The sequence below is a fragment of the Electrophorus electricus genome, chromosome 8 (genome assembly GCF_041902795.1).
Source record: "Electrophorus electricus isolate QZ-2024a chromosome 8, ASM4190279v1, whole genome shotgun sequence".
NCBI lineage: Eukaryota > Metazoa > Chordata > Actinopteri > Gymnotiformes > Gymnotidae > Electrophorus > Electrophorus electricus.
Genome location: NC_137504.1, coordinates 17,841,498 through 17,985,676, shown reverse-complemented (window position 1 = coordinate 17,985,676; position 144,179 = coordinate 17,841,498).

The following is a 144,179-nucleotide window of genomic DNA, read 5'->3' as shown; positions in this document are numbered from 1 at the left end:
CTGTTCTTTACCTTTTTCACACTATGAAACAGCTTTGTATTCACCTTAAACACTGTTTCAGGGCAAGAGATTGTGTTTTAGACTAAAATAGATTGCATTATAAGAAGAATCTTTACTTTGAAACTCTGTTCTTTACCTTTTTCACACTATGAAACAGCTTTGTTTCATGAAACAGCTTTGAAACAGCTTTGTATCATGAAACAGCTTTGAAACAGCTTTGTATTCACCTTAAACACTGTTTCAGGGCAAGAGATTGTGTTTTAGACTAAAATAGACTGCATTATAAGAAGAATCTTTACTTTGAAACTCTGTTCTTTACCTTTTTCACACTATGAAACAGCTTTGTATTCACCTTAAACACTGTTTCAGGGCAAGAGATTGTATTTTAGACTAAAATAGACTGCATTATAAGAAGAATCTTTACTTTGAAACTCTGTTCTTTACCTTTTTCTCACTATGAAACAGCTTTATATTCGCCTTAAACACTGTTTCAGGGCAAAAGATTGTGTTTTAGACTAAAAGGGAATGCATTATAAGAAGAATCTTTACTTTGAAACTCTGTTCTTTACCTTTTTCTCACTATGAAACAGCTTTGTATTCACCTTAAACACTGCTTCAGGGCAAGAGATTGTGTTTTAGACTAAAAGGGAATGCATTATAAGAAGAATCTTTACTTTGAAACTGTTCTTTACCTTTTTCTCACTATGAAACAGCTTTGTTTCATGAAACAGCTTTGAAACAGCTTTGTATTCACCTTAAACACTGTTTCAGGGCAAGAAATTGTGTTTTAGACTAAAATAGACTGCATTATAAGAAGAATCTTTACTTTGAAACTCTGTTCTTTACCTTTTTCACACTATGAAACAGCTTTATATTCACCTTAAACACTGTTTCAGGGCAAGAGATTGTATTTTAGACTAAAATAGACTGCATTATAAGAAGAATCTTTACTTTGAAACTCTGTTTTTTACCTTTTTCACACTATGAAACAGCTTTGTATTCAGCTTAAACACTGTTTCAGGGCAAGAGATTGTGTTTTAGACTAAAAGGGAATGCATTGTAAGAAGAATCTTTACTTTGAAACTCTGTTCTTTACCTTTTTCACACTATGAAACAGCTTTATATTCGCCTTAAACACTGTTTCAGGGTAAAAGATTGTGTTTTAGACTAAAAGGGAATGCATTATAAGAAGAATCTTTACTTTGAAACTGATCTTTACCTTTTTCTCACTATGAAACAGCTTTGTTTCATGAAACAGCTTTGAAACAGCTTTGTATTCACCTTAAACACTGTTTCAGGGCAAGAGATTGTGTTTTAGACTAAAATAGACTGCATTATAAGAAGAATCTTTACTTTGAAACTCTGTTCTTTACCTTTTTCACACTATGAAACAGCTTTATATTCACCTTAAACACTGTTTCAGGGCAAGAGATTGTATTTTAGCCTAAAATAGACTGCATTATAAGAAGAATCTTTACTTTGAAACTCTGTTTTTTACCTTTTTCACACTATGAAACAGCTTTGTATTCAGCTTAAACACTGTTTCAGGGCAAGAGATTGTGTTTTAGACTAAAAGGGAATGCATTGTAAGAAGAATCTTTACTTTGAAACTCTGTTCTTTACCTTTTTCACACTATGAAACAGCTTTATATTCGCCTTAAACACTGTTTCAGGGTAAAAGATTGTGTTTTAGACTAAAAGGGAATGCATTATAAGAAGAATCTTTACTTTGAAACTCTGTTCTTTGCCTTTTTCTCACTATGAAACAGCTTTGTATTCACCTTAAACACTGCTTCAGGGCAAGAGATTGTGTTTTAGACTAAAAGGGAATGCATTATAAGAAGAATCTTTACTTTGAAACTCTGTTCTTTACCTTTTTCTCACTATGAAACAGCTTTGTTTCATGAAACAGCTTTGAAACAGCTTTGTATTCACCTTAAACACTGTTTCAGGGCAAGAGATTGTGTTTTAGACTAAAATAGACTGCATTATAAGAAGAATCTTTACTTTGAAACTCTGTTCTTTACCTTTTTCACACTATGAAACAGCTTTGTATTCACCTTAAACACTGTTTCAGGGCAAGAGATTGTATTTTAGACTAAAATAGACTGCATTATAAGAAGAATCTTTACTTTGAAACTCTGTTCTTTACCTTTTTCTCACTATGAACCAGCTTTGTTTCTTGAAACAGCTTTGTATTCACTTTAAACACTGCTTCAGGGCAAGAGATTGTGTTTTAGACTAAAAGGGAATGCATTATAAGAAGAATCTTTACTTTGAAACTCTGTTCTTTACCTTTTTCACACTATGAAACAGCTTTATATTCGCCTTAAACACTGTTTCAGGGCAAGAGGTTGTGTTTTAGACTAAAAGGGAATGCATTATAAGAAGAATATTTACTTTGAAACTCTGTTCTTTACCTTTTTCACACTATGAAACAGCTTTGTATTCACCTTAAACACTGTTTCAGGGCAAGAGATTGTGTTTTAGACTAAAATAGATTGCATTATAAGAAGAATCTTTACTTTGAAACTCTGTTCTTTACCTTTTTCACACTATGAAACAGCTTTGTATTCACCTTAAACACTGTTTCAGGGCAAGAGATTGTATTTTAGACTAAAATAGACTGCATTATAAGAAGAATCTTTACTTTGAAACTCTGTTTTTTACCTTTTTCACACTATGAAACAGCTTTGTATTCACCTTAAACACTGTTTCAGGGCAAGAGATTGTGTTTTAGACTAAAAGGGAATGCATTGTAAGAAGAATCTTTACTTTGAAACTCTGTTCTTTACCTTTTTCACACTATGAAACAGCTTTATATTCGCCTTAAACACTGTTTCAGGGCAAAAGATTGTGTTTTAGACTAAAAGGGAATGCATTATAAGAAGAATCTTTACTTTGAAACTCTGTTCTTTACCTTTTTCTCACTATGAAACAGCTTTGTATTCACCTTAAACACTGCTTCAGGGCAAGAGATTGTGTTTTAGACTAAAAGGGAATGCATTATAAGAAGAATCTTTACTTTGAAACTCTGTTCTTTACCTTTTTCTCACTATGAAACAGCTTTGTTTCATGAAACAGCTTTGAAACAGCTTTGTATTCACCTTAAACACTGTTTCAGGGCAAAAGATTGTGTTTTAGACTAAAATAGACTGCATTATAAGAAGAATCTTTACTTTGAAACTCTGTTCTTTACCTTTTTCACACTATGAAACAGCTTTGTATTCACCTTAAACACTGTTTCAGGGCAAGAGATTGTATTTTAGACTAAAATAGACTGCATTATAAGAAGAATCTTTACTTTGAAACTCTGTTCTTTACCTTTTTCTCACTATGAAACAGCTTTATATTCGCCTTAAACACTGTTTCAGGGCAAAAGATTGTGTTTTAGACTAAAAGGGAATGCATTATAAGAAGAATCTTTACTTTGAAACTCTGTTCTTTACCTTTTTCTCACTATGAAACAGCTTTGTATTCACCTTAAACACTGCTTCAGGGCAAGAGATTGTGTTTTAGACTAAAAGGGAATGCATTATAAGAAGAATCTTTACTTTGAAACTGTTCTTTACCTTTTTCTCACTATGAAACAGCTTTGTTTCATGAAACAGCTTTGAAACAGCTTTGTATTCACCTTAAACACTGTTTCAGGGCAAGAGATTGTGTTTTAGACTAAAATAGACTGCATTATAAGAAGAATCTTTACTTTGAAACTCTGTTCTTTACCTTTTTCACACTATGAAAGAGATTTATATTCACCTTAAACACTGTTTCAGGGCAAGAGATTGTATTTTAGACTAAAATAGACTGCATTATAAGAAGAATCTTTACTTTGAAACTCTGTTTTTTACCTTTTTCACACTATGAAACAGCTTTGTATTCAGCTTAAACACTGTTTCAGGGCAAGAGATTGTGTTTTAGACTAAAAGGGAATGCATTGTAAGAAGAATCTTTACTTTGAAACTCTGTTCTTTACCTTTTTCACACTATGAAACAGCTTTATATTCGCCTTAAACACTGTTTCAGGGTAAAAGATTGTGTTTTAGACTAAAAGGGAATGCATTATAAGAAGAATCTTTACTTTGAAACTCTGTTCTTTACCTTTTTCTCACTATGAAACAGCTTTGTATTCACCTTAAACACTGCTTCAGGGCAAGAGATTGTGTTTTAGACTAAAAGGGAATGCATTATAAGAAGAATCTTTACTTTGAAACTCTGTTCTTTACCTTTTTCTCACTATGAAACAGCTTTGTTTCATGAAACAGCTTTGAAACAGCTTTGTATTCACCTTAAACACTGTTTCAGGGCAAGAGATTGTGTTTTAGACTAAAATAGACTGCATTATAAGAAGAATCTTTACTTTGAAACTCTGTTCTTTACCTTTTTCACACTATGAAACAGCTTTGTATTCACCTTAAACACTGTTTCAGGGCAAGAGATTGTATTTTAGACTAAAATAGACTGCATTATAAGAAGAATCTTTACTTTGAAACTCTGTTCTTTACCTTTTTCTCACTATGAAACAGCTTTATATTCGCCTTAAACACTGTTTCAGGGCAAAAGATTGTGTTTTAGACTAAAAGGGAATGCATTATAAGAAGAATCTTTACTTTGAAACTCTGTTCTTTACCTTTTTCTCACTATGAAACAGCTTTGTATTCACCTTAAACACTGCTTCAGGGCAAGAGATTGTGTTTTAGACTAAAAGGGAATGCATTATAAGAAGAATCTTTACTTTGAAACTGTTCTTTACCTTTTTCTCACTATGAAACAGCTTTGTTTCATGAAACAGCTTTGAAACAGCTTTGTATTCACCTTAAACACTGTTTCAGGGCAAGAGATTGTGTTTTAGACTAAAATAGACTGCATTATAAGAAGAATCTTTACTTTGAAACTCTGTTCTTTACCTTTTTCACACTATGAAACAGCTTTATATTCACCTTAAACACTGTTTCAGGGCAAGAGATTGTATTTTAGACTAAAATAGACTGCATTATAAGAAGAATCTTTACTTTGAAACTCTGTTTTTTACCTTTTTCACACTATGAAACAGCTTTGTATTCAGCTTAAACACTGTTTCAGGGCAAGAGATTGTGTTTTAGACTAAAAGGGAATGCATTGTAAGAAGAATCTTTACTTTGAAACTCTGTTCTTTACCTTTTTCACACTATGAAACAGCTTTATATTCGCCTTAAACACTGTTTCAGGGTAAAAGATTGTGTTTTAGACTAAAAGGGAATGCATTATAAGAAGAATCTTTACTTTGAAACTCTGTTCTTTACCTTTTTCTCACTATGAAACAGCTTTGTATTCACCTTAAACACTGCTTCAGGGCAAGAGATTGTGTTTTAGACTAAAAGGGAATGCATTATAAGAAGAATCTTTACTTTGAAACTCTGTTCTTTACCTTTTTCTCACTATGAAACAGCTTTGTTTCATGAAACAGCTTTGAAACAGCTTTGTATTCACCTAAACACTGTTTCAGGGCAAGAGATTGTGTTTTAGACTAAAATAGACTGCATTATAAGAAGAATCTTTACTTTGAAACTCTGTTCTTTACCTTTTTCACACTATGAAACAGCTTTGTATTCACCTTAAACACTGTTTCAGGGCAAGAGGTTGTGTTTTAGACTAAAAGGGAATGCATTATAAGAAGAATATTTACTTTGAAACTCTGTTCTTTACCTTTTTCACACTATGAAACAGCTTTGTATTCACCTTAAACACTGTTTCAGGGCAAGAGATTGTGTTTTAGACTAAAATAGACTGCATTATAAGAAGAATCTTTACTTTGAAACTCTGTTCTTTACCTTTTTCACACTATGAAACAGCTTTGTATTCACCTTAAACACTGTTTCAGGGCAAGAGATTGTATTTTAGACTAAAATAGACTGCATTATAAGAAGAATCTTTTCTTTGAAACTCTGTTTTTTACCTTTTTCACACTATGAAACAGCTTTGTATTCACCTTAAACACTGTTTCAGGGCAAGAGATTGTGTTTTAGACTAAAAGGGAATGCATTGTAAGAAGAATCTTTACTTTGAAACTCTGTTCTTTACCTTTTTCACACTATGAAACAGCTTTGTATTCACCTTAAACACTGCTTCAGGGCAAGAGATTGTGTTTTAGACTAAAAGGTAATGCATTATAAGAAGAATCTTTACTTTGAAACTGTTTTTTACCTTTTTCACACTATGAAACAGCTTTGTTTCATGAAACAGCTTTGAAACAGCTTTGTATTCACCTTAAACACTACTTCAGGGCAAGAGATTGTGTTTTAGACTAAAAGGGAATGCATTGTAAGAAGAATCTTTACTTTGAAACTCTGTTCTTTACCTTTTTCTCACTATGAAACAGCTTTGTATTCACCTTAAACACTGCTTCAGGGCAAGAGATTGTGTTTTAGACTAAAAGGGAATGCATTATAAGAAGAATCTTTACTTTGAAACTCTGTTCTTTACCTTTTTCTCACTATGAAACAGCTTTGTTTCATGAAACAGCTTTGAAACAGCTTTGTATTCACCTTAAACACTGTTTCAGGGCAAGAGATTGTGTTTTAGACTAAAATAGACTGCATTATAAGAAGAATCTTTACTTTGAAACTCTGTTCTTTACCTTTTTCACACTATGAAACAGCTTTGTATTCACCTTAAACACTGTTTCAGGGCAAGAGATTGTATTTTAGACTAAAATAGACTGCATTATAAGAAGAATCTTTACTTTGAAACTCTGTTTTTTACCTTTTTCACACTATGAAACAGCTTTGTATTCACCTTAAACACTGTTTCAGGGCAAGAGATTGTGTTTTAGACTAAAAGGGAATGCATTATAAGAAGAATCTTTACTTTGAAACTCTTTACCTTTTTCACACTATGAAACAGCTTTGTATTGAACGTAAACACTGCTTCAGGGCAAGAGATTGTGTTTTAGACTAAAAGGGAATGCATTATAAGAAGAATCTTTACTTTGAAACTCTGTTCTTTACCTTTTTCACACTATGAAACAGCTTTGTATTCACCTTAAACACTGTTTCAGGGCAAGAGATTGTATTTTAGACTAAAATAGACTGCATTATAAGAAGAATCTTTACTTTGAAACTCTGTTCTTTACCTTTTTCTCACTATGAACCAGCTTTATTTCTTGAAACAGCTTTGTATTCACCTTAAACACTGCTTCAGGGCAAGAGATTGTGTTTTAGACTAAAAGGGAATGCATTGTAAGAAGAATCTTTACTTTGAAACTCTGTTCTTTACCTTTTTCTCACTATGAAACAGCTTTGTATTCACCTTAAACACTGTTTCAGGGCAAGAGATTGTGTTTTAGACTAAAATAGACTGCATTATAAGAAGAATCTTTACTTTGAAACTCTGTTCTTTACCTTTTTCTCACTATGAAACAGCTTTGTTTCATGAAACAGCTTTGAAACAGCTTTGTATTCAACTTACTGTTTCAGAGCTAGACATCTTGTTTTTAACCAAACTGAATAACTTACAATATGTTAAGAAAACACATATTTCAAATGAAAAGAGTTTATAACAAGGGGAGATCAAGTTGTTTGTAATATGACCAATTAAAGTAATTGCAACTCTGTTTGTACACCTCTAACCAAAAAGAAACAGGGCTTCTATGCATTGTAATCAGCTTATACACCATTTCAGAGCAAGACATCTTGTTTTTAACCAAACTGAATAACTTACAATATCCTAAGAAAACACATATTTCAAGTGAAAAGAGTTTATCCAGGGGAGAACAATTTGTTTTAACATGGTTCTAATGTGACCCTTGAAAGTAATTGCAACTCTGTTTTTACACCTCTAACCACAAGGAGGCAACGTTTCCACGCATTATAATTGGCTTATACATAGTTTCAGAGTAAGAAATATTGTTTTTAACCAAACTGAACAACTAAAAGGGAATGCATTATAAGAAGAATGTTTACTTTGAAACTCTGTTCTTTACCTTTTAAACAGCTTTGTATTCGCCTTAAACACTGTTTCAGGGCAAGAGATTGTATTTTAGACTAAAATAGACTGCATTATAAGAAGAATCTTTACTTTGAAACTGTTCTTTACCTTTTTCTCACTGTGAACCAGCTTTGTTTCATGAAACAGCTTTGAAACAGCTTTGTATTCACCTTAAACACTGTTTCAGGGCAAGAGATTGTGTTTTAGACTAAAAGGGAATGCATTGTAAGAAGAATCTTTACTTTGAAACTCTGTTCTTTACCTTTTTCTCACTATGAAACAGCTTTATATTCAACTTAAACACTGCATCAGGGCAAGAGATTGTGTTTTAGACTAAAAGGGAATGCATTGTAAGAAGAATCTTTACTTTGAAACTCTGTTCTTTACCTTTTTCACACTATGAAACAGCTTTGTATTCACCTTAAACACTGTTTCAGGGCAAGCGATTGTGTTTTAGACTAAAAGGGAATGCATTATAAGAAGAATCTTTACTTTGAAACTCTGTTTTTTACCTTTTTCTCACTATGAAACAGCTTTATATTCAACTTAAACACTGCTTCAGGGCAAGAGATTGTGTTTTAGACTAAAATAGACTGCATTATAAGAAGAATCTTTACTTTGAAACTCTGTTCTTTACCTTTTTCTCACTATGAAACAGCTTTATATTCAACTTAAACACTGCATCAGGACAAGAGATTGTGTTTTAGACTAAAAGGGAATGCATTGTAAGAAGAATCTTTACTTTGAAACTCTGTTCTTTACCTTTTTCTCACTATGAAACGGCTTTATATTCGCCTTAAACACTGTTTCAGGGCAAAAGATTGTGTTTTAGACTAAAAGGGAATGCATTATAAGAAGAATATTTACTTTGAAACTCTGTTCTTTACCTTTTTCTCACTATGAAACAGCTTTGTATTCACCTTAAACACTGCTTCAGGGCAAGAGATTGTGTTTTAGACTAAAAGGGAATGCATTATAAGAAGAATCTTTACTTTGAAACTGTTCTTTACCTTTTTCTCACTATGAAACAGCTTTGTTTCATGAAACAGCTTTGAAACAGCTTTGTATTCACCTTAAACACTGTTTCAGGGCAAGAGATTGTGTTTTAGACTAAAATAGACTGCATTATAAGAAGAATCTTTACTTTGAAACTCTGTTCTTTACCTTTTTCACACTATGAAACAGCTTTATATTCACCTTAAACACTGTTTCAGGGCAAGAGATTGTATTTTAGACTAAAATAGACTGCATTATAAGAAGAATCTTTACTTTGAAACTCTGTTTTTTACCTTTTTCACACTATGAAACAGCTTTGTATTCACCTTAAACACTGTTTCAGGGCAAGAGATTGTGTTTTAGACTAAAAGGGAATGCATTGTAAGAAGAATCTTTACTTTGAAACTCTGTTCTTTACCTTTTTCACACTATGAAACAGCTTTATATTCGCCTTAAACACTGTTTCAGGGCAAAAGATTGTGTTTTAGACTAAAAGGGAATGCATTATAAGAAGAATCTTTACTTTGAAACTCTGTTCTTTACCTTTTTCTCACTATGAAACAGCTTTGTATTCACCTTAAACACTGCTTCAGGGCAAGAGATTGTGTTTTAGACTAAAAGGGAATGCATTATAAGAAGAATCTTTACTTTGAAACTCTGTTCTTTACCTTTTTCTCACTATGAAACAGCTTTGTTTCATGAAACAGCTTTGAAACAGCTTTGTATTCACCTTAAACACTGTTTCAGGGCAAGAGATTGTGTTTTAGACTAAAATAGACTGCATTATAAGAAGAATCTTTACTTTGAAACTCTGTTCTTTACCTTTTTCACACTATGAAACAGCTTTGTATTCACCTTAAACACTGTTTCAGGGCAAGAGATTGTATTTTAGACTAAAATAGACTGCATTATAAGAAGAATCTTTACTTTGAAACTCTGTTCTTTACCTTTTTCTCACTATGAAACAGCTTTATATTCGCCTTCAACACTGTTTCAGGGCAAAAGATTGTGTTTTAGACTAAAAGGGAATGCATTATAAGAAGAATCTTTACTTTGAAACTTTGTTCTTTACCTTTTTCTCACTATGAAACAGCTTTGTATTCACCTTAAACACTGCTTCAGGGCAAGAGATTGTGTTTTAGACTAAAAGGGAATGCATTATAAGAAGAATCTTTACTTTGAAACTGTTCTTTACCTTTTTCTCACTATGAAACAGCTTTGTTTCATGAAACAGCTTTGAAACAGCTTTGTATTCACCTTAAACACTGTTTCAGGGCAAGAGATTGTGTTTTAGACTAAAATAGACTGCATTATAAGAAGAATCTTTACTTTGAAACTCTGTTCTTTACCTTTTTCACACTATGAAACAGCTTTATATTCACCTTAAACACTGTTTCAGGGCAAGAGATTGTATTTTAGACTAAAATAGACTGCATTATAAGAAGAATCTTTACTTTGAAACTCTGTTTTTTACCTTTTTCACACTATGAAACAGCTTTGTATTCAGCTTAAACACTGTTTCAGGGCAAGAGATTGTGTTTTAGACTAAAAGGGAATGCATTGTAAGAAGAATCTTTACTTTGAAACTCTGTTCTTTACCTTTTTCACACTATGAAAAAGCTTTATATTCGCCTTAAACACTGTTTCAGGGTAAAAGATTGTGTTTTAGACTAAAAGGGAATGCATTATAAGAAGAATCTTTACTTTGAAACTCTGTTCTTTACCTTTTTCTCACTATGAAACAGCTTTGTATTCACCTTAAACACTGCTTCAGGGCAAGAGATTGTGTTTTAGACTAAAAGGGAATGCATTATAAGAAGAATCTTTACTTTGAAACTCTGTTCTTTACCTTTTTCTCACTATGAAACAGCTTTGTTTCATGAAACAGCTTTGAAACAGCTTTGTATTCACCTTAAACACTGTTTCAGGGCAAGAGATTGTGTTTTAGACTAAAATAGACTGCATTATAAGAAGAATCTTTACTTTGAAACTCTGTTCTTTACCTTTTTCACACTATGAAACAGCTTTGTATTCACCTTAAACACTGTTTCAGGGCAAGAGATTGTATTTTAGACTAAAATAGACTGCATTATAAGAAGAATCTTTACTTTGAAACTCTGTTTTTTACCTTTTTCACACTATGAAACAGCTTTGTATTCACCTTAAACACTGTTTCAGGGCAAGAGATTGTATTTTAGACTAAAATAGACTGCATTATAAGAAGAATCTTTACTTTGAAACTCTGTTTTTTACCTTTTTCACACTATGAAACAGCTTTGTATTCACCTTAAACACTGTTTCAGGGCAAGAGATTGTGTTTTAGACTAAAAGGGAATGCATTGTAAGAAGAATCTTTACTTTGAAACTCTGTTCTTTACCTTTTTCACACTATGAAACAGCTTTATATTCGCCTTAAACACTGTTTCAGGGCAAAAGATTGTGTTTTAGACTAAAAGGGAATGCATTATAAGAAGAATCTTTACTTTGAAACTCTGTTCTTTACCTTTTTCTCACTATGAAACAGCTTTGTATTCACCTTAAACACTGCTTCAGGGCAAGAGATTGTGTTTTAGACTAAAAGGGAATGCATTATAAGAAGAATCTTTACTTTGAAACTCTGTTCTTTACCTTTTTCACACTATAAAACAGCTTTATATTCGCCTTTAACACTGTTTCAGGGCAAGAGGTTGTGTTTTAGACTAAAAGGGAATGCATTATAAGAAGAATATTTACTTTGAAACTCTGTTCTTTACCTTTTTCACACTATGAAACAGCTTTGTATTCACCTTAAACACCGTTTCAGGGCAAGAGATTGTGTTTTAGACTAAAATAGACTGCATTATAAGAAGAATCTTTACTTTGAAACTCTGTTCTTTACCTTTTTCACACTATGAAACAGCTTTGTATTCACCTTAAACACTGTTTCAGGGCAAGAGATTGTATTTTAGACTAAAATAGACTGCATTATAAGAAGAATCTTTACTTTGAAACTCTGTTTTTTTACCTTTTTCACACTATGAAACAGCTTTGTATTCACCTTAAACACTGTTTCAGGGCAAGAGATTGTGTTTTAGACTAAAAGGGAATGCATTGTAAGAAAATCTTTACTTTGAAACTCTGTTCTTTACCTTTTTCACACTATGAAACAGCTTTATATTCGCCTTAAACACTGTTTCAGGGCAAAAGATTGTGTTTTAGACTAAAAGGGAATGCATTATAAGAAGAATCTTTACTTTGAAACTCTGTTCTTTACCTTTTTCTCACTATGAAACAGCTTTGTATTCACCTTAAACACTGCTTCAGGGCAAGAGATTGTGTTTTAGACTAAAAGGGAATGCATTATAAGAAGAATCTTTACTTTGAAACTCTGTTCTTTACCTTTTTCTCACTATGAAACAGCTTTGTATTCACCTTAAACACTGTTTCAGGGCAAGAGATTGTGTTTTAGACTAAAATAGACTGCATTATAAGAAGAATCTTTACTTTGAAACTCTGTTCTTTACCTTTTTCTCACTATGAAACAGCTTTGTTTCATGAAACAGCTTTGAAACAGCTTTGTATTCAACTTACTGTTTCAGAGCTAGACATCTTGTTTTTAACCAAACTGAATAACTTACAATATGTTAAGAAAACACATATTTCAAATGAAAAGAGTTTATAACAAGGGGAGATCAAGTTGTTTGTAATATGACCAATTGAAGTAATTGCAACTCTGTTTTTACACCTCTAACCACAAGGAGGCAACGTTTCCACGCATTATAATTGGCTTATACATAGTTTCAGAGTAAGAAATATTGTTTTTAACCAAACTGAACAACTAAAAGGGAATGCATTATAAGAAGAATGTTTACTTTGAAACTCTGTTCTTTACCTTTTAAACACTATGAAACAGCTTTGTATTCGCCTTAAACACTGTTTCAGGGCAAAACATTGTGTTTTAGACTAAAAGGGAATGCATTATAAGAAGAATCTTTACTTTGAAACTCTGTTCTTTACCTTTTTCTCACTATGAAACAGCTTTGTATTCACCTTAAACACTGCTTCAGGGCAAGAGATTGTGTTTTAGACTAAAAGGGAATGCATTATAAGAAGAATCTTTACTTTGAAACTGTTCTTTACCTTTTTCTCACTATGAAACAGCTTTGTTTCATGAAACAGCTTTGAAACAGCTTTGTATTCACCTTAAACACTGTTTCAGGGCAAGAGATTGTGTTTTAGACTAAAATAGACTGCATTATAAGAAGAATCTTTACTTTGAAACTCTGTTCTTTACCTTTTTCACACTATGAAACAGCTTTGTATTCACCTTAAACACTGTTTCAGGGCAAGAGATTGTATTTTAGACTAAAATAGACTGCATTATAAGAAGAATCTTTACTTTGAAACTCTGTTCTTTACCTTTTTCTCACTATGAAACAGCTTTATATTCGCCTTAAACACTGTTTCAGGGCAAAAGATTGTGTTTTAGACTAAAAGGGAATGCATTATAAGAAGAATCTTTACTTTGAAACTCTGTTCTTTACCTTTTTCTCACTATGAAACAGCTTTGTATTCACCTTAAACACTGCTTCAGGGCAAGAGATTGTGTTTTAGACTAAAAGGGAATGCATTATAAGAAGAATCTTTACTTTGAAACTGTTCTTTACCTTTTTCTCACTATGAAACAGCTTTGTTTCATGAAACAGCTTTGAAACAGCTTTGTATTCACCTTAAACACTGTTTCAGGGCAAGAAATTGTGTTTTAGACTAAAATAGACTGCATTATAAGAAGAATCTTTACTTTGAAACTCTGTTCTTTACCTTTTTCACACTATGAAACAGCTTTATATTCACCTTAAACACTGTTTCAGGGCAAGAGATTGTATTTTAGACTAAAATAGACTGCATTATAAGAAGAATCTTTACTTTGAAACTCTGTTTTTTACCTTTTTCACACTATGAAACAGCTTTGTATTCAGCTTAAACACTGTTTCAGGGCAAGAGATTGTGTTTTAGACTAAAAGGGAATGCATTGTAAGAAGAATCTTTACTTTGAAACTCTGTTCTTTACCTTTTTCACACTATGAAACAGCTTTATATTCGCCTTAAACACTGTTTCAGGGTAAAAGATTGTGTTTTAGACTAAAAGGGAATGCATTATAAGAAGAATCTTTACTTTGAAACTGATCTTTACCTTTTTCTCACTATGAAACAGCTTTGTTTCATGAAACAGCTTTGAAACAGCTTTGTATTCACCTTAAACACTGTTTCAGGGCAAGAGATTGTGTTTTAGACTAAAATAGACTGCATTATAAGAAGAATCTTTACTTTGAAACTCTGTTCTTTACCTTTTTCACACTATGAAACAGCTTTATATTCACCTTAAACACTGTTTCAGGGCAAGAGATTGTATTTTAGCCTAAAATAGACTGCATTATAAGAAGAATCTTTACTTTGAAACTCTGTTTTTTACCTTTTTCACACTATGAAACAGCTTTGTATTCAGCTTAAACACTGTTTCAGGGCAAGAGATTGTGTTTTAGACTAAAAGGGAATGCATTGTAAGAAGAATCTTTACTTTGAAACTCTGTTCTTTACCTTTTTCACACTATGAAACAGCTTTATATTCGCCTTAAACACTGTTTCAGGGTAAAAGATTGTGTTTTAGACTAAAAGGGAATGCATTATAAGAAGAATCTTTACTTTGAAACTCTGTTCTTTACCTTTTTCTCACTATGAAACAGCTTTGTATTCACCTTAAACACTGTTTCAGGGCAAGAGATTGTGTTTTAGACTAAAATAGACTGCATTATAAGAAGAATCTTTACTTTGAAACTCTGTTCTTTACCTTTTTCTCACTATGAAACAGCTTTGTTTCATGAAACAGCTTTGAAACAGCTTTGTATTCACCTTAAACACTGTTTCAGGGCAAGAGATTGTGTTTTAGACTAAAATAGACTGCATTATAAGAAGAATCTTTACTTTGAAACTCTGTTCTTTACCTTTTTCACACTATGAAACAGCTTTGTATTCACCTTAAACACTGTTTCAGGGCAAGAGATTGTATTTTAGACTAAAATAGACTGCATTATAAGAAGAATCTTTACTTTGAAACTCTGTTTTTTACCTTTTTCACACTATGAAACAGCTTTGTATTCACCTTAAACACTGTTTCAGGGCAAGAGATTGTATTTTAGACTAAAATAGACTGCATTATAAGAAGAATCTTTACTTTGAAACTCTGTTTTTTACCTTTTTCACACTATGAAACAGCTTTGTATTCACCTTAAACACTGTTTCAGGGCAAGAGATTGTGTTTTAGACTAAAAGGGAATGCATTGTAAGAAGAATCTTTACTTTGAAACTCTGTTCTTTACCTTTTTCACACTATGAAACAGCTTTATATTCGCCTTAAACACTGTTTCAGGGCAAAAGATTGTGTTTTAGACTAAAAGGGAATGCATTATAAGAAGAATCTTTACTTTGAAACTCTGTTCTTTACCTTTTTCTCACTATGAAACAGCTTTGTATTCACCTTAAACACTGCTTCAGGGCAAGAGATTGTGTTTTAGACTAAAAGGGAATGCATTATAAGAAGAATCTTTACTTTGAAACTCTTTACCTTTTTCACACTATGAAACAGCTTTGTATTGAACTTAAACACTGCTTCAGGGCAAGAGATTGTGTTTTAGACTAAAAGGGAATGCATTATAAGAAGAATCTTTACTTTGAAACTCTGTTCTTTACCTTTTTCACACTATAAAACAGCTTTATATTCGCCTTTAACACTGTTTCAGGGCAAGAGGTTGTGTTTTAGACTAAAAGGGAATGCATTATAAGAAGAATATTTACTTTGAAACTCTGTTCTTTACCTTTTTCACACTATGAAACAGCTTTGTATTCACCTTAAACACCGTTTCAGGGCAAGAGATTGTGTTTTAGACTAAAATAGACTGCATTATAAGAAGAATCTTTACTTTGAAACTCTGTTCTTTACCTTTTTCACACTATGAAACAGCTTTGTATTCACCTTAAACACTGTTTCAGGGCAAGAGATTGTATTTTAGACTAAAATAGACTGCATTATAAGAAGAATCTTTACTTTGAAACTCTGTTTTTTTACCTTTTTCACACTATGAAACAGCTTTGTATTCACCTTAAACACTGTTTCAGGGCAAGAGATTGTGTTTTAGACTAAAAGGGAATGCATTGTAAGAAAATCTTTACTTTGAAACTCTGTTCTTTACCTTTTTCACACTATGAAACAGCTTTATATTCGCCTTAAACACTGTTTCAGGGCAAAAGATTGTGTTTTAGACTAAAAGGGAATGCATTATAAGAAGAATCTTTACTTTGAAACTCTGTTCTTTACCTTTTTCTCACTATGAAACAGCTTTGTATTCACCTTAAACACTGCTTCAGGGCAAGAGATTGTGTTTTAGACTAAAAGGGAATGCATTATAAGAAGAATCTTTACTTTGAAACTCTGTTCTTTACCTTTTTCTCACTATGAAACAGCTTTGTATTCACCTTAAACACTGTTTCAGGGCAAGAGATTGTGTTTTAGACTAAAATAGACTGCATTATAAGAAGAATCTTTACTTTGAAACTCTGTTCTTTACCTTTTTCTCACTATGAAACAGCTTTGTTTCATGAAACAGCTTTGAAACAGCTTTGTATTCAACTTACTGTTTCAGAGCTAGACATCTTGTTTTTAACCAAACTGAATAACTTACAATATGTTAAGAAAACACATATTTCAAATGAAAAGAGTTTATAACAAGGGGAGATCAAGTTGTTTGTAATATGACCAATTGAAGTAATTGCAACTCTGTTTTTACACCTCTAACCACAAGGAGGCAACGTTTCCACGCATTATAATTGGCTTATACATAGTTTCAGAGTAAGAAATATTGTTTTTAACCAAACTGAACAACTAAAAGGGAATGCATTATAAGAAGAATGTTTACTTTGAAACTCTGTTCTTTACCTTTTAAACACTATGAAACAGCTTTGTATTCGCCTTAAACACTGTTTCAGGGCAAAACATTGTGTTTTAGACTAAAAGGGAATGCATTATAAGAAGAATCTTTACTTTGAAACTCTGTTCTTTACCTTTTTCTCACTATGAAACAGCTTTGTATTCACCTTAAACACTGCTTCAGGGCAAGAGATTGTGTTTTAGACTAAAAGGGAATGCATTATAAGAAGAATCTTTACTTTGAAACTGTTCTTTACCTTTTTCTCACTATGAAACAGCTTTGTTTCATGAAACAGCTTTGAAACAGCTTTGTATTCACCTTAAACACTGTTTCAGGGCAAGAGATTGTGTTTTAGACTAAAATAGACTGCATTATAAGAAGAATCTTTACTTTGAAACTCTGTTCTTTACCTTTTTCACACTATGAAACAGCTTTGTATTCACCTTAAACACTGTTTCAGGGCAAGAGATTGTATTTTAGACTAAAATAGACTGCATTATAAGAAGAATCTTTACTTTGAAACTCTGTTCTTTACCTTTTTCTCACTATGAAACAGCTTTATATTCGCCTTAAACACTGTTTCAGGGCAAAAGATTGTGTTTTAGACTAAAAGGGAATGCATTATAAGAAGAATCTTTACTTTGAAACTCTGTTCTTTACCTTTTTCTCACTATGAAACAGCTTTGTATTCACCTTAAACACTGCTTCAGGGCAAGAGATTGTGTTTTAGACTAAAAGGGAATGCATTATAAGAAGAATCTTTACTTTGAAACTGTTCTTTACCTTTTTCTCACTATGAAACAGCTTTGTTTCATGAAACAGCTTTGAAACAGCTTTGTATTCACCTTAAACACTGTTTCAGGGCAAGAAATTGTGTTTTAGACTAAAATAGACTGCATTATAAGAAGAATCTTTACTTTGAAACTCTGTTCTTTACCTTTTTCACACTATGAAACAGCTTTATATTCACCTTAAACACTGTTTCAGGGCAAGAGATTGTATTTTAGACTAAAATAGACTGCATTATAAGAAGAATCTTTACTTTGAAACTCTGTTTTTTACCTTTTTCACACTATGAAACAGCTTTGTATTCAGCTTAAACACTGTTTCAGGGCAAGAGATTGTGTTTTAGACTAAAAGGGAATGCATTGTAAGAAGAATCTTTACTTTGAAACTCTGTTCTTTACCTTTTTCACACTATGAAACAGCTTTATATTCGCCTTAAACACTGTTTCAGGGTAAAAGATTGTGTTTTAGACTAAAAGGGAATGCATTATAAGAAGAATCTTTACTTTGAAACTGATCTTTACCTTTTTCTCACTATGAAACAGCTTTGTTTCATGAAACAGCTTTGAAACAGCTTTGTATTCACCTTAAACACTGTTTCAGGGCAAGAGATTGTGTTTTAGACTAAAATAGACTGCATTATAAGAAGAATCTTTACTTTGAAACTCTGTTCTTTACCTTTTTCACACTATGAAACAGCTTTATATTCACCTTAAACACTGTTTCAGGGCAAGAGATTGTATTTTAGCCTAAAATAGACTGCATTATAAGAAGAATCTTTACTTTGAAACTCTGTTTTTTACCTTTTTCACACTATGAAACAGCTTTGTATTCAGCTTAAACACTGTTTCAGGGCAAGAGATTGTGTTTTAGACTAAAAGGGAATGCATTGTAAGAAGAATCTTTACTTTGAAACTCTGTTCTTTACCTTTTTCACACTATGAAACAGCTTTATATTCGCCTTAAACACTGTTTCAGGGTAAAAGATTGTGTTTTAGACTAAAAGGGAATGCATTATAAGAAGAATCTTTACTTTGAAACTCTGTTCTTTACCTTTTTCTCACTATGAAACAGCTTTGTATTCACCTTAAACACTGTTTCAGGGCAAGAGATTGTGTTTTAGACTAAAATAGACTGCATTATAAGAAGAATCTTTACTTTGAAACTCTGTTCTTTACCTTTTTCTCACTATGAAACAGCTTTGTTTCATGAAACAGCTTTGAAACAGCTTTGTATTCAACTTACTGTTTCAGAGCTAGACATCTTGTTTTTAACCAAACTGAATAACTTACAATATGTTAAGAAAACACATATTTCAAATGAAAAGAGTTTATAACAAGGGGAGATCAAGTTGTTTGTAATATGACCAATTGAAGTAATTGCAACTCTGTTTTTACACCTCTAACCACAAGGAGGCAACGTTTCCACGCATTATAATTGGCTTATACATAGTTTCAGAGTAAGAAATATTGTTTTTAACCAAACTGAACAACTAAAAGGGAATGCATTATAAGAAGAATGTTTACTTTGAAACTCTGTTCTTTACCTTTTAAACACTATGAAACAGCTTTGTATTCGCCTTAAACACTGTTTCAGGGCAAAACATTGTGTTTTAGACTAAAAGGGAATGCATTATAAGAAGAATCTTTACTTTGAAACTCTGTTCTTTACCTTTTTCTCACTATGAAACAGCTTTGTATTCACCTTAAACACTGCTTCAGGGCAAGAGATTGTGTTTTAGACTAAAAGGGAATGCATTATAAGAAGAATCTTTACTTTGAAACTGTTCTTTACCTTTTTCTCACTATGAAACAGCTTTGTTTCATGAAACAGCTTTGAAACAGCTTTGTATTCACCTTAAACACTGTTTCAGGGCAAGAGATTGTGTTTTAGACTAAAATAGACTGCATTATAAGAAGAATCTTTACTTTGAAACTCTGTTCTTTACCTTTTTCACACTATGAAACAGCTTTGTATTCACCTTAAACACTGTTTCAGGGCAAGAGATTGTATTTTAGACTAAAATAGACTGCATTATAAGAAGAATCTTTACTTTGAAACTCTGTTCTTTACCTTTTTCTCACTATGAAACAGCTTTATATTCGCCTTAAACACTGTTTCAGGGCAAAAGATTGTGTTTTAGACTAAAAGGGAATGCATTATAAGAAGAATCTTTACTTTGAAACTCTGTTCTTTACCTTTTTCTCACTATGAAACAGCTTTGTATTCACCTTAAACACTGCTTCAGGGCAAGAGATTGTGTTTTAGACTAAAAGGGAATGCATTATAAGAAGAATCTTTACTTTGAAACTGTTCTTTACCTTTTTCTCACTATGAAACAGCTTTGTTTCATGAAACAGCTTTGAAACAGCTTTGTATTCACCTTAAACACTGTTTCAGGGCAAGAAATTGTGTTTTAGACTAAAATAGACTGCATTATAAGAAGAATCTTTACTTTGAAACTCTGTTCTTTACCTTTTTCACACTATGAAACAGCTTTATATTCACCTTAAACACTGTTTCAGGGCAAGAGATTGTATTTTAGACTAAAATAGACTGCATTATAAGAAGAATCTTTACTTTGAAACTCTGTTTTTTACCTTTTTCACACTATGAAACAGCTTTGTATTCAGCTTAAACACTGTTTCAGGGCAAGAGATTGTGTTTTAGACTAAAAGGGAATGCATTGTAAGAAGAATCTTTACTTTGAAACTCTGTTCTTTACCTTTTTCACACTATGAAACAGCTTTATATTCGCCTTAAACACTGTTTCAGGGTAAAAGATTGTGTTTTAGACTAAAAGGGAATGCATTATAAGAAGAATCTTTACTTTGAAACTGATCTTTACCTTTTTCTCACTATGAAACAGCTTTGTTTCATGAAACAGCTTTGAAACAGCTTTGTATTCACCTTAAACACTGTTTCAGGGCAAGAGATTGTGTTTTAGACTAAAATAGACTGCATTATAAGAAGAATCTTTACTTTGAAACTCTGTTCTTTACCTTTTTCACACTATGAAACAGCTTTATATTCACCTTAAACACTGTTTCAGGGCAAGAGATTGTATTTTAGCCTAAAATAGACTGCATTATAAGAAGAATCTTTACTTTGAAACTCTGTTTTTTACCTTTTTCACACTATGAAACAGCTTTGTATTCAGCTTAAACACTGTTTCAGGGCAAGAGATTGTGTTTTAGACTAAAAGGGAATGCATTGTAAGAAGAATCTTTACTTTGAAACTCTGTTCTTTACCTTTTTCACACTATGAAACAGCTTTATATTCGCCTTAAACACTGTTTCAGGGTAAAAGATTGTGTTTTAGACTAAAAGGGAATGCATTATAAGAAGAATCTTTACTTTGAAACTCTGTTCTTTACCTTTTTCTCACTATGAAACAGCTTTGTATTCACCTTAAACACTGCTTCAGGGCAAGAGATTGTGTTTTAGACTAAAAGGGAATGCATTATAAGAAGAATCTTTACTTTGAAACTCTGTTCTTTACCTTTTTCTCACTATGAAACAGCTTTGTTTCATGAAACAGCTTTGAAACAGCTTTGTATTCACCTTAAACACTGTTTCAGGGCAAGAGATTGTGTTTTAGACTAAAATAGACTGCATTATAAGAAGAATCTTTACTTTGAAACTCTGTTCTTTACCTTTTTCACACTATGAAACAGCTTTGTATTCACCTTAAACACTGTTTCAGGGCAAGAGATTGTGTTTTAGACTAAAATAGATTGCATTATAAGAAGAATCTTTACTTTGAAACTCTGTTCTTTACCTTTTTCACACTATGAAACAGCTTTGTATTCACCTTAAACACTGTTTCAGGGCAAGAGATTGTATTTTAGACTAAAATAGACTGCATTATAAGAAGAATCTTTACTTTGAAACTCTGTTTTTTACCTTTTTCACACTATGAAACAGCTTTGTATTCACCTTAAACACTGTTTCAGGGCAAGAGATTGTGTTTTAGACTAAAAGGGAATGCATTGTAAGAAGAATCTTTACTTTGAAACTCTGTTCTTTACCTTTTTCACACTATGAAACAGCTTTATATTCGCCTTAAACACTGTTTCAGGGCAAAAGATTGTGTTTTAGACTAAAAGGGAATGCATTATAAGAAGAATCTTTACTTTGAAACTCTGTTCTTTACCTTTTTCTCACTATGAAACAGCTTTGTATTCACCTTAAACACTGCTTCAGGGCAAGAGATTGTGTTTTAGACTAAAAGGGAATGCATTATAAGAAGAATCTTTACTTTGAAACTCTGTTCTTTACCTTTTTCTCACTATGAAACAGCTTTGTTTCATGAAACAGCTTTGAAACAGCTTTGTATTCACCTTAAACACTGTTTCAGGGCAAAAGATTGTGTTTTAGACTAAAATAGACTGCATTATAAGAAGAATCTTTACTTTGAAACTCTGTTCTTTACCTTTTTCACACTATGAAACAGCTTTGTATTCACCTTAAACACTGTTTCAGGGCAAGAGATTGTATTTTAGACTAAAATAGACTGCATTATAAGAAGAATCTTTACTTTGAAACTCTGTTCTTTACCTTTTTCTCACTATGAAACAGCTTTATATTCGCCTTAAACACTGTTTCAGGGCAAAAGATTGTGTTTTAGACTAAAAGGGAATGCATTATAAGAAGAATCTTTACTTTGAAACTCTGTTCTTTACCTTTTTCTCACTATGAAACAGCTTTGTATTCACCTTAAACACTGCTTCAGGGCAAGAGATTGTGTTTTAGACTAAAAGGGAATGCATTATAAGAAGAATCTTTACTTTGAAACTGTTCTTTACCTTTTTCTCACTATGAAACAGCTTTGTTTCATGAAACAGCTTTGAAACAGCTTTGTATTCACCTTAAACACTGTTTCAGGGCAAGAGATTGTGTTTTAGACTAAAATAGACTGCATTATAAGAAGAATCTTTACTTTGAAACTCTGTTCTTTACCTTTTTCACACTATGAAAGAGATTTATATTCACCTTAAACACTGTTTCAGGGCAAGAGATTGTATTTTAGACTAAAATAGACTGCATTATAAGAAGAATCTTTACTTTGAAACTCTGTTTTTTACCTTTTTCACACTATGAAACAGCTTTGTATTCAGCTTAAACACTGTTTCAGGGCAAGAGATTGTGTTTTAGACTAAAAGGGAATGCATTGTAAGAAGAATCTTTACTTTGAAACTCTGTTCTTTACCTTTTTCACACTATGAAACAGCTTTATATTCGCCTTAAACACTGTTTCAGGGTAAAAGATTGTGTTTTAGACTAAAAGGGAATGCATTATAAGAAGAATCTTTACTTTGAAACTCTGTTCTTTACCTTTTTCTCACTATGAAACAGCTTTGTATTCACCTTAAACACTGCTTCAGGGCAAGAGATTGTGTTTTAGACTAAAAGGGAATGCATTATAAGAAGAATCTTTACTTTGAAACTCTGTTCTTTACCTTTTTCTCACTATGAAACAGCTTTGTTTCATGAAACAGCTTTGAAACAGCTTTGTATTCACCTTAAACACTGTTTCAGGGCAAGAGATTGTGTTTTAGACTAAAATAGACTGCATTATAAGAAGAATCTTTACTTTGAAACTCTGTTCTTTACCTTTTTCACACTATGAAACAGCTTTGTATTCACCTTAAACACTGTTTCAGGGCAAGAGATTGTATTTTAGACTAAAATAGACTGCATTATAAGAAGAATCTTTACTTTGAAACTCTGTTCTTTACCTTTTTCTCACTATGAAACAGCTTTATATTCGCCTTAAACACTGTTTCAGGGCAAAAGATTGTGTTTTAGACTAAAAGGGAATGCATTATAAGAAGAATCTTTACTTTGAAACTCTGTTCTTTACCTTTTTCTCACTATGAAACAGCTTTGTATTCACCTTAAACACTGCTTCAGGGCAAGAGATTGTGTTTTAGACTAAAAGGGAATGCATTATAAGAAGAATCTTTACTTTGAAACTGTTCTTTACCTTTTTCTCACTATGAAACAGCTTTGTTTCATGAAACAGCTTTGAAACAGCTTTGTATTCACCTTAAACACTGTTTCAGGGCAAGAGATTGTGTTTTAGACTAAAATAGACTGCATTATAAGAAGAATCTTTACTTTGAAACTCTGTTCTTTACCTTTTTCACACTATGAAACAGCTTTATATTCACCTTAAACACTGTTTCAGGGCAAGAGATTGTATTTTAGACTAAAATAGACTGCATTATAAGAAGAATCTTTACTTTGAAACTCTGTTTTTTACCTTTTTCACACTATGAAACAGCTTTGTATTCAGCTTAAACACTGTTTCAGGGCAAGAGATTGTGTTTTAGACTAAAAGGGAATGCATTGTAAGAAGAATCTTTACTTTGAAACTCTGTTCTTTACCTTTTTCACACTATGAAACAGCTTTATATTCGCCTTAAACACTGTTTCAGGGTAAAAGATTGTGTTTTAGACTAAAAGGGAATGCATTATAAGAAGAATCTTTACTTTGAAACTCTGTTCTTTACCTTTTTCTCACTATGAAACAGCTTTGTATTCACCTTAAACACTGCTTCAGGGCAAGAGATTGTGTTTTAGACTAAAAGGGAATGCATTATAAGAAGAATCTTTACTTTGAAACTCTGTTCTTTACCTTTTTCTCACTATGAAACAGCTTTGTTTCATGAAACAGCTTTGAAACAGCTTTGTATTCACCTTAAACACTGTTTCAGGGCAAGAGATTGTGTTTTAGACTAAAATAGACTGCATTATAAGAAGAATCTTTACTTTGAAACTCTGTTCTTTACCTTTTTCACACTATGAAACAGCTTTGTATTCACCTTAAACACTGTTTCAGGGCAAGAGGTTGTGTTTTAGACTAAAAGGGAATGCATTATAAGAAGAATATTTACTTTGAAACTCTGTTCTTTACCTTTTTCACACTATGAAACAGCTTTGTATTCACCTTAAACACTGTTTCAGGGCAAGAGATTGTGTTTTAGACTAAAATAGACTGCATTATAAGAAGAATCTTTACTTTGAAACTCTGTTCTTTACCTTTTTCACACTATGAAACAGCTTTGTATTCACCTTAAACACTGTTTCAGGGCAAGAGATTGTATTTTAGACTAAAATAGACTGCATTATAAGAAGAATCTTTACTTTGAAACTCTGTTTTTTACCTTTTTCACACTATGAAACAGCTTTGTATTCACCTTAAACACTGTTTCAGGGCAAGAGATTGTGTTTTAGACTAAAAGGGAATGCATTGTAAGAAGAATCTTTACTTTGAAACTCTGTTCTTTACCTTTTTCACACTATGAAACAGCTTTGTATTCACCTTAAACACTGCTTCAGGGCAAGAGATTGTGTTTTAGACTAAAAGGTAATGCATTATAAGAAGAATCTTTACTTTGAAACTGTTTTTTACCTTTTTCACACTATGAAACAGCTTTGTTTCATGAAACAGCTTTGAAACAGCTTTGTATTCACCTTAAACACTACTTCAGGGCAAGAGATTGTGTTTTAGACTAAAAGGGAATGCATTGTAAGAAGAATCTTTACTTTGAAACTCTGTTCTTTACCTTTTTCTCACTATGAAACAGCTTTGTATTCACCTTAAACACTGTTTCAGGGCAAGAGATTGTGTTTTAGACTAAAATAGACTGCATTATAAGAAGAATCTTTACTTTGAAACTCTGTTCTTTACCTTTTTCTCACTATGAAACAGCTTTGTTTCATGAAACAGCTTTGAAACAGCTTTGTATTCAACTTACTGTTTCAGAGCTAGACATCTTGTTTTTAACCAAACTGAATAACTTACAATATGTTAAGAAAACACATATTTCAAATGAAAAGAGTTTATAACAAGGGGAGATCAAGTTGTTTGTAATATGACCAATTAAAGTAATTGCAACTCTGTTTGTACACCTCTAACCAAAAAGAAACAGGGCTTCTATGCATTGTAATCAGCTTATACACCATTTCAGAGCAAGACATCTTGTTTTTAACCAAACTGAATAACTTACAATATCCTAAGAAAACACATATTTCAAGTGAAAAGAGTTTATCCAGGGGAGAACAATTTGTTTTAACATGGTTCTAATGTGACCCTTGAAAGTAATTGCAACTCTGTTTTTACACCTCTAACCACAAGGAGGCAACGTTTCCACGCATTATAATTGGCTTATACATAGTTTCAGAGTAAGAAATATTGTTTTTAACCAAACTGAACAACTAAAAGGGAATGCATTATAAGAAGAATGTTTACTTTGAAACTCTGTTCTTTACCTTTTAAACAGCTTTGTATTCGCCTTAAACACTGTTTCAGGGCAAGAGATTGTATTTTAGACTAAAATAGACTGCATTATAAGAAGAATCTTTACTTTGAAACTGTTCTTTACCTTTTTCTCACTGTGAACCAGCTTTGTTTCATGAAACAGCTTTGAAACAGCTTTGTATTCACCTTAAACACTGTTTCAGGGCAAGAGATTGTGTTTTAGACTAAAAGGGAATGCATTGTAAGAAGAATCTTTACTTTGAAACTCTGTTCTTTACCTTTTTCTCACTATGAAACAGCTTTGTATTCACCTTAAACACTGCTTCAGGGCAAGAGATTGTGTTTTAAACTAAAAGGGAATGCATTATAAGAAGAATCTTTACTTTGAAACTCTGTTCTTTACCTTTTTCTCACTATGAAACAGCTTTGTATTCACCTTAAACACTGCTTCAGGGCAAGAGATTGTGTTTTAGACTAAAAGGGAATGCATTATAAGAAGAATCTTTACTTTGAAACTGTTCTTTACCTTTTTCTCACTATGAAACAGCTTTGTTTCATGAAACAGCTTTGAAACAGCTTTGTATTCACCTTAAACACTGTTTCAGGGCAAGAGATTGTGTTTTAGACTAAAAGGGAATGCATTGTAAGAAGAATCTTTACTTTGAAACTCTGTTCTTTACCTTTTTCTCACTATGAAACAGCTTTGTATTCACCTTAAACACTGCTTCAGGGCAAGAGATTGTGTTTTAGACTAAAAGGGAATGCATTATAAGAAGAATCTTTACTTTGAAACTCTGTTCTTTACCTTTTTCTCACTATGAAACAGCTTTGTTTCATGAAACAGCTTTGAAACAGCTTTGTATTCACCTTAAACACTGTTTCAGGGCAAGAGATTGTGTTTTAGACTAAAATAGACTGCATTATAAGAAGAATCTTTACTTTGAAACTCTGTTCTTTACCTTTTTCACACTATGAAACAGCTTTGTATTCACCTTAAACACTGTTTCAGGGCAAGAGGTTGTGTTTTAGACTAAAAGGGAATGCATTATAAGAAGAATATTTACTTTGAAACTCTGTTCTTTACCTTTTTCACACTATGAAACAGCTTTGTATTCACCTTAAACACTGTTTCAGGGCAAGAGATTGTGTTTTAGACTAAAATAGACTGCATTATAAGAAGAATCTTTACTTTGAAACTCTGTTCTTTACCTTTTTCACACTATGAAACAGCTTTGTATTCACCTTAAACACTGTTTCAGGGCAAGAGATTGTATTTTAGACTAAAATAGACTGCATTATAAGAAGAATCTTTACTTTGAAACTCTGTTTTTTACCTTTTTCACACTATGAAACAGCTTTGTATTCACCTTAAACACTGTTTCAGGGCAAGAGATTGTGTTTTAGACTAAAAGGGAATGCATTGTAAGAAGAATCTTTACTTTGAAACTCTGTTCTTTACCTTTTTCACACTATGAAACAGCTTTGTATTCACCTTAAACACTGCTTCAGGGCAAGAGATTGTGTTTTAGACTAAAAGGTAATGCATTATAAGAAGAATCTTTACTTTGAAACTGTTTTTTACCTTTTTCACACTATGAAACAGCTTTGTTTCATGAAACAGCTTTGAAACAGCTTTGTATTCACCTTAAACACTACTTCAGGGCAAGAGATTGTGTTTTAGACTAAAAGGGAATGCATTGTAAGAAGAATCTTTACTTTGAAACTCTGTTCTTTACCTTTTTCTCACTATGAAACAGCTTTGTATTCACCTTAAACACTGTTTCAGGGCAAGAGATTGTGTTTTAGACTAAAATAGACTGCATTATAAGAAGAATCTTTACTTTGAAACTCTGTTCTTTACCTTTTTCTCACTATGAAACAGCTTTGTTTCATGAAACAGCTTTGAAACAGCTTTGTATTCAACTTACTGTTTCAGAGCTAGACATCTTGTTTTTAACCAAACTGAATAACTTACAATATGTTAAGAAAACACATATTTCAAATGAAAAGAGTTTATAACAAGGGGAGATCAAGTTGTTTGTAATATGACCAATTAAAGTAATTGCAACTCTGTTTGTACACCTCTAACCAAAAAGAAACAGGGCTTCTATGCATTGTAATCAGCTTATACACCATTTCAGAGCAAGACATCTTGTTTTTAACCAAACTGAATAACTTACAATATCCTAAGAAAACACATATTTCAAGTGAAAAGAGTTTATCCAGGGGAGAACAATTTGTTTTAACATGGTTCTAATGTGACCCTTGAAAGTAATTGCAACTCTGTTTTTACACCTCTAACCACAAGGAGGCAACGTTTCCACGCATTATAATTGGCTTATACATAGTTTCAGAGTAAGAAATATTGTTTTTAACCAAACTGAACAACTAAAAGGGAATGCATTATAAGAAGAATGTTTACTTTGAAACTCTGTTCTTTACCTTTTAAACAGCTTTGTATTCGCCTTAAACACTGTTTCAGGGCAAGAGATTGTATTTTAGACTAAAATAGACTGCATTATAAGAAGAATCTTTACTTTGAAACTGTTCTTTACCTTTTTCTCACTGTGAACCAGCTTTGTTTCATGAAACAGCTTTGAAACAGCTTTGTATTCACCTTAAACACTGTTTCAGGGCAAGAGATTGTGTTTTAGACTAAAAGGGAATGCATTGTAAGAAGAATCTTTACTTTGAAACTCTGTTCTTTACCTTTTTCTCACTATGAAACAGCTTTGTATTCACCTTAAACACTGCTTCAGGGCAAGAGATTGTGTTTTAAACTAAAAGGGAATGCATTATAAGAAGAATCTTTACTTTGAAACTCTGTTCTTTACCTTTTTCACACTATGAAACAGCTTTGTATTCACCTTAAACACTGTTTCAGGGCAAGAGATTGTATTTTAGACTAAAATAGACTGCATTATAAGAAGAATCTTTACTTTGAAACTCTGTTCTTTACCTTTTTCTCACTAAGAAACAGCTTTATATTCAACTTAAACACTGCATCAGGGCAAGAGATTGTGTTTTAGACTAAAAGGGAATGCATTGTAAGAAGAATCTTTACTTTGAAACTCTGTTCTTTACCTTTTTCACACTATGAAACAGCTTTGTATTCACCTTAAACACTGTTTCAGGGCAAGCGATTGTGTTTTAGACTAAAAGGGAATGCATTATAAGAAGAATCTTTACTTTGAAACTCTGTTTTTTACCTTTTTCTCACTATGAAACAGCTTTATATTCAACTTAAACACTGCTTCAGGGCAAGAGATTGTGTTTTAGACTAAAATAGACTGCATTATAAGAAGAATCTTTACTTTGAAACTCTGTTCTTTACCTTTTTCTCACTATGAAACAGCTTTATATTCAACTTAAACACTGCATCAGGACAAGAGATTGTGTTTTAGACTAAAAGGGAATGCATTGTAAGAAGAATCTTTACTTTGAAACTCTGTTCTTTACCTTTTTCTCACTATGAAACGGCTTTATATTCGCCTTAAACACTGTTTCAGGGCAAAAGATTGTGTTTTAGACTAAAAGGGAATGCATTATAAGAAGAATATTTACTTTGAAACTCTGTTCTTTACCTTTTTCTCACTATGAAACAGCTTTGTATTCACCTTAAACACTGCTTCAGGGCAAGAGATTGTGTTTTAGACTAAAAGGGAATGCATTATAAGAAGAATCTTTACTTTGAAACTGTTCTTTACCTTTTTCTCACTATGAAACAGCTTTGTTTCATGAAACAGCTTTGAAACAGCTTTGTATTCACCTTAAACACTGTTTCAGGGCAAGAGATTGTGTTTTAGACTAAAATAGACTGCATTATAAGAAGAATCTTTACTTTGAAACTCTGTTCTTTACCTTTTTCACACTATGAAACAGCTTTATATTCACCTTAAACACTGTTTCAGGGCAAGAGATTGTATTTTAGACTAAAATAGACTGCATTATAAGAAGAATCTTTACTTTGAAACTCTGTTTTTTACCTTTTTCACACTATGAAACAGCTTTGTATTCACCTTAAACACTGTTTCAGGGCAAGAGATTGTGTTTTAGACTAAAAGGGAATGCATTGTAAGAAGAATCTTTACTTTGAAACTCTGTTCTTTACCTTTTTCACACTATGAAACAGCTTTATATTCGCCTTAAACACTGTTTCAGGGCAAAAGATTGTGTTTTAGACTAAAAGGGAATGCATTATAAGAAGAATCTTTACTTTGAAACTCTGTTCTTTACCTTTTTCTCACTATGAAACAGCTTTGTATTCACCTTAAACACTGCTTCAGGGCAAGAGATTGTGTTTTAGACTAAAAGGGAATGCATTATAAGAAGAATCTTTACTTTGAAACTCTGTTCTTTACCTTTTTCTCACTATGAAACAGCTTTGTTTCATGAAACAGCTTTGAAACAGCTTTGTATTCACCTTAAACACTGTTTCAGGGCAAGAGATTGTGTTTTAGACTAAAATAGACTGCATTATAAGAAGAATCTTTACTTTGAAACTCTGTTCTTTACCTTTTTCACACTATGAAACAGCTTTGTATTCACCTTAAACACTGTTTCAGGGCAAGAGATTGTATTTTAGACTAAAATAGACTGCATTATAAGAAGAATCTTTACTTTGAAACTCTGTTCTTTACCTTTTTCTCACTATGAAACAGCTTTATATTCGCCTTCAACACTGTTTCAGGGCAAAAGATTGTGTTTTAGACTAAAAGGGAATGCATTATAAGAAGAATCTTTACTTTGAAACTTTGTTCTTTACCTTTTTCTCACTATGAAACAGCTTTGTATTCACCTTAAACACTGCTTCAGGGCAAGAGATTGTGTTTTAGACTAAAAGGGAATGCATTATAAGAAGAATCTTTACTTTGAAACTGTTCTTTACCTTTTTCTCACTATGAAACAGCTTTGTTTCATGAAACAGCTTTGAAACAGCTTTGTATTCACCTTAAACACTGTTTCAGGGCAAGAGATTGTGTTTTAGACTAAAATAGACTGCATTATAAGAAGAATCTTTACTTTGAAACTCTGTTCTTTACCTTTTTCACACTATGAAACAGCTTTATATTCACCTTAAACACTGTTTCAGGGCAAGAGATTGTATTTTAGACTAAAATAGACTGCATTATAAGAAGAATCTTTACTTTGAAACTCTGTTCTTTACCTTTTTCACACTATGAAACAGCTTTGTATTCACCTTAAACACTGTTTCAGGGCAAGAGATTGTATTTTAGACTAAAATAGACTGCATTATAAGAAGAATCTTTACTTTGAAACTCTGTTCTTTACCTTTTTCTCACTAAGAAACAGCTTTATATTCAACTTAAACACTGCATCAGGGCAAGAGATTGTGTTTTAGACTAAAAGGGAATGCATTGTAAGAAGAATCTTTACTTTGAAACTCTGTTCTTTACCTTTTTCACACTATGAAACAGCTTTGTATTCACCTTAAACACTGTTTCAGGGCAAGCGATTGTGTTTTAGACTAAAAGGGAATGCATTATAAGAAGAATCTTTACTTTGAAACTCTGTTTTTTACCTTTTTCTCACTATGAAACAGCTTTATATTCAACTTAAACACTGCTTCAGGGCAAGAGATTGTGTTTTAGACTAAAATAGACTGCATTATAAGAAGAATCTTTACTTTGAAACTCTGTTCTTTACCTTTTTCTCACTATGAAACAGCTTTATATTCAACTTAAACACTGCATCAGGACAAGAGATTGTGTTTTAGACTAAAAGGGAATGCATTGTAAGAAGAATCTTTACTTTGAAACTCTGTTCTTTACCTTTTTCTCACTATGAAACGGCTTTATATTCGCCTTAAACACTGTTTCAGGGCAAAAGATTGTGTTTTAGACTAAAAGGGAATGCATTATAAGAAGAATATTTACTTTGAAACTCTGTTCTTTACCTTTTTCTCACTATGAAACAGCTTTGTATTCACCTTAAACACTGCTTCAGGGCAAGAGATTGTGTTTTAGACTAAAAGGGAATGCATTATAAGAAGAATCTTTACTTTGAAACTGTTCTTTACCTTTTTCTCACTATGAAACAGCTTTGTTTCATGAAACAGCTTTGAAACAGCTTTGTATTCACCTTAAACACTGTTTCAGGGCAAGAGATTGTGTTTTAGACTAAAATAGACTGCATTATAAGAAGAATCTTTACTTTGAAACTCTGTTCTTTACCTTTTTCACACTATGAAACAGCTTTATATTCACCTTAAACACTGTTTCAGGGCAAGAGATTGTATTTTAGACTAAAATAGACTGCATTATAAGAAGAATCTTTACTTTGAAACTCTGTTTTTTACCTTTTTCACACTATGAAACAGCTTTGTATTCACCTTAAACACTGTTTCAGGGCAAGAGATTGTGTTTTAGACTAAAAGGGAATGCATTGTAAGAAGAATCTTTACTTTGAAACTCTGTTCTTTACCTTTTTCACACTATGAAACAGCTTTATATTCGCCTTAAACACTGTTTCAGGGCAAAAGATTGTGTTTTAGACTAAAAGGGAATGCATTATAAGAAGAATCTTTACTTTGAAACTCTGTTCTTTACCTTTTTCTCACTATGAAACAGCTTTGTATTCACCTTAAACACTGCTTCAGGGCAAGAGATTGTGTTTTAGACTAAAAGGGAATGCATTATAAGAAGAATCTTTACTTTGAAACTCTGTTCTTTACCTTTTTCTCACTATGAAACAGCTTTGTTTCATGAAACAGCTTTGAAACAGCTTTGTATTCACCTTAAACACTGTTTCAGGGCAAGAGATTGTGTTTTAGACTAAAATAGACTGCATTATAAGAAGAATCTTTACTTTGAAACTCTGTTCTTTACCTTTTTCACACTATGAAACAGCTTTGTATTCACCTTAAACACTGTTTCAGGGCAAGAGATTGTATTTTAGACTAAAATAGACTGCATTATAAGAAGAATCTTTACTTTGAAACTCTGTTCTTTACCTTTTTCTCACTATGAAACAGCTTTATATTCGCCTTCAACACTGTTTCAGGGCAAAAGATTGTGTTTTAGACTAAAAGGGAATGCATTATAAGAAGAATCTTTACTTTGAAACTTTGTTCTTTACCTTTTTCTCACTATGAAACAGCTTTGTATTCACCTTAAACACTGCTTCAGGGCAAGAGATTGTGTTTTAGACTAAAAGGGAATGCATTATAAGAAGAATCTTTACTTTGAAACTGTTCTTTACCTTTTTCTCACTATGAAACAGCTTTGTTTCATGAAACAGCTTTGAAACAGCTTTGTATTCACCTTAAACACTGTTTCAGGGCAAGAGATTGTGTTTTAGACTAAAATAGACTGCATTATAAGAAGAATCTTTACTTTGAAACTCTGTTCTTTACCTTTTTCACACTATGAAACAGCTTTATATTCACCTTAAACACTGTTTCAGGGCAAGAGATTGTATTTTAGACTAAAATAGACTGCATTATAAGAAGAATCTTTACTTTGAAACTCTGTTTTTTACCTTTTTCACACTATGAAACAGCTTTGTATTCAGCTTAAACACTGTTTCAGGGCAAGAGATTGTGTTTTAGACTAAAAGGGAATGCATTGTAAGAAGAATCTTTACTTTGAAACTCTGTTCTTTACCTTTTTCACACTATGAAAAAGCTTTATATTCGCCTTAAACACTGTTTCAGGGTAAAAGATTGTGTTTTAGACTAAAAGGGAATGCATTATAAGAAGAATCTTTACTTTGAAACTCTGTTCTTTACCTTTTTCTCACTATGAAACAGCTTTGTATTCACCTTAAACACTGCTTCAGGGCAAGAGATTGTGTTTTAGACTAAAAGGGAATGCATTATAAGAAGAATCTTTACTTTGAAACTCTGTTCTTTACCTTTTTCTCACTATGAAACAGCTTTGTTTCATGAAACAGCTTTGAAACAGCTTTGTATTCACCTTAAACACTGTTTCAGGGCAAGAGATTGTGTTTTAGACTAAAATAGACTGCATTATAAGAAGAATCTTTACTTTGAAACTCTGTTCTTTACCTTTTTCACACTATGAAACAGCTTTGTATTCACCTTAAACACTGTTTCAGGGCAAGAGATTGTATTTTAGACTAAAATAGACTGCATTATAAGAAGAATCTTTACTTTGAAACTCTGTTTTTTACCTTTTTCACACTATGAAACAGCTTTGTATTCACCTTAAACACTGTTTCAGGGCAAGAGATTGTGTTTTAGACTAAAATAGACTGCATTATAAGAAGAATCTTTACTTTGAAACTCTGTTCTTTACCTTTTTCACACTATGAAACAGCTTTGTATTTACCTTAAACACTGTTTCAGGGCAAGAGATTGTATTTTAGACTAAAATAGACTGCATTATAAGAAGAATCTTTACTTTGAAACTCTGTTCTTTACCTTTTTCTCACTATGAAACAGCTTTATATTCGCCTTCAACACTGTTTCAGGGCAAAAGATTGTGTTTTAGACTAAAAGGGAATGCATTATAAGAAGAATCTTTACTTTGAAACTCTGTTCTTTACCTTTTTCTCACTATGAAACAGCTTTGTATTCACCTTAAACACTGCTTCAGGGCAAGAGATTGTGTTTTAGACTAAAAGGGAATGCATTATAAGAAGAATCTTTACTTTGAAACTGTTCTTTACCTTTTTCTCACTATGAAACAGCTTTGTTTCATGAAACAGCTTTGAAACAGCTTTGTATTCACCTTAAACACTGTTTCAGGGCAAGAGATTGTGTTTTAGACTAAAAGGGAATGCATTGTAAGAAGAATCTTTACTTTGAAACTCTGTTCTTTACCTTTTTCTCACTATGAAACAGCTTTGTATTCACCTTAAACACTGCTTCAGGGCAAGAGATTGTGTTTTAAACTAAAAGGGAATGCATTATAAGAAGAATCTTTACTTTGAAACTCTGTTCTTTACCTTTTTCTCACTATGAAACAGCTTTGTATTCAGCTTAAACACTGTTTCAGGGCAAGAGATTGTGTTTTAGACTAAAAGGGAATGCATTGTAAGAAGAATCTTTACTTTGAAACTCTGTTCTTTACCTTTTTCACACTATGAAACAGCTTTATATTCGCCTTAAACACTGTTTCAGGGTAAAAGATTGTGTTTTAGACTAAAAGGGAATGCATTATAAGAAGAATCTTTACTTTGAAACTCTGTTCTTTACCTTTTTCTCACTATGAAACAGCTTTGTATTCACCTTAAACACTGCTTCAGGGCAAGAGATTGTGTTTTAGACTAAAAGGGAATGCATTATAAGAAGAATCTTTACTTTGAAACTCTGTTCTTTACCTTTTTCTCACTATGAAACAGCTTTGTTTCATGAAACAGCTTTGAAACAGCTTTGTATTCACCTTAAACACTGTTTCAGGGCAAGAGATTGTGTTTTAGACTAAAATAGACTGCATTATAAGAAGAATCTTTACTTTGAAACTCTGTTCTTTACCTTTTTCACACTATGAAACAGCTTTGTATTCACCTTAAACACTGTTTCAGGGCAAGAGGTTGTGTTTTAGACTAAAAGGGAATGCATTATAAGAAGAATATTTACTTTGAAACTCTGTTCTTTACCTTTTTCACACTATGAAACAGCTTTGTATTCACCTTAAACACTGTTTCAGGGCAAGAGATTGTGTTTTAGACTAAAATAGACTGCATTATAAGAAGAATCTTTACTTTGAAACTCTGTTCTTTACCTTTTTCACACTATGAAACAGCTTTGTATTCACCTTAAACACTGTTTCAGGGCAAGAGATTGTATTTTAGACTAAAATAGACTGCATTATAAGAAGAATCTTTACTTTGAAACTCTGTTTTTTACCTTTTTCACACTATGAAACAGCTTTGTATTCACCTTAAACACTGTTTCAGGGCAAGAGATTGTGTTTTAGACTAAAAGGGAATGCATTGTAAGAAGAATCTTTACTTTGAAACTCTGTTCTTTACCTTTTTCACACTATGAAACAGCTTTGTATTCACCTTAAACACTGCTTCAGGGCAAGAGATTGTGTTTTAGACTAAAAGGTAATGCATTATAAGAAGAATCTTTACTTTGAAACTGTTTTTTACCTTTTTCACACTATGAAACAGCTTTGTTTCATGAAACAGCTTTGAAACAGCTTTGTATTCACCTTAAACACTACTTCAGGGCAAGAGATTGTGTTTTAGACTAAAAGGGAATGCATTGTAAGAAGAATCTTTACTTTGAAACTCTGTTCTTTACCTTTTTCTCACTATGAAACAGCTTTGTATTCACCTTAAACACTGTTTCAGGGCAAGAGATTGTGTTTTAGACTAAAATAGACTGCATTATAAGAAGAATCTTTACTTTGAAACTCTGTTCTTTACCTTTTTCTCACTATGAAACAGCTTTGTTTCATGAAACAGCTTTGAAACAGCTTTGTATTCAACTTACTGTTTCAGAGCTAGACATCTTGTTTTTAACCAAACTGAATAACTTACAATATGTTAAGAAAACACATATTTCAAATGAAAAGAGTTTATAACAAGGGGAGATCAAGTTGTTTGTAATATGACCAATTAAAGTAATTGCAACTCTGTTTGTACACCTCTAACCAAAAAGAAACAGGGCTTCTATGCATTGTAATCAGCTTATACACCATTTCAGAGCAAGACATCTTGTTTTTAACCAAACTGAATAACTTACAATATCCTAAGAAAACACATATTTCAAGTGAAAAGAGTTTATCCAGGGGAGAACAATTTGTTTTAACATGGTTCTAATGTGACCCTTGAAAGTAATTGCAACTCTGTTTTTACACCTCTAACCACAAGGAGGCAACGTTTCCACGCATTATAATTGGCTTATACATAGTTTCAGAGTAAGAAATATTGTTTTTAACCAAACTGAACAACTAAAAGGGAATGCATTATAAGAAGAATGTTTACTTTGAAACTCTGTTCTTTACCTTTTAAACAGCTTTGTATTCGCCTTAAACACTGTTTCAGGGCAAGAGATTGTATTTTAGACTAAAATAGACTGCATTATAAGAAGAATCTTTACTTTGAAACTGTTCTTTACCTTTTTCTCACTGTGAACCAGCTTTGTTTCATGAAACAGCTTTGAAACAGCTTTGTATTCACCTTAAACACTGTTTCAGGGCAAGAGATTGTGTTTTAGACTAAAAGGGAATGCATTGTAAGAAGAATCTTTACTTTGAAACTCTGTTCTTTACCTTTTTCTCACTATGAAACAGCTTTGTATTCACCTTAAACACTGCTTCAGGGCAAGAGATTGTGTTTTAAACTAAAAGGGAATGCATTATAAGAAGAATCTTTACTTTGAAACTCTGTTCTTTACCTTTTTCACACTATGAAACAGCTTTGTATTCACCTTAAACACTGTTTCAGGGCAAGAGATTGTATTTTAGACTAAAATAGACTGCATTATAAGAAGAATCTTTACTTTGAAACTCTGTTCTTTACCTTTTTCTCACTAAGAAACAGCTTTATATTCAACTTAAACACTGCATCAGGGCAAGAGATTGTGTTTTAGACTAAAAGGGAATGCATTGTAAGAAGAATCTTTACTTTGAAACTCTGTTCTTTACCTTTTTCACACTATGAAACAGCTTTGTATTCACCTTAAACACTGTTTCAGGGCAAGCGATTGTGTTTTAGACTAAAAGGGAATGCATTATAAGAAGAATCTTTACTTTGAAACTCTGTTTTTTACCTTTTTCTCACTATGAAACAGCTTTATATTCAACTTAAACACTGCTTCAGGGCAAGAGATTGTGTTTTAGACTAAAATAGACTGCATTATAAGAAGAATCTTTACTTTGAAACTCTGTTCTTTACCTTTTTCTCACTATGAAACAGCTTTATATTCAACTTAAACACTGCATCAGGACAAGAGATTGTGTTTTAGACTAAAAGGGAATGCATTGTAAGAAGAATCTTTACTTTGAAACTCTGTTCTTTACCTTTTTCTCACTATGAAACGGCTTTATATTCGCCTTAAACACTGTTTCAGGGCAAAAGATTGTGTTTTAGACTAAAAGGGAATGCATTATAAGAAGAATATTTACTTTGAAACTCTGTTCTTTACCTTTTTCTCACTATGAAACAGCTTTGTATTCACCTTAAACACTGCTTCAGGGCAAGAGATTGTGTTTTAGACTAAAAGGGAATGCATTATAAGAAGAATCTTTACTTTGAAACTGTTCTTTACCTTTTTCTCACTATGAAACAGCTTTGTTTCATGAAACAGCTTTGAAACAGCTTTGTATTCACCTTAAACACTGTTTCAGGGCAAGAGATTGTGTTTTAGACTAAAATAGACTGCATTATAAGAAGAATCTTTACTTTGAAACTCTGTTCTTTACCTTTTTCACACTATGAAACAGCTTTATATTCACCTTAAACACTGTTTCAGGGCAAGAGATTGTATTTTAGACTAAAATAGACTGCATTATAAGAAGAATCTTTACTTTGAAACTCTGTTTTTTACCTTTTTCACACTATGAAACAGCTTTGTATTCACCTTAAACACTGTTTCAGGGCAAGAGATTGTGTTTTAGACTAAAAGGGAATGCATTGTAAGAAGAATCTTTACTTTGAAACTCTGTTCTTTACCTTTTTCACACTATGAAACAGCTTTATATTCGCCTTAAACACTGTTTCAGGGCAAAAGATTGTGTTTTAGACTAAAAGGGAATGCATTATAAGAAGAATCTTTACTTTGAAACTCTGTTCTTTACCTTTTTCTCACTATGAAACAGCTTTGTATTCACCTTAAACACTGCTTCAGGGCAAGAGATTGTGTTTTAGACTAAAAGGGAATGCATTATAAGAAGAATCTTTACTTTGAAACTCTGTTCTTTACCTTTTTCTCACTATGAAACAGCTTTGTTTCATGAAACAGCTTTGAAACAGCTTTGTATTCACCTTAAACACTGTTTCAGGGCAAGAGATTGTGTTTTAGACTAAAATAGACTGCATTATAAGAAGAATCTTTACTTTGAAACTCTGTTCTTTACCTTTTTCACACTATGAAACAGCTTTGTATTCACCTTAAACACTGTTTCAGGGCAAGAGATTGTATTTTAGACTAAAATAGACTGCATTATAAGAAGAATCTTTACTTTGAAACTCTGTTCTTTACCTTTTTCTCACTATGAAACAGCTTTATATTCGCCTTCAACACTGTTTCAGGGCAAAAGATTGTGTTTTAGACTAAAAGGGAATGCATTATAAGAAGAATCTTTACTTTGAAACTTTGTTCTTTACCTTTTTCTCACTATGAAACAGCTTTGTATTCACCTTAAACACTGCTTCAGGGCAAGAGATTGTGTTTTAGACTAAAAGGGAATGCATTATAAGAAGAATCTTTACTTTGAAACTGTTCTTTACCTTTTTCTCACTATGAAACAGCTTTGTTTCATGAAACAGCTTTGAAACAGCTTTGTATTCACCTTAAACACTGTTTCAGGGCAAGAGATTGTGTTTTAGACTAAAATAGACTGCATTATAAGAAGAATCTTTACTTTGAAACTCTGTTCTTTACCTTTTTCACACTATGAAACAGCTTTATATTCACCTTAAACACTGTTTCAGGGCAAGAGATTGTATTTTAGACTAAAATAGACTGCATTATAAGAAGAATCTTTACTTTGAAACTCTGTTCTTTACCTTTTTCACACTATGAAACAGCTTTGTATTCACCTTAAACACTGTTTCAGGGCAAGAGATTGTATTTTAGACTAAAATAGACTGCATTATAAGAAGAATCTTTACTTTGAAACTCTGTTCTTTACCTTTTTCTCACTAAGAAACAGCTTTATATTCAACTTAAACACTGCATCAGGGCAAGAGATTGTGTTTTAGACTAAAAGGGAATGCATTGTAAGAAGAATCTTTACTTTGAAACTCTGTTCTTTACCTTTTTCACACTATGAAACAGCTTTGTATTCACCTTAAACACTGTTTCAGGGCAAGCGATTGTGTTTTAGACTAAAAGGGAATGCATTATAAGAAGAATCTTTACTTTGAAACTCTGTTTTTTACCTTTTTCTCACTATGAAACAGCTTTATATTCAACTTAAACACTGCTTCAGGGCAAGAGATTGTGTTTTAGACTAAAATAGACTGCATTATAAGAAGAATCTTTACTTTGAAACTCTGTTCTTTACCTTTTTCTCACTATGAAACAGCTTTATATTCAACTTAAACACTGCATCAGGACAAGAGATTGTGTTTTAGACTAAAAGGGAATGCATTGTAAGAAGAATCTTTACTTTGAAACTCTGTTCTTTACCTTTTTCTCACTATGAAACGGCTTTATATTCGCCTTAAACACTGTTTCAGGGCAAAAGATTGTGTTTTAGACTAAAAGGGAATGCATTATAAGAAGAATATTTACTTTGAAACTCTGTTCTTTACCTTTTTCTCACTATGAAACAGCTTTGTATTCACCTTAAACACTGCTTCAGGGCAAGAGATTGTGTTTTAGACTAAAAGGGAATGCATTATAAGAAGAATCTTTACTTTGAAACTGTTCTTTACCTTTTTCTCACTATGAAACAGCTTTGTTTCATGAAACAGCTTTGAAACAGCTTTGTATTCACCTTAAACACTGTTTCAGGGCAAGAGATTGTGTTTTAGACTAAAATAGACTGCATTATAAGAAGAATCTTTACTTTGAAACTCTGTTCTTTACCTTTTTCACACTATGAAACAGCTTTATATTCACCTTAAACACTGTTTCAGGGCAAGAGATTGTATTTTAGACTAAAATAGACTGCATTATAAGAAGAATCTTTACTTTGAAACTCTGTTTTTTACCTTTTTCACACTATGAAACAGCTTTGTATTCACCTTAAACACTGTTTCAGGGCAAGAGATTGTGTTTTAGACTAAAAGGGAATGCATTGTAAGAAGAATCTTTACTTTGAAACTCTGTTCTTTACCTTTTTCACACTATGAAACAGCTTTATATTCGCCTTAAACACTGTTTCAGGGCAAAAGATTGTGTTTTAGACTAAAAGGGAATGCATTATAAGAAGAATCTTTACTTTGAAACTCTGTTCTTTACCTTTTTCTCACTATGAAACAGCTTTGTATTCACCTTAAACACTGCTTCAGGGCAAGAGATTGTGTTTTAGACTAAAAGGGAATGCATTATAAGAAGAATCTTTACTTTGAAACTCTGTTCTTTACCTTTTTCTCACTATGAAACAGCTTTGTTTCATGAAACAGCTTTGAAACAGCTTTGTATTCACCTTAAACACTGTTTCAGGGCAAGAGATTGTGTTTTAGACTAAAATAGACTGCATTATAAGAAGAATCTTTACTTTGAAACTCTGTTCTTTACCTTTTTCACACTATGAAACAGCTTTGTATTCACCTTAAACACTGTTTCAGGGCAAGAGATTGTATTTTAGACTAAAATAGACTGCATTATAAGAAGAATCTTTACTTTGAAACTCTGTTCTTTACCTTTTTCTCACTATGAAACAGCTTTATATTCGCCTTCAACACTGTTTCAGGGCAAAAGATTGTGTTTTAGACTAAAAGGGAATGCATTATAAGAAGAATCTTTACTTTGAAACTCTGTTCTTTACCTTTTTCTCACTATGAAACAGCTTTGTTTCATGAAACAGCTTTGAAACAGCTTTGTATTCACCTTAAACACTGTTTCAGGGCAAGAGATTGTGTTTTAGACTAAAATAGACTGCATTATAAGAAGAATCTTTACTTTGAAACTCTGTTCTTTACCTTTTTCACACTATGAAACAGCTTTGTATTCACCTTAAACACTGTTTCAGGGCAAGAGATTGTATTTTAGACTAAAATAGACTGCATTATAAGAAGAATCTTTACTTTGAAACTCTGTTCTTTACCTTTTTCTCACTATGAAACAGCTTTATATTCGCCTTCAACACTGTTTCAGGGCAAAAGATTGTGTTTTAGACTAAAAGGGAATGCATTATAAGAAGAATCTTTACTTTGAAACTTTGTTCTTTACCTTTTTCTCACTATGAAACAGCTTTGTATTCACCTTAAACACTGCTTCAGGGCAAGAGATTGTGTTTTAGACTAAAAGGGAATGCATTATAAGAAGAATCTTTACTTTGAAACTGTTCTTTACCTTTTTCTCACTATGAAACAGCTTTGTTTCATGAAACAGCTTTGAAACAGCTTTGTATTCACCTTAAACACTGTTTCAGGGCAAGAGATTGTGTTTTAGACTAAAATAGACTGCATTATAAGAAGAATCTTTACTTTGAAACTCTGTTCTTTACCTTTTTCACACTATGAAACAGCTTTATATTCACCTTAAACACTGTTTCAGGGCAAGAGATTGTATTTTAGACTAAAATAGACTGCATTATAAGAAGAATCTTTACTTTGAAACTCTGTTCTTTACCTTTTTCACACTATGAAACAGCTTTGTATTCACCTTAAACACTGTTTCAGGGCAAGAGATTGTATTTTAGACTAAAATAGACTGCATTATAAGAAGAATCTTTACTTTGAAACTCTGTTCTTTACCTTTTTCTCACTAAGAAACAGCTTTATATTCAACTTAAACACTGCATCAGGGCAAGAGATTGTGTTTTAGACTAAAAGGGAATGCATTGTAAGAAGAATCTTTACTTTGAAACTCTGTTCTTTACCTTTTTCACACTATGAAACAGCTTTGTATTCACCTTAAACACTGTTTCAGGGCAAGCGATTGTGTTTTAGACTAAAAGGGAATGCATTATAAGAAGAATCTTTACTTTGAAACTCTGTTTTTTACCTTTTTCTCACTATGAAACAGCTTTATATTCAACTTAAACACTGCTTCAGGGCAAGAGATTGTGTTTTAGACTAAAATAGACTGCATTATAAGAAGAATCTTTACTTTGAAACTCTGTTCTTTACCTTTTTCTCACTATGAAACAGCTTTATATTCAACTTAAACACTGCATCAGGACAAGAGATTGTGTTTTAGACTAAAAGGGAATGCATTGTAAGAAGAATCTTTACTTTGAAACTCTGTTCTTTACCTTTTTCTCACTATGAAACGGCTTTATATTCGCCTTAAACACTGTTTCAGGGCAAAAGATTGTGTTTTAGACTAAAAGGGAATGCATTATAAGAAGAATATTTACTTTGAAACTCTGTTCTTTACCTTTTTCTCACTATGAAACAGCTTTGTATTCACCTTAAACACTGCTTCAGGGCAAGAGATTGTGTTTTAGACTAAAAGGGAATGCATTATAAGAAGAATCTTTACTTTGAAACTGTTCTTTACCTTTTTCTCACTATGAAACAGCTTTGTTTCATGAAACAGCTTTGAAACAGCTTTGTATTCACCTTAAACACTGTTTCAGGGCAAGAGATTGTGTTTTAGACTAAAATAGACTGCATTATAAGAAGAATCTTTACTTTGAAACTCTGTTCTTTACCTTTTTCACACTATGAAACAGCTTTATATTCACCTTAAACACTGTTTCAGGGCAAGAGATTGTATTTTAGACTAAAATAGACTGCATTATAAGAAGAATCTTTACTTTGAAACTCTGTTTTTTACCTTTTTCACACTATGAAACAGCTTTGTATTCACCTTAAACACTGTTTCAGGGCAAGAGATTGTGTTTTAGACTAAAAGGGAATGCATTGTAAGAAGAATCTTTACTTTGAAACTCTGTTCTTTACCTTTTTCACACTATGAAACAGCTTTATATTCGCCTTAAACACTGTTTCAGGGCAAAAGATTGTGTTTTAGACTAAAAGGGAATGCATTATAAGAAGAATCTTTACTTTGAAACTCTGTTCTTTACCTTTTTCTCACTATGAAACAGCTTTGTATTCACCTTAAACACTGCTTCAGGGCAAGAGATTGTGTTTTAGACTAAAAGGGAATGCATTATAAGAAGAATCTTTACTTTGAAACTCTGTTCTTTACCTTTTTCTCACTATGAAACAGCTTTGTTTCATGAAACAGCTTTGAAACAGCTTTGTATTCACCTTAAACACTGTTTCAGGGCAAGAGATTGTGTTTTAGACTAAAATAGACTGCATTATAAGAAGAATCTTTACTTTGAAACTCTGTTCTTTACCTTTTTCACACTATGAAACAGCTTTGTATTCACCTTAAACACTGTTTCAGGGCAAGAGATTGTATTTTAGACTAAAATAGACTGCATTATAAGAAGAATCTTTACTTTGAAACTCTGTTCTTTACCTTTTTCTCACTATGAAACAGCTTTATATTCGCCTTCAACACTGTTTCAGGGCAAAAGATTGTGTTTTAGACTAAAAGGGAATGCATTATAAGAAGAATCTTTACTTTGAAACTTTGTTCTTTACCTTTTTCTCACTATGAAACAGCTTTGTATTCACCTTAAACACTGCTTCAGGGCAAGAGATTGTGTTTTAGACTAAAAGGGAATGCATTATAAGAAGAATCTTTACTTTGAAACTGTTCTTTACCTTTTTCTCACTATGAAACAGCTTTGTTTCATGAAACAGCTTTGAAACAGCTTTGTATTCACCTTAAACACTGTTTCAGGGCAAGAGATTGTGTTTTAGACTAAAATAGACTGCATTATAAGAAGAATCTTTACTTTGAAACTCTGTTCTTTACCTTTTTCACACTATGAAACAGCTTTATATTCACCTTAAACACTGTTTCAGGGCAAGAGATTGTATTTTAGACTAAAATAGACTGCATTATAAGAAGAATCTTTACTTTGAAACTCTGTTTTTTACCTTTTTCACACTATGAAACAGCTTTGTATTCAGCTTAAACACTGTTTCAGGGCAAGAGATTGTGTTTTAGACTAAAAGGGAATGCATTGTAAGAAGAATCTTTACTTTGAAACTCTGTTCTTTACCTTTTTCACACTATGAAAAAGCTTTATATTCGCCTTAAACACTGTTTCAGGGTAAAAGATTGTGTTTTAGACTAAAAGGGAATGCATTATAAGAAGAATCTTTACTTTGAAACTCTGTTCTTTACCTTTTTCTCACTATGAAACAGCTTTGTATTCACCTTAAACACTGCTTCAGGGCAAGAGATTGTGTTTTAGACTAAAAGGGAATGCATTATAAGAAGAATCTTTACTTTGAAACTCTGTTCTTTACCTTTTTCTCACTATGAAACAGCTTTGTTTCATGAAACAGCTTTGAAACAGCTTTGTATTCACCTTAAACACTGTTTCAGGGCAAGAGATTGTGTTTTAGACTAAAATAGACTGCATTATAAGAAGAATCTTTACTTTGAAACTCTGTTCTTTACCTTTTTCACACTATGAAACAGCTTTGTATTCACCTTAAACACTGTTTCAGGGCAAGAGATTGTATTTTAGACTAAAATAGACTGCATTATAAGAAGAATCTTTACTTTGAAACTCTGTTTTTTACCTTTTTCACACTATGAAACAGCTTTGTATTCACCTTAAACACTGTTTCAGGGCAAGAGATTGTGTTTTAGACTAAAATAGACTGCATTATAAGAAGAATCTTTACTTTGAAACTCTGTTCTTTACCTTTTTCACACTATGAAACAGCTTTGTATTTACCTTAAACACTGTTTCAGGGCAAGAGATTGTATTTTAGACTAAAATAGACTGCATTATAAGAAGAATCTTTACTTTGAAACTCTGTTCTTTACCTTTTTCTCACTATGAAACAGCTTTATATTCGCCTTCAACACTGTTTCAGGGCAAAAGATTGTGTTTTAGACTAAAAGGGAATGCATTATAAGAAGAATCTTTACTTTGAAACTCTGTTCTTTACCTTTTTCTCACTATGAAACAGCTTTGTATTCACCTTAAACACTGCTTCAGGGCAAGAGATTGTGTTTTAGACTAAAAGGGAATGCATTATAAGAAGAATCTTTACTTTGAAACTGTTCTTTACCTTTTTCTCACTATGAAACAGCTTTGTTTCATGAAACAGCTTTGAAACAGCTTTGTATTCACCTTAAACACTGTTTCAGGGCAAGAGATTGTGTTTTAGACTAAAATAGACTGCATTATAAGAAGAATCTTTACTTTGAAACTCTGTTCTTTACCTTTTTCACACTATGAAACAGCTTTATATTCACCTTAAACACTGTTTCAGGGCAAGAGATTGTATTTTAGACTAAAATAGACTGCATTATAAGAAGAATCTTTACTTTGAAACTCTGTTTTTTACCTTTTTCACACTATGAAACAGCTTTGTATTCAGCTTAAACACTGTTTCAGGGCAAGAGATTGTGTTTTAGACTAAAAGGGAATGCATTGTAAGAAGAATCTTTACTTTGAAACTCTGTTCTTTACCTTTTTCACACTATGAAAAAGCTTTATATTCGCCTTAAACACTGTTTCAGGGTAAAAGATTGTGTTTTAGACTAAAAGGGAATGCATTATAAGAAGAATCTTTACTTTGAAACTCTGTTCTTTACCTTTTTCTCACTATGAAACAGCTTTGTATTCACCTTAAACACTGCTTCAGGGCAAGAGATTGTGTTTTAGACTAAAAGGGAATGCATTATAAGAAGAATCTTTACTTTGAAACTCTGTTCTTTACCTTTTTCTCACTATGAAACAGCTTTGTTTCATGAAACAGCTTTGAAACAGCTTTGTATTCACCTTAAACACTGTTTCAGGGCAAGAGATTGTGTTTTAGACTAAAATAGACTGCATTATAAGAAGAATCTTTACTTTGAAACTCTGTTCTTTACCTTTTTCACACTATGAAACAGCTTTGTATTCACCTTAAACACTGTTTCAGGGCAAGAGATTGTATTTTAGACTAAAATAGACTGCATTATAAGAAGAATCTTTACTTTGAAACTCTGTTTTTTACCTTTTTCACACTATGAAACAGCTTTGTATTCACCTTAAACACTGTTTCAGGGCAAGAGATTGTGTTTTAGACTAAAAGGGAATGCATTGTAAGAAGAATCTTTACTTTGAAACTCTGTTCTTTACCTTTTTCACACTATGAAACAGCTTTATATTCGCCTTAAACACTGTTTCAGGGCAAAAGATTGTGTTTTAGACTAAAAGGGAATGCATTATAAGAAGAATCTTTACTTTGAAACTCTGTTCTTTACCTTTTTCTCACTATGAAACAGCTTTGTATTCACGTTAAACACTGCTTCAGGGCAAGAGATTGTGTTTTAGACTAAAAGGGAATGCATTATAAGAAGAATCTTTACTTTGAAACTCTTTACCTTTTTCACACTATGAAACAGCTTTGTATTGAACTTAAACACTGCTTCAGGGCAAGAGATTGTGTTTTAGACTAAAAGGGAATGCATTATAAGAAGAATCTTTACTTTGAAACTCTGTTCTTTACCTTTTTCACACTATGAAACAGCTTTATATTCGCCTTTAACACTGTTTCAGGGCAAGAGGTTGTGTTTTAGACTAAAAGGGAATGCATTATAAGAAGAATATTTACTTTGAAACTCTGTTCTTTACCTTTTTCACACTATGAAACAGCTTTGTATTCACCTTAAACACTGTTTCAGGGCAAGAGATTGTGTTTTAGACTAAAATAGACTGCATTATAAGAAGAATCTTTACTTTGAAACTCTGTTTTTTTACCTTTTTCACACTATGAAACAGCTTTGTATTCACCTTAAACACTGTTTCAGGGCAAGAGATTGTGTTTTAGACTAAAAGGGAATGCATTGTAAGAAGAATCTTTACTTTGAAACTCTGTTCTTTACCTTTTTCACACTATGAAACAGCTTTATATTCGCCTTAAACACTGTTTCAGGGCAAAAGATTGTGTTTTAGACTAAAAGGGAATGCATTATAAGAAGAATCTTTACTTTGAAACTGTTTTTTACCTTTTTCACACTATGAAACAGCTTTGTTTCATGAAACAGCTTTGAAACAGCTTTGTATTCACCTTAAACACTACTTCAGGGCAAGAGATTGTGTTTTAGACTAAAAGGGAATGCATTGTAAGAAGAATCTTTACTTTGAAACTCTGTTCTTTACCTTTTTCTCACTATGAAACAGCTTTGTATTCACCTTAAACACTGTTTCAGGGCAAGAGATTGTGTTTTAGACTAAAAGGGAATGCATTATAAGAAGAATCTTTACTTTGAAACTCTGTTCTTTACCTTTTTCTCACTATGAAACAGCTTTGTTTCATGAAACAGCTTTGAAACAGCTTTGTATTCAACTTACTGTTTCAGAGCTAGACATCTTGTTTTTAATCAAACTGAATAACTTACAATATGTTAAGAAAACACATATTTCAAATGAAAAGAGTTTATAACAAGGGGAGATCAAGTTGTTTGTAATATGACCAATTAAAGTAATTGCAACTCTGTTTTTACACCTCTAACCACAAGGAGGCAACGTTTCCACGCATTATAATTGGCTTATACATAGTTTCAGAGTAAGAAATATTGTTTTTAACCAAACTGAACAACTAAAAGGGAATGCATTATAAGAAGAATGTTTACTTTGAAACTCTGTTCTTTACCTTTTAAACACTATGAAACAGCTTTGTATTCGCCTTAAACACTGTTTCAGGGCAAGAGATTGTATTTTAGACTAAAATAGACTGCATTATAAGAAGAATCTTTACTTTGAAACTGTTCTTTACCTTTTTCTCACTGTGAACCAGCTTTGTTTCATGAAACAGCTTTGAAACAGCTTTGTATTCACCTTAAACACTGTTTCAGGGCAAGAGATTGTGTTTTAGACTAAAATAGACTGCATTATAAGAAGAATCTTTACTTTGAAACTCTGTTCTTTACCTTTTTCACACTATGAAACAGCTTTGTATTCACCTTAAACACTGCTTCAGGGCAAGAGATTGTGTTTTAGACTAAAAGGGAATGCATTATAAGAAGAATCTTTACTTTGAAACTGTTTTTTACCTTTTTCACACTATGAAACAGCTTTGTTTCATGAAACAGCTTTGAAACAGCTTTGTATTCACCTTAAACACTACTTCAGGGCAAGAGATTGTGTTTTAGACTAAAAGGGAATGCATTGTAAGAAGAATCTTTACTTTGAAACTCTGTTCTTTACCTTTTTCTCACTATGAAACAGCTTTGTATTCACCTTAAACACTGTTTCAGGGCAAGAGATTGTGTTTTAGACTAAAAGGGAATGCATTATAAGAAGAATCTTTACTTTGAAACTCTGTTCTTTACCTTTTTCTCACTATGAAACAGCTTTGTTTCATGAAACAGCTTTGAAACAGCTTTGTATTCAACTTACTGTTTCAGAGCTAGACATCTTGTTTTTAATCAAACTGAATAACTTACAATATGTTAAGAAAACACATATTTCAAATGAAAAGAGTTTATAACAAGGGGAGATCAAGTTGTTTGTAATATGACCAATTAAAGTAATTGCAACTCTGTTTTTACACCTCTAACCACAAGGAGGCAACGTTTCCACGCATTATAATTGGCTTATACATAGTTTCAGAGTAAGAAATATTGTTTTTAACCAAACTGAACAACTAAAAGGGAATGCATTATAAGAAGAATGTTTACTTTGAAACTCTGTTCTTTACCTTTTAAACACTATGAAACAGCTTTGTATTCGCCTTAAACACTGTTTCAGGGCAAGAGATTGTATTTTAGACTAAAATAGACTGCATTATAAGAAGAATCTTTACTTTGAAACTGTTCTTTACCTTTTTCTCACTGTGAACCAGCTTTGTTTCATGAAACAGCTTTGAAACAGCTTTGTATTCACCTTAAACACTGTTTCAGGGCAAGAGATTGTGTTTTAGACTAAAATAGACTGCATTATAAGAAGAATCTTTACTTTGAAACTCTGTTCTTTACCTTTTTCACACTATGAAAAAGCTTTGTATTCAGCTTAAACACTGTTTCAGGGCAAGAGATTGTGTTTTAGACTAAAAGGGAATGCATTGTAAGCAGAATCTTTACTTTGAAACTCTGTTCTTTACCTTTTTCACACTATGAAAAAGCTTTATATTCGCCTTAAACACTGTTTCAGGGTAAAAGATTGTGTTTTAGACTAAAAGGGAATGCATTATAAGAAGAATCTTTACTTTGAAACTCTGTTCTTTACCTTTTTCACACTATGAAACAGCTTTGTATTCACCTTAAACACTGTTTCAGGGCAAGAGATTGTATTTTAGACTAAAATAGACTGCATTATAAGAAGAATCTTTACTTTGAAACTCTGTTTTTTACCTTTTTCACACTATGAAACAGCTTTGTATTCACCTTAAACACTGTTTCAGGGCAAGAGATTGTATTTTAGACTAAAATAGACTGCATTATAAGAAGAATCTTTACTTTGAAACTCTGTTTTTTACCTTTTTCACACTATGAAACAGCTTTGTATTCACCTTAAACACTGTTTCAGGGCAAGAGATTGTGTTTTAGACTAAAAGGGAATGCATTGTAAGAAGAATCTTTACTTTGAAACTCTGTTCTTTACCTTTTTCACACTATGAAACAGCTTTATATTCGCCTTAAACACTGTTTCAGGGCAAAAGATTGTGTTTTAGACTAAAAGGGAATGCATTATAAGAAGAATCTTTACTTTGAAACTCTGTTCTTTACCTTTTTCTCACTATGAAACAGCTTTGTATTCACCTTAAACACTGCTTCAGGGCAAGAGATTGTGTTTTAGACTAAAAGGGAATGCATTATAAGAAGAATCTTTACTTTGAAACTCTTTACCTTTTTCACACTATGAAACAGCTTTGTATTGAACTTAAACACTGCTTCAGGGCAAGAGATTGTGTTTTAGACTAAAAGGGAATGCATTATAAGAAGAATCTTTACTTTGAAACTCTGTTCTTTACCTTTTTCACACTATGAAACAGCTTTATATTCGCCTTTAACACTGTTTCAGGGCAAGAGGTTGAGTTTTAGACTAAAAGGGAATGCATTATAAGAAGAATATTTACTTTGAAACTCTGTTCTTTACCTTTTTCACACTATGAAACAGCTTTGTATTCACCTTAAACACTGTTTCAGGGCAAGAGATTGTGTTTTAGACTAAAATAGACTGCATTATAAGAAGAATCTTTACTTTGAAACTCTGTTCTTTACCTTTTTCACACTATGAAACAGCTTTGTATTCACCTTAAACACTGTTTCAGGGCAAGAGATTGTATTTTAGACTAAAATAGACTGCATTATAAGAAGAATCTTTACTTTGAAACTCTGTTTTTTTACCTTTTTCACACTATGAAACAGCTTTGTATTCACCTTAAACACTGTTTCAGGGCAAGAGATTGTGTTTTAGACTAAAAGGGAATGCATTGTAAGAAGAATCTTTACTTTGAAACTCTGTTCTTTACCTTTTTCACACTATGAAACAGCTTTATATTCGCCTTAAACACTGTTTCAGGGCAAAAGATTGTGTTTTAGACTAAAAGGGAATGCATTATAAGAAGAATCTTTACTTTGAAACTCTGTTCTTTACCTTTTTCTCACTATGAAACAGCTTTGTATTCACCTTAAACACTGCTTCAGGGCAAGAGATTGTGTTTTAGACTAAAAGGGAATGCATTATAAGAAGAATCTTTACTTTGAAACTCTGTTCTTTACCTTTTTCTCACTATGAAACAGCTTTGTATTCACCTTAAACACTGTTTCAGGGCAAGAGATTGTGTTTTAGACTAAAATAGACTGCATTATAAGAAGAATCTTTACTTTGAAACTCTGTTCTTTACCTTTTTCTCACTATGAAACAGCTTTGTTTCATGAAACAGCTTTGAAACAGCTTTGTATTCAACTTACTGTTTCAGAGCTAGACATCTTGTTTTTAACCAAACTGAATAACTTACAATATGTTAAGAAAACACATATTTCAAATGAAAAGAGTTTATAACAAGGGGAGATCAAGTTGTTTGTAATATGACCAATTAAAGTAATTGCAACTCTGTTTTTACACCTCTAACCACAAGGAGGCAACGTTTCCACGCATTATAATTGGCTTATACATAGTTTCAGAGTAAGAAATATTGTTTTTAACCAAACTGAACAACTAAAAGGGAATGCATTATAAGAAGAATCTTTACTTTGAAACTCTGTTCTTTACCTTTTTCTCACTATGAAACAGCTTTGTATTCACCTTAAACACTGCTTCAGGGCAAGAGATTGTGTTTTAGACTAAAAGGGAATGCATTATAAGAAGAATCTTTACTTTGAAACTGTTCTTTACCTTTTTCTCACTATGAAACAGCTTTGTTTCATGAAACAGCTTTGAAACAGCTTTGTATTCACCTTAAACACTGTTTCAGGGCAAGAGATTGTGTTTTAGACTAAAATAGACTGCATTATAAGAAGAATCTTTACTTTGAAACTCTGTTCTTTACCTTTTTCACACTATGAAACAGCTTTATATTCACCTTAAACACTGTTTCAGGGCAAGAGATTGTATTTTAGACTAAAATAGACTGCATTATAAGAAGAATCTTTACTTTGAAACTCTGTTTTTTACCTTTTTCACACTATGAAACAGCTTTGTATTCACCTTAAACACTGTTTCAGGGCAAAAGATTGTGTTTTAGACTAAAAGGGAATGCATTATAAGAAGAATCTTTACTTTGAAACTCTGTTCTTTACCTTTTTCTCACTATGAAACGGCTTTGTATTCACCTTAAACACTGCTTCAGGGCAAGAGATTGTGTTTTAGACTAAAAGGGAATGCATTATAAGAAGAATCTTTACTTTGAAACTCTGTTCTTTACCTTTTTCTCACTATGAAACAGCTTTGTTTCATGAAACAGCTTTGAAACAGCTTTGTATTCACCTTAAACACTGTTTCAGGGCAAGAGATTGTGTTTTAGACTAAAATAGACTGCATTATAAGAAGAATCTTTACTTTGAAACTCTGTTCTTTACCTTTTTCACACTATGAAACAGCTTTGTATTTACCTTAAACACTGTTTCAGGGCAAGAGATTGTATTTTAGACTAAAATAGACTGCATTATAAGAAGAATCTTTACTTTGAAACTCTGTTCTTTACCTTTTTCTCACTATGAAACAGCTTTATATTCGCCTTCAACACTGTTTCAGGGCAAAAGATTGTGTTTTAGACTAAAAGGGAATGCATTATAAGAAGAATCTTTACTTTGAAACTCTGTTCTTTACCTTTTTCTCACTATGAAACAGCTTTGTATTCACCTTAAACACTGCTTCAGGGCAAGAGATTGTGTTTTAGACTAAAAGGGAATGCATTATAAGAAGAATCTTTACTTTGAAATTCTTTACCTTTTTCACACTATGAAACAGCTTTGTATTGAACTTAAACACTGCTTCAGGGCAAGAGATTGTGTTTTAGACTAAAAGGGAATGCATTATAAGAAGAATCTTTACTTTGAAACTCTGTTCTTTACCTTTTTCACACTATGAAACAGCTTTATATTCGCCTTTAACACTGTTTCAGGGCAAGAGGTTGTGTTTTAGACTAAAAGGGAATGCATTATAAGAAGAATATTTACTTTGAAACTCTGTTCTTTACCTTTTTCACACTATGAAACAGCTTTGTATTCACCTTAAACACTGTTTCAGGGCAAGAGATTGTGTTTTAGACTAAAAGGGAATGCATTATAAGAAGAATCTTTACTTTGAAACTGTTCTTTACCTTTTTCTCACTATGAAACAGCTTTGTTTCATGAAACAGCTTTGAAACAGCTTTGTATTCACCTTAAACACTGTTTCAGGGCAAGAGATTGTGTTTTAGACTAAAATAGACTGCATTATAAGAAGAATCTTTACTTTGAAACTCTGTTCTTTACCTTTTTCACACTATGAAACAGCTTTATATTCACCATAAACACTGTTTCAGGGCAAGAGATTGTATTTTAGACTAAAATAGACTGCATTATAAGAAGAATCTTTACTTTGAAACTCTGTTTTTTACCTTTTTCACACTATGAAACAGCTTTGTATTCACCTTAAACACTGTTTCAGGGCAAGAGATTGTGTTTTAGACTAAAAGGGAATGCATTATAAGAAGAATCTTTACTTTGAAACTCTGTTCTTTACCTTTTTCTCACTATGAAACAGCTTTGTTTCATGAAACAGCTTTGAAACAGCTTTGTATTCACCTTAAACACTGTTTCAGGGCAAGAGATTGTGTTTTAGACTAAAATAGACTGCATTATAAGAAGAATCTTTACTTTGAAACTCTGTTCTTTACCTTTTTCACACTATGAAACAGCTTTGTATTCACCTTAAACACTGTTTCAGGGCAAAAGATTGTGTTTTAGACTAAAAGGGAATGCAATATAAGAAGAATCTTTACTTTGAAACTCTGTTCTTTACCTTTTTCTCACTATGAAACAGCTTTGTATTCACCTTAAACACTGCTTCAGGGCAAGAGATTGTGTTTTAGACTAAAAGGGAATGCATTATAAGAAGAATCTTTACTTTGAAACTGTTCTTTACCATTTTCTCACTATGAAACAGCTTTGTTTCATGAAACAGCTTTGAAACAGCTTTGTATTCACCTTAAACACTGTTTCAGGGCAAGAGATTGTGTTTTAGACTAAAATAGACTGCATTATAAGAAGAATCTTTACTTTGAAACTCTGTTCTTTACCTTTTTCACACTATGAAACAGCTTTATATGCACCTTAAACACTGTTTCAGGGCAAGAGATTGTATTTTAGACTAAAATAGACTGCATTATAAGAAGAATCTTTACTTTGAAACTCTGTTTTTTACCTTTTTCACACTATGAAACAGCTTTGTATTCAGCTTAAACACTGTTTCAGGGCAAGAGATTGTGTTTTAGACTAAAAGGGAATGCATTGTAAGAAGAATCTTTACTTTGAAACTCTGTTCTTTACCTTTTTCACACTGAAACAGCTTTGTATTCACCTTAAACACTGCTTCAGGGCAAGAGATTGTGTTTTAGACTAAAAAGGAATGCATTATAAGAAGAATCTTTACTTTGAAACTGTTCTTTACCTTTTTCTCACTATGAAACAGCTTTGTTTCATGAAACAGCTTTGAAACAGCTTTGTATTCACCTTAAACACTGTTTCAGGGCAAGAGATTGTGTTTTAGACTAAAATAGACTGCATTATAAGAAGAATCTTTACTTTGAAACTCTGTTCTTTACCTTTTTCACACTATGAAACAGCTTTATATGCACCTTAAACACTGTTTCAGGGCAAAAGATTGTGTTTTAGACTAAAAGGGAATGCATTATAAGAAGAATCTTTACTTTGAAACTCTGTTCTTTACCTTTTTCTCACTATGAAACAGCTTTGTATTCACCTTAAACACTGCTTCAGGGCAAGAGATTGTGTTTTAGACTAAAAGGGAATGCATTATAAGAAGAATCTTTACTTTGAAACTGTTCTTTACCTTTTTCTCACTATGAAACAGCTTTGTTTCATGAAACAGCTTTGAAACAGCTTTGTATTCACCTTAAACACTGTTTCAGGGCAAGAGATTGTGTTTTAGACTAAAATAGACTGCATTATAAGAAGAATCTTTACTTTGAAACTCTGTTCTTTACCTTTTTCACACTATGAAACAGCTTTATATTCACCTTAAACACTGTTTCAGGGCAAGAGATTGTATTTTAGACTAAAATAGACTGCATTATAAGAAGAATCTTTACTTTGAAACTCTGTTTTTTACCTTTTTCACACTATGAAACAGCTTTGTATTCACCTTAAACACTGTTTCAGGGCAAGAGATTGTGTTTTAGACTAAAAGGGAATGCATTATAAGAAGAATCTTTACTTTGAAACTCTGTTCTTTACCTTTTTCTCACTATGAAACAGCTTTGTATTCACCTTAAACACTGCTTCAGGGCAAGAGATTGTGTTTTAGACTAAAAGGGAATGCATTATAAGAAGAATCTTTACTTTGAAACTCTTTACCTTTTTCACACTATGAAACAGCTTTGTATTGAACTTAAACACTGCTTCAGGGCAAGAGATTGTGTTTTAGACTAAAAGGGAATGCATTATAAGAAGAATCTTTACTTTGAAACTCTGTTCTTTACCTTTTTCACACTATGAAACAGCTTTATATTCGCCTTTAACACTGTTTCAGGGCAAGAGATTGTATTTTAGACTAAAATAGACTGCATTATAAGAAGAATCTTTACTTTGAAACTCTGTTTTTTACCTTTTTCACACTATGAAACAGCTTTGTATTCACCTTAAACACTGTTTCAGGGCAAGAGATTGTGTTTTAGACTAAAAGGGAATGCATTATAAGAAGAATCTTTACTTTGAAACTCTGTTCTTTACCTTTTTCTCACTATGAAACAGCTTTGTTTCATGAAACAGCTTTGAAACAGCTTTGTATTCACCTTAAACACTGTTTCAGGGCAAGAGATTGTGTTTTAGACTAAAATAGACTGCATTATAAGAAGAATCTTTACTTTGAAACTCTGTTCTTTACCTTTTTCACACTATGAAACAGCTTTGTATTCACCTTAAACACTGTTTCAGGGCAAAAGATTGTGTTTTAGACTAAAAGGGAATGCATTATAAGAAGAATCTTTACTTTGAAACTCTGTTCTTTACCTTTTTCTCACTATGAAACAGCTTTGTATTCACCTTAAACACTGCTTCAGGGCAAGAGATTGTGTTTTAGACTAAAAGGGAATGCATTATAAGAAGAATCTTTACTTTGAAACTGTTCTTTACCATTTTCTCACTATGAAACAGCTTTGTTTCATGAAACAGCTTTGAAACAGCTTTGTATTCACCTTAAACACTGTTTCAGGGCAAGAGATTGTGTTTTAGACTAAAATAGACTGCATTATAAGAAGAATCTTTACTTTGAAACTCTGTTCTTTACCTTTTTCACACTATGAAACAGCTTTATATGCACCTTAAACACTGTTTCAGGGCAAGAGATTGTATTTTAGACTAAAATAGACTGCATTATAAGAAGAATCTTTACTTTGAAACTCTGTTTTTTACCTTTTTCACACTATGAAACAGCTTTGTATTCAGCTTAAACACTGTTTCAGGGCAAGAGATTGTGTTTTAGACTAAAAGGGAATGCATTGTAAGAAGAATCTTTACTTTGAAACTCTGTTCTTTACCTTTTTCACACTGAAACAGCTTTGTATTCACCTTAAACACTGCTTCAGGGCAAGAGATTGTGTTTTAGACTAAAAAGGAATGCATTATAAGAAGAATCTTTACTTTGAAACTGTTCTTTACCTTTTTCTCACTATGAAACAGCTTTGTTTCATGAAACAGCTTTGAAACAGCTTTGTATTCACCTTAAACACTGTTTCAGGGCAAGAGATTGTGTTTTAGACTAAAATAGACTGCATTATAAGAAGAATCTTTACTTTGAAACTCTGTTCTTTACCTTTTTCACACTATGAAACAGCTTTATATGCACCTTAAACACTGTTTCAGGGCAAAAGATTGTGTTTTAGACTAAAAGGGAATGCATTATAAGAAGAATCTTTACTTTGAAACTCTGTTCTTTACCTTTTTCTCACTATGAAACAGCTTTGTATTCACCTTAAACACTGCTTCAGGGCAAGAGATTGTGTTTTAGACTAAAAGGGAATGCATTATAAGAAGAATCTTTACTTTGAAACTGTTCTTTACCTTTTTCTCACTATGAAACAGCTTTGTATTCACCTTAAACACTGCTTCAGGGCAAGAGATTGTGTTTTAGACTAAAAGGGAATGCATTATAAGAAGAATCTTTACTTTGAAACTCTGTTCTTTACCTTTTTCTCACTATGAAACAGCTTTGTTTCATGAAACAGCTTTGAAACAGCTTTGTATTCACCTTAAACACTGTTTCAGGGCAAGAGATTGTGTTTTAGACTAAAAGGGAATGCATTGTAAGAAGAATCTTTACTTTGAAACTCTGTTCTTTACCTTTTTCACACTATGAAACAGCTTTATATTCGCCTTAAACACTGTTTCAGGGTAAAAGATTGTGTTTTAGACTAAAAGGGAATGCATTATAAGAAGAATCTTTACTTTGAAACTCTGTTCTTTACCTTTTTCTCACTATGAAACAGCTTTGTATTCACCTTAAACACTGCTTCAGGGCAAGAGATTGTGTTTTAGACTAAAAGGGAATGCATTATAAGAAGAATCTTTACTTTGAAACTCTGTTCTTTACCTTTTTCTCACTATGAAACAGCTTTGTTTCATGAAACAGCTTTGAAACAGCTTTGTATTCACCTTAAACACTGTTTCAGGGCAAGAGATTGTGTTTTAGACTAAAATAGACTGCATTATAAGAAGAATCTTTACTTTGAAACTCTGTTCTTTACCTTTTTCACACTATGAAACAGCTTTGTATTCACCTTAAACACTGTTTCAGGGCAAGAGATTGTGTTTTAGACTAAAAGGGAATGCATTATAAGAAGAATCTTTACTTTGAAACTGTTTTTTACCTTTTTCACACTATGAAACAGCTTTGTTTCATGAAACAGCTTTGAAACAGCTTTGTATTCACCTTAAACACTACTTCAGGGCAAGAGATTGTGTTTTAGACTAAAAGGGAATGCATTGTAAGAAGAATCTTTACTTTGAAACTCTGTTCTTTACCTTTTTCTCACTATGAAACAGCTTTGTATTCACCTTAAACACTGTTTCAGGGCAAGAGATTGTGTTTTAGACTAAAATAGACTGCATTATAAGAAGAATCTTTACTTTGAAACTCTGTTCTTTACCTTTTTCTCACTATGAAACAGCTTTGTTTCATGAAACAGCTTTGTATTCAACTTACTGTTTCAGAGCTAGACATCTTGTTTTTAACCAAACTGAATAACTTACAATATGTTAAGAAAACACATATTTCAAATGAAAAGAGTTTATAACAAGGGGAGATCAAGTTGTTTGTAATATGACCAATTAAAGTAATTGCAACTCTGTTTGTACACCTCTAACCAAAAAGAAACAGGGCTTCTATGCATTGTAATCAGCTTATACACCATTTCAGAGCAAGACATCTTGTTTTTAACCAAACTGAATAACTTACAATATCCTAAGAAAACACATATTTCAAGTGAAAAGAGTTTATCCAGGGGAGAACAATTTGTTTTAACATGGTTCTAATGTGACCCTTGAAAGTAATTGCAACTCTGTTTTTACACCTCTAACCACAAGGAGGCAACGTTTCCACGCATTATAATTGGCTTATACATAGTTTCAGAGTAAGAAATATTGTTTTTAACCAAACTGAACAACTAAAAGGGAATGCATTATAAGAAGAATGTTTACTTTGAAACTCTGTTCTTTACCTTTTAAACACTATGAAACAGCTTTGTATTCGCCTTAAACACTGTTTCAGGGCAAGAGATTGTATTTTAGACTAAAATAGACTGCATTATAAGAAGAATCTTTACTTTGAAACTGTTCTTTACCTTTTTCTCACTGTGAACCAGCTTTGTTTCATGAAACAGCTTTGAAACAGCTTTGTATTCACCTTAAACACTGTTTCAGGGCAAGAGATTGTGTTTTAGACTAAAAGGGAATGCATTGTAAGAAGAATCTTTACTTTGAAACTCTGTTCTTTACCTTTTTCTCACTATGAAACAGCTTTGTATTCACCTTAAACACTGCTTCAGGGCAAGAGATTGTGTTTTAGACTAAAAGGGAATGCATTATAAGAAGAATCTTTACTTTGAAACTCTGTTCTTTACCTTTTTCTCACTATGAAACAGCTTTATATTCAACTTAAACACTGCATCAGGACAAGAGATTGTGTTTTAGACTAAAAGGGAATGCATTGTAAGAAGAATCTTTACTTTGAAACTCTGTTCTTTACCTTTTTCTCACTATGAAACAGCTTTATATTCGCCTTAAACACTGTTTCAGGGCAAAAGATTGTGTTTTAGACTAAAAGGGAATGCATTATAAGAAGAATCTTTACTTTGAAACTCTGTTCTTTACCTTTTTCTCACTATGAAACAGCTTTGTATTCACCTTAAACACTGCTTCAGGGCAAGAGATTGTGTTTTAGACTAAAAGGGAATGCATTATAAGAAGAATCTTTACTTTGAAACTGTTCTTTACCTTTTTCTCACTATGAAACAGCTTTGTTTCATGAAACAGCTTTGAAACAGCTTTGTATTCACCTTAAACACTGTTTCAGGGCAAGAGATTGTGTTTTAGACTAAAATAGACTGCATTATAAGAAGAATCTTTACTTTGAAACTCTGTTCTTTACCTTTTTCACACTATGAAACAGCTTTATATTAACCTTAAACACTGTTTCAGGGCAAGAGATTGTATTTTAGACTAAAATAGACTGCATTATAAGAAGAATCTTTACTTTGAAACTCTGTTTTTTACCTTTTTCACACTATGAAACAGCTTTGTATTCACCTTAAACACTGTTTCAGGGCAAGAGATTGTGTTTTAGACTAAAAGGGAATGCATTATAAGAAGAATCTTTACTTTGAAACTCTGTTCTTTACCTTTTTCTCACTATGAAACAGCTTTGTATTCACCTTAAACACTGCTTCAGGGCAAGAGATTGTGTTTTAGACTAAAAGGGAATGCATTATAAGAAGAATCTTTACTTTGAAACTCTGTTCTTTACCTTTTTCTCACTATGAAACAGCTTTGTTTCATGAAACAGCTTTGAAACAGCTTTGTATTCACCTTAAACACTGTTTCAGGGCAAGAGATTGTGTTTTAGACTAAAATAGACTGCATTATAAGAAGAATCTTTACTTTGAAACTCTGTTCTTTACCTTTTTCACACTATGAAACAGCTTTGTATTCACCTTAAACACTGTTTCAGGGCAAAAGATTGTGTTTTAGACTAAAAGGGAATGCATTATAAGAAGAATCTTTACTTTGAAACTCTGTTCTTTACCTTTTTCTCACTATGAAACAGCTTTGTATTCACCTTAAACACTGCTTCAGGGCAAGAGATTGTGTTTTAGACTAAAAGGGAATGCATTATAAGAAGAATCTTTACTTTGAAACTGTTCTTTACCTTTTTCTCACTATGAAACAGCTTTGTTTCATGAAACAGCTTTGAAACAGCTTTGTATTCACCTTAAACACTGTTTCAGGGCAAGAGATTGTGTTTTAGACTAAAATAGACTGCATTATAAGAAGAATCTTTACTTTGAAACTCTGTTCTTTACCTTTTTCACACTATGAAACAGCTTTATATTCACCTTAAACACTGTTTCAGGGCAAGAGATTGTATTTTAGACTAAAATAGACTGCATTATAAGAAGAATCTTTACTTTGAAACTCTGTTTTTTACCTTTTTCACACTATGAAACAGCTTTGTATTCACCTTAAACACTGTTTCAGGGCAAGAGATTGTGTTTTAGACTAAAAGGGAATGCATTATAAGAAGAATCTTTACTTTGAAACTCTGTTCTTTACCTTTTTCTCACTATGAAACAGCTTTGTATTCACCTTAAACACTGCTTCAGGGCAAGAGATTGTGTTTTAGACTAAAAGGGAATGCATTATAAGAAGAATCTTTACTTTGAAACTCTTTACCTTTTTCACACTATGAAACAGCTTTGTATTGAACTTAAACACTGCTTCAGGGCAAGAGATTGTGTTTTAGACTAAAAGGGAATGCATTATAAGAAGAATCTTTACTTTGAAACTCTGTTCTTTACCTTTTTCACACTATGAAACAGCTTTATATTCGCCTTTAACACTGTTTCAGGGCAAGAGGTTGTGTTTTAGACTAAAAGGGAATGCATTATAAGAAGAATATTTACTTTGAAACTCTGTTCTTTACCTTTTTCACACTATGAAACAGCTTTGTATTCACCTTAAACACTGTTTCAGGGCAAGAGATTGTGTTTTAGACTAAAAGGGAATGCATTATAAGAAGAATCTTTACTTTGAAACTGTTCTTTACCTTTTTCTCACTATGAAACAGCTTTGTTTCATGAAACAGCTTTGAAACAGCTTTGTATTCACCTTAAACACTGTTTCAGGGCAAGAGATTGTGTTTTAGACTAAAATAGACTGCATTATAAGAAGAATCTTTACTTTGAAACTCTGTTCTTTACCTTTTTCACACTATGAAACAGCTTTATATTCACCTTAAACACTGTTTCAGGGCAAGAGATTGTATTTTAGACTAAAATAGACTGCATTATAAGAAGAATCTTTACTTTGAAACTCTGTTTTTTACCTTTTTCACACTATGAAACAGCTTTGTATTCACCTTAAACACTGTTTCAGGGCAAGAGATTGTGTTTTAGACTAAAAGGGAATGCATTATAAGAAGAATCTTTACTTTGAAACTCTGTTCTTTACCTTTTTCTCACTATGAAACAGCTTTGTTTCATGAAACAGCTTTGAAACAGCTTTGTATTCACCTTAAACACTGTTTCAGGGCAAGAGATTGTGTTTTAGACTAAAATAGACTGCATTATAAGAAGAATCTTTACTTTGAAACTCTGTTCTTTACCTTTTTCACACTATGAAACAGCTTTGTATTCACCTTAAACACTGTTTCAGGGCAAAAGATTGTGTTTTAGACTAAAAGGGAATGCATTATAAGAAGAATCTTTACTTTGAAACTCTGTTCTTTACCTTTTTCTCACTATGAAACAGCTTTGTATTCACCTTAAACACTGCTTCAGGGCAAGAGATTGTGTTTTAGACTAAAAGGGAATGCATTATAAGAAGAATCTTTACTTTGAAACTGTTCTTTACCATTTTCTCACTATGAAACAGCTTTGTTTCATGAAACAGCTTTGAAACAGCTTTGTATTCACCTTAAACACTGTTTCAGGGCAAGAGATTGTGTTTTAGACTAAAATAGACTGCATTATAAGAAGAATCTTTACTTTGAAACTCTGTTCTTTACCTTTTTCACACTATGAAACAGCTTTATATGCACCTTAAACACTGTTTCAGGGCAAGAGATTGTATTTTAGACTAAAATAGACTGCATTATAAGAAGAATCTTTACTTTGAAACTCTGTTTTTTACCTTTTTCACACTATGAAACAGCTTTGTATTCAGCTTAAACACTGTTTCAGGGCAAGAGATTGTGTTTTAGACTAAAAGGGAATGCATTGTAAGAAGAATCTTTACTTTGAAACTCTGTTCTTTACCTATTTCACACTATGAAACAGCTTTATATTCGCCTTAAACACTGTTTCAGGGTAAAAGATTGTGTTTTAGACTAAAAGGGAATGCATTATAAGAAGAATCTTTACTTTGAAACTCTGTTCTTTACCTTTTTCTCACTATGAAACAGCTTTGTATTCACCTTAAACACTGCTTCAGGGCAAGAGATTGTGTTTTAGACTAAAAGGGAATGCATTGTAAGAAGAATCTTTACTTTGAAACTCTGTTCTTTACCTTTTTCACACTGAAACAGCTTTGTATTCACCTTAAACACTGCTTCAGGGCAAGAGATTGTGTTTTAGACTAAAAAGGAATGCATTATAAGAAGAATCTTTACTTTGAAACTGTTCTTTACCTTTTTCTCACTATGAAACAGCTTTGTTTCATGAAACAGCTTTGAAACAGCTTTGTATTCACCTTAAACACTGTTTCAGGGCAAGAGATTGTGTTTTAGACTAAAATAGACTGCATTATAAGAAGAATCTTTACTTTGAAACTCTGTTCTTTACCTTTTTCACACTATGAAACAGCTTTATATGCACCTTAAACACTGTTTCAGGGCAAAAGATTGTGTTTTAGACTAAAAGGGAATGCATTATAAGAAGAATCTTTACTTTGAAACTCTGTTCTTTACCTTTTTCTCACTATGAAACAGCTTTGTATTCACCTTAAACACTGCTTCAGGGCAAGAGATTGTGTTTTAGACTAAAAGGGAATGCATTATAAGAAGAATCTTTACTTTGAAACTGTTCTTTACCTTTTTCTCACTATGAAACAGCTTTGTTTCATGAAACAGCTTTGAAACAGCTTTGTATTCACCTTAAACACTGTTTCAGGGCAAGAGATTGTGTTTTAGACTAAAAGGGAATGCATTATAAGAAGAATCTTTACTTTGAAACTGTTCTTTACCTTTTTCTCACTATGAAACAGCTTTGTTTCATGAAACAGCTTTGAAACAGCTTTGTATTCACCTTAAACACTGTTTCAGGGCAAGAGATTGTATTTTAGACTAAAATAGACTGCATTATAAGAAGAATCTTTACTTTGAAACTCTGTTTTTTACCTTTTTCACACTATGAAACAGCTTTGTATTCACCTTAAACACTGTTTCAGGGCAAGAGATTGTGTTTTAGACTAAAAGGGAATGCATTATAAGAAGAATCTTTACTTTGAAACTCTGTTCTTTACCTTTTTCTCACTATGAAACAGCTTTGTTTCATGAAACAGCTTTGAAACAGCTTTGTATTCACCTTAAACACTGTTTCAGGGCAAGAGATTGTGTTTTAGACTAAAATAGACTGCATTATAAGAAGAATCTTTACTTTGAAACTCTGTTCTTTACCTTTTTCACACTATGAAACAGCTTTGTATTCACCTTAAACACTGTTTCAGGGCAAAAGATTGTGTTTTAGACTAAAAGGGAATGCATTATAAGAAGAATCTTTACTTTGAAACTCTGTTCTTTACCTTTTTCTCACTATGAAACAGCTTTGTATTCACCTTAAACACTGCTTCAGGGCAAGAGATTGTGTTTTAGACTAAAAGGGAATGCATTATAAGAAGAATCTTTACTTTGAAACTGTTCTTTACCATTTTCTCACTATGAAACAGCTTTGTTTCATGAAACAGCTTTGAAACAGCTTTGTATTCACCTTAAACACTGTTTCAGGGCAAGAGATTGTGTTTTAGACTAAAATAGACTGCATTATAAGAAGAATCTTTACTTTGAAACTCTGTTCTTTACCTTTTTCACACTATGAAACAGCTTTATATGCACCTTAAACACTGTTTCAGGGCAAGAGATTGTATTTTAGACTAAAATAGACTGCATTATAAGAAGAATCTTTACTTTGAAACTCTGTTTTTTACCTTTTTCACACTATGAAACAGCTTTGTATTCAGCTTAAACACTGTTTCAGGGCAAGAGATTGTGTTTTAGACTAAAAGGGAATGCATTGTAAGAAGAATCTTTACTTTGAAACTCTGTTCTTTACCTATTTCACACTATGAAACAGCTTTATATTCGCCTTAAACACTGTTTCAGGGTAAAAGATTGTGTTTTAGACTAAAAGGGAATGCATTGTAAGAAGAATCTTTACTTTGAAACTCTGTTCTTTACCTTTTTCACACTGAAACAGCTTTGTATTCACCTTAAACACTGCTTCAGGGCAAGAGATTGTGTTTTAGACTAAAAAGGAATGCATTATAAGAAGAATCTTTACTTTGAAACTGTTCTTTACCTTTTTCTCACAATGAAACAGCTTTGTTTCATGAAACAGCTTTGAAACAGCTTTGTATTCACCTTAAACACTGTTTCAGGGCAAGAGATTGTGTTTTAGACTAAAATAGACTGCATTATAAGAAGAATCTTTACTTTGAAACTCTGTTCTTTACCTTTTTCACACTATGAAACAGCTTTATATGCACCTTAAACACTGTTTCAGGGCAAAAGATTGTGTTTTAGACTAAAAGGGAATGCATTATAAGAAGAATCTTTACTTTGAAACTCTGTTCTTTACCTTTTTCTCACTATGAAACAGCTTTGTATTCACCTTAAACACTGCTTCAGGGCAAGAGATTGTGTTTTAGACTAAAAGGGAATGCATTATAAGAAGAATCTTTACTTTGAAACTGTTCTTTACCTTTTTCTCACTATGAAACAGCTTTGTTTCATGAAACAGCTTTGAAACAGCTTTGTATTCACCTTAAACACTGTTTCAGGGCAAGAGATTGTGTTTTAGACTAAAATAGACTGCATTATAAGAAGAATCTTTACTTTGAAACTCTGTTCTTTACCTTTTTCACACTATGAAACAGCTTTATATTCACCTTAAACACTGTTTCAGGGCAAGAGATTGTATTTTAGACTAAAATAGACTGCATTATAAGAAGAATCTTTACTTTGAAACTCTGTTTTTTACCTTTTTCACACTATGAAACAGCTTTGTATTGACCTTAAACACTGTTTCAGGGCAAGAGATTGTGTTTTAGACTAAAAGGGAATGCATTGTAAGAAGAATCTTTACTTTGAAACTCTGTTCTTTACCTTTTTCTCACTATGAAACAGCTTTATATTCGCCTTAAACACTGTTTCAGGGTAAAAGATTGTGTTTTAGACTAAAAGGGAATGCATTATAAGAAGAATCTTTACTTTGAAACTCTGTTCTTTACCTTTTTCTCACTATGAAACAGCTTTGTATTCACCTTAAACACTGCTTCAGGGCAAGAGATTGTGTTTTAGACTAAAAGGGAATGCATTGTAAGAAGAATCTTTACTTTGAAACTCTGTTCTTTACCTTTTTCACACTGAAACAGCTTTGTATTCACCTTAAACACTGCTTCAGGGCAAGAGATTGTGTTTTAGACTAAAAAGGAATGCATTATAAGAAGAATCTTTACTTTGAAACTGTTCTTTACCTTTTTCTCACTATGAAACAGCTTTGTTTCATGAAACAGCTTTGAAACAGCTTTGTATTCACCTTAAACACTGTTTCAGGGCAAGAGATTGTGTTTTAGACTAAAATAGACTGCATTATAAGAAGAATCTTTACTTTGAAACTCTGTTCTTTACCTTTTTCACACTATGAAACAGCTTTATATGCACCTTAAACACTGTTTCAGGGCAAAAGATTGTGTTTTAGACTAAAAGGGAATGCATTATAAGAAGAATCTTTACTTTGAAACTCTGTTCTTTACCTTTTTCTCACTATGAAACAGCTTTGTATTCACCTTAAACACTGCTTCAGGGCAAGAGATTGTGTTTTAGACTAAAAGGGAATGCATTATAAGAAGAATCTTTACTTTGAAACTGTTCTTTACCTTTTTCTCACTATGAAACAGCTTTGTTTCATGAAACAGCTTTGAAACAGCTTTGTATTCACCTTAAACACTGTTTCAGGGCAAGAGATTGTGTTTTAGACTAAAAGGGAATGCATTATAAGAAGAATCTTTACTTTGAAACTGTTCTTTACCTTTTTCTCACTATGAAACAGCTTTGTTTCATGAAACAGCTTTGAAACAGCTTTGTATTCACCTTAAACACTGTTTCAGGGCAAGAGATTGTATTTTAGACTAAAATAGACTGCATTATAAGAAGAATCTTTACTTTGAAACTCTGTTTTTTACCTTTTTCACACTATGAAACAGCTTTGTATTCACCTTAAACACTGTTTCAGGGCAAGAGATTGTGTTTTAGACTAAAAGGGAATGCATTATAAGAAGAATCTTTACTTTGAAACTCTGTTCTTTACCTTTTTCTCACTATGAAACAGCTTTGTTTCATGAAACAGCTTTGAAACAGCTTTGTATTCACCTTAAACACTGTTTCAGGGCAAGAGATTGTGTTTTAGACTAAAATAGACTGCATTATAAGAAGAATCTTTACTTTGAAACTCTGTTCTTTACCTTTTTCACACTATGAAACAGCTTTGTATTCACCTTAAACACTGTTTCAGGGCAAAAGATTGTGTTTTAGACTAAAAGGGAATGCATTATAAGAAGAATCTTTACTTTGAAACTCTGTTCTTTACCTTTTTCTCACTATGAAACAGCTTTGTATTCACCTTAAACACTGCTTCAGGGCAAGAGATTGTGTTTTAGACTAAAAGGGAATGCATTATAAGAAGAATCTTTACTTTGAAACTGTTCTTTACCATTTTCTCACTATGAAACAGCTTTGTTTCATGAAACAGCTTTGAAACAGCTTTGTATTCACCTTAAACACTGTTTCAGGGCAAGAGATTGTGTTTTAGACTAAAATAGACTGCATTATAAGAAGAATCTTTACTTTGAAACTCTGTTCTTTACCTTTTTCACACTATGAAACAGCTTTATATGCACCTTAAACACTGTTTCAGGGCAAGAGATTGTATTTTAGACTAAAATAGACTGCATTATAAGAAGAATCTTTACTTTGAAACTCTGTTTTTTACCTTTTTCACACTATGAAACAGCTTTGTATTCAGCTTAAACACTGTTTCAGGGCAAGAGATTGTGTTTTAGACTAAAAGGGAATGCATTGTAAGAAGAATCTTTACTTTGAAACTCTGTTCTTTACCTATTTCACACTATGAAACAGCTTTATATTCGCCTTAAACACTGTTTCAGGGTAAAAGATTGTGTTTTAGACTAAAAGGGAATGCATTGTAAGAAGAATCTTTACTTTGAAACTCTGTTCTTTACCTTTTTCACACTGAAACAGCTTTGTATTCACCTTAAACACTGCTTCAGGGCAAGAGATTGTGTTTTAGACTAAAAAGGAATGCATTATAAGAAGAATCTTTACTTTGAAACTGTTCTTTACCTTTTTCTCACTATGAAACAGCTTTGTTTCATGAAACAGCTTTGAAACAGCTTTGTATTCACCTTAAACACTGTTTCAGGGCAAGAGATTGTGTTTTAGACTAAAATAGACTGCATTATAAGAAGAATCTTTACTTTGAAACTCTGTTCTTTACCTTTTTCACACTATGAAACAGCTTTATATGCACCTTAAACACTGTTTCAGGGCAAAAGATTGTGTTTTAGACTAAAAGGGAATGCATTATAAGAAGAATCTTTACTTTGAAACTCTGTTCTTTACCTTTTTCTCACTATGAAACAGCTTTGTATTCACCTTAAACACTGCTTCAGGGCAAGAGATTGTGTTTTAGACTAAAAGGGAATGCATTATAAGAAGAATCTTTACTTTGAAACTGTTCTTTACCTTTTTCTCACTATGAAACAGCTTTGTTTCATGAAACAGCTTTGAAACAGCTTTGTATTCACCTTAAACACTGTTTCAGGGCAAGAGATTGTGTTTTAGACTAAAATAGACTGCATTATAAGAAGAATCTTTACTTTGAAACTCTGTTCTTTACCTTTTTCACACTATGAAACAGCTTTATATTCACCTTAAACACTGTTTCAGGGCAAGAGATTGTATTTTAGACTAAAATAGACTGCATTATAAGAAGAATCTTTACTTTGAAACTCTGTTTTTTACCTTTTTCACACTATGAAACAGCTTTGTATTGACCTTAAACACTGTTTCAGGGCAAGAGATTGTGTTTTAGACTAAAAGGGAATGCATTGTAAGAAGAATCTTTACTTTGAAACTCTGTTCTTTACCTTTTTCTCACTATGAAACAGCTTTATATTCGCCTTAAACACTGTTTCAGGGTAAAAGATTGTGTTTTAGACTAAAAGGGAATGCATTATAAGAAGAATCTTTACTTTGAAACTCTGTTCTTTACCTTTTTCTCACTATGAAACAGCTTTGTATTCACCTTAAACACTGCTTCAGGGCAAGAGATTGTGTTTTAGACTAAAAGGGAATGCATTATAAGAAGAATCTTTACTTTGAAACTCTGTTCTTTACCTTTTTCTCACTATGAAACAGCTTTGTTTCATGAAACAGCTTTGAAACAGCTTTGTATTCACCTTAAACACTGTTTCAGGGCAAGAGATTGTGTTTTAGACTAAAATAGACTGCATTATAAGAAGAATCTTTACTTTGAAACTCTGTTCTTTACCTTTTTCACACTATGAAACAGCTTTGTATTCACCTTAAACACTGTTTCAGGGCAAGAGATTGTATTTTAGACTAAAATAGACTGCATTATAAGAAGAATCTTTACTTTGAAACTCTGTTTTTTACCTTTTTCACACTATGAAACAGCTTTGTATTCACCTTAAACACTGTTTCAGGGCAAGAGATTGTGTTTTAGACTAAAAGGGAATGCATTGTAAGAAGAATCTTTACTTTGAAACTCTGTTCTTTACCTTTTTCACACTATGAAACAGCTTTATATTCGCCTTAAACACTGTTTCAGGGCAAAAGATTGTGTTTTAGACTAAAAGGGAATGCATTATAAGAAGAATCTTTACTTTGAAACTGTTTTTTACCTTTTTCACACTATGAAACAGCTTTGTTTCATGAAACAGCTTTGAAACAGCTTTGTATTCACCTTAAACACTACTTCAGGGCAAGAGATTGTGTTTTAGACTAAAAGGGAATGCATTGTAAGAAGAATCTTTACTTTGAAACTCTGTTCTTTACCTTTTTCTCACTATGAAACAGCTTTGTATTCACCTTAAACACTGTTTCAGGGCAAGAGATTGTGTTTTAGACTAAAATAGACTGCATTATAAGAAGAATCTTTACTTTGAAACTCTGTTCTTTACCTTTTTCTCACTATGAAACAGCTTTGTTTCATGAAACAGCTTTGTATTCAACTTACTGTTTCAGAGCTAGACATCTTGTTTTTAACCAAACTGAATAACTTACAATATGTTAAGAAAACACATATTTCAAATGAAAAGAGTTTATAACAAGGGGAGATCAAGTTGTTTGTAATATGACCAATTAAAGTAATTGCAACTCTGTTTGTACACCTCTAACCAAAAAGAAACAGGGCTTCTATGCATTGTAATCAGCTTATACACCATTTCAGAGCAAGACATCTTGTTTTTAACCAAACTGAATAACTTACAATATCCTAAGAAAACACATATTTCAAGTGAAAAGAGTTTATCCAGGGGAGAACAATTTGTTTTAACATGGTTCTAATGTGACCCTTGAAAGTAATTGCAACTCTGTTTTTACACCTCTAACCACAAGGAGGCAACGTTTCCACGCATTATAATTGGCTTATACATAGTTTCAGAGTAAGAAATATTGTTTTTAACCAAACTGAACAACTAAAAGGGAATGCATTATAAGAAGAATGTTTACTTTGAAACTCTGTTCTTTACCTTTTAAACACTATGAAACAGCTTTGTATTCGCCTTAAACACTGTTTCAGGGCAAGAGATTGTATTTTAGACTAAAATAGACTGCATTATAAGAAGAATCTTTACTTTGAAACTGTTCTTTACCTTTTTCTCACTGTGAACCAGCTTTGTTTCATGAAACAGCTTTGAAACAGCTTTGTATTCACCTTAAACACTGTTTCAGGGCAAGAGATTGTGTTTTAGACTAAAAGGGAATGCATTGTAAGAAGAATCTTTACTTTGAAACTCTGTTCTTTACCTTTTTCTCACTATGAAACAGCTTTGTATTCACCTTAAACACTGCTTCAGGGCAAGAGATTGTGTTTTAGACTAAAAGGGAATGCATTATAAGAAGAATCTTTACTTTGAAACTCTGTTCTTTACCTTTTTCTCACTATGAAACAGCTTTATATTCAACTTAAACACTGCATCAGGACAAGAGATTGTGTTTTAGACTAAAAGGGAATGCATTGTAAGAAGAATCTTTACTTTGAAACTCTGTTCTTTACCTTTTTCTCACTATGAAACAGCTTTATATTCGCCTTAAACACTGTTTCAGGGCAAAAGATTGTGTTTTAGACTAAAAGGGAATGCATTATAAGAAGAATCTTTACTTTGAAACTCTGTTCTTTACCTTTTTCTCACTATGAAACAGCTTTGTATTCACCTTAAACACTGCTTCAGGGCAAGAGATTGTGTTTTAGACTAAAAGGGAATGCATTATAAGAAGAATCTTTACTTTGAAACTGTTCTTTACCTTTTTCTCACTATGAAACAGCTTTGTTTCATGAAACAGCTTTGAAACAGCTTTGTATTCACCTTAAACACTGTTTCAGGGCAAGAGATTGTGTTTTAGACTAAAATAGACTGCATTATAAGAAGAATCTTTACTTTGAAACTCTGTTCTTTACCTTTTTCACACTATGAAACAGCTTTATATTAACCTTAAACACTGTTTCAGGGCAAGAGATTGTATTTTAGACTAAAATAGACTGCATTATAAGAAGAATCTTTACTTTGAAACTCTGTTTTTTACCTTTTTCACACTATGAAACAGCTTTGTATTCACCTTAAACACTGTTTCAGGGCAAGAGATTGTGTTTTAGACTAAAAGGGAATGCATTATAAGAAGAATCTTTACTTTGAAACTCTGTTCTTTACCTTTTTCTCACTATGAAACAGCTTTGTATTCACCTTAAACACTGCTTCAGGGCAAGAGATTGTGTTTTAGACTAAAAGGGAATGCATTATAAGAAGAATCTTTACTTTGAAACTCTGTTCTTTACCTTTTTCTCACTATGAAACAGCTTTGTTTCATGAAACAGCTTTGAAACAGCTTTGTATTCACCTTAAACACTGTTTCAGGGCAAGAGATTGTGTTTTAGACTAAAAGGGAATGCATTATAAGAAGAATCTTTACTTTGAAACTGTTCTTTACCTTTTTCTCACTATGAAACAGCTTTGTTTCATGAAACAGCTTTGAAACAGCTTTGTATTCACCTTAAACACTGTTTCAGGGCAAGAGATTGTGTTTTAGACTAAAATAGACTGCATTATAAGAAGAATCTTTACTTTGAAACTCTGTTTTTTACCTTTTTCACACTATGAAACAGCTTTGTATTCACCTTAAACACTGTTTCAGGGCAAGAGATTGTGTTTTAGACTAAAAGGGAATGCATTGTAAGAAGAATCTTTACTTTGAAACTCTGTTCTTTACCTTTTTCACACTATGAAACAGCTTTATATTCGCCTTAAACACTGTTTCAGGGCAAAAGATTGTGTTTTAGACTAAAAGGGAATGCATTATAAGAAGAATCTTTACTTTGAAACTCTGTTCTTTACCTTTTTCTCACTATGAAACAGCTTTGTATTCACCTTAAACACTGTTTCAGGGCAAAAGATTGTGTTTTAGACTAAAAGGGAATGCATTATAAGAAGAATCTTTACTTTGAAACTCTGTTCTTTACCTTTTTCTCACTATGAAACAGCTTTGTATTCACCTTAAACACTGCTTCAGGGCAAGAGATTGTGTTTTAGACTAAAAGGGAATGCATTATAAGAAGAATCTTTACTTTGAAACTGTTTTTTACCTTTTTCACACTATGAAACAGCTTTGTTTCATGAAACAGCTTTGAAACAGCTTTGTATTCACCTTAAACACTACTTCAGGGCAAGAGATTGTGTTTTAGACTAAAAGGGAATGCATTGTAAGAAGAATCTTTACTTTGAAACTCTGTTCTTTACCTTTTTCTCACTATGAAACAGCTTTGTATTCACCTTAAACACTGTTTCAGGGCAAGAGATTGTGTTTTAGACTAAAATAGACTGCATTATAAGAAGAATCTTTACTTTGAAACTCTGTTCTTTACCTTTTTCTCACTATGAAACAGCTTTGTTTCATGAAACAGCTTTGTATTCAACTTACTGTTTCAGAGCTAGACATCTTGTTTTTAACCAAACTGAATAACTTACAATATGTTAAGAAAACACATATTTCAAATGAAAAGAGTTTATAACAAGGGGAGATCAAGTTGTTTGTAATATGACCAATTAAAGTAATTGCAACTCTGTTTGTACACCTCTAACCAAAAAGAAACAGGGCTTCTATGCATTGTAATCAGCTTATACACCATTTCAGAGCAAGACATCTTGTTTTTAACCAAACTGAATAACTTACAATATCCTAAGAAAACACATATTTCAAGTGAAAAGAGTTTATCCAGGGGAGAACAATTTGTTTTAACATGGTTCTAATGTGACCCTTGAAAGTAATTGCAACTCTGTTTTTACACCTCTAACCACAAGGAGGCAACGTTTCCACGCATTATAATTGGCTTATACATAGTTTCAGAGTAAGAAATATTGTTTTTAACCAAACTGAACAACTAAAAGGGAATGCATTATAAGAAGAATGTTTACTTTGAAACTCTGTTCTTTACCTTTTAAACACTATGAAACAGCTTTGTATTCGCCTTAAACACTGTTTCAGGGCAAGAGATTGTATTTTAGACTAAAATAGACTGCATTATAAGAAGAATCTTTACTTTGAAACTGTTCTTTACCTTTTTCTCACTGTGAACCAGCTTTGTTTCATGAAACAGCTTTGAAACAGCTTTGTATTCACCTTAAACACTGTTTCAGGGCAAGAGATTGTGTTTTAGACTAAAAGGGAATGCATTGTAAGAAGAATCTTTACTTTGAAACTCTGTTCTTTACCTTTTTCTCACTATGAAACAGCTTTGTATTCACCTTAAACACTGCTTCAGGGCAAGAGATTGTGTTTTAGACTAAAAGGGAATGCATTATAAGAAGAATCTTTACTTTGAAACTCTGTTCTTTACCTTTTTCTCACTATGAAACAGCTTTATATTCAACTTAAACACTGCATCAGGACAAGAGATTGTGTTTTAGACTAAAAGGGAATGCATTGTAAGAAGAATCTTTACTTTGAAACTCTGTTCTTTACCTTTTTCTCACTATGAAACAGCTTTATATTCGCCTTAAACACTGTTTCAGGGCAAAAGATTGTGTTTTAGACTAAAAGGGAATGCATTATAAGAAGAATCTTTACTTTGAAACTCTGTTCTTTACCTTTTTCTCACTATGAAACAGCTTTGTATTCACCTTAAACACTGCTTCAGGGCAAGAGATTGTGTTTTAGACTAAAAGGGAATGCATTATAAGAAGAATCTTTACTTTGAAACTGTTCTTTACCTTTTTCTCACTATGAAACAGCTTTGTTTCATGAAACAGCTTTGAAACAGCTTTGTATTCACCTTAAACACTGTTTCAGGGCAAGAGATTGTGTTTTAGACTAAAATAGACTGCATTATAAGAAGAATCTTTACTTTGAAACTCTGTTCTTTACCTTTTTCACACTATGAAACAGCTTTATATTAACCTTAAACACTGTTTCAGGGCAAGAGACTGTATTTTAGACTAAAATAGACTGCATTATAAGAAGAATCTTTACTTTGAAACTCTGTTTTTTACCTTTTTCACACTATGAAACAGCTTTGTATTCACCTTAAACACTGTTTCAGGGCAAGAGATTGTGTTTTAGACTAAAAGGGAATGCATTATAAGAAGAATCTTTACTTTGAAACTCTGTTCTTTACCTTTTTCTCACTATGAAACAGCTTTGTATTCACCTTAAACACTGCTTCAGGGCAAGAGATTGTGTTTTAGACTAAAAGGGAATGCATTATAAGAAGAATCTTTACTTTGAAACTCTGTTCTTTACCTTTTTCTCACTATGAAACAGCTTTGTTTCATGAAACAGCTTTGAAACAGCTTTGTATTCACCTTAAACACTGTTTCAGGGCAAGAGATTGTGTTTTAGACTAAAATAGACTGCATTATAAGAAGAATCTTTACTTTGAAACTCTGTTCTTTACCTTTTTCACACTATGAAACAGCTTTGTATTCACCTTAAACACTGTTTCAGGGCAAAAGATTGTGTTTTAGACTAAAAGGGAATGCATTATAAGAAGAATCTTTACTTTGAAACTCTGTTCTTTACCTTTTTCTCACTATGAAACAGCTTTGTATTCACCTTAAACACTGCTTCAGGGCAAGAGATTGTGTTTTAGACTAAAAGGGAATGCATTATAAGAAGAATCTTTACTTTGAAACTGTTCTTTACCTTTTTCTCACTATGAAACAGCTTTGTTTCATGAAACAGCTTTGAAACAGCTTTGTATTCACCTTAAACACTGTTTCAGGGCAAGAGATTGTGTTTTAGACTAAAATAGACTGCATTATAAGAAGAATCTTTACTTTGAAACTCTGTTCTTTACCTTTTTCACACTATGAAACAGCTTTATATGCACCTTAAACACTGTTTCAGGGCAAGAGATTGTATTTTAGACTAAAATAGACTGCATTATAAGAAGAATCTTTACTTTGAAACTCTGTTTTTTACCTTTTTCACACTATGAAACAGCTTTGTATTCAGCTTAAACACTGTTTCAGGGCAAGAGATTGTGTTTTAGACTAAAAGGGAATGCATTATAAGAAGAATCTTTACTTTGAAACTCTTTACCTTTTTCACACTATGAAACAGCTTTGTATTGAACTTAAACACTGCTTCAGGGCAAGAGATTGTGTTTTAGACTAAAAGGGAATGCATTATAAGAAGAATCTTTACTTTGAAACTCTGTTCTTTACCTTTTTCACACTATGAAACAGCTTTGTATTCACCTTAAACACTGTTTCAGGGCAAGAGATTGTATTTTAGACTAAAATAGACTGCATTATAAGAAGAATCTTTACTTTGAAACTCTGTTCTTTACCTTTTTCTCACTATGAACCAGCTTTGTTTCTTGAAACAGCTTTGTATTCACCTTAAACACTGCTTCAGGGCAAGAGATTGTGTTTTAGACTAAAAGGGAATGCATTATAAGAAGAATCTTTACTTTGAAACTCTGTCCTTTACCTTTTTCTCACTATGAAACAGCTTTATATTCAACTTAAACACTGCTTCAGGGCAAGAGATTGTGTTTTAGACTAAAATAGACTGCATTATAAGAAGAATCTTTACTTTGAAACTCTGTTCTTTACCTTTTTCACACTATGAAACAGCTTTGTATTCACCTTAAACACTGTTTCAGGGCAAGAGATTGTGTTTTAGACTAAAATAGACTGCATTATAAGAAGAATCTTTACTTTGAAACTCTGTTCTTTACCTTTTTCACACTATGAAACAGCTTTGTATTCACCTTAAACACTGTTTCAGGGCAAGAGATTGTATTTTAGACTAAAATAGACTGCATTATAAGAAGAATCTTTACTTTGAAACTCTGTTCTTTACCTTTTTCTCACTATGAACCAGCTTTGTTTCTTGAAACAGCTTTGTATTCACCTTAAACACTGCTTCAGGGCAAGAGATTGTGTTTTAGACTAAAAGGGAATGCATTATAAGAAGAATCTTTACTTTGAAACTCTGTTCTTTACCTTTTTCACACTATGAAACAGCTTTATATTCGCCTTAAACACTGTTTCAGGGCAAGAGGTTGTGTTTTAGACTAAAAGGGAATGCATTATAAGAAGAATCTTTACTTTGAAACTCTGTTCTTTACCTTTTTCACACTATGAAACAGCTTTATATTCGCCTTAAACACTGTTTCATGGCAAAAGATTGTGTTTTAGACTAAAAGGGAATGCATTATAAGAAGAATCTTTACTTTGAAACTCTGTTCTTTACCTTTTTCTCACTATGAAACAGCTTTGTATTCACCTTAAACACTGCTTCAGGGCAAGAGATTGTGTTTTAGACTAAAAGGGAATGCATTATAAGAAGAATCTTTACTTTGAAACTGTTTTTTACCTTTTTCACACTATGAAACAGCTTTGTTTCATGAAACAGCTTTGAAACAGCTTTGTATTCACCTTAAACACTACTTCAGGGCAAGAGATTGTGTTTTAGACTAAAAGGGAATGCATTGTAAGAAGAATCTTTACTTTGAAACTCTGTTCTTTACCTTTTTCTCACTATGAAACAGCTTTGTATTCACCTTAAACACTGTTTCAGGGCAAGAGATTGTGTTTTAGACTAAAATAGACTGCATTATAAGAAGAATCTTTACTTTGAAACTCTGTTCTTTACCTTTTTCTCACTATGAAACAGCTTTGTTTCATGAAACAGCTTTGTATTCAACTTACTGTTTCAGAGCTAGACATCTTGTTTTTAACCAAACTGAATAACTTACAATATGTTAAGAAAACACATATTTCAAATGAAAAGAGTTTATAACAAGGGGAGATCAAGTTGTTTGTAATATGACCAATTAAAGTAATTGCAACTCTGTTTGTACACCTCTAACCAAAAAGAAACAGGGCTTCTATGCATTGTAATCAGCTTATACACCATTTCAGAGCAAGACATCTTGTTTTTAACCAAACTGAATAACTTACAATATCCTAAGAAAACACATATTTCAAGTGAAAAGAGTTTATCCAGGGGAGAACAATTTGTTTTAACATGGTTCTAATGTGACCCTTGAAAGTAATTGCAACTCTGTTTTTACACCTCTAACCACAAGGAGGCAACGTTTCCACGCATTATAATTGGCTTATACATAGTTTCAGAGTAAGAAATATTGTTTTTAACCAAACTGAACAACTAAAAGGGAATGCATTATAAGAAGAATGTTTACTTTGAAACTCTGTTCTTTACCTTTTAAACACTGTGAAACAGCTTTGTATTCGCCTTAAACACTGTTTCAGGGCAAGAGATTGTATTTTAGACTAAAATAGACTGCATTATAAGAAGAATCTTTACTTTGAAACTGTTCTTTACCTTTTTCTCACTGTGAACCAGCTTTGTTTCATGAAACAGCTTTGAAACAGCTTTGTATTCACCTTAAACACTGTTTCAGGGCAAGAGATTGTGTTTTAGACTAAAAGGGAATGCATTGTAAGAAGAATCTTTACTTTGAAACTCTGTTCTTTACCTTTTTCTCACTATGAAACAGCTTTGTATTCACCTTAAACACTGCTTCAGGGCAAGAGATTGTGTTTTAGACTAAAAGGGAATGCATTATAAGAAGAATCTTTACTTTGAAACTCTGTTCTTTACCTTTTTCACACTATGAAACAGCTTTGTATTCACCTTAAACACTGTTTCAGGGCAAGAGATTGTATTTTAGACTAAAATAGACTGCATTATAAGAAGAATCTTTACTTTGAAACTCTGTTCTTTACCTTTTTCTCACTATGAAACAGCTTTGTATTCACCTTAAACACTGTTTCAGGGCAAGCGATTGTGTTTTAGACTAAAAGGGAATGCATTATAAGAAGAATCTTTACTTTGAAACTCTGTTTTTTACCTTTTTCTCACTATGAAACAGCTTTATATTCAACTTAAACACTGCTTCAGGGCAAGAGATTGTGTTTTAGACTAAAATAGACTGCATTATAAGAAGAATCTTTACTTTGAAACTCTGTTCTTTACCTTTTCCTCACTATGAAACAGCTTTATATTCAACTTAAACACTGCATCAGGGCAAGAGATTGTGTTTTAGACTAAAAGGGAATGCATTATAAGAAGAATCTTTACTTTGAAACTCTGTTCTTTACCTTTTTCTCACTATGAAACAGCTTTATATTCAACTTAAACACTGCATCAGGACAAGAGATTGTGTTTTAGACTAAAAGGGAATGCATTGTAAGAAGAATCTTTACTTTGAAACTCTGTTCTTTACCTTTTTCACACTATGAAACAGCTTTATATTCGCCTTAAACACTGTTTCAGGGCAAGAGATTGTGTTTTAGACTAAAAGGGAATGCATTATAAGAAGAATATTTACTTTGAACCTCTGTTCTTTACCTTTTTCACACTATGAAACAGCTTTGTATTCACCTTAAACACTGTTTCAGGGCAAGAGATTGTGTTTTAGACTAAAAGGGAATGCATTGTAAGAAGAATCTTTACTTTGAAACTCTGTTCTTTACCTTTTTCACACTATGAAACAGCTTTGTATTCACCTTAAACACTGCTTCAGGGCAAGAGATTGTGTTTTAGACTAAAAGGGAATGCATTATAAGAAGAATCTTTACTTTGAAACTGTTTTTTACCTTTTTCTCACTATGAAACAGCTTTGTTTCATGAAACAGCTTTGAAACAGCTTTGTATTCAACTTACTGTTTCAGAGCTAGACATCTTGTTTTTAACCAAACTGAATAACTTACAATATGTTAAGAAAACACATATTTCAAATGAAAAGAGTTTATAACAAGGGGAGATCAAGTTTTTTGTAATATGACCAATTAAAGTAATTGCAACTCTGTTTGTACACCTCTAACCAAAAAGAAACAGGGCTTCTATGCATTGTAATCAGCTTATACACCATTTCAGAGCAAGACATCTTGTTTTTAACCAAACTGAATAACTTACAATATCCTAAGAAAACACATATTTCAAGTGAAAAGAGTTTATCCAGGGGAGAACAATTTGTTTTAACATGGTTCTAATGTGACCCTTGAAAGTAATTGCAACTCTGTTTTTACACCTCTAACCACAAGGAGGCAACGTTTCCACGCATTATAATTGGCTTATACATAGATTCAGAGTAAGAAATATTGTTTTTAACCAAACTGAACAACTAAAAGGGAATGCATTATAAGAAGAATGTTTACTTTGAAACTCTGTTCTTTACCTTTTAAACACTATGAAACAGCTTTGTATTCGCCTTAAACACTGTTTCAGGGCAAGAGATTGTATTTTAGACTAAAATAGACTGCATTATAAGAAGAATCTTTACTTTGAAACTGTTCTTTACCTTTTTCTCACTGTGAACCAGCTTTGTTTCATGAAACAGCTTTGAAACAGCTTTGTATTCACCTTAAACACTGTTTCAGGGCAAGAGATTGTGTTTTAGACTAAAAGGGAATGCATTGTAAGAAGAATCTTTACTTTGAAACTCTGTTCTTTACCTTTTTCTCACTATGAAACAGCTTTGTATTCACCTTAAACACTGCTTCAGGGCAAGAGATTGTGTTTTAGACTAAAAGGGAATGCATTATAAGAAGAATCTTTACTTTGAAACTCTGTTCTTTACCTTTTTCACACTATGAAACAGCTTTGTATTCACCTTAAACACTGTTTCAGGGCAAGAGATTGTATTTTAGACTAAAATAGACTGCATTATAAGAAGAATCTTTACTTTGAAACTCTGTTCTTTACCTTTTTCTCACTATGAAACAGCTTTATATTCGCCTTAAACACTGTTTCAGGGCAAAAGATTGTGTTTTAGACTAAAAGGGAATGCATTATAAGAAGAATCTTTACTTTGAAACTCTGTTCTTTACCTTTTTCACACTATGAAACAGCTTTATATTCGCCTTAAACACTGTTTCAGGGCAAGAGATTGTGTTTTAGACTAAAATAGACTGCATTATAAGAAGAATCTTTACTTTGAAACTCTGTTCTTTACCTTTTTCACACTATGAAACAGCTTTGTATTCACCTTAAACACTGTTTCAGGGCAAAAGATTGTGTTTTAGACTAAAAGGGAATGCATTATAAGAAGAATCTTTACTTTGAAACTCTGTTCTTTACCTTTTTCTCACTATGAAACAGCTTTGTATTCACCTTAAACACTGCTTCAGGGCAAGAGATTGTGTTTTAGACTAAAAGGGAATGCATTATAAGAAGAATCTTTACTTTGAAACTGTTCTTTACCATTTTCTCACTATGAAACAGCTTTGTTTCATGAAACAGCTTTGAAACAGCTTTGTATTCACCTTAAACACTGTTTCAGGGCAAGAGATTGTGTTTTAGACTAAAATAGACTGCATTATAAGAAGAATCTTTACTTTGAAACTCTGTTCTTTACCTTTTTCACACTATGAAACAGCTTTATATGCACCTTAAACACTGTTTCAGGGCAAGAGATTGTATTTTAGACTAAAATAGACTGCATTATAAGAAGAATCTTTACTTTGAAACTCTGTTTTTTACCTTTTTCACACTATGAAACAGCTTTGTATTCAGCTTAAACACTGTTTCAGGGTAAAAGATTGTGTTTTAGACTAAAAGGGAATGCATTATAAGAAGAATCTTTACTTTGAAACTCTGTTCTTTACCTTTTTCTCACTATGAAACAGCTTTGTATTCACCTTAAACACTGCTTCAGGGCAAGAGATTGTGTTTTAGACTAAAAGGGAATGCATTGTAAGAAGAATCTTTACTTTGAAACTGTTCTTTACCTTTTTCTCACTATGAAACAGCTTTGTTTCATGAAACAGCTTTGAAACAGCTTTGTATTCACCTTAAACATTGTTTCAGGGCAAGAGATTGTGTTTTAGACTAAAATAGACTGCATTATAAGAAGAATCTTTACTTTGAAACTCTGTTCTTTACCTTTTTCACACTATGAAACAGCTTTATATGCACCTTAAACACTGTTTCAGGGCAAAAGATTGTGTTTTAGACTAAAAGGGAATGCATTATAAGAAGAATCTTTACTTTGAAACTCTGTTCTTTACCTTTTTCTCACTATGAAACAGCTTTGTATTCACCTTAAACACTGCTTCAGGGCAAGAGATTGTGTTTTAGACTAAAAGGGAATGCATTATAAGAAGAATCTTTACTTTGAAACTGTTCTTTACCTTTTTCTCACTATGAAACAGCTTTGTTTCATGAAACAGCTTTGAAACAGCTTTGTTTTCACCTTAAACACTGTTTCAGGGCAAGAGATTGTGTTTTAGACTAAAATAGACTGCATTATAAGAAGAATCTTTACTTTGAAACTCTGTTCTTTACCTTTTTCACACTATGAAACAGCTTTATATTCACCTTAAACACTGTTTCAGGGCAAGAGATTGTATTTTAGACTAAAATAGACTGCATTATAAGAAGAATCTTTACTTTGAAACTCTGTTTTTTACCTTTTTCACACTATGAAACAGCTTTGTATTCACCTTAAACACTGTTTCAGGGCAAGAGATTGTGTTTTAGACTAAAAGGGAATGCATTATAAGAAGAATCTTTACTTTGAAACTCTGTTCTTTACCTTTTTCTCACTATGAAACAGCTTTGTATTCACCTTAAACACTGCTTCAGGGCAAGAGATTGTGTTTTAGACTAAAAGGGAATGCATTATAAGAAGAATCTTTACTTTGAAACTCTGTTCTTTACCTTTTTCTCACTATGAAACAGCTTTGTTTCATGAAACAGCTTTGAAACAGCTTTGTATTCACCTTAAACACTGTTTCAGGGCAAGAGATTGTGTTTTAGACTAAAAGGGAATGCATTGTAAGAAGAATCTTTACTTTGAAACTCTGTTCTTTACCTTTTTCACACTATGAAACAGCTTTATATTCGCCTTAAACACTGTTTCAGGGTAAAAGATTGTGTTTTAGACTAAAAGGGAATGCATTATAAGAAGAATCTTTACTTTGAAACTCTGTTCTTTACCTTTTTCTCACTATGAAACAGCTTTGTATTCACCTTAAACACTGCTTCAGGGCAAGAGATTGTGTTTTAGACTAAAAGGGAATGCATTATAAGAAGAATCTTTACTTTGAAACTCTGTTCTTTACCTTTTTCTCACTATGAAACAGCTTTGTTTCATGAAACAGCTTTGAAACAGCTTTGTATTCACCTTAAACACTGTTTCAGGGCAAGAGATTGTGTTTTAGACTAAAATAGACTGCATTATAAGAAGAATCTTTACTTTGAAACTCTGTTCTTTACCTTTTTCACACTATGAAACAGCTTTGTATTCACCTTAAACACTGTTTCAGGGCAAGAGATTGTATTTTAGACTAAAATAGACTGCATTATAAGAAGAATCTTTACTTTGAAACTCTGTTTTTTACCTTTTTCACACTATGAAACAGCTTTGTATTCACCTTAAACACTGTTTCAGGGCAAGAGATTGTGTTTTAGACTAAAAGGGAATGCATTGTAAGAAGAATCTTTACTTTGAAACTCTGTTCTTTACCTTTTTCACACTATGAAACAGCTTTATATTCGCCTTAAACACTGTTTCAGGGCAAAAGATTGTGTTTTAGACTAAAAGGGAATGCATTATAAGAAGAATCTTTACTTTGAAACTCTGTTCTTTACCTTTTTCTCACTATGAAACAGCTTTGTATTCACCTTAAACACTGTTTCAGGGCAAAAGATTGTGTTTTAGACTAAAAGGGAATGCATTATAAGAAGAATCTTTACTTTGAAACTCTGTTCTTTACCTTTTTCTCACTATGAAACAGCTTTGTATTCACCTTAAACACTGCTTCAGGGCAAGAGATTGTGTTTTAGACTAAAAGGGAATGCATTATAAGAAGAATCTTTACTTTGAAACTGTTTTTTACCTTTTTCACACTATGAAACAGCTTTGTTTCATGAAACAGCTTTGAAACAGCTTTGTATTCACCTTAAACACTACTTCAGGGCAAGAGATTGTGTTTTAGACTAAAAGGGAATGCATTGTAAGAAGAATCTTTACTTTGAAACTCTGTTCTTTACCTTTTTCTCACTATGAAACAGCTTTGTATTCACCTTAAACACTGTTTCAGGGCAAGAGATTGTGTTTTAGACTAAAATAGACTGCATTATAAGAAGAATCTTTACTTTGAAACTCTGTTCTTTACCTTTTTCTCACTATGAAACAGCTTTGTTTCATGAAACAGCTTTGTATTCAACTTACTGTTTCAGAGCTAGACATCTTGTTTTTAACCAAACTGAATAACTTACAATATGTTAAGAAAACACATATTTCAAATGAAAAGAGTTTATAACAAGGGGAGATCAAGTTGTTTGTAATATGACCAATTAAAGTAATTGCAACTCTGTTTGTACACCTCTAACCAAAAAGAAACAGGGCTTCTATGCATTGTAATCAGCTTATACACCATTTCAGAGCAAGACATCTTGTTTTTAACCAAACTGAATAACTTACAATATCCTAAGAAAACACATATTTCAAGTGAAAAGAGTTTATCCAGGGGAGAACAATTTGTTTTAACATGGTTCTAATGTGACCCTTGAAAGTAATTGCAACTCTGTTTTTACACCTCTAACCACAAGGAGGCAACGTTTCCACGCATTATAATTGGCTTATACATAGTTTCAGAGTAAGAAATATTGTTTTTAACCAAACTGAACAACTAAAAGGGAATGCATTATAAGAAGAATGTTTACTTTGAAACTCTGTTCTTTACCTTTTAAACACTATGAAACAGCTTTGTATTCGCCTTAAACACTGTTTCAGGGCAAGAGATTGTATTTTAGACTAAAATAGACTGCATTATAAGAAGAATCTTTACTTTGAAACTGTTCTTTACCTTTTTCTCACTGTGAACCAGCTTTGTTTCATGAAACAGCTTTGAAACAGCTTTGTATTCACCTTAAACACTGTTTCAGGGCAAGAGATTGTGTTTTAGACTAAAAGGGAATGCATTGTAAGAAGAATCTTTACTTTGAAACTCTGTTCTTTACCTTTTTCTCACTATGAAACAGCTTTGTATTCACCTTAAACACTGCTTCAGGGCAAGAGATTGTGTTTTAGACTAAAAGGGAATGCATTATAAGAAGAATCTTTACTTTGAAACTCTGTTCTTTACCTTTTTCTCACTATGAAACAGCTTTATATTCAACTTAAACACTGCATCAGGACAAGAGATTGTGTTTTAGACTAAAAGGGAATGCATTGTAAGAAGAATCTTTACTTTGAAACTCTGTTCTTTACCTTTTTCTCACTATGAAACAGCTTTATATTCGCCTTAAACACTGTTTCAGGGCAAAAGATTGTGTTTTAGACTAAAAGGGAATGCATTATAAGAAGAATCTTTACTTTGAAACTCTGTTCTTTACCTTTTTCTCACTATGAAACAGCTTTGTATTCACCTTAAACACTGCTTCAGGGCAAGAGATTGTGTTTTAGACTAAAAGGGAATGCATTATAAGAAGAATCTTTACTTTGAAACTGTTCTTTACCTTTTTCTCACTATGAAACAGCTTTGTTTCATGAAACAGCTTTGAAACAGCTTTGTATTCACCTTAAACACTGTTTCAGGGCAAGAGATTGTGTTTTAGACTAAAATAGACTGCATTATAAGAAGAATCTTTACTTTGAAACTCTGTTCTTTACCTTTTTCACACTATGAAACAGCTTTATATTCACCTTAAACACTGTTTCAGGGCAAGAGATTGTATTTTAGACTAAAATAGACTGCATTATAAGAAGAATCTTTACTTTGAAACTCTGTTTTTTACCTTTTTCACACTATGAAACAGCTTTGTATTCACCTTAATCACTGTTTCAGGGCAAGAGATTGTGTTTTAGACTAAAAGGGAATGCATTATAAGAAGAATCTTTACTTTGAAACTCTGTTCTTTACCTTTTTCTCACTATGAAACAGCTTTGTATTCACCTTAAACACTGCTTCAGGGCAAGAGATTGTGTTTTAGACTAAAAGGGAATGCATTATAAGAAGAATCTTTACTTTGAAACTCTGTTCTTTACCTTTTTCTCACTATGAAACAGCTTTGTTTCATGAAACAGCTTTGAAACAGCTTTGTATTCACCTTAAACACTGTTTCAGGGCAAAAGATTGTGTTTTAGACTAAAAGGGAATGCATTATAAGAAGAATCTTTACTTTGAAACTCTGTTCTTTACCTTTTTCTCACTATGAAACAGCTTTGTATTCACCTTAAACACTGCTTCAGGGCAAGAGATTGTGTTTTAGACTAAAAGGGAATGCATTATAAGAAGAATCTTTACTTTGAAACTGTTCTTTACCTTTTTCTCACTATGAAACAGCTTTGTTTCATGAAACAGCTTTGAAACAGCTTTGTATTCACCTTAAACACTGTTTCAGGGCAAGAGATTGTGTTTTAGACTAAAATAGACTGCATTATAAGAAGAATCTTTACTTTGAAACTCTGTTCTTTACCTTTTTCACACTATGAAACAGCTTTATATGCACCTTAAACACTGTTTCAGGGCAAGAGATTGTATTTTAGACTAAAATAGACTGCATTATAAGAAGAATCTTTACTTTGAAACTCTGTTTTTTACCTTTTTCACACTATGAAACAGCTTTGTATTCAGCTTAAACACTGTTTCAGGGCAAGAGATTGTGTTTTAGACTAAAAGGGAATGCATTATAAGAAGAATCTTTACTTTGAAACTCTTTACCTTTTTCACACTATGAAACAGCTTTGTATTGAACTTAAACACTGCTTCAGGGCAAGAGATTGTGTTTTAGACTAAAAGGGAATGCATTATAAGAAGAATCTTTACTTTGAAACTCTGTTCTTTACCTTTTTCACACTATGAAACAGCTTTGTATTCACCTTAAACACTGTTTCAGGGCAAGAGATTGTATTTTAGACTAAAATAGACTGCATTATAAGAAGAATCTTTACTTTGAAACTCTGTTCTTTACCTTTTTCTCACTATGAACCAGCTTTGTTTCTTGAAACAGCTTTGTATTCACCTTAAACACTGCTTCAGGGCAAGAGATTGTGTTTTAGACTAAAAGGGAATGCATTGTAAGAAGAATCTTTACTTTGAAACTCTGTTCTTTACCTTTTTCTCACTATGAAACAGCTTTGTATTCACCTTAAACACTGTTTCAGGGCAAGAGATTGTGTTTTAGACTAAAATAGACTGCATTATAAGAAGAATCTTTACTTTGAAACTCTGTTCTTTACCTTTTTCTCACTATGAAACAGCTTTGTTTCATGAAACAGCTTTGAAACAGCTTTGTATTCAACTTACTGTTTCAGAGCTAGACATCTTGTTTTTAACCAAACTGAATAACTTACAATATGTTAAGAAAACACATATTTCAAATGAAAAGAGTTTATAACAAGGGGAGATCAAGTTGTTTGTAATATGACCAATTAAAGTAATTGCAACTCTGTTTGTACACCTCTAACCAAAAAGAAACAGGGCTTCTATGCATTGTAATCAGCTTATACACCATTTCAGAGCAAGACATCTTGTTTTTAACCAAACTGAATAACTTACAATATCCTAAGAAAACACATATTTCAAGTGAAAAGAGTTTATCCAGGGGAGAACAATTTGTTTTAACATGGTTCTAATGTGACCCTTGAAAGTAATTGCAACTCTGTTTTTACACCTCTAACCACAAGGAGGCAACGTTTCCACACATTATAATTGGCTTATACATAGTTTCAGAGTAAGAAATATTGTTTTTAACCAAACTGAACAACTAAAAGGGAATGCATTATAAGAAGAATGTTTACTTTGAAACTCTGTTCTTTACCTTTTAAACACTATGAAACAGCTTTGTATTCGCCTTAAACACTGTTTCAGGGCAAGAGATTGTATTTTAGACTAAAATAGACTGCATTATAAGAAGAATCTTTACTTTGAAACTGTTCTTTACCTTTTTCTCACTGTGAACCAGCTTTGTTTCATGAAACAGCTTTGAAACAGCTTTGTATTCACCTTAAACACTGTTTCAGGGCAAGAGATTGTGTTTTAGACTAAAAGGGAATGCATTGTAAGAAGAATCTTTACTTTGAAACTCTGTTCTTTACCTTTTTCTCACTATGAAACAGCTTTGTATTCACCTTAAACACTGCTTCAGGGCAAGAGATTGTGTTTTAGACTAAAAGGGAATGCATTATAAGAAGAATCTTTACTTTGAAACTCTGTTCTTTACCTTTTTCACACTATGAAACAGCTTTGTATTCACCTTAAACACTGTTTCAGGGCAAGAGATTGTATTTTAGACTAAAATAGACTGCATTATAAGAAGAATCTTTACTTTGAAACTCTGTTCTTTACCTTTTTCTCACTATGAAACAGCTTTATATTCAACTTAAACACTGCATCAGGGCAAGAGATTGTGTTTTAGACTAAAAGGGAATGCATTATAAGAAGAATCTTTACTTTGAAACTCTGTTTTTTACCTTTTTCTCACTATGAAACAGCTTTATATTCAACTTAAACACTGCTTCAGGGCAAGAGATTGTGTTTTAGACTAAAATAGACTGCATTATAAGAAGAATCTTTACTTTGAAACTCTGTTCTTTACCTTTTTCTCACTATGAAACAGCTTTATATTCAACTTAAACACTGCATCAGGACAAGAGATTGTGTTTTAGACTTAAAGGGAATGCATTGTAAGAAGAATCTTTACTTTGAAACTCTGTTCTTTACCTTTTTCACACTATGAAACAGCTTTATATTCGCCTTAAACACTGTTTCAGGGCAAGAGGTTGTGTTTTAGACTAAAAGGGAATGCATTATAAGAAGAATATTTACTTTGAACCTCTGTTCTTTACCTTTTTCACACTATGAAACAGCTTTGTATTCACCTTAAACACTGTTTCAGGGCAAGAGATTGTGTTTTAGACTAAAATAGACTGCATTATAAGAAGAATCTTTACTTTGAAACTCTGTTCTTTACCTTTTTCACACTATGAAACAGCTTTGTATTCACCTTAAACACTGTTTCAGGGCAAGAGATTGAATTTTAGACTAAAATAGACTGCATTATAAGAAGAATCTTTACTTTGAAACTCTGTTCTTTACCTTTTTCTCACTATGAACCAGCTTTGTTTCTTGAAACAGCTTTGTATTCACCTTAAACACTGCTTCAGGGCAAGAGATTGTGTTTTAGACTAACAGGGAATGCATTATAAGAAGAATCTTTACTTTGAAACTCTGTTCTTTACCTTTTTCACACTATGAAACAGCTTTATATTCGCCTTAAACACTGTTTCAGGGCAAGAGGTTGTGTTTTAGACTAAAAGGGAATGCATTATAAGAAGAATCTTTACTTTGAAACTCTGTTCTTTACCTTTTTCACACTATGAAACAGCTTTATATTCGCCTTAAACACTGTTTCATGGCAAAAGATTGTGTTTTAGACTAAAAGGGAATGCATTATAAGAAGAATCTTTACTTTGAAACTCTGTTCTTTACCTTTTTCTCACTATGAAACAGCTTTGTATTCACCTTAAACACTGCTTCAGGGCAAGAGATTGTGTTTTAGACTAAAAGGGAATGCATTATAAGAAGAATCTTTACTTTGAAACTGTTCTTTACCTTTTTCTCACTATGAAACAGCTTTGTTTCATGAAACAGCTTTGAAACAGCTTTGTATTCACCTTAAACACTGTTTCAGGGCAAGAGATTGTGTTTTAGACTAAAATAGACTGCATTATAAGAAGAATCTTTACTTTGAAACTCTGTTCTTTACCTTTTTCACACTATGAAACAGCTTTATATTCACCTTAAACACTGTTTCAGGGCAAGAGATTGTATTTTAGACTAAAATAGACTGCATTATAAGAAGAATCTTTACTTTGAAACTCTGTTTTTTACCTTTTTCACACTATGAAACAGCTTTGTATTCACCTTAAACACTGTTTCAGGGCAAGAGATTGTGTTTTAGACTAAAAGGGAATGCATTATAAGAAGAATCTTTACTTTGAAACTCTGTTCTTTACCTTTTTCTCACTATGAAACAGCTTTGTATTCACCTTAAACACTGCTTCAGGGCAAGAGATTGTGTTTTAGACTAAAAGGGAATGCATTATAAGAAGAATCTTTACTTTGAAACTCTGTTCTTTACCTTTTTCTCACTATGAAACAGCTTTGTTTCATGAAACAGCTTTGAAACAGCTTTGTATTCACCTTAAACACTGTTTCAGGGCAAGAGATTGTGTTTTAGACTAAAATAGACTGCACTATAAGAAGAATCTTTACTTTGAAACTCTGTTCTTTACCTTTTTCACACTATGAAACAGCTTTGTATTCACCTTAAACACTGTTTCAGGGCAAAAGATTGTGTTTTAGACTAAAAGGGAATGCATTATAAGAAGAATCTTTACTTTGAAACTCTGTTCTTTACCTTTTTCTCACTATGAAACAGCTTTGTATTCACCTTAAACACTGCTTCAGGGCAAGAGATTGTGTTTTAGACTAAAAGGGAATGCATTATAAGAAGAATCTTTACTTTGAAACTGTTCTTTACCTTTTTCTCACTATGAAACAGCTTTGTTTCATGAAACAGCTTTGAAACAGCTTTGTATTCACCTTAAACACTGTTTCAGGGCAAGAGATTGTGTTTTAGACTAAAATAGACTGCATTATAAGAAGAATCTTTACTTTGAAACTCTGTTCTTTACCTTTTTCACACTATGAAACAGCTTTATATGCACCTTAAACACTGTTTCAGGGCAAGAGATTGTATTTTAGACTAAAATAGACTGCATTATAAGAAGAATCTTTACTTTGAAACTCTGTTTTTTACCTTTTTCACACTATGAAACAGCTTTGTATTCAGCTTAAACACTGTTTCAGGGCAAGAGATTGTGTTTTAGACTAAAAGGGAATGCATTATAAGAAGAATCTTTACTTTGAAACTCTTTACCTTTTTCACACTATGAAACAGCTTTGTATTGAACTTAAACACTGCTTCAGGGCAAGAGATTGTGTTTTAGACTAAAAGGGAATGCATTATAAGAAGAATCTTTACTTTGAAACTCTGTTCTTTACCTTTTTCACACTATGAAACAGCTTTGTATTCACCTTAAACACTGTTTCAGGGCAAGAGATTGTATTTTAGACTAAAATAGACTGCATTATAAGAAGAATCTTTACTTTGAAACTCTGTTCTTTACCTTTTTCTCACTATGAACCAGCTTTGTTTCTTGAAACAGCTTTGTATTCACCTTAAACACTGCTTCAGGGCAAGAGATTGTGTTTTAGACTAAAAGGGAATGCATTGTAAGAAGAATCTTTACTTTGAAACTCTGTTCTTTACCTTTTTCTCACTATGAAACAGCTTTGTATTCACCTTAAACACTGTTTCAGGGCAAGAGATTGTGTTTTAGACTAAAATAGACTGCATTATAAGAAGAATCTTTACTTTGAAACTCTGTTCTTTACCTTTTTCTCACTATGAAACAGCTTTGTTTCATGAAACAGCTTTGAAACAGCTTTGTATTCAACTTACTGTTTCAGAGCTAGACATCTTGTTTTTAACCAAACTGAATAACTTACAATATGTTAAGAAAACACATATTTCAAATGAAAAGAGTTTATAACAAGGGGAGATCAAGTTGTTTGTAATATGACCAATTAAAGTAATTGCAACTCTGTTTGTACACCTCTAACCAAAAAGAAACAGGGCTTCTATGCATTGTAATCAGCTTTTACACCATTTCAGAGCAAGACATCTTGTTTTTAACCAAACTGAATAACTTACAATATCCTAAGAAAACACATATTTCAAGTGAAAAGAGTTTATCCAGGGGAGAACAATTTGTTTTAACATGGTTCTAATGTGACCCTTGAAAGTAATTGCAACTCTGTTTTTACACCTCTAACCACAAGGAGGCAACGTTTCCACGCATTATAATTGGCTTATACATAGTTTCAGAGTAAGAAATATTGTTTTTAACCAAACTGAACAACTAACAGGGAATGCATTATAAGAAGAATCTTTACTTTGAAACTCTGTTCTTTACCTTTTTCACACTATGAAACAGCTTTATATTCGCCTTAAACACTGTTTCAGGGCAAGAGGTTGTGTTTTAGACTAAAAGGGAATGCATTATAAGAAGAATCTTTACTTTGAAACTCTGTTCTTTACCTTTTTCACACTATGAAACAGCTTTATATTCGCCTTAAACACTGTTTCAGGGCAAGAGATTGTATTTTAGACTAAAATAGACTGCATTATAAGAAGAATCTTTACTTTGAAACTGTTCTTTACCTTTTTCTCACTGTGAACCAGCTTTGTTTCATGAAACAGCTTTGAAACAGCTTTGTATTCACCTTAAACACTGTTTCAGGGCAAGAGATTGTGTTTTAGACTAAAAGGGAATGCATTGTAAGAAGAATCTTTACTTTGAAACTCTGTTCTTTACCTTTTTCTCACTATGAAACAGCTTTGTATTCACCTTAAACACTGCTTCAGGGCAAGAGATTGTGTTTTAGACTAAAAGGGAATGCATTATAAGAAGAATCTTTACTTTGAAACTGTTCTTTACCTTTTTCCCACTATGAAACAGCTTTGTTTCATGAAACAGCTTTGAAACAGCTTTGTATTCACCTTAAACACTGTTTCAGGGCAAGAGATTGTGTTTTAGACTAAAATAGACTGCATTATAAGAAGAATCTTTACTTTGAAACTCTGTTCTTTACCTTTTTCACACTATGAAACAGCTTTATATTCACCTTAAACACTGTTTCAGGGCAAGAGATTGTATTTTAGACTAAAATAGACTGCATTATAAGAAGAATCTTTACTTTGAAACTCTGTTTTTTACCTTTTTCACACTATGAAACAGCTTTGTATTCACCTTAAACACTGTTTCAGGGCAAGAGATTGTGTTTTAGACTAAAAGGGAATGCATTATAAGAAGAATCTTTACTTTGAAACTCTGTTCTTTACCTTTTTCTCACTATGAAACAGCTTTGTATTCACCTTAAACACTGCTTCAGGGCAAGAGATTGTGTTTTAGACTAAAAGGGAATGCATTATAAGAAGAATCTTTACTTTGAAACTCTGTTCTTTACCTTTTTCTCACTATGAAACAGCTTTGTTTCATGAAACAGCTTTGAAACAGCTTTGTATTCACCTTAAACACTGTTTCAGGGCAAGAGATTGTGTTTTAGACTAAAATAGACTGCATTATAAGAAGAATCTTTACTTTGAAACTCTGTTCTTTACCTTTTTCACACTATGAAACAGCTTTGTATTCACCTTAAACACTGCTTCAGGGCAAGAGATTGTGTTTTAGACTAAAAGGGAATGCATTATAAGAAGAATCTTTACTTTGAAACTGTTCTTTACCTTTTTCTCACTATGAAACAGCTTTGTTTCATGAAACAGCTTTGAAACAGCTTTGTATTCACCTTAAACACTGTTTCAGGGCAAGAGATTGTGTTTTAGACTAAAATAGACTGCATTATAAGAAGAATCTTTACTTTGAAACTCTGTTCTTTACCTTTTTCACACTATGAAACAGCTTTATATTCACCTTAAACACTGTTTCAGGGCAAGAGATTGTATTTTAGACTAAAATAGACTGCATTATAAGAAGAATCTTTACTTTGAAACTCTGTTTTTTACCTTTTTCACACTATGAAACAGCTTTGTATTCACCTTAAACACTGTTTCAGGGCAAGAGATTGTGTTTTAGACTAAAAGGGAATGCATTATAAGAAGAATCTTTACTTTGAAACTCTGTTCTTTACCTTTTTCTCACTATGAAACAGCTTTGTATTCACCTTAAACACTGCTTCAGGGCAAGAGATTGTGTTTTAGACTAAAAGGGAATGCATTATAAGAAGAATCTTTACTTTGAAACTCTGTTCTTTACCTTTTTCTCACTATGAAACAGCTTTGTTTCATGAAACAGCTTTGAAACAGCTTTGTATTCACCTTCAACACTGTTTCAGGGCAAGAGATTGTGTTTTAGACTAAAATAGACTGCATTATAAGAAGAATCTTTACTTTGAAACTCTGTTCTTTACCTTTTTCACACTATGAAACAGCTTTGTATTCACCTTAAACACTGTTTCAGGGCAAAAGATTGTGTTTTAGACTAAAAGGGAATGCATTATAAGAAGAATCTTTACTTTGAAACTCTGTTCTTTACCTTTTTCTCACTATGAAACAGCTTTGTATTCACCTTAAACACTGCTTCAGGGCAAGAGATTGTGTTTTAGACTAAAAGGGTATGCATTATAAGAAGAATCTTTACTTTGAAACTGTTCTTTACCTTTTTCTCACTATGAAACAGCTTTGTTTCATGAAACAGCTTTGAAACAGCTTTGTATTCACCTTAAACACTGTTTCAGGGCAAGAGATTGTGTTTTAGACTAAAATAGACTGCATTATAAGAAGAATCTTTACTTTGAAACTCTGTTCTTTACCTTTTTCACACTATGAAACAGCTTTATATGCACCTTAAACACTGTTTCAGGGCAAGAGATTGTATTTTAGACTAAAATAGACTGCATTATAAGAAGAATCTTTACTTTGAAACTCTGTTTTTTACCTTTTTCACACTATGAAACAGCTTTGTATTCAGCTTAAACACTGTTTCAGGGCAAGAGATTGTGTTTTAGACTAAAAGGGAATGCATTATAAGAAGAATCTTTACTTTGAAACTCTTTACCTTTTTCACACTATGAAACAGCTTTGTATTGAACTTAAACACTGCTTCAGGGCAAGAGATTGTGTTTTAGACTAAAAGGGAATGCATTATAAGAAGAATCTTTACTTTGAAACTCTGTTCTTTACCTTTTTCACACTATGAAACAGCTTTGTATTCACCTTAAACACTGTTTCAGGGCAAGAGATTGTATTTTAGACTAAAATAGACTGCATTATAAGAAGAATCTTTACTTTGAAACTCTGTTCTTTACCTTTTTCTCACTATGAACCAGCTTTGTTTCTTGAAACAGCTTTGTATTCACCTTAAACACTGCTTCAGGGCAAGAGATTGTGTTTTAGACTAAAAGGGAATGCATTGTAAGAAGAATCTTTACTTTGAAACTCTGTTCTTTACCTTTTTCTCACTATGAAACAGCTTTGTATTCACCTTAAACACTGTTTCAGGGCAAGAGATTGTGTTTTAGACTAAAATAGACTGCATTATAAGAAGAATCTTTACTTTGAAACTCTGTTCTTTACCTTTTTCTCACTATGAAACAGCTTTGTTTCATGAAACAGCTTTGAAACAGCTTTGTATTCAACTTACTGTTTCAGAGCTAGACATCTTGTTTTTAACCAAACTGAATAACTTACAATATGTTAAGAAAACACATATTTCAAATGAAAAGAGTTTATAACAAGGGGAGATCAAGTTGTTTGTAATATGACCAATTAAAGTAATTGCAACTCTGTTTGTACACCTCTAACCAAAAAGAAACAGGGCTTCTATGCATTGTAATCAGCTTATACACCATTTCAGAGCAAGACATCTTGTTTTTAACCAAACTGAATAACTTACAATATCCTAAGAAAACACATATTTCAAGTGAAAAGAGTTTATCCAGGGGAGAACAATTTGTTTTAACATGGTTCTAATGTGACCCTTGAAAGTAATTGCAACTCTGTTTTTACACCTCTAACCACAAGGAGGCAACGTTTCCACGCATTATAATTGGCTTATACATAGTTTCAGAGTAAGAAATATTGTTTTTAACCAAACTGAACAACTAAAAGGGAATGCATTATAAGAAGAATGTTTACTTTGAAACTCTGTTCTTTACTTTTTAAACACTATGAAACAGCTTTGTATTCGCCTTAAACACTGTTTCAGGGCAAGAGATTGTATTTTAGACTAAAATAGACTGCATTATAAGAAGAATCTTTACTTTGAAACTGTTCTTTACCTTTTTCTCACTGTGAACCAGCTTTGTTTCATGAAACAGCTTTGAAACAGCTTTGTATTCCCCTTAAACACTGTTTCAGGGCAAGAGATTGTGTTTTAGACTAAAAGGGAATGCATTGTAAGAAGAATCTTTACTTTGAAACTCTGTTCTTTACCTTTTTCTCACTATGAAACAGCTTTGTATTCACCTTAAACACTGCTTCAGGGCAAGAGATTGTGTTTTAGACTAAAAGGGAATGCATTATAAGAAGAATCTTTACTTTGAAACTCTGTTCTTTACCTTTTTCACACTATGAAACAGCTTTGTATTCACCTTAAACACTGTTTCAGGGCAAGAGATTGTATTTTAGACTAAAATAGACTGCATTATAAGAAGAATCTTTACTTTGAAACTCTGTTCTTTACCTTTTTCTCACTATGAAACAGCTTTATATTCAACTTAAACACTGCATCAGGGCAAGAGATTGTGTTTTAGACTAAAAGGGAATGCATTATAAGAAGAATCTTTACTTTGAAACTCTGTTTTTTACCTTTTTCTCACTATGAAACAGCTTTATATTCAACTTAAACACTGCTTCAGGGCAAGAGATTGTGTTTTAGACTAAAATAGACTGCATTATAAGAAGAATCTTTACTTTGAAACTCTGTTCTTTACCTTTTTCTCATTATGAAACAGCTTTATATTCAACTTAAACACTGCATCAGGACAAGAGATTGTGTTTTAGACTTAAAGGGAATGCATTGTAAGAAGAATCTTTACTTTGAAACTCTGTTCTTTACCTTTTTCACACTATGAAACAGCTTTATATTCGCCTTAAACACTGTTTCAGGGCAAGAGGTTGTGTTTTAGACTAAAAGGGAATGCATTATAAGAAGAATATTTACTTTGAACCTCTGTTCTTTACCTTTTTCACACTATGAAACAGCTTTGTATTCACCTTAAACACTGTTTCAGGGCAAGAGATTGTGTTTTAGACTAAAATAGACTGCATTATAAGAAGAATCTTTACTTTGAAACTCTGTTCTTTACCTTTTTCTCACTATGAACCAGCTTTGTTTCTTGAAACAGCTTTGTATTCACCTTAAACACTGCTTCAGGGCAAGAGATTGTGTTTTAGACTAAAAGGGAATGCATTATAAGAAGAATCTTTACTTTGAAACTCTGTTCTTTACCTTTTTCACACTATGAAACAGCTTTATATTCGCCTTAAACACTGTTTCAGGGCAAGAGGTTGTGTTTTAGACTAAAAGGGAATGCATTATAAGAAGAATCTTTACTTTGAAACTCTGTTCTTTACCTTTTTCACACTATGAAACAGCTTTATATTCGCCTTAAACACTGTTTCATGGCAAAAGATTGTGTTTTAGACTAAAAGGGAATGCATTATAAGAAGAATCTTTACTTTGAAACTCTGTTCTTTACCTTTTTCACACTATGAAACAGCTTTGTTTCATGAAACAGCTTTGAAACAGCTTTGTATTCACCTTAAACACTACTTCAGGGCAAGAGATTGTGTTTTAGACTAAAAGGGAATGCATTGTAAGAAGAATCTTTACTTTGAAACTCTGTTCTTTACCTTTTTCTCACTATGAAACAGCTTTGTTTCATGAAACAGCTTTGTATTCAACTTACTGTTTCAGAGCTAGACATCTTGTTTTTAACCAAACTGAATAACTTACAATATGTTAAGAAAACACATATTTCAAATGAAAAGAGTTTATAACAAGGGGAGATCAAGTTGTTTGTAATATGACCAATTAAAGTAATTGCAACTCTGTTTGTACACCTCTAACCAAAAAGAAACAGGGCTTCTATGCATTGTAATCAGCTTATACACCATTTCAGAGCAAGACATCTTGTTTTTAACCAAACTGAATAACTTACAATATCCTAAGAAAACACATATTTCAAGTGAAAAGAGTTTATCCAGGGGAGAACAATTTGTTTTAACATGGTTCTAATGTGACCCTTGAAAGTAATTGCAACTCTGTTTTTACACCTCTAACCACAAGGAGGCAACGTTTCCACGCATTATAATTGGCTTATACATAGTTTCAGAGTAAGAAATATTGTTTTTAACCAAACTGAACAACTAAAAGGGAATGCATTATAAGAAGAATGTTTACTTTGAAACTCTGTTCTTTACCTTTTAAACACTATGAAACAGCTTTATATTCGCCTTAAACACTGTTTCAGGGCAAGAGATTGTATTTTAGACTAAAATAGACTGCATTATAAGAAGAATCTTTACTTTGAAACTGTTCTTTACCTTTTTCTCACTGTGAACCAGCTTTGTTTCATGAAACAGCTTTGAAACAGCTTTGTATTCACCTTAAACACTGTTTCAGGGCAAGAGATTGTGTTTTAGACTAAAAGGGAATGCATTGTAAGAAGAATCTTTACTTTGAAACTCTGTTCTTTACCTTTTTCTCACTATGAAACAGCTTTGTATTCACCTTAAACACTGCTTCAGGGCAAGAGATTGTGTTTTAGACTAAAAGGGAATGCATTATAAGAAGAATCTTTTCTTTGAAACTCTGTTCTTTACCTTTTTCACACTATGAAACAGCTTTGTATTCACCTTAAACACTGTTTCAGGGCAAGAGATTGTATTTTAGACTAAAATAGACTGCATTATAAGAAGAATCTTTACTTTGAAACTCTGTTCTTTACCTTTTTCTCACTATGAAACAGCTTTGTATTCACCTTAAACACTGTTTCAGGGCAAGCGATTGTGTTTTAGACTAAAAGGGAATGCATTATAAGAAGAATCTTTACTTTGAAACTCTGTTTTTTACCTTTTTCTCACTATGAAACAGCTTTATATTCAACTTAAACACTGCTTCAGGGCAAGAGATTGTGTTTTAGACTAAAATAGACTGCATTATAAGAAGAATCTTTACTTTGAAACTCTGTTCTTTACCTTTTTCTCACTATGAAACAGCTTTATATTCAACTTAAACACTGCATCAGGGCAAGAGATTGTGTTTTAGACTAAAAGGGAATGCATTATAAGAAGAATCTTTACTTTGAAACTCTGTTTTTTACCTTTTTCTCACTATGAAACAGCTTTATATTCAACTTAAACACTGCTTCAGGGCAAGAGATTGTGTTTTAGACTAAAATAGACTGCATTATAAGAAGAATCTTTACTTTGAAACTCTGTTCTTTACCTTTTTCTCACTATGAAACAGCTTTATATTCAACTTAAACACTGCATCAGGACAAGAGATTGTGTTTTAGACTAAAAGGGAATGCATTGTAAGAAGAATCTTTACTTTGAAACTCTGTTCTTTACCTTTTTCACACTATGAAACAGCTTTATATTCGCCTTAAACACTGTTTCAGGGCAAGAGGTTGTGTTTTAGACTAAAAGGGAATGCATTATAAGAAGAATATTTACTTTGAACCTCTGTTCTTTACCTTTTTCACACTATGAAACAGCTTTGTATTCACCTTAAACACTGTTTCAGGGCAAGAGATTGTGTTTTAGACTAAAATAGACTGCATTATAAGAAGAATCTTTACTTTGAAACTCTGTTCTTTACCTTTTTCACACTATGAAACAGCTATGTATTCACCTTAAACACTGTTTCAGGGCAAGAGATTGTATTTTAGACTAAAATAGACTGCATTATAAGAAGAATCTTTACTTTGAAACTCTGTTCTTTACCTTTTTCTCACTATGAACCAGCTTTGTTTCTTGAAACAGCTTTGTTTTCACCTTAAACACTGCTTCAGGGCAAGAGATTGTGTTTTAGACTAAAAGGGAATGCATTATAAGAAGAATCTTTACTTTGAAACTCTGTTCTTTACCTTTTTCACACTATGAAACAGCTTTATATTCGCCTTAAACACTGTTTCAGGGCAAGAGGTTGTGTTTTAGACTAAAAGGGAATGCATTATAAGAAGAATCTTTACTTTGAAACTCTGTTCTTTACCTTTTTCACACTATGAAACAGCTTTATATTCGCCTTAAACACTGTTTCATGGCAAAAGATTGTGTTTTAGACTAAAAGGGAATGCATTATAAGAAGAATCTTTACTTTGAAACTCTGTTCTTTACCTTTTTCACACTATGAAACAGCTTTGTATTCACCTTAAACACTGTTTCAGGGCAAGAGATTGTATTTTAGACTAAAATAGACTGCATTATAAGAAGAATCTTTACTTTGAAACTCTGTTTTTTTACCTTTTTCACACTATGAAACAGCTTTGTATTCACCTTAAACACTGTTTCAGGGCAAGAGATTGTATTTTAGACTAAAATAGACTGCATTATAAGAAGAATCTTTACTTTGAAACTCTGTTCTTTACCTTTTTCTCACTATGAACCAGCTTTGTTTCTTGAAACAGCTTTGTATTCACCTTAAACACTGCTTCAGGGCAAGAGATTGTGTTTTAGACTAAAAGGGAATGCATTATAAGAAGAATCTTTACTTTGAAACTCTGTTCTTTACCTTTTTCACACTATGAAACAGCTTTATATTCGCCTTAAACACTGTTTCAGGGCAAGAGGTTGTGTTTTAGACTAAAAGGGAATGCATTATAAGAAGAATCTTTACTTTGAAACTCTGTTCTTTACCTTTTTCACACTATGAAACAGCTTTATATTCGCCTTAAACACTGTTTCAGGGCAAAAGATTGTGTTTTAGACTAAAAGGGAATGCATTATAAGAAGAATCTTTACTTTGAAACTCTGTTCTTTACCTTTTTCTCACTATGAAACAGCTTTGTATTCACCTTAAACACTGCTTCAGGGCAAGAGATTGTGTTTTAGACTAAAAGGGAATGCATTATAAGAAGAATCTTTACTTTGAAACTCTGTTCTTTACCTTTTTCTCACTATGAAACAGCTTTGTATTCACCTTAAACACTGTTTCAGGGCAAGAGATTGTGTTTTAGACTAAAATAGACTGCATTATAAGAAGAATCTTTACTTTGAAACTCTGTTCTTTACCTTTTTCTCACTATGAAACAGCTTTGTTTCATGAAATAGCTTTGAAACAGCTTTGTATTCAACTTACTGTTTCAGAGCTAGACATCTTGTTTTTAACCAAACTGAATAACTTATAATATGTTAAGAAAACACATATTTCAAATGAAAAGAGTTTATAACAAGGGGAGATCAAGTTGTTTGTAATATGACCAATTAAAGTAATTGCAACTCTGTTTGTACACCTCTAACCAAAAAGAAACAGGGCTTCTATGCATTGTAATCAGCTTATACACCATTTCAGAGCAAGACATCTTGTTTTTAACCAAACTGAATAACTTACAATATCCTAAGAAAACACATATTTCAAGTGAAAAGAGTTTATCCAGGGGAGAACAATTTGTTTTAACATGGTTCTAATGTGACCCTTGAAAGTAATTGCAACTCTGTTTTTACACCTCTAACCACAAGGAGGCAACGTTTCCACGCATTATAATTGGCTTATACATAGTTTCAGAGTAAGAAATATTGTTTTTAACCAAACTGAACAACTAAAAGGGAATGCATTATAAGAAGAATGTTTACTTTGAAACTCTGTTCTTTACCTTTTAAACACTATGAAACAGCTTTGTATTCGCCTTAAACACTGTTTCAGGGCAAGAGATTGTATTTTAGACTAAAATAGACTGCATTATAAGAAGAATCTTTACTTTGAAACTGTTCTTTACCTTTTTCTCACTGTGAACCAGCTTTGTTTCATGAAACAGCTTTGAAACAGCTTTGTATTCACCTTAAACACTGTTTCAGGGCAAGCGATTGTGTTTTAGACTAAAAGGGAATGCATTATAAGAAGAATCTTTACTTTGAAACTCTGTTTTTTACCTTTTTCTCACTATGAAACAGCTTTATATTCAACTTAAACACTGCTTCAGGGCAAGAGATTGTGTTTTAGACTAAAATAGACTGCATTATAAGAAGAATATTTACTTTGAACCTCTGTTCTTTACCTTTTTCACACTATGAAACAGCTTTGTATTCACCTTAAACACTGTTTCAGGGCAAGAGATTGTGTTTTAGACTAAAATAGACTGCATTATAAGAAGAATCTTTACTTTGAAACTCTGTTCTTTACCTTTTTCACACTATGAAACAGCTTTGTATTCACCTTAAACACTGTTTCAGGGCAAGAGATTGTATTTTAGACTAAAATAGACTGCATTATAAGAAGAATCTTTACTTTGAAACTCTGTTCTTTACCTTTTTCTCACTATGAACCAGCTTTGTTTCTTGAAACAGCTTTGTATTCACCTTAAACACTGCTTCAGGGCAAGAGATTGTGTTTTAGACTAAAAGGGAATGCATTATAAGAAGAATCTTTACTTTGAAACTCTGTTCTTTACCTTTTTCACACTATGAAACAGCTTTATATTCGCCTTAAACACTGTTTCAGGGCAAGAGGTTGTGTTTTAGACTAAAAGGGAATGCATTATAAGAAGAATCTTTACTTTGAAACTCTGTTCTTTACCTTTTTCACACTATGAAACAGCTTTATATTCGCCTTAAACACTGTTTCAGGGCAAAAGATTGTGTTTTAGACTAAAAGGGAATGCATTATAAGAAGAATCTTTACTTTGAAACTCTGTTCTTTACCTTTTTCTCACTATGAAACAGCTTTGTATTCACCTTAAACACTGCTTCAGGGCAAGAGATTGTGTTTTAGACTAAAAGGGAATGCATTATAAGAAGAATCTTTACTTTGAAACTCTGTTCTTTACCTTTTTCACACTATGAAACAGCTTTATATTCGCCTTAAACACTGTTTCATGGCAAAAGATTGTGTTTTAGACTAAAAGGGAATGCATTATAAGAAGAATCTTTACTTTGAAACTCTGTTCTTTACTTTTTTCTCACTATGAAACAGCTTTGTATTCACCTTAAACACTGCTTCAGGGCAAGAGATTGTGTTTTAGACTAAAAGGGAATGCATTATAAGAAGAATCTTTACTTTGAAACTGTTTTTTACCTTTTTCACACTATGAAACAGCTTTGTTTCATGAAACAGCTTTGAAACAGCTTTGTATTCACCTTAAACACTACTTCAGGGCAAGAGATTGTGTTTTAGACTAAAAGGGAATGCATTGTAAGAAGAATCTTTACTTTGAAACTCTGTTCTTTACCTTTTTCTCACTATGAAACAGCTTTGTATTCACCTTAAACACTGTTTCAGGGCAAGAGATTGTGTTTTAGACTAAAATAGACTGCATTATAAGAAGAATCTTTACTTTGAAACTCTGTTCTTTACCTTTTTCTCACTATGAAACAGCTTTGTTTCATGAAACAGCTTTGAAACAGCTTTGTATTCAACTTACTGTTTCAGAGCTAGACATCTTGTTTTTAACCAAACTGAATAACTTACAATATGTTAAGAAAACACATATTTCAAATGAAAAGAGTTTATAACAAGGGGAGATCAAGTTGTTTGTAATATGACCAATTAAAGTAATTGCAACTCTGTTTGTACACCTCTAACCAAAAAGAAACAGGGCTTCTATGCATTGTAATCAGCTTATACACCATTTCAGAGCAAGACATCTTGTTTTTAACCAAACTGAATAACTTACAATATCCTAAGAAAACACATATTTCAAGTGAAAAGAGTTTATCCAGGGGAGAACAATTTGTTTTAACATGGTTCTAATGTGACCCTTGAAAGTAATTGCAACTCTGTTTTTACACCTCTAACCACAAGGAGGCAACGTTTCCACGCATTATAATTGGCTTATACATAGTTTCAGAGTAAGAAATATTGTTTTTAACCAAACTGAACAACTAAAAGGGAATGCATTATAAGAAGAATGTTTACTTTGAAACTCTGTTCTTTACCTTTTAAACACTATGAAACAGCTTTGTATTCGCCTTAAACACTGTTTCAGGGCAAGAGATTGTATTTTAGACTAAAATAGACTGCATTATAAGAAGAATCTTTACTTTGAAACTGTTCTTTACCTTTTTCTCACTGTGAACCAGCTTTGTTTCATGAAACAGCTTTGAAACAGCTTTGTATTCACCTTAAACACTGTTTCAGGGCAAGAGATTGTGTTTTAGACTAAAAGGGAATGCATTGTAAGAAGAATCTTTACTTTGAAACTCTGTTCTTTACCTTTTTCTCACTATGAAACAGCTTTGTATTCACCTTAAACACTGCTTCAGGGCAAGAGATTGTGTTTTAGACTAAAAGGGAATGCATTATAAGAAGAATCTTTACTTTGAAACTCTGTTCTTTACCTTTTTCACACTATGAAACAGCTTTGTATTCACCTTAAACACTGTTTCAGGGCAAGAGATTGTATTTTAGACTAAAATAGACTGCATTATAAGAAGAATCTTTACTTTGAAACTCTGTTCTTTACCTTTTTCTCACTATGAAACAGCTTTGTATTCACCTTAAACACTGTTTCAGGGCAAGCGATTGTGTTTTAGACTAAAAGGGAATGCATTATAAGAAGAATCTTTACTTTGAAACTCTGTTTTTTACCTTTTTCTCACTATGAAACAGCTTTATATTCAACTTAAACACTGCTTCAGGGCAAGAGATTGTGTTTTAGACTAAAATAGACTGCATTATAAGAAGAATCTTTACTTTGAAACTCTGTTCTTTACCTTTTTCTCACTATGAAACAGCTTTATATTCAACTTAAACACTGCATCAGGACAAGAGATTGTGTTTTAGACTAAAAGGGAATGCATTGTAAGAAGAATCTTTACTTTGAAACTCTGTTCTTTACCTTTTTCACACTATGAAACAGCTTTATATTCGCCTTAAACACTGTTTCAGGGCAAGAGGTTGTGTTTTAGACTAAAAGGGAATGCATTATAAGAAGAATATTTACTTTGAACCTCTGTTCTTTACCTTTTTCACACTATGAAACAGCTTTGTATTCACCTTAAACACTGTTTCAGGGCAAGAGATTGTGTTTTAGACTAAAATAGACTGCATTATAAGAAGAATCTTTACTTTGAAACTCTGTTCTTTACCTTTTTCACACTATGAAACAGCTTTATATTCACCTTAAACACTGTTTCAGGGCAAGAGATTGTATTTTAGACTAAAATAGACTGCATTATAAGAAGAATCTTTACTTTGAAACTCTGTTCTTTACCTTTTTCTCACTATGAACCAGCTTTGTTTCTTGAAACAGCTTTGTATTCACCTTAAACACTGCTTCAGGGCAAGAGATTGTGTTTTAGACTAAAAGGGAATGCATTATAAGAAGAATCTTTACTTTGAAACTCTGTTCTTTACCTTTTTCACACTATGAAACAGCTTTGTATTCACCTTAAACACTGTTTCAGGGCAAGAGATTGTGTTTTAGACTAAAATAGATTGCATTATAAGAAGAATCTTTACTTTGAAACTCTGTTCTTTACCTTTTTCACACTATGAAACAGCTTTGTTTCATGAAACAGCTTTGAAACAGCTTTGTATCATGAAACAGCTTTGAAACAGCTTTGTATTCACCTTAAACACTGTTTCAGGGCAAGAGATTGTGTTTTAGACTAAAATAGACTGCATTATAAGAAGAATCTTTACTTTGAAACTCTGTTCTTTACCTTTTTCACACTATGAAACAGCTTTGTATTCACCTTAAACACTGTTTCAGGGCAAGAGATTGTATTTTAGACTAAAATAGACTGCATTATAAGAAGAATCTTTACTTTGAAACTCTGTTCTTTACCTTTTTCTCACTATGAAACAGCTTTATATTCGCCTTAAACACTGTTTCAGGGCAAAAGATTGTGTTTTAGACTAAAAGGGAATGCATTATAAGAAGAATCTTTACTTTGAAACTCTGTTCTTTACCTTTTTCTCACTATGAAACAGCTTTGTATTCACCTTAAACACTGCTTCAGGGCAAGAGATTGTGTTTTAGACTAAAAGGGAATGCATTATAAGAAGAATCTTTACTTTGAAACTGTTCTTTACCTTTTTCTCACTATGAAACAGCTTTGTTTCATGAAACAGCTTTGAAACAGCTTTGTATTCACCTTAAACACTGTTTCAGGGCAAGAGATTGTGTTTTAGACTAAAATAGACTGCATTATAAGAAGAATCTTTACTTTGAAACTCTGTTCTTTACCTTTTTCACACTATGAAACAGCTTTGTATTCACCTTAAACACTGTTTCAGGGCAAGAGATTGTATTTTAGACTAAAATAGACTGCATTATAAGAAGAATCTTTACTTTGAAACTCTGTTCTTTACCTTTTTCTCACTATGAAACAGCTTTATATTCAGCTTAAACACTGTTTCAGGGCAAGAGATTGTGTTTTAGACTAAAAGGGAATGCATTGTAAGAAGAATCTTTACTTTGAAACTCTGTTCTTTACCTTTTTCACACTATGAAACAGCTTTATATTCGCCTTAAACACTGTTTCAGGGTAAAAGATTGTGTTTTAGACTAAAAGGGAATGCATTATAAGAAGAATCTTTACTTTGAAACTCTGTTCTTTACCTTTTTTTCACTATGAAACAGCTTTGTATTCACCTTAAACACTGCTTCAGGGCAAGAGATTGTGTTTTAGACTAAAAGGGAATGCATTATAAGAAGAATCTTTACTTTGAAACTCTGTTCTTTACCTTTTTCTCACTATGAAACAGCTTTGTTTCATGAAACAGCTTTGAAACAGCTTTGTATTCACCTTAAACACTGTTTCAGGGCAAGAGATTGTGTTTTAGACTAAAATAGACTGCATTATAAGAAGAATCTTTACTTTGAAACTCTGTTCTTTACCTTTTTCACACTATGAAACAGCTTTGTATTCACCTTAAACACTGTTTCAGGGCAAGAGATTGTATTTTAGACTAAAATAGACTGCATTATAAGAAGAATCTTTACTTTGAAACTCTGTTCTTTACCTTTTTCTCACTATGAACCAGCTTTGTTTCTTGAAACAGCTTTGTATTCACCTTAAACACTGCTTCAGGGCAAGAGATTGTGTTTTAGACTAAAAGGGAATGCATTATAAGAAGAATCTTTACTTTGAAACTCTGTTCTTTACCTTTTTCACACTATGAAACAGCTTTATATTCGCCTTAAACACTGTTTCAGGGCAAGAGGTTGTGTTTTAGACTAAAAGGGAATGCATTATAAGAAGAATATTTACTTTGCAACTCTGTTCTTTACCTTTTTCACACTATGAAACAGCTTTGTATTCACCTTAAACACTGTTTCAGGGCAAGAGATTGTGTTTTAGACTAAAATAGATTGCATTATAAGAAGAATCTTTACTTTGAAACTCTGTTCTTTACCTTTTTCACACTATGAAACAGCTTTGTATTCACCTTAAACACTGTTTCAGGGCAAGAGATTGTATTTTAGACTAAAATAGACTGCATTATAAGAAGAATCTTTACTTTGAAACTCTGTTTTTTACCTTTTTCACACTATGAAACAGCTTTGTATTCACCTTAAACACTGTTTCAGGGCAAGAGATTGTGTTTTAGACTAAAAGGGAATGCATTGTAAGAAGAATCTTTACTTTGAAACTCTGTTCTTTACCTTTTTCACACTATGAAACAGCTTTATATTCGCCTTAAACACTGTTTCAGGGCAAAAGATTGTGTTTTAGACTAAAAGGGAATGCATTATAAGAAGAATCTTTACTTTGAAACTCTGTTCTTTACCTTTTTCTCACAATGAAACAGCTTTGTATTCACCTTAAACACTGCTTCAGGGCAAGAGATTGTGTTTTAGACTAAAAGGGAATGCATTATAAGAAGAATCTTTACTTTGAAACTCTGTTCTTTACCTTTTTCTCACTATGAAACAGCTTTGTTTCATGAAACAGCTTTGAAACAGCTTTGTATTCACCTTAAACACTGTTTCAGGGCAAAAGATTGTGTTTTAGACTAAAATAGACTGCATTATAAGAAGAATCTTTACTTTGAAACTCTGTTCTTTACCTTTTTCACACTATGAAACAGCTTTGTATTCACCTTAAACACTGTTTCAGGGCAAGAGATTGTATTTTAGACTAAAAGGGAATGCATTATAAGAAGAATCTTTACTTTGAAACTCTGTTCTTTACCTTTTTCTCACTATGAAACAGCTTTGTATTCACCTTAAACACTGCTTCAGGGCAAGAGATTGTGTTTTAGACTAAAAGGGAATGCATTATAAGAAGAATCTTTACTTTGAAACTGTTCTTTACCTTTTCTCACTATGAAACAGCTTTGTTTCATGAAACAGCTTTGAAACAGCTTTGTATTCACCTTAAACACTGTTTCAGGGCAAGAGATTGTGTTTTAGACTAAAATAGACTGCATTATAAGAAGAATCTTTACTTTGAAACTCTGTTCTTTACCTTTTTCACACTATGAAACAGCTTTATATTCACCTTAAACACTGTTTCAGGGCAAGAGATTGTATTGTAGACTAAAATAGACTGCATTATAAGAAGAATCTTTACTTTGAAACTCTGTTTTTTACCTTTTTCACACTATGAAACAGCTTTGTATTCAGCTTAAACACTGTTTCAGGGCAAGAGATTGTGTTTTAGACTAAAAGGGAATGCATTGTAAGAAGAATCTTTACTTTGAAACTCTGTTCTTTACCTTTTTCACACTATGAAACAGCTTTATATTCGCCTTAAACACTGTTTCAGGGTAAAAGATTGTGTTTTAGACTAAAAGGGAATGCATTATAAGAAGAATCTTTACTTTGAAACTCTGTTCTTTACCTTTTTCTCACTATGAAACAGCTTTGTATTCACCTTAAACACTGCTTCAGGGCAAGAGATTGTGTTTTAGACTAAAAGGGAATGCATTATAAGAAGAATCTTTACTTTGAAACTCTGTTCTTTACCTTTTTCTCACTATGAAACAGCTTTGTTTCATGAAACAGCTTTGAAACAGCTTTGTATTCACCTTAAACACTGTTTCAGGGCAAGAGATTGTGTTTTAGACTAAAATAGACTGCATTATAAGAAGAATCTTTACTTTGAAACTCTGTTCTTTACCTTTTTCACACTATGAAACAGCTTTGTATTCACCTTAAACACTGTTTCAGGGCAAGAGATTGTATTTTAGACTAAAATAGACTGCATTATAAGAAGAATCTTTACTTTGAAACTCTGTTCTTTACCTTTTTCTCACTATGAAACAGCTTTATATTCGCCTTAAACACTGTTTCAGGGCAAAAGATTGTGTTTTAGACTAAAAGGGAATGCATTATAAGAAGAATATTTACTTTGAAACTCTGTTCTTTACCTTTTTCTCACTATGAAACAGCTTTGTATTCACCTTAAACACTGCTTCAGGGCAAGAGATTGTGTTTTAGACTAAAAGGGAATGCATTATAAGAAGAATCTTTACTTTGAAACTGTTCTTTACCTTTTTCTCACTATGAAACAGCTTTGTTTCATGAAACAGCTTTGAAACAGCTTTGTATTCACCTTAAACACTGTTTCAGGGCAAGAGATTGTGTTTTAGACTAAAATAGACTGCATTATAAGAAGAATCTTTACTTTGAAACTCTGTTCTTTACCTTTTTCACACTATGAAACAGCTTTATATTCACCTTAAACACTGTTTCAGGGCAAGAGATTGTATTTTAGACTAAAATAGACTGCATTATAAGAAGAATCTTTACTTTGAAACTCTGTTCTTTACCTTTTTCTCACTATGAAACAGCTTTGTTTCATGAAACAGCTTTGAAACAGCTTTGTATTCACCTTAAACACTGTTTCAGGGCAAGAGATTGTATTTTAGACTAAAATAGACTGCATTATAAGAAGAATCTTTACTTTGAAACTCTGTTCTTTACCTTTTTCTCACTATGAACCAGCTTTGTTTCTTGAAACAGCTTTGTATTCACCTTAAACACTGCTTCAGGGCAAGAGATTGTGTTTTAGACTAAAAGGGAATGCATTATAAGAAGAATCTTTACTTTGAAACTCTGTTTTTTACCTTTTTCACACTATGAAACAGCTTTGTATTCACCTTAAACACTGTTTCAGGGCAAGAGATTGTGTTTTAGACTAAAAGGGAATGCATTGTAAGAAGAATCTTTACTTTGAAACTCTGTTCTTTACCTTTTTCACACTATGAAACAGCTTTATATTCGCCTTAAACACTGTTTCAGGGCAAAAGATTGTGTTTTAGACTAAAAGGGAATGCATTATAAGAAGAATCTTTACTTTGAAACTCTGTTCTTTACCTTTTTCTCACTATGAAACAGCTTTGTATTCACCTTAAACACTGCTTCAGGGCAAGAGATTGTGTTTTAGACTAAAAGGGAATGCATTATAAGAAGAATCTTTACTTTGAAACTCTGTTCTTTACCTTTTTCTCACTATGAAACAGCTTTGTTTCATGAAACAGCTTTGAAACAGCTTTGTATTCACCTTAAACACTGTTTCAGGGCAAAAGATTGTGTTTTAGACTAAAATAGACTGCATTATAAGAAGAATCTTTACTTTGAAACTCTGTTCTTTACCTTTTTCACACTAGGAAACAGCTTTGTATTCACCTTAAACACTGTTTCAGGGCAAGAGATTGTATTTTAGACTAAAATAGACTGCATTATAAGAAGAATCTTTACTTTGAAACTCTGTTCTTTACCTTTTTCTCACTATGAAACAGCTTTATATTCGCCTTAAACACTGTTTCAGGGCAAAAGATTGTGTTTTAGACTAAAAGGGAATGCATTATAAGAAGAATCTTTACTTTGAAACTCTGTTCTTTACCTTTTTCTCACTATGAAACAGCTTTGTATTCACCTTAAACACTGCTTCAGGGCAAGAGATTGTGTTTTAGACTAAAAGGGAATGCATTATAAGAAGAATCTTTACTTTGAAACTGTTCTTTACCTTTTTCTCACTATGAAACAGCTTTGTTTCATGAAACAGCTTTGAAACAGCTTTGTATTCACCTTAAACACTGTTTCAGGGCAAGAGATTGTGTTTTAGACTAAAATAGACTGCATTATAAGAAGAATCTTTACTTTGAAACTCTGTTCTTTACCTTTTTCACACTATGAAACAGCTTTATATTCACCTTAAACACTGTTTCAGGGCAAGAGATTGTATTTTAGACTAAAATAGACTGCATTATAAGAAGAATCTTTACTTTGAAACTCTGTTTTTTACCTTTTTCACACTATGAAACAGCTTTGTATTCAGCTTAAACACTGTTTCAGGGCAAGAGATTGTGTTTTAGACTAAAAGGGAATGCATTGTAAGAAGAATCTTTACTTTGAAACTCTGTTCTTTACCTTTTTCACACTATGAAACAGCTTTATATTCGCCTTAAACACTGTTTCAGGGTAAAAGATTGTGTTTTAGACTAAAAGGGAATGCATTATAAGAAGAATCTTTACTTTGAAACTCTGTTCTTTACCTTTTTCTCACTATGAAACAGCTTTGTATTCACCTTAAACACTGCTTCAGGGCAAGAGATTGTGTTTTAGACTAAAAGGGAATGCATTATAAGAAGAATCTTTACTTTGAAACTCTGTTCTTTACCTTTTTCTCACTATGAAACAGCTTTGTTTCATGAAACAGCTTTGAAACAGCTTTGTATTCACCTTAAACACTGTTTCAGGGCAAGAGATTGTGTTTTAGACTAAAATAGACTGCATTATAAGAAGAATCTTTACTTTGAAACTCTGTTCTTTACCTTTTTCACACTATGAAACAGCTTTGTATTCACCTTAAACACTGTTTCAGGGCAAGAGATTGTATTTTAGACTAAAATAGACTGCATTATAAGAAGAATCTTTACTTTGAAACTCTGTTCTTTACCTTTTTCTCACTATGAAACAGCTTTATATTCGCCTTAAACACTGTTTCAGGGCAAAAGATTGTGTTTTAGACTAAAAGGGAATGCATTATAAGAAGAATCTTTACTTTGAAACTCTGTTCTTTACCTTTTTCTCACTATGAAACAGCTTTGTATTCACCTTAAACACTGCTTCAGGGCAAGAGATTGTGTTTTAGACTAAAAGGGAATGCATTATAAGAAGAATCTTTACTTTGAAACTGTTCTTTACCTTTTTCTCACTATGAAACAGCTTTGTTTCATGAAACAGCTTTGAAACAGCTTTGTATTCACCTTAAACACTGTTTCAGGGCAAGAGATTGTGTTTTAGACTAAAATAGACTGCATTATAAGAAGAATCTTTACTTTGAAACTCTGTTCTTTACCTTTTTCACACTATGAAACAGCTTTATATTCACCTTAAACACTGTTTCAGGGCAAGAGATTGTATTTTAGACTAAAATAGACTGCATTATAAGAAGAATCTTTACTTTGAAACTCTGTTCTTTACCTTTTTCTCACTATGAAACAGCTTTGTTTCATGAAACAGCTTTGAAACAGCTTTGTATTCACCTTAAACACTGTTTCAGGGCAAGAGATTGTATTTTAGACTAAAATAGACTGCATTATAAGAAGAATCTTTACTTTGAAACTCTGTTCTTTACCTTTTTCTCACTATGAACCAGCTTTGTTTCTTGAAACAGCTTTGTATTCACCTTAAACACTGCTTCAGGGCAAGAGATTGTGTTTTAGACTAAAAGGGAATGCATTATAAGAAGAATCTTTACTTTGAAACTCTGTTCTTTACCTTTTTCACACTATGAAACAGCTTTATATTCGCCTTAAACACTGTTTCAGGGCAAGAGGTTGTGTTTTAGACTAAAAGGGAATGCATTATAAGAAGAATCTTTACTTTGAAACTCTGTTTTTTACCTTTTTCACACTATGAAACAGCTTTGTATTCACCTTAAACACTGTTTCAGGGCAAGAGATTGTGTTTTAGACTAAAAGGGAATGCATTGTAAGAAGAATCTTTACTTTGAAACTCTGTTCTTTACCTTTTTCACACTATGAAACAGCTTTATATTCGCCTTAAACACTGTTTCAGGGCAAAAGATTGTGTTTTAGACTAAAAGGGAATGCATTATAAGAAGAATCTTTACTTTGAAACTCTGTTCTTTACCTTTTTCTCACTATGAAACAGCTTTGTATTCACCTTAAACACTGCTTCAGGGCAAGAGATTGTGTTTTAGACTAAAAGGGAATGCATTATAAGAAGAATCTTTACTTTGAAACTCTGTTCTTTACCTTTTTCTCACTATGAAACAGCTTTGTATTCACCTTAAACACTGCTTCAGGGCAAGAGATTGTGTTTTAGACTAAAAGGGAATGCATTATAAGAAGAATCTTTACTTTGAAACTGTTCTTTACCTTTTTCTCACTATGAAACAGCTTTGTTTCATGAAACAGCTTTGAAACAGCTTTGTATTCACCTTAAACACTGTTTCAGGGCAAGAGATTGTGTTTTAGACTAAAATAGACTGCATTATAAGAAGAATCTTTACTTTGAAACTCTGTTCTTTACCTTTTTCACACTATGAAACAGCTTTATATTCACCTTAAACACTGTTTCAGGGCAAGAGATTGTATTTTAGACTAAAATAGACTGCATTATAAGAAGAATCTTTACTTTGAAACTCTGTTTTTTACCTTTTTCACACTATGAAACAGCTTTGTATTCAGCTTAAACACTGTTTCAGGGCAAGAGATTGTGTTTTAGACTAAAAGGGAATGCATTGTAAGAAGAATCTTTACTTTGAAACTCTGTTCTTTACCTTTTTCACACTATGAAACAGCTTTATATTCGCCTTAAACACTGTTTCAGGGTAAAAGATTGTGTTTTAGACTAAAAGGGAATGCATTATAAGAAGAATCTTTACTTTGAAACTCTGTTCTTTACCTTTTTCTCACTATGAAACAGCTTTGTATTCACCTTAAACACTGCTTCAGGGCAAGAGATTGTGTTTTAGACTAAAAGGGAATGCATTATAAGAAGAATCTTTACTTTGAAACTCTGTTCTTTACCTTTTTCTCACTATGAAACAGCTTTGTTTCATGAAACAGCTTTGAAACAGCTTTGTATTCACCTTAAACACTGTTTCAGGGCAAGAGATTGTGTTTTAGACTAAAAGGGAATGCATTGTAAGAAGAATCTTTACTTTGAAACTCTGTTCTTTACCTTTTTCTCACTATGAAACAGCTTTGTATTCACCTTAAACACTGTTTCAGGGCAAGAGATTGTGTTTTAGACTAAAATAGACTGCATTATAAGAAGAATCTTTACTTTGAAACTCTGTTCTTTACCTTTTTCACACTATGAAACAGCTTTGTATTCAGCTTAAACACTGTTTCAGGGCAAGAGATTGTGTTTTAGACTAAAAGGGAATGCATTGTAAGAAGAATCTTTACTTTGAAACTCTGTTCTTTACCTTTTTCACACTATGAAACAGCTTTATATTCGCCTTAAACACTGTTTCAGGGTAAAAGATTGTGTTTTAGACTAAAAGGGAATGCATTATAAGAAGAATCTTTACTTTGAAACTCTGTTCTTTACCTTTTTCTCACTATGAAACAGCTTTGTATTCACCTTAAACACTGCTTCAGGGCAAGAGATTGTGTTTTAGACTAAAAGGGAATGCATTATAAGAAGAATCTTTACTTTGAAACTCTGTTTTTTACCTTTTTCACACTATGAAACAGCTTTGTATTCACCTTAAACACTGTTTCAGGGCAAGAGGTTGTGTTTTAGACTAAAAGGGAATGCATTATAAGAAGAATATTTACTTTGAAACTCTGTTCTTTACCTTTTTCACACTATGAAACAGCTTTGTATTCACCTTAAACACTGTTTCAGGGCAAGAGATTGTGTTTTAGACTAAAATAGACTGCATTATAAGAAGAATCTTTACTTTGAAACTCTGTTCTTTACCTTTTTCACACTATGAAACAGCTTTGTATTCACCTTAAACACTGTTTCAGGGCAAGAGATTGTATTTTAGACTAAAATAGACTGCATTATAAGAAGAATCTTTACTTTGAAACTCTGTTTTTTACCTTTTTCACACTATGAAACAGCTTTGTATTCACCTTAAACACTGTTTCAGGGCAAGAGATTGTGTTTTAGACTAAAAGGGAATGCATTGTAAGAAGAATCTTTACTTTGAAACTCTGTTCTTTACCTTTTTCACACTATGAAACAGCTTTGTATTCACCTTAAACACTGCTTCAGGGCAAGAGATTGTGTTTTAGACTAAAAGGTAATGCATTATAAGAAGAATCTTTACTTTGAAACTGTTTTTTACCTTTTTCACACTATGAAACAGCTTTGTTTCATGAAACAGCTTTGAAACAGCTTTGTATTCACCTTAAACACTACTTCAGGGCAAGAGATTGTGTTTTAGACTAAAAGGGAATGCATTGTAAGAAGAATCTTTACTTTGAAACTCTGTTCTTTACCTTTTTCTCACTATGAAACAGCTTTGTATTCACCTTAAACACTGTTTCAGGGCAAGAGATTGTGTTTTAGACTAAAATAGACTGCATTATAAGAAGAATCTTTACTTTGAAACTCTGTTCTTTACCTTTTTCTCACTATGAAACAGCTTTGTTTCATGAAACAGCTTTGAAACAGCTTTGTATTCAACTTACTGTTTCAGAGCTAGACATCTTGTTTTTAACCAAACTGAATAACTTACAATATGTTAAGAAAACACATATTTCAAATGAAAAGAGTTTATAACAAGGGGAGATCAAGTTGTTTGTAATATGACCAATTAAAGTAATTGCAACTCTGTTTGTACACCTCTAACCAAAAAGAAACAGGGCTTCTATGCATTGTAATCAGCTTATACACCATTTCAGAGCAAGACATCTTGTTTTTAACCAAACTGAATAACTTACAATATCCTAAGAAAACACATATTTCAAGTGAAAAGAGTTTATCCAGGGGAGAACAATTTGTTTTAACATGGTTCTAATGTGACCCTTGAAAGTAATTGCAACTCTGTTTTTACACCTCTAACCACAAGGAGGCAACGTTTCCACGCATTATAATTGGCTTATACATAGTTTCAGAGTAAGAAATATTGTTTTTAACCAAACTGAACAACTAAAAGGGAATGCATTATAAGAAGAATGTTTACTTTGAAACTCTGTTCTTTACCTTTTTCTCACTATGAAACAGCTTTATATTCGCCTTAAACACTGTTTCAGGGTAAAAGATTGTGTTTTAGACTAAAAGGGAATGCATTATAAGAAGAATCTTTACTTTGAAACTCTGTTCTTTACCTTTTTCTCACTATGAAACAGCTTTGTATTCACCTTAAACACTGCTTCAGGGCAAGAGATTGTGTTTTAGACTAAAAGGGAATGCATTATAAGAAGAATGTTTACTTTGAAACTCTGTTCTTTACCTTTTTCTCACTATGAAACAGCTTTGTTTCATGAAACAGCTTTGAAACAGCTTTGTATTCACCTTAAACACTGTTTCAGGGCAAGAGATTGTATTTTAGACTAAAATAGACTGCATTATAAGAAGAATCTTTACTTTGAAACTCTGTTCTTTACCTTTTTCACACTATGAAACAGCTTTGTATTCACCTTAAACACTGTTTCAGGGCAAGAGATTGTATTTTAGACTAAAATAGACTGCATTATAAGAAGAATCTTTACTTTGAAACTCTGTTCTTTACCTTTTTCTCACTATGAAACAGCTTTATATTCGCCTTAAACACTGTTTCAGGGCAAAAGATTGTGTTTTAGACTAAAAGGGAATGCATTATAAGAAGAATCTTTACTTTGAAACTCTGTTCTTTACCTTTTTCTCACTATGAAACAGCTTTGTATTCACCTTAAACACTGCTTCAGGGCAAGAGATTGTGTTTTAGACTAAAAGGGAATGCATTATAAGAAGAATCTTTACTTTGAAACTGTTCTTTACCTTTTTCTCACTATGAAACAGCTTTGTTTCATGAAACAGCTTTGAAACAGCTTTGTATTCACCTTAAACACTGTTTCAGGGCAAGAGATTGTGTTTTAGACTAAAATAGACTGCATTATAAGAAGAATCTTTACTTTGAAACTCTGTTCTTTACCTTTTTCACACTATGAAACAGCTTTATATTCACCTTAAACACTGTTTCAGGGCAAGAGATTGTATTTTAGACTAAAATAGACTGCATTATAAGAAGAATCTTTACTTTGAAACTCTGTTCTTTACCTTTTTCTCACTATGAAACAGCTTTGTTTCATGAAACAGCTTTGAAACAGCTTTGTATTCACCTTAAACACTGTTTCAGGGCAAGAGATTGTATTTTAGACTAAAATAGACTGCATTATAAGAAGAATCTTTACTTTGAAACTCTGTTCTTTACCTTTTTCTCACTATGAACCAGCTTTGTTTCTTGAAACAGCTTTGTATTCACCTTAAACACTGCTTCAGGGCAAGAGATTGTGTTTTAGACTAAAAGGGAATGCATTATAAGAAGAATCTTTACTTTGAAACTCTGTTCTTTACCTTTTTCACACTATGAAACAGCTTTATATTCGCCTTAAACACTGTTTCAGGGCAAGAGGTTGTGTTTTAGACTAAAAGGGAATGCATTATAAGAAGAATCTTTACTTTGAAACTCTGTTTTTTACCTTTTTCACACTATGAAACAGCTTTGTATTCACCTTAAACACTGTTTCAGGGCAAGAGATTGTGTTTTAGACTAAAAGGGAATGCATTGTAAGAAGAATCTTTACTTTGAAACTCTGTTCTTTACCTTTTTCACACTATGAAACAGCTTTATATTCGCCTTAAACACTGTTTCAGGGCAAAAGATTGTGTTTTAGACTAAAAGGGAATGCATTATAAGAAGAATCTTTACTTTGAAACTCTGTTCTTTACCTTTTTCTCACTATGAAACAGCTTTGTATTCACCTTAAACACTGCTTCAGGGCAAGAGATTGTGTTTTAGACTAAAAGGGAATGCATTATAAGAAGAATCTTTACTTTGAAACTCTGTTCTTTACCTTTTTCTCACTATGAAACAGCTTTGTATTCACCTTAAACACTGCTTCAGGGCAAGAGATTGTGTTTTAGACTAAAAGGGAATGCATTATAAGAAGAATCTTTACTTTGAAACTGTTCTTTACCTTTTTCTCACTATGAAACAGCTTTGTTTCATGAAACAGCTTTGAAACAGCTTTGTATTCACCTTAAACACTGTTTCAGGGCAAGAGATTGTGTTTTAGACTAAAATAGACTGCATTATAAGAAGAATCTTTACTTTGAAACTCTGTTCTTTACCTTTTTCACACTATGAAACAGCTTTATATTCACCTTAAACACTGTTTCAGGGCAAGAGATTGTATTTTAGACTAAAATAGACTGCATTATAAGAAGAATCTTTACTTTGAAACTCTGTTTTTTACCTTTTTCACACTATGAAACAGCTTTGTATTCAGCTTAAACACTGTTTCAGGGCAAGAGATTGTGTTTTAGACTAAAAGGGAATGCATTGTAAGAAGAATCTTTACTTTGAAACTCTGTTCTTTACCTTTTTCACACTATGAAACAGCTTTATATTCGCCTTAAACACTGTTTCAGGGTAAAAGATTGTGTTTTAGACTAAAAGGGAATGCATTATAAGAAGAATCTTTACTTTGAAACTCTGTTCTTTACCTTTTTCTCACTATGAAACAGCTTTGTATTCACCTTAAACACTGCTTCAGGGCAAGAGATTGTGTTTTAGACTAAAAGGGAATGCATTATAAGAAGAATCTTTACTTTGAAACTCTGTTCTTTACCTTTTTCTCACTATGAAACAGCTTTGTTTCATGAAACAGCTTTGAAACAGCTTTGTATTCACCTTAAACACTGTTTCAGGGCAAGAGATTGTGTTTTAGACTAAAAGGGAATGCATTGTAAGAAGAATCTTTACTTTGAAACTCTGTTCTTTACCTTTTTCTCACTATGAAACAGCTTTGTATTCACCTTAAACACTGTTTCAGGGCAAGAGATTGTGTTTTAGACTAAAATAGACTGCATTATAAGAAGAATCTTTACTTTGAAACTCTGTTCTTTACCTTTTTCACACTATGAAACAGCTTTGTATTCAGCTTAAACACTGTTTCAGGGCAAGAGATTGTGTTTTAGACTAAAAGGGAATGCATTGTAAGAAGAATCTTTACTTTGAAACTCTGTTCTTTACCTTTTTCACACTATGAAACAGCTTTATATTCGCCTTAAACACTGTTTCAGGGTAAAAGATTGTGTTTTAGACTAAAAGGGAATGCATTATAAGAAGAATCTTTACTTTGAAACTCTGTTCTTTACCTTTTTCTCACTATGAAACAGCTTTGTATTCACCTTAAACACTGCTTCAGGGCAAGAGATTGTGTTTTAGACTAAAAGGGAATGCATTATAAGAAGAATCTTTACTTTGAAACTCTGTTTTTTACCTTTTTCACACTATGAAACAGCTTTGTATTCACCTTAAACACTGTTTCAGGGCAAGAGGTTGTGTTTTAGACTAAAAGGGAATGCATTATAAGAAGAATATTTACTTTGAAACTCTGTTCTTTACCTTTTTCACACTATGAAACAGCTTTGTATTCACCTTAAACACTGTTTCAGGGCAAGAGATTGTGTTTTAGACTAAAATAGACTGCATTATAAGAAGAATCTTTACTTTGAAACTCTGTTCTTTACCTTTTTCACACTATGAAACAGCTTTGTATTCACCTTAAACACTGTTTCAGGGCAAGAGATTGTATTTTAGACTAAAATAGACTGCATTATAAGAAGAATCTTTACTTTGAAACTCTGTTTTTTACCTTTTTCACACTATGAAACAGCTTTGTATTCACCTTAAACACTGTTTCAGGGCAAGAGATTGTGTTTTAGACTAAAAGGGAATGCATTGTAAGAAGAATCTTTACTTTGAAACTCTGTTCTTTACCTTTTTCACACTATGAAACAGCTTTGTATTCACCTTAAACACTGCTTCAGGGCAAGAGATTGTGTTTTAGACTAAAAGGTAATGCATTATAAGAAGAATCTTTACTTTGAAACTGTTTTTTACCTTTTTCACACTATGAAACAGCTTTGTTTCATGAAACAGCTTTGAAACAGCTTTGTATTCACCTTAAACACTACTTCAGGGCAAGAGATTGTGTTTTAGACTAAAAGGGAATGCATTGTAAGAAGAATCTTTACTTTGAAACTCTGTTCTTTACCTTTTTCTCACTATGAAACAGCTTTGTATTCACCTTAAACACTGTTTCAGGGCAAGAGATTGTGTTTTAGACTAAAATAGACTGCATTATAAGAAGAATCTTTACTTTGAAACTCTGTTCTTTACCTTTTTCTCACTATGAAACAGCTTTGTTTCATGAAACAGCTTTGAAACAGCTTTGTATTCAACTTACTGTTTCAGAGCTAGACATCTTGTTTTTAACCAAACTGAATAACTTACAATATGTTAAGAAAACACATATTTCAAATGAAAAGAGTTTATAACAAGGGGAGATCAAGTTGTTTGTAATATGACCAATTAAAGTAATTGCAACTCTGTTTGTACACCTCTAACCAAAAAGAAACAGGGCTTCTATGCATTGTAATCAGCTTATACACCATTTCAGAGCAAGACATCTTGTTTTTAACCAAACTGAATAACTTACAATATCCTAAGAAAACACATATTTCAAGTGAAAAGAGTTTATCCAGGGGAGAACAATTTGTTTTAACATGGTTCTAATGTGACCCTTGAAAGTAATTGCAACTCTGTTTTTACACCTCTAACCACAAGGAGGCAACGTTTCCACGCATTATAATTGGCTTATACATAGTTTCAGAGTAAGAAATATTGTTTTTAACCAAACTGAACAACTAAAAGGGAATGCATTATAAGAAGAATGTTTACTTTGAAACTCTGTTCTTTACCTTTTAAACAGCTTTGTATTCGCCTTAAACACTGTTTCAGGGCAAGAGATTGTATTTTAGACTAAAATAGACTGCATTATAAGAAGAATCTTTACTTTGAAACTCTGTTTTTTACCTTTTTCACACTATGAAACAGCTTTATATTCACCTTAAACACTGTTTCAGGGCAAGAGATTGTATTGTAGACTAAAATAGACTGCATTATAAGAAGAATCTTTACTTTGAAACTCTGTTTTTTACCTTTTTCACACTATGAAACAGCTTTGTATTCAGCTTAAACACTGTTTCAGGGCAAGAGATTGTGTTTTAGACTAAAAGGGAATGCATTGTAAGAAGAATCTTTACTTTGAAACTCTGTTCTTTACCTTTTTCACACTATGAAACAGCTTTATATTCGCCTTAAACACTGTTTCAGGGTAAAAGATTGTGTTTTAGACTAAAAGGGAATGCATTATAAGAAGAATCTTTACTTTGAAACTCTGTTCTTTACCTTTTTCTCACTATGAAACAGCTTTGTATTCACCTTAAACACTGCTTCAGGGCAAGAGATTGTGTTTTAGACTAAAAGGGAATGCATTATAAGAAGAATCTTTACTTTGAAACTCTGTTCTTTACCTTTTTCTCACTATGAAACAGCTTTGTTTCATGAAACAGCTTTGAAACAGCTTTGTATTCACCTTAAACACTGTTTCAGGGCAAGAGATTGTGTTTTAGACTAAAATAGACTGCATTATAAGAAGAATCTTTACTTTGAAACTCTGTTCTTTACCTTTTTCACACTATGAAACAGCTTTGTATTCACCTTAAACACTGTTTCAGGGCAAGAGATTGTATTTTAGACTAAAATAGACTGCATTATAAGAAGAATCTTTACTTTGAAACTCTGTTCTTTACCTTTTTCTCACTATGAAACAGCTTTATATTCGCCTTAAACACTGTTTCAGGGCAAAAGATTGTGTTTTAGACTAAAAGGGAATGCATTATAAGAAGAATATTTACTTTGAAACTCTGTTCTTTACCTTTTTCTCACTATGAAACAGCTTTGTATTCACCTTAAACACTGCTTCAGGGCAAGAGATTGTGTTTTAGACTAAAAGGGAATGCATTATAAGAAGAATCTTTACTTTGAAACTGTTCTTTACCTTTTTCTCACTATGAAACAGCTTTGTTTCATGAAACAGCTTTGAAACAGCTTTGTATTCACCTTAAACACTGTTTCAGGGCAAGAGATTGTGTTTTAGACTAAAATAGACTGCATTATAAGAAGAATCTTTACTTTGAAACTCTGTTCTTTACCTTTTTCACACTATGAAACAGCTTTATATTCACCTTAAACACTGTTTCAGGGCAAGAGATTGTATTTTAGACTAAAATAGACTGCATTATAAGAAGAATCTTTACTTTGAAACTCTGTTCTTTACCTTTTTCTCACTATGAAACAGCTTTGTTTCATGAAACAGCTTTGAAACAGCTTTGTATTCACCTTAAACACTGTTTCAGGGCAAGAGATTGTATTTTAGACTAAAATAGACTGCATTATAAGAAGAATCTTTACTTTGAAACTCTGTTCTTTACCTTTTTCTCACTATGAACCAGCTTTGTTTCTTGAAACAGCTTTGTATTCACCTTAAACACTGCTTCAGGGCAAGAGATTGTGTTTTAGACTAAAAGGGAATGCATTATAAGAAGAATCTTTACTTTGAAACTCTGTTTTTTACCTTTTTCACACTATGAAACAGCTTTGTATTCACCTTAAACACTGTTTCAGGGCAAGAGATTGTGTTTTAGACTAAAAGGGAATGCATTGTAAGAAGAATCTTTACTTTGAAACTCTGTTCTTTACCTTTTTCACACTATGAAACAGCTTTATATTCGCCTTAAACACTGTTTCAGGGCAAAAGATTGTGTTTTAGACTAAAAGGGAATGCATTATAAGAAGAATCTTTACTTTGAAACTCTGTTCTTTACCTTTTTCTCACTATGAAACAGCTTTGTATTCACCTTAAACACTGCTTCAGGGCAAGAGATTGTGTTTTAGACTAAAAGGGAATGCATTATAAGAAGAATCTTTACTTTGAAACTCTGTTCTTTACCTTTTTCTCACTATGAAACAGCTTTGTTTCATGAAACAGCTTTGAAACAGCTTTGTATTCACCTTAAACACTGTTTCAGGGCAAAAGATTGTGTTTTAGACTAAAATAGACTGCATTATAAGAAGAATCTTTACTTTGAAACTCTGTTCTTTACCTTTTTCACACTAGGAAACAGCTTTGTATTCACCTTAAACACTGTTTCAGGGCAAGAGATTGTATTTTAGACTAAAATAGACTGCATTATAAGAAGAATCTTTACTTTGAAACTCTGTTCTTTACCTTTTTCTCACTATGAAACAGCTTTATATTCGCCTTAAACACTGTTTCAGGGCAAAAGATTGTGTTTTAGACTAAAAGGGAATGCATTATAAGAAGAATCTTTACTTTGAAACTCTGTTCTTTACCTTTTTCTCACTATGAAACAGCTTTGTATTCACCTTAAACACTGCTTCAGGGCAAGAGATTGTGTTTTAGACTAAAAGGGAATGCATTATAAGAAGAATCTTTACTTTGAAACTGTTCTTTACCTTTTTCTCACTATGAAACAGCTTTGTTTCATGAAACAGCTTTGAAACAGCTTTGTATTCACCTTAAACACTGTTTCAGGGCAAGAGATTGTGTTTTAGACTAAAATAGACTGCATTATAAGAAGAATCTTTACTTTGAAACTCTGTTCTTTACCTTTTTCACACTATGAAACAGCTTTATATTCACCTTAAACACTGTTTCAGGGCAAGAGATTGTATTTTAGACTAAAATAGACTGCATTATAAGAAGAATCTTTACTTTGAAACTCTGTTTTTTACCTTTTTCACACTATGAAACAGCTTTGTATTCAGCTTAAACACTGTTTCAGGGCAAGAGATTGTGTTTTAGACTAAAAGGGAATGCATTGTAAGAAGAATCTTTACTTTGAAACTCTGTTCTTTACCTTTTTCACACTATGAAACAGCTTTATATTCGCCTTAAACACTGTTTCAGGGTAAAAGATTGTGTTTTAGACTAAAAGGGAATGCATTATAAGAAGAATCTTTACTTTGAAACTCTGTTCTTTACCTTTTTCTCACTATGAAACAGCTTTGTATTCACCTTAAACACTGCTTCAGGGCAAGAGATTGTGTTTTAGACTAAAAGGGAATGCATTATAAGAAGAATCTTTACTTTGAAACTCTGTTCTTTACCTTTTTCTCACTATGAAACAGCTTTGTTTCATGAAACAGCTTTGAAACAGCTTTGTATTCACCTTAAACACTGTTTCAGGGCAAGAGATTGTGTTTTAGACTAAAATAGACTGCATTATAAGAAGAATCTTTACTTTGAAACTCTGTTCTTTACCTTTTTCACACTATGAAACAGCTTTGTATTCACCTTAAACACTGTTTCAGGGCAAGAGATTGTATTTTAGACTAAAATAGACTGCATTATAAGAAGAATCTTTACTTTGAAACTCTGTTCTTTACCTTTTTCTCACTATGAAACAGCTTTATATTCGCCTTAAACACTGTTTCAGGGCAAAAGATTGTGTTTTAGACTAAAAGGGAATGCATTATAAGAAGAATCTTTACTTTGAAACTCTGTTCTTTACCTTTTTCTCACTATGAAACAGCTTTGTATTCACCTTAAACACTGCTTCAGGGCAAGAGATTGTGTTTTAGACTAAAAGGGAATGCATTATAAGAAGAATCTTTACTTTGAAACTGTTCTTTACCTTTTTCTCACTATGAAACAGCTTTGTTTCATGAAACAGCTTTGAAACAGCTTTGTATTCACCTTAAACACTGTTTCAGGGCAAGAGATTGTGTTTTAGACTAAAATAGACTGCATTATAAGAAGAATCTTTACTTTGAAACTCTGTTCTTTACCTTTTTCACACTATGAAACAGCTTTATATTCACCTTAAACACTGTTTCAGGGCAAGAGATTGTATTTTAGACTAAAATAGACTGCATTATAAGAAGAATCTTTACTTTGAAACTCTGTTCTTTACCTTTTTCTCACTATGAAACAGCTTTGTTTCATGAAACAGCTTTGAAACAGCTTTGTATTCACCTTAAACACTGTTTCAGGGCAAGAGATTGTATTTTAGACTAAAATAGACTGCATTATAAGAAGAATCTTTACTTTGAAACTCTGTTCTTTACCTTTTTCTCACTATGAACCAGCTTTGTTTCTTGAAACAGCTTTGTATTCACCTTAAACACTGCTTCAGGGCAAGAGGTTGTGTTTTAGACTAAAAGGGAATGCATTATAAGAAGAATCTTTACTTTGAAACTCTGTTTTTTACCTTTTTCACACTATGAAACAGCTTTGTATTCACCTTAAACACTGTTTCAGGGCAAGAGATTGTGTTTTAGACTAAAAGGGAATGCATTGTAAGAAGAATCTTTACTTTGAAACTCTGTTCTTTACCTTTTTCTCACTATGAAACAGCTTTGTATTCACCTTAAACACTGCTTCAGGGCAAGAGATTGTGTTTTAGACTAAAAGGGAATGCATTATAAGAAGAATCTTTACTTTGAAACTGTTCTTTACCTTTTTCTCACTATGAAACAGCTTTGTTTCATGAAACAGCTTTGAAACAGCTTTGTATTCACCTTAAACACTGTTTCAGGGCAAGAGATTGTGTTTTAGACTAAAATAGACTGCATTATAAGAAGAATCTTTACTTTGAAACTCTGTTCTTTACCTTTTTCACACTATGAAACAGCTTTATATTCACCTTAAACACTGTTTCAGGGCAAGAGATTGTATTTTAGACTAAAATAGACTGCATTATAAGAAGAATCTTTACTTTGAAACTCTGTTTTTTACCTTTTTCACACTATGAAACAGCTTTGTATTCAGCTTAAACACTGTTTCAGGGCAAGAGATTGTGTTTTAGACTAAAAGGGAATGCATTGTAAGAAGAATCTTTACTTTGAAACTCTGTTCTTTACCTTTTTCACACTATGAAACAGCTTTATATTCGCCTTAAACACTGTTTCAGGGTAAAAGATTGTGTTTTAGACTAAAAGGGAATGCATTATAAGAAGAATCTTTACTTTGAAACTCTGTTCTTTACCTTTTTCTCACTATGAAACAGCTTTGTATTCACCTTAAACACTGCTTCAGGGCAAGAGATTGTGTTTTAGACTAAAAGGGAATGCATTATAAGAAGAATCTTTACTTTGAAACTCTGTTCTTTACCTTTTTCTCACTATGAAACAGCTTTGTTTCATGAAACAGCTTTGAAACAGCTTTGTATTCACCTTAAACACTGTTTCAGGGCAAGAGATTGTGTTTTAGACTAAAAGGGAATGCATTGTAAGAAGAATCTTTACTTTGAAACTCTGTTCTTTACCTTTTTCTCACTATGAAACAGCTTTGTATTCACCTTAAACACTGTTTCAGGGCAAGAGATTGTGTTTTAGACTAAAATAGACTGCATTATAAGAAGAATCTTTACTTTGAAACTCTGTTCTTTACCTTTTTCACACTATGAAACAGCTTTGTATTCAGCTTAAACACTGTTTCAGGGCAAGAGATTGTGTTTTAGACTAAAAGGGAATGCATTGTAAGAAGAATCTTTACTTTGAAACTCTGTTCTTTACCTTTTTCACACTATGAAACAGCTTTATATTCGCCTTAAACACTGTTTCAGGGTAAAAGATTGTGTTTTAGACTAAAAGGGAATGCATTATAAGAAGAATCTTTACTTTGAAACTCTGTTCTTTACCTTTTTCTCACTATGAAACAGCTTTGTATTCACCTTAAACACTGCTTCAGGGCAAGAGATTGTGTTTTAGACTAAAAGGGAATGCATTATAAGAAGAATCTTTACTTTGAAACTCTGTTTTTTACCTTTTTCACACTATGAAACAGCTTTGTATTCACCTTAAACACTGTTGCAGGGCAAGAGGTTGTGTTTTAGACTAAAAGGGAATGCATTATAAGAAGAATATTTACTTTGAAACTCTGTTCTTTACCTTTTTCACACTATGAAACAGCTTTGTATTCACCTTAAACACTGTTTCAGGGCAAGAGATTGTGTTTTAGACTAAAATAGACTGCATTATAAGAAGAATCTTTACTTTGAAACTCTGTTCTTTACCTTTTTCACACTATGAAACAGCTTTGTATTCACCTTAAACACTGTTTCAGGGCAAGAGATTGTATTTTAGACTAAAATAGACTGCATTATAAGAAGAATCTTTACTTTGAAACTCTGTTTTTTACCTTTTTCACACTATGAAACAGCTTTGTATTCACCTTAAACACTGTTTCAGGGCAAGAGATTGTGTTTTAGACTAAAAGGGAATGCATTGTAAGAAGAATCTTTACTTTGAAACTCTGTTCTTTACCTTTTTCACACTATGAAACAGCTTTGTATTCACCTTAAACACTGCTTCAGGGCAAGAGATTGTGTTTTAGACTAAAAGGTAATGCATTATAAGAAGAATCTTTACTTTGAAACTGTTTTTTACCTTTTTCACACTATGAAACAGCTTTGTTTCATGAAACAGCTTTGAAACAGCTTTGTATTCACCTTAAACACTACTTCAGGGCAAGAGATTGTGTTTTAGACTAAAAGGGAATGCATTGTAAGAAGAATCTTTACTTTGAAACTCTGTTCTTTACCTTTTTCTCACTATGAAACAGCTTTGTATTCACCTTAAACACTGTTTCAGGGCAAGAGATTGTGTTTTAGACTAAAATAGACTGCATTATAAGAAGAATCTTTACTTTGAAACTCTGTTCTTTACCTTTTTCTCACTATGAAACAGCTTTGTTTCATGAAACAGCTTTGAAACAGCTTTGTATTCAACTTACTGTTTCAGAGCTAGACATCTTGTTTTTAACCAAACTGAATAACTTACAATATGTTAAGAAAACACATATTTCAAATGAAAAGAGTTTATAACAAGGGGAGATCAAGTTGTTTGTAATATGACCAATTAAAGTAATTGCAACTCTGTTTGTACACCTCTAACCAAAAAGAAACAGGGCTTCTATGCATTGTAATCAGCTTATACACCATTTCAGAGCAAGACATCTTGTTTTTAACCAAACTGAATAACTTACAATATCCTAAGAAAACACATATTTCAAGTGAAAAGAGTTTATCCAGGGGAGAACAATTTGTTTTAACATGGTTCTAATGTGACCCTTGAAAGTAATTGCAACTCTGTTTTTACACCTCTAACCACAAGGAGGCAACGTTTCCACGCATTATAATTGGCTTATACATAGTTTCAGAGTAAGAAATATTGTTTTTAACCAAACTGAACAACTAAAAGGGAATGCATTATAAGAAGAATGTTTACTTTGAAACTCTGTTCTTTACCTTTTAAACAGCTTTGTATTCGCCTTAAACACTGTTTCAGGGCAAGAGATTGTATTTTAGACTAAAATAGACTGCATTATAAGAAGAATCTTTACTTTGAAACTGTTCTTTACCTTTTTCTCACTGTGAACCAGCTTTGTTTCATGAAACAGCTTTGAAACAGCTTTGTATTCACCTTAAACACTGTTTCAGGGCAAGAGATTGTGTTTTAGACTAAAAGGGAATGCATTGTAAGAAGAATCTTTACTTTGAAACTCTGTTCTTTACCTTTTTCTCACTATGAAACAGCTTTGTATTCACCTTAAACACTGCTTCAGGGCAAGAGATTGTGTTTTAGACTAAAAGGGAATGCATTATAAGAAGAATCTTTACTTTGAAACTCTGTTCTTTACCTTTTTCACACTATGAAACAGCTTTGTATTCACCTTAAACACTGTTTCAGGGCAAGAGATTGTATTTTAGACTAAAATAGACTGCATTATAAGAAGAATCTTTACTTTGAAACTCTGTTCTTTACCTTTTTGTCACTATGAAACAGCTTTATATTCAACTTAAACACTGCATCAGGGCAAGAGATTGTGTTTTAGACTAAAAGGGAATGCATTGTAAGAAGAATCTTTACTTTGAAACTCTGTTCTTTACCTTTTTCACACTATGAAACAGCTTTGTATTCACCTTAAACACTGTTTCAGGGCAAGAGATTGTATTTTAGACTAAAATAGACTGCATTATAAGAAGAATCTTTACTTTGAAACTCTGTTTTTTACCTTTTTCACACTATGAAACAGCTTTGTATTCAGCTTAAACACTGTTTCAGGGCAAGAGATTGTGTTTTAGACTAAAAGGGAATGCATTGTAAGAAGAATCTTTACTTTGAAACTCTGTTCTTTACCTTTTTCACACTATGAAACAGCTTTATATTCGCCTTAAACACTGTTTCAGGGTAAAAGATTGTGTTTTAGACTAAAAGGGAATGCATTATAAGAAGAATCTTTACTTTGAAACTCTGTTCTTTACCTTTTTCTCACTATGAAACAGCTTTGTATTCACCTTAAACACTGCTTCAGGGCAAGAGATTGTGTTTTAGACTAAAAGGGAATGCATTATAAGAAGAATCTTTACTTTGAAACTCTGTTCTTTACCTTTTTCTCACTATGAAACAGCTTTTTTTCATGAAACAGCTTTGAAACAGCTTTGTATTCACCTTAAACACTGTTTCAGGGCAAGAGATTGTGTTTTAGACTAAAATAGACTGCATTATAAGAAGAATCTTTACTTTGAAACTCTGTTCTTTACCTTTTTCACACTATGAAACAGCTTTGTATTCACCTTAAACACTGTTTCAGGGCAAGAGATTGTATTTTAGACTAAAATAGACTGCATTATAAGAAGAATCTTTACTTTGAAACTCTGTTCTTTACCTTTTTCTCACTATGAAACAGCTTTATATTCGCCTTAAACACTGTTTCAGGGCAAAAGATTGTGTTTTAGACTAAAAGGGAATGCATTATAAGAAGAATCTTTACTTTGAAACTCTGTTCTTTACCTTTTTCTCACTATGAAACAGCTTTGTATTCACCTTAAACACTGCTTCAGGGCAAGAGATTGTGTTTTAGACTAAAAGGGAATGCATTATAAGAAGAATCTTTACTTTGAAACTGTTCTTTACCTTTTTCTCACTATGAAACAGCTTTGTTTCATGAAACAGCTTTGAAACAGCTTTGTATTCACCTTAAACACTGTTTCAGGGCAAGAGATTGTGTTTTAGACTAAAATAGACTGCATTATAAGAAGAATCTTTACTTTGAAACTCTGTTCTTTACCTTTTTCACACTATGAAACAGCTTTATATTCACCTTAAACACTGTTTCAGGGCAAGAGATTGTATTTTAGACTAAAATAGACTGCATTATAAGAAGAATCTTTACTTTGAAACTCTGTTCTTTACCTTTTTCTCACTATGAAACAGCTTTGTTTCATGAAACAGCTTTGAAACAGCTTTGTATTCACCTTAAACACTGTTTCAGGGCAAGAGATTGTATTTTAGACTAAAATAGACTGCATTATAAGAAGAATCTTTACTTTGAAACTCTGTTCTTTACCTTTTTCTCACTATGAACCAGCTTTGTTTCTTGAAACAGCTTTGTATTCACCTTAAACACTGCTTCAGGGCAAGAGATTGTGTTTTAGACTAAAAGGGAATGCATTATAAGAAGAATCTTTACTTTGAAACTCTGTTCTTTACCTTTTTCACACTATGAAACAGCTTTATATTCGCCTTAAACACTGTTTCAGGGCAAGAGGTTGTGTTTTAGACTAAAAGGGAATGCATTATAAGAAGAATCTTTACTTTGAAACTCTGTTTTTTACCTTTTTCACACTATGAAACAGCTTTGTATTCACCTTAAACACTGTTTCAGGGCAAGAGATTGTGTTTTAGACTAAAAGGGAATGCATTGTAAGAAGAATCTTTACTTTGAAACTCTGTTCTTTACCTTTTTCACACTATGAAACAGCTTTATATTCGCCTTAAACACTGTTTCAGGGCAAAAGATTGTGTTTTAGACTAAAAGGGAATGCATTATAAGAAGAATCTTTACTTTGAAACTCTGTTCTTTACCTTTTTCTCACTATGAAACAGCTTTGTATTCACCTTAAACACTGCTTCAGGGCAAGAGATTGTGTTTTAGACTAAAAGGGAATGCATTATAAGAAGAATCTTTACTTTGAAACTCTGTTCTTTACCTTTTTCTCACTATGAAACAGCTTTGTTTCATGAAACAGCTTTGAAACAGCTTTGTATTCACCTTAAACACTGTTTCAGGGCAAGAGATTGTGTTTTAGACTAAAAGGGAATGCATTGTAAGAAGAATCTTTACTTTGAAACTCTGTTCTTTACCTTTTTCTCACTATGAAACAGCTTTGTATTCACCTTAAACACTGTTTCAGGGCAAGAGATTGTGTTTTAGACTAAAATAGACTGCATTATAAGAAGAATCTTTACTTTGAAACTCTGTTCTTTACCTTTTTCACACTATGAAACAGCTTTGTATTCAGCTTAAACACTGTTTCAGGGCAAGAGATTGTGTTTTAGACTAAAAGGGAATGCATTGTAAGAAGAATCTTTACTTTGAAACTCTGTTCTTTACCTTTTTCACACTATGAAACAGCTTTATATTCGCCTTAAACACTGTTTCAGGGTAAAAGATTGTGTTTTAGACTAAAAGGGAATGCATTATAAGAAGAATCTTTACTTTGAAACTCTGTTCTTTACCTTTTTCTCACTATGAAACAGCTTTGTATTCACCTTAAACACTGCTTCAGGGCAAGAGATTGTGTTTTAGACTAAAAGGGAATGCATTATAAGAAGAATCTTTACTTTGAAACTCTGTTCTTTACCTTTTTCTCACTATGAAACAGCTTTGTTTCATGAAACAGCTTTGAAACAGCTTTGTATTCACCTTAAACACTGTTTCAGGGCAAGAGATTGTGTTTTAGACTAAAATAGACTGCATTATAAGAAGAATCTTTACTTTGAAACTCTGTTCTTTACCTTTTTCACACTATGAAACAGTTTTGTATTCACCTTAAACACTGTTTCAGGGCAAGAGATTGTATTTTAGACTAAAATAGACTGCATTATAAGAAGAATCTTTACTTTGAAACTCTGTTTTTTACCTTTTTCACACTATGAAACAGCTTTGTATTCACCTTAAACACTGTTTCAGGGCAAGAGGTTGTGTTTTAGACTAAAAGGGAATGCATTATAAGAAGAATATTTACTTTGAAACTCTGTTCTTTACCTTTTTCACACTATGAAACAGCTTTGTATTCACCTTAAACACTGTTTCAGGGCAAGAGATTGTGTTTTAGACTAAAATAGACTGCATTATAAGAAGAATCTTTACTTTGAAACTCTGTTCTTTACCTTTTTCACACTATGAAACAGCTTTGTATTCACCTTAAACACTGTTTCAGGGCAAGAGATTGTATTTTAGACTAAAATAGACTGCATTATAAGAAGAATCTTTACTTTGAAACTCTGTTTTTTACCTTTTTCACACTATGAAACAGCTTTGTATTCACCTTAAACACTGTTTCAGGGCAAGAGATTGTGTTTTAGACTAAAAGGGAATGCATTGTAAGAAGAATCTTTACTTTGAAACTCTGTTCTTTACCTTTTTCACACTATGAAACAGCTTTGTATTCACCTTAAACACTGCTTCAGGGCAAGAGATTGTGTTTTAGACTAAAAGGTAATGCATTATAAGAAGAATCTTTACTTTGAAACTGTTTTTTACCTTTTTCACACTATGAAACAGCTTTGTTTCATGAAACAGCTTTGAAACAGCTTTGTATTCACCTTAAACACTACTTCAGGGCAAGAGATTGTGTTTTAGACTAAAAGGGAATGCATTGTAAGAAGAATCTTTACTTTGAAACTCTGTTCTTTACCTTTTTCTCACTATGAAACAGCTTTGTATTCACCTTAAACACTGTTTCAGGGCAAGAGATTGTGTTTTAGACTAAAATAGACTGCATTATAAGAAGAATCTTTACTTTGAAACTCTGTTCTTTACCTTTTTCTCACTATGAAACAGCTTTGTTTCATGAAACAGCTTTGAAACAGCTTTGTATTCAACTTACTGTTTCAGAGCTAGACATCTTGTTTTTAACCAAACTGAATAACTTACAATATGTTAAGAAAACACATATTTCAAATGAAAAGAGTTTATAACAAGGGGAGATCAAGTTGTTTGTAATATGACCAATTAAAGTAATTGCAACTCTGTTTGTACACCTCTAACCAAAAAGAAACAGGGCTTCTATGCATTGTAATCAGCTTATACACCATTTCAGAGCAAGACATCTTGTTTTTAACCAAACTGAATAACTTACAATATCCTAAGAAAACACATATTTCAAGTGAAAAGAGTTTATCCAGGGGAGAACAATTTGTTTTAACATGGTTCTAATGTGACCCTTGAAAGTAATTGCAACTCTGTTTTTACACCTCTAACCACAAGGAGGCAACGTTTCCACGCATTATAATTGGCTTATACATAGTTTCAGAGTAAGAAATATTGTTTTTAACCAAACTGAACAACTAAAAGGGAATGCATTATAAGAAGAATGTTTACTTTGAAACTCTGTTCTTTACCTTTTAAACAGCTTTGTATTCGCCTTAAACACTGTTTCAGGGCAAGAGATTGTATTTTAGACTAAAATAGACTGCATTATAAGAAGAATCTTTACTTTGAAACTGTTCTTTACCTTTTTCTCACTGTGAACCAGCTTTGTTTCATGAAACAGCTTTGAAACAGCTTTGTATTCACCTTAAACACTGTTTCAGGGCAAGAGATTGTGTTTTAGACTAAAAGGGAATGCATTGTAAGAAGAATCTTTACTTTGAAACTCTGTTCTTTACCTTTTTCTCACTATGAAACAGCTTTGTATTCACCTTAAACACTGCTTCAGGGCAAGAGATTGTGTTTTAGACTAAAAGGGAATGCATTATAAGAAGAATCTTTACTTTGAAACTCTGTTCTTTACCTTTTTCACACTATGAAACAGCTTTGTATTCACCTTAAACACTGTTTCAGGGCAAAAGATTGTATTTTAGACTAAAATAGACTGCATTATAAGAAGAATCTTTACTTTGAAACTCTGTTCTTTACCTTTTTCTCACTATGAAACAGCTTTATATTCAACTTAAACACTGCATCAGGGCAAGAGATTGTGTTTTAGACTAAAAGGGAATGCATTGTAAGAAGAATCTTTACTTTGAAACTCTGTTCTTTACCTTTTTCACACTATGAAACAGCTTTGTATTCACCTTAAACACTGTTTCAGGGCAAGCGATTGTGTTTTAGACTAAAAGGGAATGCATTATAAGAAGAATCTTTACTTTGAAACTCTGTTTTTTACCTTTTTCTCACTATGAAAAAGCTTTATATTCAACTTAAACACTGCTTCAGGGCAAGAGATTGTGTTTTAGACTAAAATAGACTGCATTATAAGAAGAATCTTTACTTTGAAACTCTGTTCTTTACCTTTTTCTCACTATGAAACAGCTTTATATTCAACTTAAACACTGCATCAGGACAAGAGATTGTGTTTTAGACTAAAAGGGAATGCATTGTAAGAAGAATCTTTACTTTGAAACTCTGTTCTTTACCTTTTTCTCACTATGAAACAGCTTTATATTCGCCTTAAACACTGTTTCAGGGCAAAAGATTGTGTTTTAGACTAAAAGGGAATGCATTATAAGAAGAATCTTTACTTTGAAACTCTGTTCTTTACCTTTTTCTCACTATGAAACAGCTTTGTATTCACCTTAAACACTGCTTCAGGGCAAGAGATTGTGTTTTAGACTAAAAGGGAATGCATTATAAGAAGAATCTTTACTTTGAAACTGTTCTTTACCTTTTTCTCACTATGAAACAGCTTTGTTTCATGAAACAGCTTTGAAACAGCTTTGTATTCACCTTAAACACTGTTTCAGGGCAAGAGATTGTGTTTTAGACTAAAATAGACTGCATTATAAGAAGAATCTTTACTTTGAAACTCTGTTCTTTACCTTTTTCACACTATGAAACAGCTTTATATTCACCTTAAACACTGTTTCAGGGCAAGAGATTGTATTTTAGACTAAAATAGACTGCATTATAAGAAGAATCTTTACTTTGAAACTCTGTTCTTTACCTTTTTCACACTATGAAACAGCTTTATATTCGCCTTAAACACTGTTTCAGGGCAAAAGATTGTGTTTTAGACTAAAATAGACTGCATTATAAGAAGAATCTTTACTTTGAAACTCTGTTCTTTACCTTTTTCACACTATGAAACAGCTTTATATTCGCCTTAAACACTGTTTCAGGGCAAAAGATTGTGTTTTAGACTAAAAGGGAATGCATTATAAGAAGAATCTTTACTTTGAAACTCTGTTCTTTACCTTTTTCTCACTATGAAACAGCTTTGTATTCACCTTAAACACTGCTTCAGGGCAAGAGATTGTGTTTTAGACTAAAAGGGAATGCATTATAAGAAGAATCTTTACTTTGAAACTCTGTTCTTTACCTTTTTCTCACTATGAAACAGCTTTGTTTCATGAAACAGCTTTGAAACAGCTTTGTATTCACCTTAAACACTGTTTCAGGGCAAGAGATTGTGTTTTAGACTAAAATAGACTGCATTATAAGAAGAATCTTTACTTTGAAACTCTGTTCTTTACCTTTTTCACACTATGAAACAGCTTTGTATTCACCTTAAACACTGTTTCAGGGCAAGAGATTGTGTTTTAGACTAAAATAGACTGCATTATAAGAAGAATCTTTACTTTGAAACTCTGTTCTTTACCTTTTTCTCACTATGAAACAGCTTTGTTTCATGAAACAGCTTTGAAACAGCTTTGTATTCAACTTACTGTTTCAGAGCTAGACATCTTGTTTTTAACCAAACTGAATAACTTACAATATGTTAAGAAAACACATATTTCAAATGAAAAGAGTTTATAACAAGGGGAGATCAAGTTGTTTGTAATATGACCAATTAAAGTAATTGCAACTCTGTTTGTACACCTCTAACCAAAAAGAAACAGGGCTTCTATGCATTGTAATCAGCTTATACACCATTTCAGAGCAAGACATCTTGTTTTTAACCAAACTGAATAACTTACAATATCCTAAGAAAACACATATTTCAAGTGAAAAGAGTTTATCCAGGGGAGAACAATTTGTTTTAACATGGTTCTAATGTGACCCTTGAAAGTAATTGCAACTCTGTTTTTACACCTCTAACCACAAGGAGGCAACGTTTCCACGCATTATAATTGGCTTATACATAGTTTCAGAGTAAGAAATATTGTTTTTAACCAAACTGAACAACTAAAAGGGAATGCATTATAAGAAGAATGTTTACTTTGAAACTCTGTTCTTTACCTTTTAAACAGCTTTGTATTCGCCTTAAACACTGTTTCAGGGCAAGAGATTGTATTTTAGACTAAAATAGACTGCATTATAAGAAGAATCTTTACTTTGAAACTGTTCTTTACCTTTTTCTCACTGTGAACCAGCTTTGTTTCATGAAACAGCTTTGAAACAGCTTTGTATTCACCTTAAACACTGTTTCAGGGCAAGAGATTGTGTTTTAGACTAAAAGGGAATGCATTGTAAGAAGAATCTTTACTTTGAAACTCTGTTCTTTACCTTTTTCTCACTATGAAACAGCTTTGTATTCACCTTAAACACTGCTTCAGGGCAAGAGATTGTGTTTTAGACTAAAAGGGAATGCATTATAAGAAGAATCTTTACTTTGAAACTCTGTTCTTTACCTTTTTCACACTATGAAACAGCTTTGTATTCACCTTAAACACTGTTTCAGGGCAAAAGATTGTATTTTAGACTAAAATAGACTGCATTATAAGAAGAATCTTTACTTTGAAACTCTGTTCTTTACCTTTTTCTCACTATGAAACAGCTTTATATTCAACTTAAACACTGCATCAGGGCAAGAGATTGTGTTTTAGACTAAAAGGGAATGCATTGTAAGAAGAATCTTTACTTTGAAACTCTGTTCTTTACCTTTTTCACACTATGAAACAGCTTTGTATTCACCTTAAACACTGTTTCAGGGCAAGCGATTGTGTTTTAGACTAAAAGGGAATGCATTATAAGAAGAATCTTTACTTTGAAACTCTGTTTTTTACCTTTTTCTCACTATGAAAAAGCTTTATATTCAACTTAAACACTGCTTCAGGGCAAGAGATTGTGTTTTAGACTAAAATAGACTGCATTATAAGAAGAATCTTTACTTTGAAACTCTGTTCTTTACCTTTTTCTCACTATGAAACAGCTTTATATTCAACTTAAACACTGCATCAGGACAAGAGATTGTGTTTTAGACTAAAAGGGAATGCATTGTAAGAAGAATCTTTACTTTGAAACTCTGTTCTTTACCTTTTTCTCACTATGAAACAGCTTTATATTCGCCTTAAACACTGTTTCAGGGCAAAAGATTGTGTTTTAGACTAAAAGGGAATGCATTATAAGAAGAATCTTTACTTTGAAACTCTGTTCTTTACCTTTTTCTCACTATGAAACAGCTTTGTATTCACCTTAAACACTGCTTCAGGGCAAGAGATTGTGTTTTAGACTAAAAGGGAATGCATTATAAGAAGAATCTTTACTTTGAAACTGTTCTTTACCTTTTTCTCACTATGAAACAGCTTTGTTTCATGAAACAGCTTTGAAACAGCTTTGTATTCACCTTAAACACTGTTTCAGGGCAAGAGATTGTGTTTTAGACTAAAATAGACTGCATTATAAGAAGAATCTTTACTTTGAAACTCTGTTCTTTACCTTTTTCACACTATGAAACAGCTTTATATTCACCTTAAACACTGTTTCAGGGCAAGAGATTGTATTTTAGACTAAAATAGACTGCATTATAAGAAGAATCTTTACTTTGAAACTCTGTTCTTTACCTTTTTCACACTATGAAACAGCTTTATATTCGCCTTAAACACTGTTTCAGGGCAAAAGATTGTGTTTTAGACTAAAATAGACTGCATTATAAGAAGAATCTTTACTTTGAAACTCTGTTCTTTACCTTTTTCACACTATGAAACAGCTTTATATTCGCCTTAAACACTGTTTCAGGGCAAAAGATTGTGTTTTAGACTAAAAGGGAATGCATTATAAGAAGAATCTTTACTTTGAAACTCTGTTCTTTACCTTTTTCTCACTATGAAACAGCTTTGTATTCACCTTAAACACTGCTTCAGGGCAAGAGATTGTGTTTTAGACTAAAAGGGAATGCATTATAAGAAGAATCTTTACTTTGAAACTCTGTTCTTTACCTTTTTCTCACTATGAAACAGCTTTGTTTCATGAAACAGCTTTGAAACAGCTTTGTATTCACCTTAAACACTGTTTCAGGGCAAGAGATTGTGTTTTAGACTAAAATAGACTGCATTATAAGAAGAATCTTTACTTTGAAACTCTGTTCTTTACCTTTTTCACACTATGAAACAGCTTTGTATTCACCTTAAACACTGTTTCAGGGCAAGAGATTGTATTTTAGACTAAAATAGACTGCATTATAAGAAGAATCTTTACTTTGAAACTCTGTTCTTTACCTTTTTCTCACTATGAAACAGCTTTATATTCGCCTTCAACACTGTTTCAGGGCAAAAGATTGTGTTTTAGACGAAAAGGGAATGCATTATAAGAAGAATCTTTACTTTGAAACTGTTCTTTACCTTTTTCTCACTATGAAACAGCTTTGTTTCATGAAACAGCTTTGAAACAGCTTTGTATTCACCTTAAACACTGTTTCAGGGCAAGAGATTGTGTTTTAGACTAAAATAGACTGCATTATAAGAAGAATCTTTACTTTGAAACTCTGTTCTTTACCTTTTTCACACTATGAAACAGCTTTATATTCACCTTAAACACTGTTTCAGGGCAAGAGATTGTATTTTAGACTAAAATAGACTGCATTATAAGAAGAATCTTTACTTTGAAACTCTGTTTTTTACCTTTTTCACACTATGAAACAGCTTTGTATTCAGCTTAAACACTGTTTCAGGGCAAGAGATTGTGTTTTAGACTAAAAGGGAATGCATTGTAAGAAGAATCTTTACTTTGAAACTCTGTTCTTTACCTTTTTCACACTATGAAAAAGCTTTATATTCGCCTTAAACACTGTTTCAGGGTAAAAGATTGTGTTTTAGACTAAAAGGGAATGCATTATAAGAAGAATCTTTACTTTGAAACTCTGTTCTTTACCTTTTTCTCACTATGAAACAGCTTTGTATTCACCTTAAACACTGCTTCAGGGCAAGAGATTGTGTTTTAGACTAAAAGGGAATGCATTATAAGAAGAATCTTTACTTTGAAACTCTGTTCTTTACCTTTTTCTCACTATGAAACAGCTTTGTTTCATGAAACAGCTTTGAAACAGCTTTGTATTCACCTTAAACACTGTTTCAGGGCAAGAGATTGTGTTTTAGACTAAAATAGACTGCATTATAAGAAGAATCTTTACTTTGAAACTCTGTTCTTTACCTTTTTCACACTATGAAACAGCTTTGTATTCACCTTAAACACTGTTTCAGGGCAAGAGATTGTATTTTAGACTAAAATAGACTGCATTATAAGAAGAATCTTTACTTTGAAACTCTGTTTTTTACCTTTTTCACACTATGAAACAGCTTTGTATTCACCTTAAACACTGCTTCAGGGCAAGAGATTGTGTTTTAGACTAAAAGGGAATGCATTGTAAGAAGAATCTTTACTTTGAAACTCTGTTCTTTACCTTTTTCACACTATGAAACAGCTTTATATTCGCCTTAAACACTGTTTCAGGGCAAAAGATTGTGTTTTAGACTAAAAGGGAATGCATTATAAGAAGAATCTTTACTTTGAAACTCTGTTCTTTACCTTTTTCTCACTATGAAACAGCTTTGTATTCACCTTAAACACTGCTTCAGGGCAAGAGATTGTGTTTTAGACTAAAAGGGAATGCATTATAAGAAGAATCTTTACTTTGAAACTCTGTTCTTTACCTTTTTCTCACTATGAAACAGCTTTGTTTCATGAAACAGCTTTGAAACAGCTTTGTATTCACCTTAAACACTGTTTCAGGGCAAAAGATTGTGTTTTAGACTAAAATAGACTGCATTATAAGAAGAATCTTTACTTTGAAACTCTGTTCTTTACCTTTTTCACACTATGAAACAGCTTTGTATTCACCTTAAACACTGTTTCAGGGCAAGAGATTATATTTTAGACTAAAATAGACTGCATTATAAGAAGAATCTTTACTTTGAAACTCTGTTCTTTACCTTTTTCTCACTATGAACCAGCTTTGTTTCTTGAAACAGCTTTGTATTCACCTTAAACACTGCTTCAGGGCAAGAGATTGTGTTTTAGACTAAAAGGGAATGCATTATAAGAAGAATCTTTACTTTGAAACTCTGTTCTTTACCTTTTTCACACTATGAAACAGCTTTATATTCGCCTTAAACACTGTTTCAGGGCAAGAGGTTGTGTTTTAGACTAAAAGGGAATGCATTGTAAGAAGAATCTTTACTTTGAAACTCTGTTCTTTACCTTTTTCACACTATGAAACAGCTTTGTATTCAGCTTAAACACTGTTTCAGGGTAAAAGATTGTGTTTTAGACTAAAAGGGAATGCATTATAAGAAGAATCTTTACTTTGAAACTCTGTTCTTTACCTTTTTCTCACTATGAAACAGCTTTGTATTCACCTTAAACACTGCTTCAGGGCAAGAGATTGTGTTTTAGACTAAAAGGGAATGCATTATAAGAAGAATCTTTACTTTGAAACTCTGTTCTTTACCTTTTTCTCACTATGAAACAGCTTTGTTTCATGAAACAGCTTTGAAACAGCTTTGTATTCACCTTAAACACTGTTTCAGGGCAAGAGATTGTGTTTTAGACTAAAATAGACTGCATTATAAGAAGAATCTTTACTTTGAAACTCTGTTCTTTACCTTTTTCACACTATGAAACAGCTTTGTATTCACCTTAAACACTGTTTCAGGGCAAGAGATTGTATTTTAGACTAAAATAGACTGCATTATAAGAAGAATCTTTACTTTGAAACTCTGTTCTTTACCTTTTTCTCACTATGAAACAGCTTTATATTCACCTTAAACACTGCTTCAGGGCAAGAGATTGTGTTTTAGACTAAAAGGGAATGCATTATAAGAAGAATCTTTACTTTGAAACTGTTCTTTACCTTTTTCTCACTATGAAACAGCTTTGTTTCATGAAACAGCTTTGAAACAGCTTTGTATTCACCTTAAACACTGTTTCAGGGCAAGAGATTGTGTTTTAGACTAAAATAGACTGCATTATAAGAAGAATCTTTACTTTGAAACTCTGTTCTTTACCTTTTTCACACTATGAAACAGCTTTATATTCACCTTAAACACTGTTTCAGGGCAAGAGATTGTATTTTAGACTAAAATAGACTGCATTATAAGAAGAATCTTTACTTTGAAACTCTGTTCTTTACCTTTTTCTCACTATGAAACAGCTTTGTTTCATGAAACAGCTTTGAAACAGCTTTGTATTCACCTTAAACACTGTTTCAGGGCAAGAGATTGTATTTTAGACTAAAATAGACTGCATTATAAGAAGAATCTTTACTTTGAAACTCTGTTCTTTACCTTTTTCTCACTATGAACCAGCTTTGTTTCTTGAAACAGCTTTGTATTCACCTTAAACACTGCTTCAGGGCAAGAGATTGTGTTTTAGACTAAAAGGGAATGCATTATAAGAAGAATCTTTACTTTGAAACTCTGTTCTTTACCTTTTTCACACTATGAAACAGCTTTATATTCGCCTTAAACACTGTTTCAGGGCAAGAGGTTGTGTTTTAGACTAAAAGGGAATGCATTATAAGAAGAATCTTTACTTTGAAACTCTGTTTTTTACCTTTTTCACACTATGAAACAGCTTTGTATTCACCTTAAACACTGTTTCAGGGCAAGAGATTGTGTTTTAGACTAAAAGGGAATGCATTGTAAGAAGAATCTTTACTTTGAAACTCTGTTCTTTACCTTTTTCACACTATGAAACAGCTTTATATTCGCCTTAAACACTGTTTCAGGGCAAAAGATTGTGTTTTAGACTAAAAGGGAATGCATTATAAGAAGAATCTTTACTTTGAAACTCTGTTCTTTACCTTTTTCTCACTATGAAACAGCTTTGTATTCACCTTAAACACTGCTTCAGGGCAAGAGATTGTGTTTTAGACTAAAAGGGAATGCATTATAAGAAGAATCTTTACTTTGAAACTCTGTTCTTTACCTTTTTCTCACTATGAAACAGCTTTGTTTCATGAAACAGCTTTGAAACAGCTTTGTATTCACCTTAAACACTGTTTCAGGGCAAGAGATTGTGTTTTAGACTAAAAGGGAATGCATTGTAAGAAGAATCTTTACTTTGAAACTCTGTTCTTTACCTTTTTCTCACTATGAAACAGCTTTGTATTCACCTTAAACACTGTTTCAGGGCAAGAGATTGTGTTTTAGACTAAAATAGACTGCATTATAAGAAGAATCTTTACTTTGAAACTCTGTTCTTTACCTTTTTCACACTATGAAACAGCTTTGTATTCAGCTTAAACACTGTTTCAGGGCAAGAGATTGTGTTTTAGACTAAAAGGGAATGCATTGTAAGAAGAATCTTTACTTTGAAACTCTGTTCTTTACCTTTTTCACACTATGAAACAGCTTTATATTCGCCTTAAACACTGTTTCAGGGTAAAAGATTGTGTTTTAGACTAAAAGGGAATGCATTATAAGAAGAATCTTTACTTTGAAACTCTGTTCTTTACCTTTTTCTCACTATGAAACAGCTTTGTATTCACCTTAAACACTGCTTCAGGGCAAGAGATTGTGTTTTAGACTAAAAGGGAATGCATTATAAGAAGAATCTTTACTTTGAAACTCTGTTCTTTACCTTTTTCACACTATGAAACAGCTTTGTATTCACCTTAAACACTGTTTCAGGGCAAGAGATTGTATTTTAGACTAAAATAGACTGCATTATAAGAAGAATCTTTACTTTGAAACTCTGTTCTTTACCTTTTTCTCACTATGAAACAGCTTTATATTCGCCTTAAACACTGTTTCAGGGCAAAAGATTGTGTTTTAGACTAAAAGGGAATGCATTATAAGAAGAATATTTACTTTGAAACTCTGTTCTTTACCTTTTTCTCACTATGAAACAGCTTTGTATTCACCTTAAACACTGCTTCAGGGCAAGAGATTGTGTTTTAGACTAAAAGGGAATGCATTATAAGAAGAATCTTTACTTTGAAACTGTTCTTTACCTTTTTCTCACTATGAAACAGCTTTGTTTCATGAAACAGCTTTGAAACAGCTTTGTATTCACCTTAAACACTGTTTCAGGGCAAGAGATTGTGTTTTAGACTAAAATAGACTGCATTATAAGAAGAATCTTTACTTTGAAACTCTGTTCTTTACCTTTTTCACACTATGAAACAGCTTTATATTCACCTTAAACACTGTTTCAGGGCAAGAGATTGTATTTTAGACTAAAATAGACTGCATTATAAGAAGAATCTTTACTTTGAAACTCTGTTCTTTACCTTTTTCTCACTATGAAACAGCTTTGTTTCATGAAACAGCTTTGAAACAGCATTGTATTCACCTTAAACACTGTTTCAGGGCAAGAGATTGTATTTTAGACTAAAATAGACTGCATTATAAGAAGAATCTTTACTTTGAAACTCTGTTCTTTACCTTTTTCTCACTATGAACCAGCTTTGTTTCTTGAAACAGCTTTGTATTCACCTTAAACACTGCTTCAGGGCAAGAGATTGTGTTTTAGACTAAAAGGGAATGCATTATAAGAAGAATCTTTACTTTGAAACTCTGTTTTTTACCTTTTTCACACTATGAAACAGCTTTGTATTCACCTTAAACACTGTTTCAGGGCAAGAGATTGTGTTTTAGACTAAAAGGGAATGCATTGTAAGAAGAATCTTTACTTTGAAACTCTGTTCTTTACCTTTTTCACACTATGAAACAGCTTTATATTCGCCTTAAACACTGTTTCAGGGCAAAAGATTGTGTTTTAGACTAAAAGGGAATGCATTATAAGAAGAATCTTTACTTTGAAACTCTGTTCTTTACCTTTTTCTCACTATGAAACAGCTTTGTATTCACCTTAAACACTGCTTCAGGGCAAGAGATTGTGTTTTAGACTAAAAGGGAATGCATTATAAGAAGAATCTTTACTTTGAAACTCTGTTCTTTACCTTTTTCTCACTATGAAACAGCTTTGTTTCATGAAACAGCTTTGAAACAGCTTTGTATTCACCTTAAACACTGTTTCAGGGCAAAAGATTGTGTTTTAGACTAAAATAGACTGCATTATAAGAAGAATCTTTACTTTGAAACTCTGTTCTTTACCTTTTTCACACTAGGAAACAGCTTTGTATTCACCTTAAACACTGTTTCAGGGCAAGAGATTGTATTTTAGACTAAAATAGACTGCATTATAAGAAGAATCTTTACTTTGAAACTCTGTTCTTTACCTTTTTCTCACTATGAAACAGCTTTATATTCGCCTTAAACACTGTTTCAGGGCAAAAGATTGTGTTTTAGACTAAAAGGGAATGCATTATAAGAAGAATCTTTACTTTGAAACTCTGTTCTTTACCTTTTTCTCACTATGAAACAGCTTTGTATTCACCTTAAACACTGCTTCAGGGCAAGAGATTGTGTTTTAGACTAAAAGGGAATGCATTATAAGAAGAATCTTTACTTTGAAACTGTTCTTTACCTTTTTCTCACTATGAAACAGCTTTGTTTCATGAAACAGCTTTGAAACAGCTTTGTATTCACCTT